The 144,179-nt window shown below is 40.0% G+C and overlaps 4 protein-coding genes across 5 annotated transcripts; 1 reads left to right on the plus strand and 3 right to left on the minus strand.

The window, feature by feature from the left end:
- Window positions 1–63,464: 63,464 nt before the first annotated feature.
- On the minus strand, window positions 63,465–66,351 carry cunh3orf38 (chromosome unknown C3orf38 homolog). The gene is made up of 4 exons (XM_069153615.1): window positions 66,156–66,351; window positions 65,731–65,906; window positions 64,876–65,078; window positions 63,465–64,730 (listed from the first exon to the last, which is right to left on the minus strand). The coding sequence occupies exons 1-4, from the start codon at window positions 66,280–66,282 to the stop codon at window positions 64,370–64,372; spliced, it is 867 nt and encodes a 288-aa protein (XP_069009716.1). The 5' UTR covers window positions 66,283–66,351; the 3' UTR covers window positions 63,465–64,369.
- Window positions 66,352–67,302: 951 nt separating this feature from the next.
- Window positions 67,303–77,131, plus strand: LOC138201228 (uncharacterized). Of its 2 annotated transcripts, XM_069154539.1 has the most exons (11): window positions 67,303–67,490; window positions 68,494–68,733; window positions 68,884–69,001; window positions 70,181–70,333; window positions 70,426–70,620; window positions 72,732–72,805; window positions 73,132–73,329; window positions 73,807–73,944; window positions 74,046–74,135; window positions 74,263–74,406; window positions 74,531–77,131. In XM_069154539.1, the coding sequence occupies exons 2-11, from the start codon at window positions 68,494–68,496 to the stop codon at window positions 74,657–74,659; spliced, it is 1,479 nt and encodes a 492-aa protein (XP_069010640.1). In that variant the 5' UTR covers window positions 67,303–67,490; the 3' UTR covers window positions 74,660–77,131. The 2 variants fall into 2 exon arrangements, with proteins under 2 accessions (XP_069010640.1, XP_069010641.1); XM_069154540.1 differs by lacking the exons at window positions 70,181–70,333; window positions 70,426–70,620 and having other exon boundaries at window positions 67,304–67,490.
- A 110-nt stretch (window positions 77,132–77,241) lies between these two features.
- Window positions 77,242–89,080, minus strand: znf654 (zinc finger protein 654). The gene is made up of 12 exons (XM_069154538.1): window positions 88,801–89,080; window positions 87,388–87,533; window positions 86,976–87,057; window positions 86,689–86,824; window positions 86,094–86,296; window positions 85,558–85,694; window positions 83,662–83,803; window positions 83,022–83,306; window positions 81,779–82,921; window positions 80,656–81,461; window positions 79,353–80,383; window positions 77,242–79,270 (listed from the first exon to the last, which is right to left on the minus strand). Exons 1-12 carry the CDS (start codon window positions 88,978–88,980, stop codon window positions 79,263–79,265), a joined length of 4,299 nt encoding a protein of 1,432 aa, XP_069010639.1. The 5' UTR covers window positions 88,981–89,080; the 3' UTR covers window positions 77,242–79,262.
- A 2,847-nt stretch (window positions 89,081–91,927) lies between these two features.
- On the minus strand, window positions 91,928–115,128 carry htr1fa (5-hydroxytryptamine (serotonin) receptor 1Fa). Its single transcript, XM_069154541.1, has 3 exons — window positions 115,010–115,128; window positions 95,830–95,944; window positions 91,928–95,417 (listed from the first exon to the last, which is right to left on the minus strand). Exons 2-3 carry the CDS (start codon window positions 95,877–95,879, stop codon window positions 94,208–94,210), a joined length of 1,260 nt encoding a protein of 419 aa, XP_069010642.1. The 5' UTR covers window positions 95,880–95,944; window positions 115,010–115,128; the 3' UTR covers window positions 91,928–94,207.
- Between the last annotated feature and the right edge of the window lie 29,051 nt (window positions 115,129–144,179).

Below are 144,179 nucleotides of genomic sequence, written 5' to 3' on the forward strand. Positions count from 1 at the left end.
TACTCAGGAAAGTCTGTTTTTTTGAATAACTTCCGAGCAGAGAAGTTTTTTTCTATTGACCTCCCCATAGACCAGAACAACACCATGTAACCATGGAAACTATACACAAACATGGCGAGCGCTGTAAGGTCAAAGCCCTTAGAAGATTTCAAAATCCAAAATGCAAAAATAGACATAAAAATGATAGTGACAAATCTACACTAAGATGTTTTTATATTCCTTTTTGATGATTAAAATTACAATATTTATATTATTAAAACAAATAAAAATCAAAGGAGTAAAGCTGCATGAGGACTTCATATATCTGGGAAGAATTTGTCAGTTGCAATGCGCAGCCTGTCAAGATGCTTTCTGAAAGCTGACAGGGAAAAGATTAACTACGGAGGTCAACCTACTCGCTTATCAAATTGTGTCTGTTCAACCCAAATCTCAAACGTTTTATATTTTTTTATATTATTTTTATATTTTTTCCTTGTATTTCCTCCCTTTCTGTATAATTCTGTAAAACTCTACAATCAGCCTCATTAGAGTAGTGATAGATAGTGATAGATGAGCCATTGGCAATAGAGTTCATGCTTTCGCCAATTTAGTTTTCAATTTATATGCACTGTTGAAATTTGTAACAAATCATTTCAATTAAAATTTTGAGTGTTCACTAAAAAACATTATTAACTTTATTAAACAAGCTACATATAATCATCTAATAATAACATCTAATTAAATTGTTTTTTCCATTTCCATTTGAAGTTGTTAGTCTTTGGAGATAATCGTTTAACAAGCTTTTTTTAAAGACTATATTGTCTCCGCTTTATCAAGGTCTCCAAATCCCTACAATTGTTCTGTCTTAACCACACTGTGTCTGCTTGCTGGTGGCCCAGCTGGTAATGACAGGGTCACTTCAGGGTCTTGTTTCCAGGGATGTGATTGTTCACTGCAGATGAGAATCACTAAGCTTCCCTCTGGAGGCTGAGAATACGGAGAGGAAAGGGCACAGGGAGATTGGAAGGTAATGAGTCTATTAATTAAAAGGTTTTTCAAAACCAGCTGCAGTCTCAGCCACCCATCCACACACACACACACACACACACACACACTCATAAAACATGATGTCCAAGGTCCGCAGAGGCAACACAGGTGACCCGTCTATTTCTGCTCTCTTTTTTCCATTAAGCATTTGATTGGAGACCTCTGATTCTGATGAGGTGCATGCATTAAATTGTCCTCATCTGTGTGCAGATGAATGCAAATGCAGGCACAATAGAGGCAGGTGTTCCAGTCCACGACACCTCGGTGAAAGAGGGAACCGCACAGCAGCAGCCACAAATGTATTATAACGCTGGTCTGCACATGAGCCTGAGACCTTTGATCTCAGTGTGAAAAACGGGGGTGTCCATCCACCCTCACACGACACAGCCCCTAAGCCTTGCAGATTTGACAGAGGTGACCTGTCATCTCCAGTTCGTCTCTCCTTGTTCAGTGTCTTCGATTTATCTGCCACTGATATAAGGAGCATGTTTATGTGTATGTGCGGCTTGTGTCTTGGGGTAATAAAGGGATAGACTGTTAGACTCGATCGTCATTGATTGGGGCCGAGCAGACCTGACCTTCTTATATACCAAAAATCAGCAAGGTGGCTCCACTGATGTCACACACACACACACACACACACACACACACACACACACACACACACACACAGAGAAAAGCACACACTCCATCGATCAGTGTGACATACACTGAAGATGACAGATACACTGACAGTAATCAGCGCTGAATGTGAAGAAAGACTTTCCTGAGAGCACACCAATTTGTGACTGACCATGTCTGAGTGACAGACAGATGGACACACTGATGCATGAAGACAGGTGAAAAGATGAGAGGCTAGTTGGGGGAAGAGGAAAAAGATCAGAGCAGCAAAATGGAGGCATGTATGTTGCACCGGCAAAGCAAGCAGACACAGGAGGAACAAAATGAAGCCTACTGGAGGTCAGACAGGAGCATTTCCCCCTATTGGTGGCCTCTATCAGAGGTGTACAGTTACACACACACACACACACACACACACACACACATGGTGCACACACACAAAAGCACTAATGTGCTCTTCTCCCCACAAGGAGAGTGAGATTGGATTATTGATTGCATTGAGACAGACAGATCTCAAAGGACAGCAGAGGTCTCTTTATAGAGGGACTTGTCTGGTGATAGTCACTGCTAACAGGAAAACAATAGGTGACCTTAATTCAGGAATGATCAAGTCAACACTCACCTCATTGACTGTTATACAAAAAAAAAAGTCCCAAAACTGATGTCATAAACATCTGTACTATTATTGCTACTTGTTTCTCAACAATTGTGGAAATTACATATTCTCTCTATTTGCATTTTGGGAAATATTCAACTTTTTACTCGAGGGTATCTATATATAGCATTATTTGTAGTTTCATTTAAACATTAAACATTTATGTTTATCACGGCAAAATAATTCATTTTTAATCGAACCGAATAGAACACGTCTTTCCACTAGAAAACAAAGTTTCAGTGTCATGTTTTGTCTCGCATGGACGTGGAAAGTTAGATGCCTTCAATTTGGGCATAGCAAAAACCAAGTGGGAAGGTCAAAGAAAAGATCATGGTTTGAGTAAAGATAAATAGTTCTTCTTAATTAACACTACATGCGTTATACCAGTTAGCTGTGTAAACAAGGCACAATAAAATTGTTATGTAATGTCTCGAACTCACTTGCATTTCTTAAAAGAAAATCCACATTGACTTTTGCTTGCTCAATTTGAACACCATCCTGTGTTTGTTCCATCCAACCTCCCGTAACCCGCTTCCTCTTCAAACTTTATCACGCTTCGTACTTTGTCATGTGACATCGTTCTTCTAGCCTGGTCATACACGGTGACCTCTACTGGACTAATGGGTGCAATACATGGTTTGGCATAATATCAGGCCATCTTGATACTGAATCCCTTTTGGACAACACTATTAAAAAAAAAGAGTCATGGGGCATCATTTCATTGTTCGGAAAAAAGACTACAGAAAACCAGAGTGCGATATTTTAGTGGTGATTTCCTTGATTTGCAACTTGAGAAAGATATTAATGCACTTTTCTCTGCCGTCAACAAGCTTATCTGCACAATTTATATGGATTCAATTTCATAGTTGTGAATTTCATTACAATCCACTGAATACCCTTTATAATAACCAGAAAGCCTTTTTATCTAAAAAAAAAAAAAAAAAAGATAATAAAAAAGATAATCAAGTCTGATTTATTAATGTATCATCTGATATAAGAAGTGACACCAAACTATGTAATTAAAATAAATATACAAAATGTAACATGAAACCTTATAGCAACCATGTCCCCTGCATAGTCTGCCCTGAGGCTATCAGGTTATGAGGAGCGCTCACCCATATCATGTGACACACATGTACACAAACACGGAGAGCAGAAGCAGACACATACTCTTCACCGCCGACTAACACTGAGACCTGGAGACTAACCTCTGTGATCCATAACCAATGAGAAAGATTACTGATCTGAGTTCTGAGGATGATAAGATGAAACTTTAATTACGCTTTAAGGAAAAAGTTGGTCTTTGCAGAAGCATAATATGATACAACAACAACAAGAAACAAAGAATACAAACGTGCTGCATTAAACGTGGACAAAATAGTACTCAAAGCTTTCTTCTCAATCCTTTAAGCAGCAGCATTAGCATTCACATTGGAGTACATCTTATTCATAATAAATAGATACATTCCATGAGGAGAGTGTAGAGAGTGGTAAGACGCTGATACCCGGGCAACAGGAGGTCTCTATTTGGACATTTCAAGGTGAGTTAGAGCCCCTGACCTTGGCTACTTTCCCATGAAGGGGCCCAACAGCTCTGGCTGGTCTCAGCTCCCATGACCTTATGTCCTACCCTAAGTAAAAAAAAAAAAAAGATATAAAATATGGAATATATACAAATAAAAAAATAAAAAAATGTTGAACCTCTGTGACTTGGAGAATAAAGTAAACAAGGGTAACCTGCAGTCTGTCTGTGACTGAAATGACAACACCTGGTGGCAAATTGTAGCAGCTTTAGCTTGGTAGCTTATCAAGTAGTTATATAACATACAGGCTGACTTTTTAAGTTTTCCTGCTGACTTTGCAAAAGGGTGCTAACTCTTTATTTTAAGGTGAAATACATGTTTTTATACAATTGTATTTCTTTGGTAAACATCGAGAGGAAGCTCCGTTAGTTATTCCCTGAACTGACTCATCCCCTCTGCCAGCAACACCAAACATATCCAACACAAAGTAACTTTAACGTTGGCTAAGATAAAAGCAAAAAGCAAGCAAAAGTCCAGAGCAAAAAGCCACCATTTACCAAATGGTGATTCATATGAACATGGACATAAGGGAGCAGCATTTGCTTTGTGTGTCAGTGTCCTATGAGAGCACAGTAATGTAGGAAAAATGTGCATGAGTTAAGGGCCAATGTTTCTTTATAAACTAATTTGGAGGTTTACGATAGAAAAACATATGGAAGAGAGAAAACACTAGAAGATGAACTAACTGGCTATTATAACAAACAGATAAAGAACAGGAGCTTCACCCTAAACCCTGCGACAGCATTCGCGTCTGACTGCCGTTGATTTACAGATTAGAGATAGACATTTCTGAATGAGACTAGCTCTAATCTGAAGCCCAATAAATATACTGAAATTAGCTGTCATTAGCACTTGGTCTTTCCAAGTTTGCTTGTTTCAGGCTCAGGATGTCTTCTTAACCCTTTGAGGGAAACTCTTGACCTCGTGTTATAGTTCAGAAACCTCCCACAACTACCAACCAGTGTGCAGATCATCTGATTTTAATAGGGGCATTCATCATCATTTACTGGTTGTGATACACTGTCATTTATCAGTATGCCATAATGGCTTTCTTTTGATCTCCTAACAAACCAGATGTTATCTACAGAATCTCATTCTTGCTTCGGGATCTGTTTCACATCACTGGCTGCTGTAAAGATGCTGAAAAGGATGTGGAGATGCAGGAATCGGACATGCATTCCTGGGTTGAAGCCATGGCAGGTCTGTACAAACACGCTCCATGTGGTAGGAATGATCAGCCTGTGAGAGGTCACTGTTTGCCTCTTATCCCACTGTTTGGACAGGACTCCCAACAATCACACTGATCTCAGCTCACCGAGACATTTAAACAAGTGCCCTGCAAGACAAAACTGCAACCCACATTTGTTAGGTATTAACTCTCCATGCAACAATTCCAAACCCCACACTATCTAAATATTTAGGAGAGCTTTGAGACAATGGTGATCTCAAGAAACATATTAGAGGAGTTTGAGAGTGTGTATTTTGTTTAAAGAGTACTGACCCAAGATTATGAAAAGGCTAACGCTGACGAAATCCTCAGGACTCTTAACAAATAGCCTTCATTACATTCTGATCACTTCATCATTATATGGCCCAAGAAGAAAATTAGAAAGATCCGCCCAGGTTTTTATTTTTGTTTTAGGCTTGTTCAAGCTTAAAACACGATGAAAGCCAAGACCTTAATTGGCCATTCATTTTAAAGAAGTCTGTTAGTTTTCAACCTGACATGAGGTTGTACCACAGTGTGAGATTCTAACTAAATATTTATTGACTTAGAGAGTGTGATGAGTGACAACGAAAACAATGTATCACATATTTACTACATGAAAATCATTCATTTTGGGACGCCCATACTTGATTGACTACGCATTTTGTCTGTATGTGATGAAGCAAATTCAGGGGGGAAAAAAATCATGTTAGTCAAATCTGAGATTTAAAAAAAATTATATTTACATTAATTAACATGAAGCAGGGCTGTCACCATCATTACATTTCCGTTGATGATGAATTGTACAAATATACAAATACAAATAACTGTGATTAACAATCGAATTGTCTTTTCTGTTCATTTTAGGTAACTATTATCAGCCCAATTATAGTTTAATAATACACATACAACTCGTGAAAAAGAGACATTTATCAGCTGTGGTGTTTTGCTTTGCAACTTATTTCATGATAATAATGTCAATAGATGCTCATTGAAATGTAGCCAGCTGAATATTAGCACTTCAGCTTTTCGAGATGAACAGTTGATGGCACTAATTCTGTGCTCATGTCCCATTAAATTATGACAGAAGGAGTGGCACAAGATGACGCCATTAAAACAGCGTTAGTCAAATCTCAAAGGGTGGAAAATCACGAGGAAATGTTGATGGAAATACAACATTTCTGTTAGTTTCATCCATCTTTTTTATACACAGATTATAGAAACGGTTTTAATGATTATGCAAAATGATTGCGGTAAATTAGACGATTATGTAATAATTGTGACAGCATAACCTTTCCGGGGAAAAAATACAGTATATCAGGGGTCATGAACCCACGAGCTAAAGGCCTGGGTTAGTCAGAAAAACTAGCATGCAAACACCGTTCCTAATACCAAATGTATTTCCACTGCAGACCATAACACTTGTCCTCCCTGTTAGTTTGCATTCTCTCACTGCTCATCGGTGTGTCTGTCTGCTCATAGCCAATCGCAGTCCTCGATTGGAACCAGGCATTGGCATAATGTCAGCGAAGCTATTGGAAGGGGAAGCTCATGAATCTATTTCAGTGCTTCCATCCACTGACAAAAAGCTGGGGGTGGGTAGAGGGGATTGGGAACCCTCAGCCATTCATGTGTGCCTAGCAGCACCCACTATCCTCAGCCTGAAAGACCCTGCAGTGCTCACTGACTATCACCAAAGAGAAAAGCCCCACGTAAAGAAACAGATGAAAAAAATGGAATAGCCTCCCTTGCAACAGACACTGTGTCATCAGTGTTTATGTGGTGGGATGGAAAAACAGCCAAACAGACGTGCAGCTCGAGAGTAAACTGAGAATAAGATTGTCAGGAAGTGGAATGCAGTCGTTTTTGGCCAGAGTGGAGAGAGGAATCTTTAATTAGAATGTGTTGAGAGATCATAGTTTCCCTTAGAGCTATCGGGCCTTTTCATGTTTATATAATGCATATGCATGGGCTGGAGCAATCATCTGAAACCAGATACCCAATTCCACATAGTGTAACTGAAAAAGGTCTCACTGAGCAATACATTTTTAGACCTGAGACGATGCACTGAAAGGTAAAGGCTGAAGTTTGAAACAAACATGTGGTCCGCATCTGAGTTTTCAGACATGCAATATCTATAAAATATGAACAATGCGTTTTATAAACCCTTTCCCACAAACAAGGAGCTCTCGATCACAGGAAATAGAGTCATGCCGTGGCAGAATGCATTATGGGATAAGGGTAATTCACACAACTGTGCTTCGTCTTCTCAAAGACGAGTGAATACTCTACCGCTGGTGTGAAAGCATGTCATCTCACGGCCCCAAGCCTAAGAGCTTTGACGTCTGCCAGCATCGTCAGAATCGGAGCAGATCCCCGAAGACGATCCGACAGCAATCACAGTGAATAACTCCCCCACCTTCTTTCCTCATCTGAACCAGCAATAATATGATGCTGGATTAATTTTTGTTCCTCTCAGTAAGCTATGAAGGAGAAGAAAAAAAAAAATGCTTAGTGTCCAAAATAATGAAACATTCCATGACACGTCCTTATCAGCCAAATGAAAAAAAATCACATTATCTTCAAAAGAGGTTTTAAATGCCCGCCCGACCGTTTGCTCGCTACCTCTAGCTGCACAGGGACTATCCACTGAGAGACAGTAATTCGCTCAAGCGCTTAATATTCAGTTCTCAGCTATGTAATATGCAAATTCACGGGGGTCATGCAGAAGTCAAACAGAAAAAAAAAATCCCTTAAACTTAATTTGAGAGGCAGTTGGAGATTTTTCTTAGAAAATCAGTCAGTTATGGATAGGGTTCAGTAGAAGTCAAACTGACAAACTCCTCCAGAGAGCAGAGAGGTCCCTGCAGCCCTGACACAAGTTGATCTCTGCAGATTTACTGTGCCTGCACTCTTTTAAACCCCCACACCTAGCACATTAACACCGAGCATCTCCATCAGTTTCCACATAGGAACCTTATGAAGAGGTGCAGAGTTTATGAGATTGCGGCGCCTGTGAGGCCTGTGGAAAGAAAACACACATGGCCTTTGCACAAGGACAGATTACAGTATTCATACATGTGAAGTCATCTGAATTCTTTATCTCTCCTTTGTACATCCACAAAGACCAACACAGAACTCCACATGCAACCACTGCAATCATCATCAATGCCATACGGATCTATAGAAACATAAATCCTTGTAACTGAATGAAATTTGCGTGCATGCATAAAATCTCATCTTGCTGTCAGCTGAGAGAAATATCATTATTTAGCAGCTTTCCAAGTGAGATCTCTTGGCTGTTAAGAGGGATAGGCCCGTTACGAAGTCTGATACCACTGAGAATGGGATATCGATCTTTCTACAACGGCTCCACGTGTGTCATTTTGTTGGGGCTGCACACTTTGTAAAATCTATTCTGGTCTGATATCGCATGTCCGGTAACAAGCAATGATTGCTGTCCCGATGATGGCCCCGACGATGCTGAAAAGGGACAGAGGAGGCTTCGCCGCAGGCCTCGCTAGTCGCTGCCAGAGAGGAAGAATTAGCCATTTGAAGATGGGCAGGGCTGATAGAGGGATCATGAAGCTATTAACCTCTAAACAAGCTGCTGAGAGCCCAGCAGATGGCAGGGCTGATGGTGAGTGTGCTGCCAGATTGGGCAAAAACCGGAGCCCAGACTTTTCATGCACGCTGATAGAATGGTCCTCCCAGGCAGCACAGCATGTGTTTCCGCAATGTGTGCACGCATGTATGTGTAAAAGGAGTGCAAATATGGTCAGGGTTTGGGATGTGTTTGCCTGCATACATGTGACAGTTCTCAAAGTCATCGCCATGTTTGTCACACTCCCGCTCTTCCAAAGTCTGGGCCAGTGTTCCTGCAAACTTACAGGCATTTCTAATTGAGATATTGAGCATATTGTTTTCCCATAAACTTTGGCAGACTCCTTGAACTGTAGTTCAGTATCGAATCCTAAAAGTTTGCTTTCATCCATCAGGTTCTCACAACTTCCAGGGTCTCACCATCATCTTTGTCAAATGAAACCACAAACCTATGGAATTTGTGCGCACTCATAAATTGACTCATAAAACATCGAGTGTGTATTAATTTTGACAGCCATTTGTATACTCCTCATTAAAAAAAAAAAAAAAAAAAAAAAAAAAAAATCATGCTCTAGCTGAAAGTAAACCAAGCAGGACAACCACAGAGGGCTGAAGCAAGAAAGACATGAAGGCTCAGTGAAGGGCTGTGCAGAAGAGGATTTCTCCCAAATGAAGACATCAGGGTGGAAACCGTGTATTCGTCTCCTGAGTCTGTAATAGCAGAGCAAAGATAAGCAAAGGAGCATCGCTGTGCTAATGAGTGTTTGTCATGTAGGCTCTGTCGTTGTTGAGAGAACTGTAAGGCGAAACTGCTGGGAATTTAATTGCACCACACCGAATATAAGGAGGGAATTGAGTTTGATGTGCGGCAAAGGTTTGAGGCTGGGAAGAAGACAAATTCACACAAACACACAGTCTTCTTGTCACCCACCAAAACTACTGCATGCTTATATTGAGAAGTTTGTTTCAGATTTCATCAGGTCACATTTGAACATTAACTCTAATACTAACAATATTAACCTCAGCTCTAAATACAGCACACTTAATAGTGCTCTGTCGAGTGCATTCATTCCTTTACTCAGTGGTTCTCAGGGTTGGGGTCGAATCCACAGGGGCTGCCAAGGTAAACCTTAAAGTGTGTGTGTGTGTGTGCGTGTGTGTGTGTGCGTGTGTGTGTGTGTGTGTGTGTGTGTGTGTGTGTGTGTGTGTGTGTGTGTGTGTGAAACTGACTGAAATGCTTACATATTGATAGACATAGACACAGACATGCAGTATGCATGCTGTGATGTGGCCTCGCTCCACAGAGTGAGTCAAAACGTACGCTACCCATACTAAAAAAAAACGATGGTCTTCATCTTACACCCAATGTAAAACCATAAAAAGGGCAACACTAGTGTCGTTTTTTAGGTTCAGACTGATGCAATTGCAATTTTTCCATCCAGCATCCACATTGTTGAAATAGCAAATGTACTTGCGATTGTATGAGCGCTTGGCCGTGTTGTTCTTAAAATGAGCTGTGGTCAGGCACATGGTTGATGCGCTGCTATCTTGAAGTGATTGTGGGACTGACCAACAAAACCTGTTTTTTTGTAGGAGGGCGTACGTCAAAGCACGAGCAGATCCTTCTCCTAATTAGAGAAAGCATTCTTTCTAACTGCTTGCAAATTCCAGCGTTATACTAGCAATCAGCTAAGCTTGCATGCCTCGCTCTTAAACAGAACGGGAGATGATACTCTGATTGGGTTATTTCATGTTACGGTCAAAACACACCTATGATTAAGAGACCAAGTAAAACCCCTTTGAACCATGTACCTTGCTTTGTGCTCAGATGATCTGCCATTGAACTAGCAAAAGTGGATTTATAGATGCCTTCGTGCCCCATGCCCTTTACACGGTGTGTTTGGATTATTAAAATTGAGCCCTATGCCTTTTATGTGTTGCAGTTTCATTAACATTCTTTGCCAACCCTAATTTAAATTAATATCCCTCTATCTAACTTCTATTCGTATCTTTCACCCAAACCAAAAACTTGACAACCCTCTGCCTTGGAGAATACTATATAACAATATTCTCATCTTTTACAGTCTTGCGAGGATATGAACACCCACATGGTTCTAAGACAGATTTAACATCTGTGCAATACAATCTTTGCATGACTCTGCAATGACTTCACACATTGATCATCAATCATTTTAAAGTGAGACAGGTGTGGTTATGTATGTATGTGTGTAGCAATAAGATGGTGGCCACTTGGGTGGTCAAACAGTTACCTTAGGATGGCAGGAAACATGGAATTGAAAAAGTGAAGGGCACAATTAAAATGTATCACTCATTAGTGCAGTCAATATGCAGGAGTTTAAATAGTTATACACCCAAACACACACGTACTCACACACATTCACCTAAATGTTATTCAAATTAAAAATCGAGGTGTTTCAAGCCTGAACTTCTAATTACACAGGAGACTGAAAACGTAACAGTCGTCAACATTTATAATTCGTGCAACGGTTCAGACTTCCAGAGTGCACCATGCTCTCCTCGGTACCTGTATAACCCCTGACTCTTCCTGCAACAGGGTAAGAAATCATTTATATCTATGGCTAATGGAATATTTTAGCTGAATACCACATCTATGTACTGGAGGAGATTTTCACACCGTGTTATAATCTTTCTCTTGTCATGTTTTATTCAAATGTGCTTAACGCAGGGCCTGTTCACACTGAAATTGCTTTGACGAAAATTAGCGAAGGTGAGGCCACATTTAAAAATTATAAAATGTAGGTTAAGAATTTAACAAAGCTGCAGTTGTTAGGTGAAAGCAGAAACCAAAGTAAGGTTAGGGGGAAAACAAGTATAGCGGGAGACAGTGGAGGGATCCTCCATGAACTACATGATTTTATTGGTGCTCTTAAGAGACTACTGCCTTAAGCTACGCCTCCAGGTACATAAAGTGATCGTTAGAGAAATGAATAGAGACAAGTACTTTTAAAAATTACTCGCATGCTTTCAGGACCAGCGCCGGTATAGTTGCAGGTCAGCAGGATGTGTAAAAGGTCGTGGAGTGTGTGGATGGGAGAATAGAGTTAATTAACTTCTATACTGGCATGTGGTGCTCTTATCCCTATAGAGCTGTGAGGAGCACATGTAATCCTCACAGCTGAAAAGTGAGTCATCACACATACACGTGAACAAACATATCCATACACTTTCCTTTATAAATCTAGTGAGGACTTCATTTTCATGTACTCAGCCCGACCCGTGCTGTTTGTGTGGGCATGGAGAAAATAATGACAGGACTGCACAGATGGTGGCTCCTTCTAAATACTTAAAACCTTTGTGTTGATTTGTGTTATTCCTCTGGTTAAAAGCATCAAAGTTTGTTTTAACTTTGAGCACGGATCAAATATATCACTGGTAGATTTCATTTAATTAAAAAAAACATTAACAACACTGTCTGTCGCTGGTTTCCTTGAATTCACATAAAGGCCAAGGCTGACATAAAAAAAAGGAAAGACATGTCGTCATGCTGAAAAGCTCCAACATCAGGATGATATTTCATCTTGGGTTAAGAGAGACGTGACATCGGCAGTCAAAATCAAGAGAAGAACTTTTCCTAAATGAATTCGCTTTTTTTTTTCTTACATAGTTTCATGTGTAAATTAACTCTGTCTCCTTGACATTGTGTTTCTATCCAATTCATCTGAAACTGGAAATATGTAGAAATCTTGTTATTTAAGTTGTCAAATATGTTAATACAGTTATATGTTTACTGTATATATTTTTATACCAAAATATCTGATCTTGCACAAAAAAAATCTACTTGAATCGGAAAAAAGACGCTGAGTGAGATAAAATGTGCTTATTTAACAAAAAACACAACCGTAACTAAAGTGATTTGTTGCTTAGACCAAACCACAGACAGGACTCCGTATGAAAACCCCGTCTCTGCTGTAAAAGTCAAGCGCTTTATATCCAACCCAGCCGCCTCCTGTTCACTCCACTGCAGTTTATGCAGTAAAAGTGGCGCTTCATTCATTCAGTCCAAAACATAATTGCGTCTGTTGCACTTAAATTTAATTGAGAAAACAATTAAGTTGTAAAGAAACATAATTTGACAGAGCTGGGCTGAATTCTACTTACTGTGTAGCTATTGTGGCAACTTTTTTAGGGGCAAGAAGTTTAATTTGTATATAAATGCAATGATGTATGTGAAGAATGTGACGTCTGTTAAATAACATATCAAATGACAAAAATGTGAAGGAGTAAAAGGGTCAGTTGTTGTGTAGGACCTACACAATCATCTGAAACTGCAGCTCCCCTCAGTTTACGGAGCTTTATAGTGAATTTCACCACATAGTTTAGCTCTCTGTCATGAAACTCTCCTGTTTTGTTTCACTTTCACCGCTCTCAGCCAAACAGCTTTAAAACCCCACAGTGCACTAATTGTAAAATACCAAACAGCAGACAGATACAGTTAACAACTATCTGGTGAACAAGTTGGACTATTTAGCAGCTAAAGACCCAAATATTTCCCTATAGAGTTGTAATGATTAATTTTCACACTGAAATCTCTTAAATATCTAATCATGTTTAAACTATTCATTCCAACCTTCTTAAAGAATAAGATCTGACACAGGAATATTTTTTTTGTCTTGTTCCCACACATCACCTCCACATCCAGTGAATGAGCAGCACAACTTCCCCCTTGTGTACCTCAGACAGAGGAATCTCTGACAGTAATGTAGCACAACTGGACAAACAGTCGTTGCCGGCCCCAGTTTGGCCACACACATATATGACATGCACATAAATGGGACCTATGGCATAGGAAATTAGAGTGTATTTGGGGTCCCGTATGTTGTTAACAAGGTAAACATGCTGGGGGTCACTGCGGGGTAATAGTGCTGTTTATCGGGTAGAGCAAGCAGGCTGGCCATTGACTTCTGTAATGAGATTAAAACAGACGGGGAGGAGCGGGTGGAGAAGATAAAGCGAGTTGGAGGCAGGGGATGAGTTTGCCTTAACCAGGACGTTGATATTGAAATGCAGAGACAAATACCAAGATTTTAAAAGGTGGGGGAAATGAAAGATGGCTTTTAGATAAACCCTTCATATTGCTCCTCATAGACACTATTCTGTTTCATTTTCTCTCTTCATACTTAAATCATTGCTCTGCTGGCATTTTGGCTTGAGCAGGAAAAGCACAGGTGGAATATTAATGATGACTACATTAACATGTTTCAGGGAGCCAGCTTGCACCAAGACAGATTATTTAGATAATGTTTGAGGGTGAAAAATGTGCAAATTTCTACACTGGAACACAAAATAAGAGAAATTCCAGACATCCTTGGTTGGTTTATTTGACCTAGTGGTGATAATCAAATTACAGCTTCATGGAAACAAAATAAAACCTAAATAATGCATGGGGAATTCAGAAAACTCCATTGCTGTGTTTAACCTTTTCAGGAAATCCAATAAAACAAATGCTGTATCAGAAAATTCATCAGGTGACAGATAGTGGATCAGAAGCAATGCGGCTCAAAGACTGTGTTTGTCTAATTGTCCACGTAGTGTCTGCTGGCCCTTTATTTGGTATTGCGGTTGTGTAACTGAGGCAGACCTTCCATCTCTGTAATATAGTTTATCTTCTGCTGGTGGTAATAAAAAGTTTATAGAGTATTAGATCAAAACATTTACAGTGAAACGTGATCAACACAAACAGTTCTCCCTGTAAAAGTGCAATACAATAATAGCTGCACGGTATGATGCCAAGTTTAAATGAATTATATGTCAAATGAATGTACACCTTGTCAAGCTGAAGGAGGAAAATAATAAAGGACAAAGTGTTTTTGGATTTGTGTGAACTAACTGTGGTTTACGATGGATTTTCATGACTCCTGTTTAAACCGAGATATGTTGCCATGGTGATAGATTCAATCAAGTTTGAAGCAGCAGATGTATTTCACAAAATCCACAAAAAAACACAGACTCTTTACTGTTCACCCATGAGCCATGAAACCCACAAGATGCTATAAAATTACTCTTCACATTTAAGTGACAAGTACCAAAGTGCTCTTTAAAAAAGATCTAACTTTGGCCCACAAAGACCCACTAAACACCTTTTAGCTCTTCTTACTTTCACTTATTTTAAGGAAATCAATATCCTTCTTTTCTGATGGAGAACTGAGAAAAATGAAGCAGAAACGAACTTCGAAACAAGCTGAAGACTCTACAGATCAGTTTTGTATCCCTCTTTGTTTCATTGTCTGTCACTTATTATTCTCTCAGTTTCTCTTCTTCTGTTTCTCTCTTTCTCACGCCGCTTCAGTCTTTTTGTGCACCCTTTCTCTTTCTAACGTCCTCTGTCTCTCTCTGTGCCTGCAGCCTGGCTGTATGTTAATCTGTCGGAGGAGGAATGGAAGGTGTGCTGGGTTTAATCATCCTGAGGGCTGGCTGGGTGGCTGCTGGAAGCTTGTCTGCTGGGACTAATTGGAACAAAATCCTCCCTTGTTCTCAGACAGAGAAAAAAAAAAGAGAGAGAGAGAGACGGAGAGGGATAAAGACAGAATGATGTCTGAAACTGCAGGTAATTAGAGCAGCGCGCAGGGAGGAGACCTAAAAGACCAAATCAGTTCAAGTGTGTATCTCTGTGTCTGTTTACATACATACACGCTTAGCATGTATGGATGTGAACGTCATAAACAAAAAGTTTGAGGCTATCTATATGTACGACTTGTGTGTGTATGAGCTTTGAGTACAGGTGTGTGAGGCAGTGCACGTCCTACGTTGACACATTAACAAGCTCTCGCTGATAGCTGTGATTGAAGGAGGTATACTTCTCTCCTCTCTCTATCTCTAAATCTGCCTGTCCCATTGTAACAAATACAGCCTGGGATGCCACTGCAGTGTCACATTCCCCTTTAAGATGCCTCTAAGTGGATTTTGATGCAGTGACAAAGAACATGGAGGCTAGTTCTGACTTTGCTAATGGAATCTGTGTGTTGTGGAACACAGCAAAGGACAAATGAACCCAATTAAAATATTTCAGTTTCATCCTGACATGAAATGAAATAAAGTGACTGCAGTCACAGAGATTCAAAGAAGTTGCTATGTGATGACTTCTTTTCGTCTTTGAGATCATTTTTCATGGTTCATGGTGAAATAATAATTAAAAAAAAAAAATAGAGATCACAATCAAGGGAACTACTAACCTTTAGCCTTTATGTGATTAAGCTGATATAAGTCAGACGGTAGAATTATGCCATCATGAAAATTTAAAGTATATAATATAGTCTGAAATTCTCTGTCATAAAACAAAAGGTCTCAATCCATGTAACACAAGTGCAAGGACGCAGACATGTGATTTTAAAGAAATAAATATTCAGCTCCTAGTTCTTATAAATAAAATAAAATGTGACTATATGCAAGTGGGTCCAAAAGTCTGAGACAACTAGTGAAGATTTAGTTCTCCTTTCAACTGTTTTATTCATATTTAGTGTACGTTTTACATGTAATGTCCTTCTTTTGCTTTTATGTGATGCACATTTAATTGCCCCTATGTATGAAATGTGATATACAAATAAAACTGCTTGCTTTGCATTTGTTTTAAGTTTAAAACTTATATATATATATATATATATATAAATTATATTAGCAGTGGCCGTAGCACAGTTTGATGTGCCACACAAACAAGGGGGGTAGTTAAGATACAGTGGCTTTGGTTTGCACATTCGGTTAGTGAATATAAAACTTTAGCTTTTCTGGCTTGCATAGGGAATAGTGAATATGTGTAAATTAACTCATTAAACTGTTTTTTTTTTTTTTTTAAGTACAAAACAGTTAATATAAACTAAGGCAAAACAGCTGCAGTTAAAGTGGACATTAAAACAGCTGCTCCATCCTCTCATCCTTCCTCCGCTGCGTCTAACTTCACTGTTTAATTCCTGTTAATCTTTATCCTTCTCCTGCTCTTCCAGACGTGTCCACCTATGCTCAACTGCCCATCCTGTGTCTCCACAGAGTATTCACCTCAGCACATCAGCTGAGCCACTCTCCTGTCTTCACAGCTGCCCCTCTATTCCTAAGAGGTCGCAGTTTAAATACCTCTCTTCCAGGGTTTGCCAACACAAATGAGCAAAAGACAAAAGTATGTGATGGAGCTTCCCCTGTGAGTTAACTGAATTTCCTCACACACCTACTAGATTCAGTGACTGGCATTCCTCATGTGGGCCACAGGAATGGATATGACTGAGTGCCAGTGTCTTTATAACCTATTCACATATCAGATGTTAAAACAATACGAGTAACATCAAGCCCTGAGTTGATGGCAAGATTTTAAATTGATATGCAAATAAAGTTAAATACTGATTTAAAAAAATAAAGCCATATTCGCAATGCATAAAACATTCAAGCAACATCATATCCAAGTCCACCTGCGCGAGAGCACCTTGAAAACTGACACGATGACACGACAGTGAACTGTGTCACATCCTCTCACTGCTCATAATTGCTCTCCACTTGCCTTTAATTAAAAGACATAATCCCATTAACAAGCAGAAATAGGATTAATACTGCCTCAGACTCCAGCTGCTGCTCTGTAATGAGTGTGAACATGTGTGTATGTGTGTGCATGAATGTGTCTGGTCCCCTAACTCGGAGATATCACTAATACCACATGGGTGATGTGGGTGAGAGGAAAAGAGCAAGAAAGGAGATGCTAAAGGATGGTCAGAGGAACAGAAAGGGAGATGGAAGAAGGAAACTGTCATAGAGAACCAAATATGTAAATGAAAAATCAATTCCAGTACTCAGACTTATTTTGATTGTTTTCTATTCTCATTTCTATTCTATTTGGTTGTACAAGTGGTTTGTTGCATCACATCTTAGAGAAAAGATATGTTGCATGCACTTGTTATAAACACTCAATAACACAGTGGTAATTTGATTTTTGAAGAGAGAAAAGGGTTAAAACCGAAAGAAAGAGAGAGAGCGATTCAATGACAAACGAATGTGACGAGAGGTCAGTCTTTTCCACAGAGACATCCTCCCTTGTCGCTGAGCGAAGGTGAGAAACAATGACCGTGAAAGGATGACATGCCAGCACAACGCCACTATTGTAGAAATAACAAAGGCTGCTGCTGAGCCACAAGGATAAGAGGACACGGTAACAGGGGAGCATTCAGTGTTCCTGAGTCGATTATGTTGTTGTTACCTCACAGCAACGCCTCCCTACATCTGTCCTGTCCTCTAATGTACCTCTCAACAAGCCAACACCATCCTTGTTCTCATGCCTGCTATGTCATTATCGCATTTTCTGCATAACCTCTGCAGTGCCGCCACTGCTGTTGTAAGTTGGAAATAATATGTCTCTTGCTCTGTCTTATTCTACATTAGTCATAATAATAACTTCTGCTTCTATTTTTTTTATCCTGGAAATGCAGACAGTAATTATCAAAAATACTTTTTTTTAACTGTAAAACATGTTGAAGGAAATCCCACCAGGATGCATTCAAAGTCCCCTTTCCTTTCAAGCTGGTAGTTCGGTGATGCTTCTTCATTTCACCTGCAGGTGTTTCATTAGTTGAAACTTTGACTGTGAAGTTTGAATGCAGATTTTGCCACAGTAGTTATTCACATTTTCAATCATTTGTTTACAACGGCAAAATGGGTACTTCTCATATCCTCATATAGCCATATGAAGAAAGCAAAACTAAGCAAAATAAATCACAAAGGAAAGATTATGTTGTGATAAGTTTGTTCTTAAATTGAAGAAAATATTTATTTGAATGTTGAGTAAAAAGACTTAAATATATATTTCATATATAACCAAATTATGAGTAATTATGTTCATTTGTTGCTGCTTCAGCTGATAAGGAAAAAAATTAAACATCAATGTGTGCAAAAAAAAAAAAAAATACAGTTGTAGAGTTGTAGCGCTTTTAGTGTCAGTGTGTGCTGAGAATAATACAAAAGTAAGTGACCTTGTGTATCATTGTCCATGGTCATCTACTGGTCAGTATTCTAGCCGCCAACTCTGTCAGTCAAGTGTGTGTGTGTGTGTGTGTGTGTGTGTGTGTGTGTCTGCTTGATGTGTCAGGGTTTGAACCAGTGAGTGGTCGAGTTCAGAGGGCTTGTCTGTGCTCTCTCTGCAGGCTTCTCTCTGACAACTCAGCAGAGTGACAGCATCAAAGCACGGACACATCATTGACATTTAAGGTTAGACCACTAAATGGGGCCAAAAGCAGTTTTTTTACGTTAAAACTGGATTTACCTGAAACTGTCATTCTCCAGCTATGATAATTGTAATGTGGTTTGATTAATTAAATTCTATAATGGACCTTATCGGTACTAGACTAGTTCTTGGGAACCTGTTATCATATGCCATGAGTATAGATGACTATGTTTAGTTAGCATCATATCGCAAGCACCAGATACCTAGAACCATTTTGCCCTAAAAAGTGTTACATTTATATAAATGTATATATATATATATATATATATATATATATATATATATATATATATATATATATATATTTCAAAGTCAGATATTGCCAACTTCTGTCAACAAATCTTGGTGTGAAGCCCCAGGCTTCAGGACATCAGTGAGCAAGCTGAACCCTGTGCATCACAGAGCGATCAAACTTTCTGTGCGTCCATCCTCATAGAGTCTTAAAGAAGACAGATCAGTGGTTGCTGCACGAAGCACATCTAATACCACCAAATACTTGATCTCAAGGCGCCAGTATATCAGAGCCGTTCGTCGGATGGTTCAATGGCTTCCGAAAGTTTTTCACACCTCTCCGATATCAGAATTGGGAGGACTGTGTAACTTTCCATTTCAACTCGATATTGCTATTCACACCTGCTTCACAAGTAAGCATTTTTAAACTTCTCCCTATATCTTTCTATTTTCTCAGCCAGATGCAACACCTTGCATGCCTTCCAGGAGAGACCCACAGTTAACTCAGTGGCTTTTTTTTTTTTACCCCATTTTCAACTGTGGCCATTCGGATCAGTCTTGACTGCAACTTATAGGTAAGCAGTTATTTTTGTATCACAGCCTGACCTACTCTGGACCATCTCAGTTTTGTGTGTCTGCTTGAGTGACACTGGAGTTTCGAAACTTTAATTTAAAGCTACCATCCACTGACAATCCACTGAGTTAAATGACCTGATTACAGACACGCAATTGCAGTTGATATAGTCAGGCTATATGGCAGAAAAGAGCAGAAAGGCTCCAAAGAAATATAGTACAAGCAGACTGACTTATATTCACATGATTCAGCTCCATATAAATCCCTGCAAAAATAATAACTAGTACTGTTGAAACTGTATTTTTTTAAGAGATGTACGTAAATGGGGCCACATTAGCGGATGACTGGGATCACATGCTAACACTGTGATTTTCAAAGACCTTACAACTACACATTCGTTTTCAAAAGGCATTAAATGACATTAATTATTCCTCTGAGAGATCAAGGCTTTAAATAACTTCCACGTTACAGTTGAACACTATGAATGTACCCTGTAGGGATGTATTTAAGCCAGAGAGGCTGGTAAACAATTCTCCAAGTTAAGTGTGTGTCAGCTGAGTTCAGGTTGAATTGCCCTTCCTTCACACCACTTAAGCTTACGTCTCTGCTGTGAGTGACATGATGGAATATATATCAGTTGAATGTCAATGCAAAGCCTGAAATATGAAATGGAAAAAAAAATGCCTATGCTGTCTGAATAGGAATGTAGCCCAAATGTAAGACCCTGACATAGAGATTGCATAACACCTCATGCATAAAACATGAAGCTTTGCATATGCAATGCACACATAGGCAGGCAGGCATATGGTGTAACCTTTCCTTCTTTTGTCCAGCCAAGAAACCACAAGTCCATCATGGAGCTGAGTGTATGTACTGTACATATATTCTTGCCCTTATGTGCACATTTTTGTGTCAGACAATATGCCCCTCTTAGAGAGCTCCTTAATTGGAAGGTTTTCTTTTCCTCACTCTCTTTCTCAATCCTTCTCCCACTCACGTTTGCACTCTCTACCTCATCCTCTCTGCAGACCAGAGATGAAGCCCACAGATTCGGTCCAGCACATGTTCATCAAGCTGAGGTTTGCGGAGGACTCATAGGGGAGGGGATTAGAGTTTAGTAGGCTTTGGTCCGAAGGCGATATTCTTGGGGCGAAGTCACAACCAGGATAATGTTTGCTTTTAGCACGGCACATGCGAGCTGATTAAAAACGTGGAGGGGTGAAAAAAGTGGAACATTAAAGGCAGCCGCAGTTTCCTTCAAGTGTTTCTTTTTGTAAGTCACTTTGGTGTCTTTTTCACAGATAATGATGACCCACAAAAAGGCCACGAGAGGAATTTAAAACTTCAGGCCATTCGAGCTAAAGTTATAGTGGGAGGACATTGAAAAAAAAAAAAGAGCTCTATAATCATTAAAAGTGAGGAAAAAAGTTCAAAGTGAAACTTAAGAAGAAAAAAAAAAGGAAGGTAGTTTTGGGGATAATTATGAAAGAGCTGAAATTTGCCCCATTTTTCCATGCGCTCAAGATCCAGAATCTTAGTCCTCCGCCTCCTTGTCCTCGATTTCACCTCGCTGGCTTGTTTTTCCCAAGTTGTCCTCCTTGTTACCTAGCTAATCCGAGCCACTGTCAAGATTTAAATGCTGCTTTCAGCGTGTGCCATATTTTCAGCATTCAGCATTCAGCATCATTTCCCTGAGCCCAACAGACAAGGAGACGGAGGAGGGAGGGGGACGGGAAAGGAGATAAAGAGACACACTCCACGGATTACACACACACGTACACACATAAATATGCATATACACATGCAGGAACACATTGTATGAGTCTCTGTTTAATTAGCCTGGTGGTTTATCAGGGTGATCAGGAGTTCAACACAGCAAAGTTTCCTGTAGATAAAACAGTGTTTGGGGAAGTCAGCCCTAATGAATGCTGAGCAGCACAAAGGAGGAGGGGGGGAGGAGGAGAAGGAGGAGGAGGAGGAGGAAGAAGAAGTGCAGCAGATGAAAAAGGGATGACAAGAGGGCGCTTCAGTTTAATTGCTTACCTGATCGTTTCACTTCCTCCTTATCATCCTCTTCTCATATATTACAACAGATGAAAAAATTGCCTCGAACAGATGCATCCGACACTTGCTTTTATTTGCCAGGAAAGAGTTGAAGGTTTATGATGACAGTTTAACTGCGATGGTAACTGACGGTGCCGCCTTCCTCTATTTAGACATTTAAGACCTTTGTGTACTGAGGTAGGATCGACCAGTTCGAGTTAATGGAGCCAGCTTGTCTTGCTGAAATTCAATACCTTAAACTTGAGCTTGAAACAACATTTTAAAAACTAAACCTTTTTTTATTTAGCTTTTGAAGCCTGTGTGAGACCAAGCACAGCGTTTTCTCAAAGGTTGACATCCTAAAGACATATTCAATCCTGTCTTGTTACGGGGAATCAGTGCTGTCAGGCTGTTTGTTGTGTTGCTTGTGTGGCAGAATATTTTGCAACTGATAAAGAAATATAGAGCATGCTGAGGAGGATACGCACAGTGAAGAGGAAAGATAACAAACTTCATGTCAGGAGAAGGGGACAATTTGCTCTGATACCGTTTTTCAAGTAATAAACTCAAAGATTTTAATTTAAATAAATGTCTGTTGAGTCACTATCGATAACCTGTGGCTCAATGATTAAAGCTGTTACATTTACAGTGTTATAAACAGAACGAGCTGGATGTCACTGGCAACATCCCTGGGAAAAATGGCAAGCAGCACACAGCTCGTGACACACTTTCCATCAGACCAGTGGTTGTTCTGCCAGAGAGGGTGGATGGAGTCAAGGCAACAGGCTCACGCTTCAACTCGCTTGTGTACAAACTGCCAATTGACGGGTGTCACACTGGTGACACCATTTTAATATCTGGAAATTTAAGGTTACAAACCTGATTATCTAAGTTTTGTTCTCTTTGGCAGCACCTGTGGTGATAAGCAGTCACTGCATCTGTGTTTTTGGACTTCAACTTACTCAGTGATCCAAAGAGTGTCACTCTGTGTGACCTCAGTCATTTAGTGGTTGAGCCAGTTGAAGAGCAAACCTGTTGCATTAGCGCCGCCTTCCCTCTCTGGCAGAACAACCACTCCTGGAGGATGGAAAAAATCCTCACTAAATGTGAGCTGCTTGTGATTGTACTCAGAAATGTGACCACTGTTACCCAGCTTGTTTGGTTTGTAACACTGTAAATGCAAGAGCTTTAATCAACGGGCCGGAGGCTCAATCATCATTGTTACCTCATTCAGTGACAGACATTAATTTAAACAAAAATCTTTGAGATTATTCCTGAAAGCAGAAAATACAGCTGCATGTACACTTATAGGCGCAACTAAAGACAAAGAGATGTTTGAGATTGTAACAACTATTTGTGGAGACAAATTACATCATCACATACTGTCAGATTTTGTCCTCTGGTGTTTTTTTAAGTCTAGCTCCAAGATTTAAAGTTAGCTGTTAATTATAATTTACAACCTTTCACACATAAAAGTAGCAGCTGCAGTCTCAGAATAAGGCAACAATTATTAGAAATAGGGCCAGAAGAGGCATTAAACACAAAGCGAAAGTTGAACTACGACCCAAACTATCAGTTGTAAACCTCCACAACAGCTTACAACTCCATTTCCTCATTCAACTCTTTCTCACCATAGTTGTATGACTCACAGCTTTCCTGTGCAATCAGTCATTACTAACAATGACGTGTGTTGATCTGTATAGTATGTATAAGCCAAAACATATGGAAAAGATTGGGTAGTAAAGTAGTAGGTAGTAGAAAATAAATAAAATCTGCCTCTCTTACAATTGTATGGTCATTTAGTATTTTCACATTTTGAACAGCTGCTATAGTGCCACCATCAAGATATTATACAGCATGTGTTATTCTGGGTCAAACAGGACATTAAAGTTTGCCAATGTAAAGAAACAGCAGTTCTTCAGATAGGCTCAGGTGCCCAGTTCATGAGCAGCTGGGATGTTATTTCTTTTAAGGTCAGCATCGGCTACAGTCTTTGTTGTATTCGTTGTTTGTGACCAGCAAATTATCCCACCCACTGTCACAGTTCTGTCCAAACAATACCATGATGCGATTTGATGATATATGAAGTCGCTGCCAATTTTTTTTCAAAGAAAATTAATTCAATAAGAGGTAATTTGAGGTAGAACAAGCACCCAGATTCACCCCTGCCAGCGAGTGGAATCATTCCCTCCCAGTTATAATGTAATCACATCCAATTAGGGGATGACAAAGCGGTCTTCATCGTTTTAGCGGGAGGAGAAGTGTCGTCTTACCTCCTGTGTGTTTATGGGGATAAGCTAGTTCTATCGTTGTCAATCGTTCTCCCAGTGTTTTCCTTTTTCCCCCCACCAAAAATTGTACTTTCCAATTTTCCACTGGCTGTCTGGCCAAATATTTAGAGATCACAGCAAGGGAGAAAAACTCAACCATATTGACTATTCCCTCTGCTAGAAGGGGAAAACACTGATTGTGATCCAAAGGAGGGTCCAGAAAGGCCTGAGAGCCTTTGGAGTCTCTGCGTATAATGGCAAGGTGTGTTTTTATTATCATTATTAAGATTGGGAACAAACGTCAAGAAAAATATCAAACTGACTCATGTCAAGGAATAATTTGCCCTAAAAGTGTCTGACAAAGTCAAACATTCAAAATACAGAACAGTCAAGGGGTACATCGAATTTGGCAAAAAGAGTTTGTCTTACTTTGTAAACTTTACTGCAGTTAAATGGACTTTATTTGCTTGTTTGACTGTATCATGGTGAAAGATGCAGCAATGTTGCCATTAATTAGGATTTTGTGAGTAAAACTCCAACAGGAATAACAACAACAGTTTATCCTTTCAGGGGCCCCATGAAGATCTCCCCAGGTTTTCCTCAAGGTTTCCATATAACTCAAAGGCAATGCAAGGATCTTAAAAACATAGAAAAAAAGAACCCAAAGTGTGACAATGAAGGCCAGTTATGGAGATCAATTATAACGGTCAATTTAAATCAATATTCTTCAGAGAAACTATGGCCTAATTTACATTGAAGCGTGTCAATATAATTTTATTAAAAATGAGGAAAGAGAGCCACAGAACCCAAATCTCATCCAGGGGAAAAATGGGATATTGACTTCAAACCCAGCAGTAGAGCATTTGCAGAGGCTTTGATGAACAGTTCATAAAAAAGAGCCTTGAAAGCCAGAGATTCATTTCAGAGGGAGAACTGGCGCATAGAGAACGGAGAGAGAGGCAGCCAACATACACCGTCTGGTTCCAGCACCGTAGTCAACGAGCGCACACACACTCAATAACACGCACACACGCAAATGGTCAGGCAAGCAAAACAAAAGAGGAATGTGGATTATTCACGAGTCTACAATATTTCTGAACAGCTGGATTGAAATATAGCGAGCAGAACGAACACACGAACACACACACACACACACACACACACACACGCGCACACACACACACACACACACACACACACACACACACACACACACACACACAGGGTTGGCCAGTTGTATTATTGACGTCATTCATTGTCCTCCTCTCAGCACGATCACTCCTTGGACAACCCCGGCCAATAGGGGTGCTGTTGGTGAGACTTTCCTGACCCCATCTGGCAGAGGATTGGTTAAAACTCTGGGCCAAAGAGAGAGGAGTATGAAAAGTGACAGACCACCCACCACCAACAACAGCTCCGATTGGATAATCCACTACTCGGCCCAATTGTTAGTCATCTTCCTCAGTCAAAGAAGTTGGCCTTTGTTGTTGAAGGCTGTCTTGGTAGTGTGTGGGCTTTAGCATGCGGCAAAGAGGAAATTGAAAATTGCTGATCTCTGCCTGGCAAATGAAGAGCAGCAGTCTACAGCAGGCTGTTTATGCCACCCACTCTGACAGCTCTGCCTCTTCAGTGGAGCGCAGGACTTTCACTGAGACCAAATCTGAGGCCTTCGGCTGGATCTGATGTAAGATTTCTGTCTGATTAAGTGTGTATAAGTGTGTTTGTTTGTGAGCAAGTTTTAAATGTACTGCATATGCCTACTTACAATCATATGCATATGCCAATGTGTGCTTATGTAAATTCATCCCCTTCAGTGCTTCCTTGTTTAGGATGGTGGCTCTATAACTTGTAAAACTAAATTCAAATTTAAGCAACTGTATAATCAACACAAAGTACCTACTATCATGCTGAGAAAGTTGGTACAACTTATTTTGAACATTTAATACATTATGCAGCACATAAAACCCCACCCTGAAACATTTTAGCCCAGAGCCAAAGAGCAATGCTCCCAAACCTCCAAATTAGGATCCATCGAATGGTCACAAGATAAAGTTGGAAATTTAGTCAATTAAAAGTAACAGAAGGAAAAGAAATAAGAAAAACTATAATTCCTATGCCACAATAGTTTTAGGCCTCAAAATAATTAACATAAAACAATTAAAATAGACAGGCAAGTGGCTTCCTTCTAAGGTGGTCTCGTGCCATAATGTTTTCAGATAAATTATAAAGATTTACAGCATCAAAACAGGGTTTTTTTCCTGAATAATGCTAAAGAGCTTTTTACTAATGCTGTACAGAGAACAACTCTTTTGGTTTTGTGTTTTTTTACGTCTATTTTTAGTAGTATATTGCTGGTATACATATATAAGTAAATGCATACTTCTACGTGTCTATGTGTATCTGAGGCTAAGTGGCATCGACCATGCTGTCGGTGCAGTTAGCTGGCACTGTGACTCCGCTGTGGATCAGGAAAGGTTGTCTGAAGGTAGAGGAAGGATTAGAGCACTTCAAAGCAATGCTCACTTCTAAGCTGGCTGATGCAAAATCCGCTTTGTGCAAATGGACAGCCGGCACTCCAAAAAAAAAAAAAAAATCCAAGCCCGGAGCCGAGGACAATTTGACTGTACTCTCAATGCACTGATATTACTTGAAACAGACTCAATTTAAACACTTGTCGAGAGGATGTGAATATATTCAATCCAACTTCAAATAAAAAAAATTCAAATTATATAAATGACCAAACCACCAGTGTCCATTGGATTTCTGCTGATGTGGTTTCTTAATGCCATCAGAGATTTTGTGTAAAAAAAAAAAAAAAGCTCTTATTTCACACTATTTACTCAAACTACATGTCAAATAAATATGTACAGTATGTGGTGCTTGCTTGAGCTTTCTAAATGTGTTTTAGCCTGTCTTTGGCCAGAATTTAGATAGAACAATGCTAACTAGTGATTATGCAATACAGTTGTTATTAAAAGGTGGTCTCCTCCTTTATCACTTTAACAGTATAACGGATAAAACAAGAAACCCATACAGCAAGAGATAGAGAGAAATGAGCTGGGCTGCTGGCTGTCTCTGTAGTGATATTAAGACTAGGAGGTGGGTGGGTGATGGAATGGCCGTGGTCAGACTAGAGTGGCCAGCAGGGCCGCTTCGGTAAATCCTAAATCACTGGAAAACCAGACCGCCGGTGTGATGGATGTGCACGGCACGCCCCGGATCAAGAAATGTCCTATCCGTCTCTGAAAAGAAATGTTTAAATACAGACATGGCGGGCTGGGTCGTACACACAACTCACACAGAGCTGCATTCATGCCAATATACATGAACACAAAACTACACAGAGAAACACGTAGTAAAAATAAAAAAAAACTAAGCTAACAGGCAGAGGCAGAGTGGTCCGGCAGATTTATGTGAGGAGAGGCGTTGTGGTCAGGTGAATAGATTGGTTCGCTGGCAAGGTGGGTGGGTTCTGCAGCCTCAGTGGCCAAGACAAACCATCTAATCATTCCAATACACCTTCTGATTTATGCTGATAAATTATATCTGGATGAAAAATACAGCCACAATAACATTTCTGCCCAACCAGGAGATCTCCACAGCAAGGTTTCAAATCTTCTTACGGTAAAAGGACAAATAAGCACGGCACAAAAAGTCGTTTTTATGTCAAAGAAAAATCAGGAACACTGATCTCATCTCCCCCGAGTAGAGTGTGAAGCAAAGCTGTCTCAGCTGACTCTAAATGTTCATTGATCAATTATTTCCTTTTTAGTACATGCAAACAGAAATATTAATGTTAAGGAAATCATGATTAAAAACTATGAAAACAGTGTAAATTTGATTTGTATATGCTTCATTGAATTTGTGTGGATTGCAGTGCTGACCCTTGTGAGTGGATGCAGGTTGTAATATCAAGTATTAACTGTTCTCCCTATTTTAACTTTTGGATTACACACGACAAATAAGGTTGTTAATTTTTTTAGTTTTTCAGCTTCAGTTTTGTTACCAGTAGGTATCCAGTACTTCCACAAATAGAATATAATTTATTTCTCTTTATATAATATAATTTATTTCTCTTTTTCAATACTCTATTATTCACATAGTCTTCTATTCTTCCACCGTAGCTGCAGTAGCAACCAGTATTACATTAGTATCTAATTCATACAACAAAATGACACTGTAAATCTCGGGCTAATATAAACCATTACCGATAACTGCATTAAACTGAGGAGTACATCATGTTATAGTTTTAAAGTTTCATATGAATTTTCAAAATCAAACAAAATTGAGCTTTGCTGATTTTAAAACTGCTCTGAAAACTAACATTTTTGTTGTACTTATTGTGGAGGGAAACACTTAATTCTTTGCTACTCACTTGACGTGGCAAAAAGAAAATATAACATTAAATGTGCAGTTAGCTGTTACTGAATATTAAAGATGAAGCATTAGTGAGCTGGATGTTGACCAGGCCCATACAAATCTGTGCTATGAAGTCAATATGGAAGCAAATTCGCTGTTGTCTAGACTGGGTGCATGTTGTGTTTTTCCTGCCAGACGTTCCCTGCCAGCTCCTCTTCTCTGATTCTGTACTTTGTTTTTTCAGCCAGAATAACTGAGAAGTTCTTTGTGCAGTAAACTATCCCCTCCTGGCTCAGGAAAGCTCCCATAATCAGTGTAGAGCCAACACAAAAAAGCTCCTCTACTGGACCAGAAAATTGTTCTTTAGGCCTGTAACAAAAGTGAATCATCATAATAAACCCTTAAATGTATGAAATTAAACATTCTAAACCAAAGTTAATTACAGCGAATTTGGATATTTATTTTTGAACACCACAAAATCATTGACGAACTCTTTTACATATTGTTGTTCTGGTTTAATATGGAACCACAATGACTCAGCAACCCTCTCATTAAGTATAAGAAGTGGAATTTTTATGAAACAAATTTTTTTTAAATGATTTTGCGGAAACAAATTAGCAACTGTACCGCACTGCTGATTTAGCTCAAAAATCAGCACTGATATCATAAAGGTCGATGGTGAGCACATCTTTCAAATACTAGACATCATTCAGTCAATCCGCAAAATCACAATCTTGTGATTGCAATAATTGATGCGGATTCAACCAATCTGCTATATTTGCAGGGCCTTGCAATTTGCAAATTGCCATCATTTCTCGGTAATAAAGTTACCCAAGAGAAGCTCCGCTGAAGGCACAATATAAGCCTTTCCAAATAAATCAACAAAAAATACCTCCTCATTTACAGTCAGCAAGCCTCTTCAATCACTCAGGATCAAAACAACTGGTTGATTAGGAAAAAAATGACTATTAATGGCAAATGTGATTTTATCGTGACAGAGCTGTAGTTTCATACAAGAGTTTTATACATCTTTACGGCTGTAAGAGATTGCATTTAATTTTTGTGCATACAGTATATGTTGAATTAGTGTTATTTAAACCATCTACTAACAGAAGATGCAGAATCTGTATTCACAGTAGTCACAGATTGTTTTGTAAAGCTATGTAGTTTTTGTGACTCAGGAATTCTTATGTGAATTTGAGCTCACGGTTCTTCTTCGGAAGATGAAAAGAAAAATCATCTTGTTGAGTATGATTATCATCAAGTGATTCTAGGATTCTTTATTTCTTTAGATAGTAGATAAAAAAATGTTAAATGTTTTACCCTGACTTTGCAATTTAAAAAAAAATAATTTACCACAATTTTACCTCAAAAAAGTCACATAAATCTTCCCAAACTGCATCAAAATATTTTAAAGGAAAAGCCACTGCAAGACATTTTTGATTGCAACAATCACCAAAACATTCCCCAAAATATGACATTATATTGCCTTAATGTGGGTAGAGCTATAATGAAATATTCAATAACAAAAAGATTGAAAATTACACGTTTTGGTAAAAAAAAAAATAGAAAAAAGAATGTCGCTAATGAAAGCTTTTTCAGTTTTTTTTCCCCTGAATATTCCCCACAAGCTTTAAGAAAAAAATGTCCATAAAAAAGATGTAACAGCAGAGGGTAAACCATTTAATCATATTAACTCCATTTTAATGGCAGGAATTATTTTTGATTGAAATATCATAGATACTATTGATACTAGCTGCTACTGGTGTTTTGCCTGGGATGATCGCAAAAAAGAAGTCAGTCCATCTTAAGTCCTGTCCATACTCCTGTGCGTAGGTGTAGGTTTGTTTCTCTGCTGTTTGTCTGGTTGCGAAGGCTGGCTTGTGTCTCCCACCAGAAGTGTCTGAGACAGCTGGTCACTCTAAAGCAATCTGAGAGATCACTGGGCGTGTCGTCATATTTCTCCTTAAGTCAGGCCACAGAATGAAGAAATCCATAGGATTAGTGCATGGTGTGTATGTGTTGACAGACTGGTGACAGGCCAGATCGAGAGGCAAGGTTTCATATTCAGTGTACCACACCCAAACTTGCACGATTTGGTGCTTTAAGGCGTGAGCAAATGCATATTCAAGGCATATACTTTAAAACCTACTGGTTCCTCTTACTCAAAATGATTGAAAGCCCCATAATTCTTAGTTACTACGGGGTTATTCATAATCAGACCAGGCAGAGAGTATTATATTTGTGGGTAGGCTAAATGCAGTTATGAGTTGTCAATCCATCAAAGACCAAAACAAAAACATTTTAACAATAAAAGCTTCTGTCCACAGTTTTTGCCTTTTTGCCCACAGACTTTTTAAAGTGTATTTTTGTTTGTACATTGACCTTTACTAGGCTGTTTGATGGGGATCTTTTTAGGTTTTGTTGTTGTTGTTGTTGTTGTGGTTGTTTTTCAGTAACGGAGAGAGACAGAGTGGTATGACGTGCAACAAAAAATCTCACCAGTTATGCAGTTATGAATTTTGACCATTAGGGATGCACTCGGGAATAAATATAGGAAAAGGCTCTTACTTTTTTTTTTTTTTTTCATTAGAATTGTATTAGCTTGTTATTTTGACACACAAAAAAAATTTACTTTTCAAATTTAAGTGACATTTAGATACATTTAAAAGTATTCATTCACAAGAAGTACAACTGTAAATAGTTGCACATACAGTACACCATGTACTGGAATGTATGCAATGACCACTTATAAAACATTTCCCTTTGATTTATTTTGCCAGATTAAAAATTCTTAACCAAGTAGGGAACCACTTAAAATTTTTGAAATGCCGCATGTCATGTTCATGACAACATATCAAAGAGTGATTACACTAAATGTGAATTTAAATGGTTGCAGATGTCACTTTGTATGATACTGATCCATGGTGCCGCTCTGTGCTCTGCGTCTATACCAGCAGGTAGGCAACACCAACCTTTCCCTGAGTCAGCGTGTGCATGGCTGCATTGATTAGGTGTGACTACTCAGGTCAGGGGCCAATTTGGGGTCGCAAGAGGGTCAAGCGTGTTGTCCAATATAACAGCGGGACCTCCAGACTGGATCCGGCCAGTATCCTGGCAACTGGCACCTCCCCCCCACCACGAACCATGAGAGCACCCGTCTCGTGGTGATTGGGACTGCAGGGCTCCATTCTCTTTTCATCAGCTTCAGTTCATCTGTTCATATAACTTGGCCCAGATGAATTAACCTGAACAATAGAAACAGAGGGTCAGTAAAGCGTTCGCCATTGTCACAGAGAGCAATTAAAGTGAGTGTTCAGTTTGTACTGTTTTTGGGTAAAAACAGTTTTAATGCCGACTCTTTTGCAGCTGTACTGTGCCGATGAAGAAAACAAAATCTGTAAATGTATCCTATATGCACATGTATTGTATGTTCATACAACACATACAAATGTACAGAGCATATTCTCCTGTTTTTACAAAAAGTATAAACCTCACATAGAATAAGCAGTTCCACCTTTGATTTATGCGTTTGTGTGTCAGTCTGCTTAGTAATTCATGACTCAAATGTCAATGAACTTAATGCAACCTCATTGCATCATGGGCCAGTACATTCACAGACTGGATCACGCAGAAGAATTCAATGCAGTGCCATCAAAATGTCGCACTGATGTGTTTTCAAGCTACTCAAATAAGTCATTATATTAGAATAACATATGTCTTTGTATCTAATAATGTCAAGTGAATTACAAAGTGATTTGAAATGAAGAGGAGTCAGCAATTCCAGGATTACATGCACAGTTGAATTCAATAAGCTGGTATATACTGTAATAGGAAACCACAGAAAAATCCATACTTACCACATCATCTGATAAAAATGTCAGCTTGCTGCTCTGCAGGAGTCTGTTAAATCTATCAAATACCTTGGTTTCCTGCTAATTCCCAAATAATATGCTGATTACAAAAGAGCAGACAGACAACAGTAGTAAATCATGTTGCACTAATCAAATAGTTATTAAAAACGCCATTAACTACACATCATTAGCAATGTCTGTCGGTTAGGAAAGAAATATGAGAAACAGACTAAGGAGCAAATGCTTTTGTTTTGATGATCTTTCCACACAAGAGGTTATAAAAGTCAGAAGGAGACAAATGCAAAAGCAAAAATTATTTTCTGCCTTTTCTGGCTCAAAGGGGAGCTGTGGAAACCCAGAGTAAATAAGTGTGAACTATTTATGACCAATTTATCTTATGTTTAAACATATGGTAATAAAGTAGGCACAAAACAATCGTCACGTCACGCTTATCGTTCAATGAGGCTTTAAAATAAAATATTGGAATCGGGCCAAAAGGAACATTTATGTTGACAGGCCGATAAAAGTCCGCTTTATTTATACCTAAATGCTCAATGCTTAACTAAATATTTGACGCCATGTCCTTAGTGAGAGGGAGCATGAGCAATGTGATAACATCACGTCTTGAGTGTGAAAGTGGGTGCAACAATGACTGGTGTGAAGGTTTTAAAAGTGTCTGGAGCTGTTAATAACGTTTCTATTTACAATGGTTGTCTCAGGGACACCCTCATCAAAGCCTGTTTAGGTGGGATGAATCACAGTGTTGTTTGAAAGAAAATGATGAATACAAATAAAATAAATTGCATGTTTTACATAACTGAAGCTGCAGTGGTTTTATTCATTTGCTCAGTGAATGTGTGCAACTTAAAAGCATTGTATTTTACGTGATTCATCATAACAGCAGGCATAATAATATGTAAGGGCAGACTTATATGAGGAAACAATATGTCCATATATTGCCATCATCAATGAGCAAAAAGAGTTGGACTATATCAGCATGCCGGACATCTGCAAAATGACCCATTTATGCCACTTTTAGCTGGATAGCAAGTTCATGTAAACATGTGGCTCAATAAGAGCATTATGTGCTTAAATCCTCTGAAGGAGGGACTTATTTTTGAAAAGAACAACAACTAAAAATGTTGTTTGTATGGATGAACTTTTTTTTTTTAACATGAAGTCAACATGTCTTAAGACACCAGAGAGGCCCATAGGTAAAACAAAAAAACAAAAAAACAAACAAACAAACAAAACAAAAATATATGCATTTCTCTAATCTTTTACTATTTTTATGAATTATTTGGTGATTTTATCTCATCAGGCCAAAATAAATATTCAGATAAAATATGGGGGGGAGGGGGAAGCTCGTAAACTGAACGGATTATGACTCACATGGAGATTATAAAAGTTGCTGAGGGGGTTTAAAAAGGTTGAAAGGTAAATAGGGTGGGGACACCATGTCTATGATGGTTGTGGCAAAAATGTCACTGTTTACAGTAAGTCAGAACAATTGTAATGATTTAATACATGCACTTTGCTAACATGTATATTTTGAAAAGAATTGTTATAATAAGACTAAGGATGCTATTTTACACTTTTATACTATTTTTGCATCACTTTATTCAAGTTAGGAAACAGCACCATTATTAAATGCTCTAGTTTATAGATTAATATAGCTTGATTTGAAAACTAATCAAAAAGCTATCCAGTTAGCTACCTTGATGCACAAAGCCTGCAATAAAATGTATTGGCATTATTTCATTTTTTTGGAAAATGCTAACATCATTACAGCTTTGATCAATCAAAATTTCAGGAGTGAAATTTCAGTGAACTAAGCAGCAGCTTCTAGCCAGGCAATGAGGGCTACATGAAGTTAAGTATACAGATTTGTATAATTAACATTATTTGATACAAGATATAAACATAGGATGTTATGGTAGGTGTTAATGGTCTCCACGGCAACAAATATCAATGGGCCCACACAGCAAAGGTAACTGTAAACTTGGCAGTGAGGTGTATTACCCCCCCCCCCCCATTTTATAGATGTGTATATATATGTGTATACAGTGGTGTGAAAAACTGTTTGCCCCCTTCCTGATTTCTTATTTTTTTGCATGTCTGTCACACTTAAATGTTTCAGATCATCAAACAAATTTAAATATTAGTCAAAGATAACACAAGTAAACACAAAATGCAGTTTTTAAATGAAGGTTTTTATTATTAAGGGAGAAAAAAAAAATCCAAACCCACATGGCCCTGTATGAAAAAGTGTTTGCACCCTAAACCTAATAACTGGTTGGGCCACCCTTAGCAGCAACAACTGCAATCAAGCGTTTGCGATAACTTGCAATGAGTCTTTTACAGCGCTGTGGAGGAATTTTGGCCCACTCATCTTTGTAGAGTTGTTGTAATTCAGCCACATTGGAGGGTTTTCCAGCACGAACCGCCTTTTTAAGGCCGTGCCACAGCATCTCAATAGGATTCAGGTCAGGACTTTGACTAGGCCACTCCAAAGTCTTCATTTTGTTTTTCTTCAGCCATTCAGATATATATATATATATATCCACTGAGAGCACATCCAGAACACCTCTGGTGGTCCCCCAGGGAGGGGCCCAACTGAGTGCCAGCCCCGGCCGCTGGGGGACTCGTGACCGGGAGTATCTATTCCCTGGATCATGATGCTAATGACTGTAATGTGTGTCAAGTGCTTTACACAGCGGTAACTGCAACTTATCCAGGCAGTCTCCTCTTCACAAACACCTCCACAGCTGTGTGGCCTGGTATCCCCTTGAAGTCTCTCTCTGTGTGTGTGTGTGTGTGTGTGTGTGTGTGTGTGTGTGTGTGTGTGTGTGTGTGTGTGTGTGTGTGTGTGTGTGTGTGTGTGTGTGTGTGCGTGCGTGCGCATGCGGGAGGAGTTGCTACATCTGCATAAAGCCTGTGATTTGCACTTTCTTATTCCAAATATTTGCTCTCCCTGTATCTGATAATAATGATTATGCTCTCCCAGTTTTCCCAGATTGAGAATAGGTGTGCGTGACTGAGTGTGTAACATGCGTACGTGTGAGTGTGTGTCCGTGTAAGCCTCAGTAATTGGGCCAGCTCTGCTATCCCTTGGAGCCCCCGGAGGTAGAAAAACTCAACGTGCCATTACATCCTCCTCCTCGCTCCCTTCATTCAATTCGTCACACACCTCCTCTTCCCCCTGCAAGTGTCTGCACCTGTGTGTATGTAGTGTTTGTGTGCGTGCATGATTGTTTGAGTGTGTGTACAGTTTTAGTTTGTTGAGACGGGTATGCCCTCATGCGTGGTGTGTGTGTGTGTGTGTGTGTGTGTGTGTGTGTGTGTGTGTGTGTGTGTGTGTGGGGGGGGGGTGGTTTGTGTTTGTGTGTGTTGCTCATAATGAAGCCATATGGCCTGTCTGTTAGTATGCGAGCTGCCAGCACTGGGAGCTGTGACGGTGGCAAAAAGCACTGAGATGAGACGTGAGTGGCATACTCCTGTCTCCTTCTCCTTTCTCATCCCTCCCCTCCCTTCTTCTTCTCCTCTCTCCTGTTTTCTTTTCATCTCTGCTCCTCCTCCTTCCTTCCGTTGTCTTCTGCCCGTCCCTCTGTCCTCATCTTGGCTTGGGTCTCCTCCCTCTTCTCATCTTCTAATACTTTCTGTCCTCCTTTGCTCGAATCCACCCTCCCTCCCCTCCCTCTCTCTCTCTCTCTCTCTTATGTACTCCTCTTCTTCTTCCATTTACTTCCATCTAATGCTAGTCCCTTGTCTTTCTTTGTCCTTACACCCTCTCCTCCGTCCTTTTCCTCGCCTCCTCTTCCTTGCCCCCCACATTAGACCCCGTTGTTTTGGCCTCTCCCTCCCTCTCTCCCAACAAGATTAACTGGTGTGAAACGATCCATTTCCACATTTTCCTGTGAAGCTCAGAGAGGAGACTGTGGCCTGACCTAAATTTACATGTTAGGGAGGGAATCTAGATGACAGCACATGGAGGAAGGATAGAGAGACCAAAACATGGGCAGTAAAATAGACAGTAAAATAGTTTAATCAAATGTTTTTCTTCAGATGAATAACTTCAAAAGTGAAAATAGTGAATCCTATAATTTAGTTCATTTTCTTTTGAGATCATAAACTGAACGACTGCACGTATTACATCTAAGTGTAACCATTTAGATGGGGACACAACATGACTGAAAAGTATTTAAATCAAGGAAAAGAATTAAGATTAGTACTCATTCAGCGTGATTTTAATCTAAATAATTTAATAAAATTAATTTGTAATATTATATTGTAACATTATTAATATAAATATTTTCCTTCTAATATAACTATATACATAGTGTACATTAATTGGCACAGAGGAACAGAAAATGAAAATAACTTTTAAAAGTTTGAGAAAGGCAAACACCACAATTACTTAATGTAAATAATTTAACATTTGTATTGTCCAACAGCTATATTCTCTTGCACACAGTCTGTAGCATTTTATTGTATATTTGTTTGTTTTTTCCCCCTTTTTTAATTTTTTTTTTTTTTGTAACTGAATAGTGCACTTTGAAAAAGTAGACACAAAATTTTAAAATATTCCACATCGTAATGATGAGGACACTTTGGAAAGACAGTTTTGCTGGAGGAGAACTTCATGCAACTACAAAGAAAACCTCAGTGTAAACACTGTTAGAACTGATGTTGAAGTATGTTGATTTAGGTGTATGCACTTCCTAAATTTATTAACAATTTAAGTACCCAGTCTTTTACAGACTTTCGCTTGAATGTAAATGGAAACATGTTTTATTATTACTATCATTATTACTGCAAGAATTTAATGTAATTTAGTCGTGCTTTAGCACTGTTGACAGTGGGCCAATATAGAAAATCAAGGCCCAGACAGTTGTTTCTCATTATAGCTCAACTAGTTTAATTTATAAACGGAATGTTTTATAACAGGAGCACTTTAAAAACTATTATAAACTCATTATAACTGCTAGGCACCAAACACTGAAATTTATTGTTCCTATAATGATATAATATTGCAATGTAAAATTTTATTTTAGGATTACACTGATGAAACACTGAATTTCTCATTCAAAATGCCAGAATAGCCACTGGATGGTTATAAATTGGGAAATTTCGTATCTCGATAAAATGAAGGCCGTCCAGCAATTTTAGCATTTTGTATTGTTTTTATTGTGTGCTGAACCTGTTGCAGTTGGACACTGTTAGCTGCTTACAATCAGGTAAATCCCATCAATAGTAAGATTAATATCAGTCAGTTTGAGCCAGACGACCATCTGTGAATTAGCATAAATTTGAGAAATTATCCAAACTCTGCTAAAGTCTAAAAGTAAACGAAAATATATATTCACAAAATTGCAATATATAAGGTTAATCAATTTTGTTCTAATTGACAGACTAATTGATATATTTAACTTTAACTCATCAGTACTTTGTCAATATTCCTCATTAAATTTACCTCATAAAATCCCCGATAGAAAAATGTATGCGGGGCACGGTGTACTTTTTTGCTGTGAGGAGCTGTGTGTGAGATACTGTTTTGCAAAGGGAACAAGAATAATTCAAATGTAGAACTTTATCTAGGAACTATCTTTGCTTAATCTGTTCATCTCGGGCTCTCCCTCGTTCTCTATTTTCGTCTGCCATGTGTTCTCCGCAGGGAGCAGGGGAGGTAGACTGCTTCCGCATGCATGGGTGTGAGAGAAAGATTCAACACCCCTTCACTTGCTGCGACACACATGGATGGCTCAGTTCGGTGCGTGTTTGTGTTAAAAACACTCACGCAATGGCACAAGATAGTTTGTCCCAAAGTCTTCGCAGAAGGGCCTTCCTCTCTCTCTGTTGACTTGACATACATCCTGTATGTATGTGCACGTATGTTTCTGTTTCAGCTTGGTGGGCACGAGTTAGGCCTCTGTGTTTGCCAAATGTTCCCGAATGTGGGATGGCAGCAGCTTGCGTGATCAGAACAAAGCAAGAGAGCATGACAGAAAATCCCTCAATACCCGGCCTTTAAAAAATGCAGGAGGCCAACGCACGCAGAAGCAAGTAAGGTAAATGTATAAATTATGGACCAAAAAAAGTCTGCTTCAAAAAGAGGGAGAGATCCCCCACATGAGGCAACAAACTTTATTGCACATGAAGACAGAGCAGCGACAGCTGCGGAGAGCTCGCTGGAGTTTCTTCACTCTGTCTTGCAACATAATGAGCCTGCACCTTTCTAATAAATGGACCGTGTAGAGCTGCGCATGGAAATGTTTGGCATGAAGCCAATGTAGTTCGAGTACACTTTGGCCTGCAAAAACAGTTGAAATAATAAAAGCTATTTTCACCTAATGTTTATTCATTTTGACACTTTATATTCAGAGATTTTTATGAATAATCTTTCACGCATAGCTTTATGTTGGGAACAGAGTTAGACGACATGGATGTTTTAAAATATAATAATCAAATAAATTGCAATAATAACTATGATTTCACACAGGGAAAAATTACAGGGAAATAATACATTAAATACATTTTTAAATCATTAGAGGAAAATAAAATCCTATTGAAAACAACATATAAACATATCACAAACAAAGTCAAAGTAAATAGGAAAAAGACATGGAAGGGGTTTAAGTGGAATGGAAATGTGTTTAAGCAAAAAGAAATATTTTTTACAAAAAGTAGTAGAAGGTTTTCTCATAATACTCGCGAGAAACTGACACTATGTTTAATGTTTTAATCACTGTTCTTAATTGTTTTTAGATGTCCTTTTCTTTTGCCTTATATTTTGATGCTTTTAATGGTTTTATGTGAAGCACTTTGAATTGCCTTGTTTTTGAAATGTGATATACAAATAAACTTGCCTTGCCTATATTTAAATGACCTGTACAAGTGCTGGTAATTTACTGTCCTATTCATTTTTAGATTATGCTTTTAACTCTTTTCTCTTACTAACAAATATCCACATCACTAAACAATGTTATATTTGAAAAAAGGGTTCAGAATGTGGCCATAGAAATTATTTTAGGATTAGTGTACCATAATTATATAATTTAGATAAAAAACATCTATTCAAATATTTTTCACTTTTTTTAAATTTAATTTACATGTTTGTTGTCTATTTGATTATGTAACGGTATTAATAGAAATCAAAGTCATTATATTCTGGTTTTAATATTACAAGAAGTCATGACAAGTGATGAGGCACAGCTTTTCCAAATTTTTGCATATTTTCACCAAAACAACATTATGTATTAAAATAGATCTACAACAAAAATATGTTTCTCCCTGTAAAAGGTTCAATATTGAAATCATCACTGATGACTTTTACTGGCCTAACTCAATGACTTTAACGACCAGTTTACCAGAAGCAGTAGTTTTATAAATCTTTTTGTATTGCATGCAATAAAAAGTTTTATGTGTTTTAAAAAGGTTTTAAACTTGTGTATAACTCCATCAAGCACCAACACAGAGAACACGTTCAGACTTCACTGAAGTCCTGAAGGGACTAAAGGCCTCATTTTTAAACATAACATTAAATGAGTGAGTCTTTATAAATTGATATAAAATTTAAACAGGTCCCAACGTAAATTATGAGGATTTCCATCAACCTTTTAATGCTAAAACAGTAACTGTGTCAACCACCGTGTTTTAGCTTACAACGCGACACACATTTTAAAAGCCATCTCATAAATAAAACAGTGGGCTATAGTATGATTAAATATAAGACATGCTATTTAACTTTAATTTAGAGCCTGTCATTTTTCCTTATTTTCACTGATACCTTCAGTCTGAGGGGCTATTTTTCTTTAATGTCGTTTATGACCGAGTTTATGAATTCTTTAGCAGCAGAAGGAAACTGGTCTGAAGTCATAAAAACACAACCAATGTTTCATGTCAGACTACCAAATGATGCAGCCGCTTTCGTTTTCTGCACTCAGGGACACTGTGTGTTCGTTTGTGCAAAAAGTGTGTTTCCTATTTGTGTGCGAGTGTGGCATGCGCATGCGCGCTGTACAGGCTTCCTGGAGTTCTCTTTAAACTGTGCATCAAAGCATGACTAACAAGTCAGCGCACGAGTCAGTCCTTGCCCGCCATGACATTGTGGCGTCATCGCTGGGATTTAGATGTCACCCATCATCGCTCAGGGAGCGTCTGAATATCTTTACCACACAGAGTTTGCATGGTAACACGGTGTAGCAATTGACTTTGTCACCTTTACAAGTGGTGATGGGATTATTCATCACAACAGCTGCTAAACCTGAGTCAAACTCTATTTGTCTCATGTGGAAAAAATTAACAATCTTTACCAAATTATTTATGACACAAAGAACACAAAAAAGTAGTGCAAACCTCCAACGAGAACAACAAAAATGTCCTTATGCTGCGTAACCATACACAGCATGCACTGATAATACACTTGTGTTACAGTTTATGTTAAGGAGAGAATGTTCTCTATCAGGGCATGACTAATACAATTCAGCAGCAAAGACCAGCTCACTTACAGTGAAGTTCGCAGTGTTGCCCGGAGCTGGATATAGTATTCATATTACAAACAAACATAAAGAGCTGATAACAATTTCCATTACCTTAAGACTTAATATTGTTCAGTAGTTCTCCCCTCACCTATTTGTAGGTGCAAGTTGCAAAAGTATTTGTTTGATACAAAAGGCAGTGAATTATTCAGGGTTTATTTAATAATGCAGGGAAGCGAGGGGGAGACTCAAAACCATGGCATGGAAAACTGCTCAGCCTGGCTGCCTGCAAGCTCTTGCCACAGATACAGAACACGCCATATGTATTGCCCCGTTTCTTTCTAATTGGCAGCCTTTTCAGACAAACAACCTTCATCCATATAGCACATACAGTATATAGTCTCTTACATGCAGAATGTCCCATTCATAGAGAAAAGCAAGTTTGCTCATTTGCTTTTTCCATAAACTGCATCATGCAGATGCACCCTGAAATTACATACATCTCAGTAACAGAGTGCACAGATTGTATTTACATGTGTGTGTATGTGCATATGGATATCCCAGATATCGGTTTGACAAGTGCTATCGCTGGAAAACAGCTGTTCGTGTCACCAAAGAGAAAAGGCCCTAGAAAAATAGAACTAAAGCTGAGATGATATAACATTTCCACATACAGAGAGAGAGAACGAGAGAGAGAGCGAGAGAGAGTCTACCGGGCTGATCGGTTTAGGTGAGTCACCACTTCTTAAAGCAGCAGTGGGTGGTTATGGCAGCAGCTTTAAATAGACAGCATACAGCACAGAGTCAATCAGTAGAGTAACAGAGACTGAAAGAGAGAGAGAAAGACGGAGAATAAGACAGGGAACACAGGAAAAAAGAGAGATTGGAGAGTGTATTTGAGTTGTGCTGAGTGTGTCGTGCTGAGCTGGAGGGCTAGGAATCATCTCACATCCGTCATGGAGGCTGGTTGCAGGGTCAAACTCAGTACTGTGGCGAATGGCCCTGTTATCACACAGCTTTACATTCGCTGCGCTGCCTTTTCTCAAAGGCAGCAAAACAGGGCTGGAAGACAACCAAAAATAGAGATGCCCAATTAGAACTGTTCCCAAAGCTTTGATGGAATTAGCAGTGAAAGGGGGCTTGCATAACCCACCCTCCCAGAAAACGACAAAATGTGCAGACAGCATATGCAACGCTTGTCCTGTTTACTGAAAACGAGTCCTGGGTCAATTTTCTGGTGCTGTGAAAAAAATTACATAAACAAACTGTGCAGAAGGCAGCGTCCACTTTCGTGTTGTTTATTTCTGTTACACATATTGTCCCTTTTGTTTCATCAACTTTGGCCTGACAAGAAAATGTCCAGGATTTGGTGTGCAGCCCACAGATAAGGAGATGTGGATCCTGGTGTATATCCCTCACATCAGCAGCAGCCTGCTGGTTGCCTCAGGCAATACAGCCTCACACTGCAGAGGGAAGAAGCTTCCAGATATTTCATCAGGTTACTTTACGTATAGCTCTTTTTAAACACTGACAGACTACCTCCAGATCCCACCAACATTTTAATTGAGTAACACTTCACAGAAATCAGATTTACAAATATTAGAAATAAATACTGAACGAGCATATTTGAAATCTGAGATAAAAGCCTTAAAAGTTTCAGGTTAGAGCACAAAAAAGATGATTTTTAAATCAAAACCAACAAAAACTATGAACTGAGTGAAAAACTGTGTGTAAAAAAATGCCATTTGATGTATTTTCTAATCCGACACCACTTGATAAACATTCAAAATGTGTGCTTTTTAAGAATTTTTTTTTTATATAATGAAATGAAAACTGATGGTATTGTCAGTATGTAATTAACTAGTCTTGTACGTGTTTACAGGTTACAAGGCTGTACTTGCATTTTTGAAAAGGTTTTTCTTCTATTGTCACATCATAATAATACATCTTTTACTTCATAGAAGGATTAAGATATTCATTCATGAGGTGACTCACTGTGAATATAGCATTCTTCTAGTTTAGTACACAAACACAAACACAGACGCACACAGACACTCAAACTGGCATGGAGACCTCAGAGATTTGATCATAACCCAGAGGCCAACAGCTCAGCTGCTGACTGGACTGAGTGTTAGCAGTAGAAACACATCAGCAATCCATCTCTACAGGAAAAAGAAAAAGGGGAAAAAAAATGAAAAAAAAAAAATCAACCAATACACTTATCATCGCTTTATATATTCCAGGACTTCATCACACACAGAATGAGGAATGTGAAACAATCGTAGAATCAATATTTTACATTATCTCTTACTCTCTTAATGCATACCAGCAGGAGCTTTGAAAAGCTGCAGCAGTGTTTTTGGCTTCATGACAAAATATTATGTAGTTCAATTTGGGTTGAAAATTAAAAGATTTATGAAATATATAGAAAAAAAACATGGCTGGTAATATGATCAAATTCAATAGAAGATTAAAAAAAAAAATCAGAGTTGAAGGGTTTTTACATTAGAAGAGAATAAAACAAATCTCATTTTTAGTTGTTGATTTGTCTGTTTTATTAAGATGTATATAAATGTGCATCATTGCTAAGAGTTTTTGAAGTTGTCTGCGACTGTTATTTGATATATTGGGGATTTTTTAATGCTAAGGCCCAACTATCAGCTCCAGTGTTTCTGGTCTCGGCAACTGCATTGCAACCTTTGCATAGCATCTGACAGATAAACACAACCAATCACATGGCTGGCTGACAGAGACCAAAATTGACCTCGGCTAATACAAACTTTTCATTTTTGTCTCAAAAGTTCTCGTTACTGTTATTTTGTTCCAGTATGTTTTTGTCTTTAATAGGGACCATTCAGCATTTTTATTATCATGAAAAACTCTCATAACTGGTTGGACAAAAGCTAATATTAGTGAGCCCTATATCGGCCTTTCTAATAACTTACAGGAAAAACACTGAATAGGCAGAGGCCAAAGACAGAGGGTGAGAGAGAGTTGATGGCAAATAAGGGGTTAAGTCTAAGGGGCAACTCTCCTTCTGCTCTCTACCCAAGCAGACAGAAACCCAGAGAGAGAGTGGAGATTGTTGGGAGCTTCTTCCTCCTCCTCTCACTAAGTAAGGAGTCGGTGGGGGTGGAGCAAGTCAGGGGGTGGCGGGGAGCGCCATCGAGCATGCCTAATCGGAAAGGACAGTTCCTGCTTATTATAGAACCAACCACAGATAATAAAATCTGAATCAAACTGCCAGCTGAGAGCCGTGAGAGAACCTCCTCCTCTTCAATTTTTAAAGTTATGGCAGCGCTTGACACCGAGTTGGATCAAGCAACACCAGTTTGCGTGCAAATACTTACTTAGCGAGCCAGCACAGCCTAAATCTGCGCAGTCGACACGCAGGTGAGCGGTCCCGCAGCCCCAGCTAATTACACCACGGCCGCCCACAAACCCTCCCCTCCAGAGTCCCGCTGCCACCACTCCCAAGCCTCACCAACTGCCACAAGTCCTCCCTCTGAGTGGGCACACTTTATTTCTATTCATTAGTTGTTACGGGAGCAGTGAGCGTGATGACAAATTAATGTTTTGGCTGCTGGGAACCGGTAGCAATCATGGAAACACCAAAACATCCTACCATACATGAGCAAGAGAGACCGAGGAGAGCTGAGAAAGAACAGCCGAGGAGATGCTTGCAGCTCGGAGGGAGCTGCAGGCCAACCTTCATCTCTTTTAAAGTGCACTCATATGCAGATCATTTGCATTAGCAAAATACATTTTGAGGACAGTATTATGCTGCTTGGATTAAGTTTATTATCTATATATCAGACACTGCCAAATTTGCACTGCCAATGTTTTTGGACCGTCTTTATGCCTCCACGTCAGCAACAACCGTGGCAGGAAGTCTTTCTGTCCGTCCCGTTCTCACGAACGCCTCCAAGCAGTTTCTTTAAATTTGGCATGAATGACCACTTGGACTCAAAGATGAACTGATAAGATTTTGGTGGTCCAAGGATAAAGATCAAGGTTAATGTGACCACACAAACATGATTGGGGCCATTACTCATAAACTCCAAAAGCTCAAAGGTCAATTTCACTGACATCATACGGTTCAGTAAAAGCAGGTTTTTGGGCCGTTATTCAATGTCATAACTCAGGAACAGACGGGGAGCTTGTGATCACATTTCACATTGGTTGGATAGTGAATTGGTTACACTTGGATGTTCAAAGTGAAACTGTGGTGCTTGTATAGATCTTCTGTGCTGTCAGGTTGAAGAGGTGTGTAAATTATTTGCATTGAAGAATCTAAAAATTCTTTACGGCAACATCCACATTTGAAGCATTGTCTACTGTCAAGGCTGAAACTTTGTGTTATATCAGAATCAGCTTTGTGCACATAAGCTTTTGTCTGAGGTGCTAAATATTCCCATTTACCACTGCTTTCCACTACCTCAAGTTAGTAAAACACCATCACTGCGCCTGGCCACAACTCAATTTCAGACCAACGCGACAACTGCATCGGTCTGAAAGTGGCAAAGTCACTTGCACTGTTCTTGGCACTCTCTGTACCAAGACAGAACCCTTTAAGTGTTTTTAATGTCAAATGTTAAGAGGGGCAGACATTTGATATCGCAGTAAATTATAACACTCTATTCCACTGTATGCAAAATAGCTCTTGATACTGTAATACTAAAAATTGTCTTATTTGCAAATTGAACCAAAATGGATGTTGTGAAGGCTCACTTGAGAAACTCTGCCCTAATGGATATGCACGCAATATGATTCATCAGCATTTTACATAATAAGGCTATTGGACTCAACAGGGCTTGAGAAAAAAAGTTCCAACTTCAAACTGCTGACAGGAGACGCCTACATGATACACTACCATTATAATCTAAATCCCCTGCATACCAGCACACATACACATAAGCTCACGCACAAGGACGAGGAACACGGATGCGTATTGTGAATTTATCTGCTCTCAGCAGTAATTTAGCAGTCTGTGATGAGATCTGGCATGGCTACCATGACAGGATAATGACAAGTATGAGCAGTACAACACCCAGAAATGGGTAAAACAACCAAGACTTAGACAAACGAAACAAAGTCCATTTTGGCTCTTTTTAGTGTTTGTTTGTGTGTTGTGCATATTGATTGTGTGTGTGTGTGTGTGTGTGTGTGTGTGTGTGTGTGTGTGTGTGTGTGTGTGTGTGTGTGTGTGTGTAGGCCATGAATTACTGTGATAGAGAGAGAAGGCTTCTACCATTCGCACCAAGATGGCATTGACAACAGAAAGTGATTTACTAAAAGGATATGATGGCAGAATATGATTGCTCATTAGGTGATTATGCATTGAAAAGTGTGCATGCATGTGTGTGTGTGTGTGTGTGTGTGTGTGTGTGTGTGTGTCCTCTTTACGAGATGTGATGTTAACCTGTCTTTGTAATGGTGTCACAGTTTCCACAAACATACCGTTACAAATAACATAGACTTACACTAGTTGCATTTTCATTTCAAATCTTATCAAGCAAAACTATAAATAAAAGTAAAATATACAGAAGGAGCCTTTTCAATCTCTAAAACATTTTAATGAGATTCACATTTCAAACTAAACATGCATTTCAGTTTTAGAAGAATAAATATAACAAAAAAAAAAAATTGGTAAAAAGAGATAACGTGGAATAAATAATCGGTTTGGAAGAAAACACCTAAATCAGTTTCTGCTGAGCTTTGAGTTTCTCTCAACAAACTGAACAGGATTTATTAACTGCAAAGTTACTTAGATGGAAGAAGACGTAGCAGAAAAGAAGAAAAACTAGAAGAAAGTGGACATGCGGAGCAGTTGAGATGAGATGAGATGAGATGAGATGAGATGAGATGAGATGAGATGAGATGAGATGAGATGAGATGAGGCTGCGATAAGTATTTGATGCTCATGCTGACACAGATGCAAATGCAGATGCGATGCAATGGCATAAGACCATGAAAAATGAAATGGGATTGGACATCTATTTGGCTTGTTTGTGTAAAAAAAAAAAAAAAAAAAACTTAATTTGTATCATAAATTTGTTGCATGACATTCTCTCTCTCTTTGTTATGGGAGTACAAAGAAGGGACACAGAGCTCAGTTACATGATGGAACAACAACCACCTTATCAACAAAACCAATGAACTTGTGGTGGACTCCCAGAGAAACAGGAGGCCTCTGTCCTCGCCGTCATTCAGGGAGAGCAAGTGAAGAGGGTGCACCACTACAAATCAAATGACCAAATTCTAACTCAAAATAACTCGAAATTCCCTCAAGACATTCCTGAGATATCATGTTCATAAGCATGACAGACAGGCGGATGGATGGACAGATGGACAAGCCAGACACCTGACACCTTCGGTCATGGCTGTGATCAAAATATGAGAGGCGACGACTTAGAAAAAGTCGGAATGAGATGAAATGAGTATATACAGTATCCTGAAAGCTCAATGACCCCTTAATAGGCGAGATAACATAAGAGTGAAACAAGATTAACACCAGGTGTAATAAAAAAGACAGAGGCAGCAAAAAGAGGACACTATGTTGAGGCAGAGTCTTTTCAGTTCCTTAATAACAGAACAGAGTCCCCAAGAAGCCGGCAGATCCTTATCGACAGACTGCGTCCTGTCCTCCTAATCACTGCAGATGTGATAACTGAATTATCCGTCTCCTCTGATCTTTCCATCTGATAGAAAAACTACACTTCCTTCTCTCCGGGGCACAATTCAACTCCAGTGAACTGCCACCATTTCCCAGGCTCACATCTGCACCGCAGCTCTGATCCTATCTTCACAGTACAGCAGGAGGAACAGGAGAGATCACATCGAGTCAATTGCCTGTCATGATACATTGGTTAAGAGCCAGCCGTGAAGACCACTGCTTGTAATGTATGTCATGGCTCATAAGCAGCACACATTTGAATCTGAGCTCCACAGTGGTAAACGGTCAGAGGAGATCAAAGTAGTGAGCAAGAAAGCCATAAACACGCTTTCAAGTCTTTAACGTCATCATTTAAAAATCAAATAAAAACAGCTTTTACATGGTAAATGAGTAGATGAGTAGATTTCACCAATAACCACCTTATTAGCAACGATTTTTAGGATATCCGATGAATAAAATGAAAGCAGTTAGGTGATGTATGGTTCAATAACGGGCAATTTTTCTGAAGACGCGGTTGCAGCGTGGGACCTGTTTTCCTACAACTGAGTCAAAGAACGCAGTCATGGCATCTGAAAGTGATTAAAACTAAGCAAGTTAAAATAATATGAGAGTATCTATGTATACTCTTGCTGTGTAGTACTCCACTTTGCTGGTGCACACTGTTCAGAGAGACACAACTGTCTGTGGATGAGACAAAGTTTACAGAGCTGCTGTGTTCTGCTCTTTATCAGAGGTGCATAAGTTCATAAGACATACATTTGCCAAAACAAGTACTAAGTCCTCATCCTTTAAGCCTCTTCTCTTGTAAGACCAACACAAGCAGTTTGAAAACGATCTAATGAGGCATGAATCGGACATTTGTGTGGCTTATTATCGACATAAATGTTAACGTCCCCACTTCTGCTAAAGTGCGGCACACGGCACCTTCGCTACACTTTTAAATGGAACACATCCTGGAAAGTGGGAGACAGTCCCAGAAAAAAATACAAAGTGCAGGGAGTGTTAGACATCTGTAGAAAAGCCAAGCTAAGGAGGCCACACAGGCAACCGACAGCGGACACCACAATCCACAATGAAAATATGAACTGAAGGTCACTGTATGGACTGTCAAAGACATACATAATATCATCTTTTTTTATTCACAAAATTATTTTTTCCAACAAAGTTGGACTCTTAAGTCTTGAAATCTTGGCATTTGGCCTGAATAGTATGTTGTATCTTTGTCCAAAGCAACTTACAATTTATTCACTGCACATACACACACCTCAGCACTTCCACAGTTCACCGTCTTACTCAACAACACTTTCAGATGCGGAAAGGAGGTGATGTGGATTGAACTACGAGTCCTGTGATTAGAGGCATACCTGCTTTACAAACCGTGTTACATCGAGTGTTTGGCTGCTTTTGATGTTTAGATCTAAAATAGGGGTGTAACAGTAGCTGTGTTCAGTTCGGTGTGAGACTTCTGTTTAATACGGACAGAGATACAAATGGACCAGTGTCAGAAGTCAATTTAGTTCTGTTAACTGCTGTCTCTGCCATATGCACGGCAGTAACCTACAACCTCTCAGCTCACTGTGTGGGTTCGTCAACAGGCTGCCGTGTGGAGCTGATTTTGTGTGGAAATTACTCCGCTATGATAAACTCTTTTGAAATCGTTGCACAGCACACGTGAGATCATACAGTTCAGTATTGCAATGAATCCGTACTGACGTTTCTATTACCTTTTTTTTTTTTTTCCGTTATTGATTATATGCCAGCATCTAATTGCCTGAATGTTTTTCCAAAAAATGAATGACAAATTATAATTATGTTATGGATTTTTTCCAATTTTCTCTCTTTTACCAAAAACATACAGAAACACGACTCCAAAACCAAACAACATGTGACGTGACTTTTGTCAACCATCACACCTGCCCTCAATTTATTAAGTGATTCTTTCATTCAGAGAAAAAACTTTTTTTTTTTTCTTTTGTAAATTCATTGCAGGGTATAAAAGCATTTTGTGAAGATCCGTCAATATGAGGAACTACAGGAAACCTATAAAAGAGTTCTATAAAACACCAGAAGGACTTGTGAACCATTTTCTGTCAGTGTTGTTCTCATGGTAGGTCAGTTTGTGCCACTACCTTGAGATCCAGACTTTTACTTTATTGAATCTTATTCTGCTCAGCCTGATAAAAATGCCACTGTTGTGTAACAGGAAAATTGATTATTGCCACGTAGCCCTCCACCTCTTTCCTCCCCTTCAAAAGAGAGATGCAAAATGATAACAGATAGCCAGTTAATGAAGCATGAATGATTAAAGAGCCCCACAGCGAGAGGTTGTCAAACACTGCAGACAGCAAAGCGGTTTTTTTTTTTATTTTATTTTTTTTATCTAAGTCGTTCTCTGTTCACTTTCACTTTCAGCTGGGGGGGACAGAGAGAGAAACAGACAGGGAGGGAGATGTTGTGCCACGGGGTGAACTTGAAGGAGACCAGACTAATTTGCATAACTAAGATAAACAAAAACAATACGGGGCAGCAATAAAAAAAAAAAAAAGGTTTATCTCACCATGAACTCTCAAGTAGGAGGGTTAGAGCACAAATAAGAGCTTGTTAATTGTACTGGCATATTTAAAAAGGCCTTGGCAGTGACCTGCTCTAATATGAACTCACAATAGCCTCTTTTCAGTCTAATGCCAGCTCATTAGACCCAACATTAAACTCCCCCACAATGCTCACCTCAAACACACCTACAGTGACTCAGCTTTGCAACTCGGCAACTTCCCCTTTTATTTCATGTCTCTCCATGCAATCCTCCAGCTCTCCCTCCTCCCTTTGATCAGGAAACCTCAGTAAACAGGGGCAGGATTTACATCAGTGGCAGCAAGCTGCTCTCATCACTTTGCTGTGCCAAAGCTTTTTCTATCAGCGAAGCATTTGAGGCACCCAACATGGAGGACAATTCCATCAGCTCTTATGGTGCAGCTTTTCTGTCAGCCAGACTATGACTGCATCTCAGAGCTAGTAAATAATCCCTAAGTGCTCCTTATTTGACCCTAGATTGATTCAGGGGAAATAAATCATACTGCTGTGCGCACGGAAAGTGAAACGCTATAACGACAGTGTGAAAACTGTCTGTTGTAGCTTAGTGAGTTAGTTTATGCCAACAAATCAAAAGTGATAAACAATAAAACATAAATCAAACGTTAAAACTATAAATTACAAGATCCTGCTTTGTACACTTTTTATGGAAATATTTGTATCCCCCTTTGATGTATGAAGCTTTTCAAATAACAGTTCCTCTCATGCGCTACATCAAACTGTCGTTCTGTTTATACAGTATGTAATGTGGGTGTAATTTAAAGCCTCTTTAATTTCCTCTACATTAAGGATCTTATTCACTTTGAAAACTAATCAAATATACAGTTTTTCAGATATTCTTCACAAGCCAAACTCCTAATTTGTCTCTGTAAACAAGTCAGTCGCTCTGCTTTTGGAAAAAAAAAAAATTCCCTTTTTGCTTTAAGTGGTTTTTTTGTGGTTTTTTTATGTTTCAGTACCAAATTATGTATCTAATCATTCTATTTACAACTGATTTAGAGTCAGGTGAACGCACAAAGAAATATGGACATTAATATGTACACCACATATTTGTTGTAGTATCGAGTCATTTTCTTCCTTCTATGTGTTCACAATTCCTAAGTGGTAAACACTTAAAAGTGATACAACACGTACGCTGTGTCACCTGAGCAACATTATCCATACAAGATACCATCCAAGACTTCTGAGACTACTCGTGCTGCGGGCAAACGCAGGGCAGCACTGTGACATGCACGAAGCACAGTGACGATATAAACTTCATGAGTAAGCATTTCAAGTTCCATCACTTGATCAACATCAGCACCAGAGTTACACATGTTTTTGTGACCTCTGGTCCAGGCAGGTTATAGCTTCCCTTCTGCTTTGATACAAGATACAATGCTGCGCTGCGTTCGAGCGCAACAGGAGCAGTCGGGAACATTTTGATTGCCACTCATATGTCAGTCATATTGAAAGAATCTCGAAAAGAAGATTTTGGTCATTTCAACATATCGGTCTTCTCATATAAACACTGTACGTGCACGGCTACTGTTCGATAAAGAATGTTCAGAATGTGTTCTTAGCGGAGCAGATGGTTGCAATTGTGCCAGCGCTAACTAGCACCGAGCGATTATGTGAGATGATAAGTTGCTTCTCAGTTGAAAGCCTATCATTAGGGCTTTAATTAAAGCAGTAGCCGGGGCGGGTGACGTGTCTGCCGCAGATTCCTGGTACCCATGGGGAGAGAGGGGCGTCTCGCACTCACTCTCTTTCTGTCAGAGCCACGTGGTGCACATGTGTGCCACATGAATCTCTTTTTCCTTTTGTGCGAGGAGCCTGGTATACACAGACTCGGCAGCTCACGCACACACAGATGGCAGCGTCTAAGACTGGGGGCAACCAGTGTCGCCTTGTGTGGTCCAATGTCTAGACTAAGTGCGTGCCCTGTGGCGTTTATAAAGGGGATGGCTGGGAAGAGGGCAACGAAGAGTCCTTTGAATTAAAGCAGCTTTTCACTGTTGTTTGGACACAAGAGCCTCTCGAACTCATTTCAAACGTGTCTGTGCAATACTGTGTCCAAAACTGCAACTTCATAGTGACAGAATGTGTTTTCATGGAGCAGAGACGTTCAGTGACAATGATCTTCCATTGATTGTCCATCTGCAGTTCTGCCATTGCTGCTTGTCACCCAAAAAGACAATTTTCAGAACAAAAATGAAGTAAGTGCTCCGCTGTGCATCTTACCCACGTATAAACACAGGAAACAAAAGAAATACCATGTGTACAAAGGACAAGTGGATAGTCTGGGCTCTGTGTGATTGGCCTAGTTTGGGGGAATGCAGATGGGTTAATAAAACATGGCAGGGAGTAGATGTTATACCCTAGACCTGTTTGAAGAGAAAGACAAAGCCGCCTTTTGACATGTTGAATGTTTTGCCTTAAATGTACTATAGACCACCACACAATCCTGCATAAACAAAATCAAACCACTAAGTTATTGCTTCAAATATTTCCTTGTCTTAGATGTACCTTTGCTGATTGTACACTTCAGCTAGGACTCTATTCATAGCGAAAGATGTAAGTTTTTTCTTATGTTAATTTCATGAAATGTGGATTTAACACCTTCAAATTAAACTTGGCAGAAAAAATGTAACATTAATCTCCAAAGTCAAATGATAAAAAAAAGTGTCACTGTAAAAACTGTGTTTGAAAAGAAAAGAAAAAAAAAAAAAAGCCATGTATCTTAAACTGTTTCAGAGATGACTTAATTCTGACCTTCACTGTCTTCTTTTCTTTCTCTGTGTCTTACTGTTTAATAGCGGCACTTTGAAAGCACCAGACATTTGCCAGCATCCTTATTAAAGGAATATACAGCTAAATTGAATGCCACCAACACCATTAAACTGCAGGCATTGTATGAAATATCAGTCATCATCATTGAGAACAAGTTGATTTGAATGCTCCTGAGTGTTTGTTATTCAAAGCTGTCCTTGCTACTGCAGATTTTAAAGTTTGATAATTTTTTTAATTTTTTCCTCGGGAATTTTTAAATTTTTACTTTTCAAGGATGCTTTGCTCTTCTTTACCTACATTAAAAAATAATCTGTTCCTATAATAGATGAGGAAAAAAAGGTAATAAATTATATTAGTGTATTTTTCTGATAATAAAAACATGGTGGACCTGATTTTTTTGGTTTTTTTTGTTTCCGTTAAACCCTGGGATAATTTCTTAATAGCCTGTTTCTGTATTTTATGAACCTGTAGAATGTGATCCCTGAAAACTCCATCACAGTAAGTTCTAACACAAGTGAACCCGATCCCTTAATGCAACAAAGTTTGACTGATGGATGTCATTTCAGACAACTCGGGCGTGTTTGGGTTGAACAGAGCGGGCTATCCAAACACCTCGAGCTGTTTGAATTAATGTTGTACAGCACAATAACCACCAGAAGAAAATGAAGATGGATGAGCCGGCTATGAAAAACATTCCTCAGTCAAAGGTCACACATCATCCCACAAGCAGCCTCCAACTCTGTCAACCCGCAATCCAGCACGCTAGACTCAATACGAATATTATCCTGTCTATGTCAATGCTGTCGAGATTCAACCGGTACGGCCAGACTGTACAGGAAAAGTCCGTGTCAGACAAAATATCTAGGATGTAAATCCAGTTGTATGTAATTACAGTCGAGATCAGCATCTGTGCCGTTCACCCTGCTGCTCCTGGACTGAAACCTCAGAATCATCTTGTCCCTTATTAGCTTTGCATTACATTACATTCAAGGGAAGGTCAAGCCAACGTGTGTAGACTTGTTCTGCTCTCTTCCTCGACACGTGGAATTAATTCTTCACAAGAGCAGCAAAGTCGCAATTTCCTTTTTCTCCTCCTGCTGCTCCTCTTTTTTCTATCTGCCTCCTCCCCCTCAGTATCTTTCTCTATGACCCTCGCTAATGCAGTATAGAAAATTCATGCCAGAAGCCTGATGATATGAAGCCCAGAAATGTCCCTCTGCGTATGATTGTTTTCCAAATGGACATGATATTACTGTGATTTCCGAGCTTTTAGCAAAGCGTTTCATATTTACGAAGCACTTTCAGGTCTAAATGAATAAATATTGTTCAATTCTGCATGAAAGTTGCTGCTGCGGACTATTACTGCAAATCACAGTAGCTCGGACGGCATCATTCAAAAGAATGGTTATTGTACAGTGAGCACAGACTCAACATAGTTGAAAGGCGGTTTCTCCTTTGAAGCGTATGGGCTGTGTGCTTCTGTACCTGTTTTTCTATACTGATTTCCCTTAAAGGATTTTATGAAAACCATATTTTCTGTAGCAAAGATGGGACCATTAAAGTATTTCTTGATAGTCAAAGCCTCACATATTTTCCCTTGGAGCTCCACAAACAAAGATAAAACTAAATTATTCATATGCTACATCTGTATTGAAGGTGTATAATCCTATAAAACGCTCGGTTTGCTCTCTAAACCGGCTAAAATTGTTTTGTCAGCGCAGCCAGGTTTGGACAAGAAGTGCCTACGTCTGCTTATACAGCTCCACCCGGCGAAGAGTTCCCCTCTTAAACAAAACAAACACTCCCCCATGTGTCTGTTCATCATCACAGAATGCCTCTCCATCACAAGAATGGGAAGCACATCATGGGCTGCTTGAGTTATGACCTACAGTGTGAATACAGAAAAAGACGGCATTCTGCAATGGATATTCAATGGAAAGAACTAATAATCAGATGGAGACTGTTTTGCTGACACATCTGCAGCGGGTTACGACGCTGCCAACTGGCAGCCATGACGATGATGACATATTGACAGAGGCTCCACAGGGATGCTCCCGGCTCCATCACTTTGCCGAGCTCAGGGCAAGAGAGTTCTGCTTTGGGGTTTCATCGGGGGAAATTCAGACGGGGTTGATGACGCCTGCGGGTCTGCTGGATGAGGATGGATGAGGACATTTGGCTGTCAGTAGTGAGGAGGCCTATCTGGCTCCATCAGAAGTCCACGTGGAATTGAGAAAACGCAAGGGGCCCGGTCTCAGTAGGCAAATGCAGCCTTCCTCCTATGCATTTCTCATCATCCTCATCTTTCACAGGATGGAATCTGGGGTATTTTCACATATCCGGGAATTACTCTATAATGCCAGAATGCTTATATTTGTGACAGAAATTAATCTTACTTAAACCGTCGATTGCTACTTTAGCGCAGAAGGTGCTCGCTAACCCGAACTGAACCTAAAGTGTCTTCAACGAATCATACCTCGTTTTTGTTTTTTTCAGCGCAGGTAGGTGCAAATGGAAGTGCCGAGGGAGCCACTTCAGATGATTGGGGAGAACTTATAAGAGCCCTTTGTGAGACAGTCATTGATTTCGCTGTCTTTCTCTGCCCGTCTGTGTTGCTCAGGGCCTTCAGGCGGCTGTCGGTATCCCACAACAAACACACGATGGGGGGCGAGCAAGCCACAACCCAAATCCACAGGGTGCTTTATCAATCAATATGACCTTCTACAGTACTGATCCTTCTCTTCACTTTTCACCCTCCAGCGTCTTGAGCTGCACAGCCTGCACTGCCCACTGGGTAATGCAGACTCTTAGCACCCACAGAGCTGATGCAATCTGCGCTCATTATCTGTGTGTCCTTTAGAAAGATAGCAGCGGGTTAACATAATGATATAAAGTACTCTGGCTTGTCTGCAGGATTCAGCACAGCCAGGAGTACAGTATATTTGCAACCCACTGGCATGACACTGAGTTGTTAAGTCACTCCTTCGTGAACCATTAAAATCTGTCCTAGAAAATCTTAGGAAGAGGGCGAAAGAAGAAATGGATTTAATAAACGAATACGGCCGTCTGGGGAATTCAAGCCCGGAATGTTTTCATTTTCTCCGACTGAGGACCGGTCTGCTAATTGGGTTAAGTGGGCTCAGCGAGGAAGTTGTCAAGCTTCAGGGGTTTTTATTTGGGCCTAGCCGTCAAATCACAGCCCAGGGCAGTGACCCTCACGGTGATGCCCCCGCGAGGCCCTTTAAGGTACAGCTGTCTGATGAGTCAGTCCAGAAGCCAGATTTTTCCCAGAAAAGCCCCGGTTCTGAGGTGATAGGGTGACACGAGGCAAGAGGCCACACAGCTTGGCATGATGGGAGTTTTACTGCTCCGTGCTGATCGGCTTAGTGGTTGCCAAGGAGGAGCAGCAGCCACATTTGGTCCGTCACTCTCCTTTCACAGGACAAAAAAAACAAAAACAAGCTGATGATAGGACCGTGGACTAAATACACTCTGGACATCCATGTACAAGGATAAACACACCTGTATGCAGCCACACATTTAGACACTCTGTGAGACTAATGTGTTCTCCTGGAAGTCGTCATTTTCGGGTTTTGAATATTGAAACTGTCTGATATTCGTGTATTTGATCTATATTCATAGACTTTATTCAAAACATGCTTTTAAAAAAAGCTGCGGCTGATTATATTACATTCAATTGCTGGAAAGTGTTTGTGTACGAGTTTGGAAAATTCAATGAGTCAAAGGTAATTTTATCCTCGCAAATCTTTGGCACTTCCGAGGCCACCCTACCAGCCCAGATGTTCAGATTTTACCAGATGCTGTCCACCTGCTGGGGTGAGGACACTGACTTATGACCAGCTGGTCAGAGTGACTCTTTCTGTCCCCGGCTGCCTCACAGGGAGAGAGAGCAGCTGAGGTAGAAAACAGACACAGCTGCTAATGACATACAAATGAACAGCAACTGATGACAAGGCGATACAGTGGGTGTGTTTGCAGCAGTGCATGTGATCACTGTAATACACAAGACTAAAGGTAGTCAGCATATCTGACTCTTCGCTGACTCAAACATCGATGTGAAGTTAGTCCTGTGTTTTACTGTAAATTGATTCACTTTCTCTCATAACTGAAAAATACTAATTACATTTTTAAAATGGATGATGGACGTGGCAGGTGCACAACAACTTAATTCACCTGTGTCTCAACAGGATTTACAGCACAGGAACTTTTAAAGCCAAGAGCACAATAACTACTGATATATTCACCCGTAGCTCAACAACGCAGGATCAGGTACACTCATGTAAAGTCAATACGTCAACAAAACACACCACAAATAAGAGATTTAAATTTAAGACACCACTGATAACACAACAAAGCCCGAAAATAAGTTCACAGCAAACACAAGCAGACATAGTAAGCCAAAAATAAATATTAAATAGTCTTACCTTGTGTCTTATTTTTTTGTTCCTGGCTCTGCCTCTTCCGAAATCCATAAAGTAAAATGGATTCATCACTTCGCTCTCACTTTCTGAGACAAAGTGCCTTCCTGCGTCAGCCGAGTCCTCAGTTCATGTTTAATCCTGGACAGGAAGGTAATTGAGCTCGTCCTCGTAATTACCGGCGAGCAGAGTCCCAACCAGCCGCAGCTCCGCGTCAACATTTGGAAGATCGCATTGCAGGCTGTAATCTGGATTTATTCGAAGCAGTCCTTTTGGGTTTGTGTCATCTTCAGCCTTAATTAATGATATGAGGTCAAATAAATTCATCCCTCAGCTGTCATTTAGGTCAGATGCAGATGTCAGGACTTGGGCCTGCTCTGTTACTGACGCAGGGGACTCAGGTTTTACACAGAAAAACACGATAAACAAACTGCACAAGTGGCTGCAGACCTCCAGTAAGATCAGTAACCTGCACTCCTTCCAAGCAAAGACCTCGCGTCTCTTTCAGCGTTGGCTGGCGTTTGAATTCTTGCACAGACATGCGCAGTTGTGGAGGGCATGCACAGCAACATGTGACCTCACCTGTGACCCATCTCTAGTTTAAAAAAAAACTTAAATGTCCCCCTCTATGAATTCGTCTGTATATTGATCTAATGGGAATGTACATAAGTAGCCGACACATCTTCTTCTTACTTGAGAAAGGCTTAGCATTATAATGTCTACAAGAGGAGAGCCTATAAACTATTCAAAATAGATTTTATGTTCATGTAAGGAACCTTAGGCCTGTTTAACTTTCCTACAAATAACTAGTTACTAACATTCAAAAACATTTAAAGGATCATACAGTCGTGATACACCTGCCACAACAAAATGCAGCTTATCCGGCATGCATTATTTCAAAAAGGTTCCCCTCAATAGGCAGAACTTTGAGCATTTCACATATCCCATCCTGCCGTGCAAAGCTGGATGGCCATATATGCTGTTGTTTGGCTTTTCGGCCCATGATTCAGGGGCCTCATTCAGACAGATCAGGGGTGGATAACAACATAATGGGGTCTTCATGAATGGATAAACACTTATGATAGCTTCTCTCTTGTGACATCTTCAACGTGAATATTTTTTTCAGTATGCTTTTTGGGACTCCTTGACAATGTGACAAGCATTGCTAAGTTAATAGCAGTGACTACACTCAGTGGCTCTGGGGTCATCCTGAGCCCCTGGGACCCTGAGCCCCTGGGACCTGTAGGCCCCTTCAGTGGTCCGCTTTTACAAAATGCAAGCTCGTGTCCATTCAAATATGCATGTATACCTGTCCATACATGGAAAATATCAAGGACTGTTGACAGGCTTGGACGACAGTTTCCAGGTGAAGATAAACACTATGTTTGTGCAGTTAGACACAGAGAGCACAGGAGAGAATACATCTCACAGGCATTTTTATTGCAGGGTGGAACACTGAGGATGACAATGACTGGTAGTTAACATGTTTGATATCTAAACAAAGGGAGCAACACATAAATTATAATAATTGACTAAATACTGAAAATGTATCAACTAAGTATGCAGGATGGGTTTAACTTAAAATACAACAGGAATGAAGAACTATACTTAACGGCTGTATTTTAGCAGTCAAGCAATTGTCAACAATGAAGCTCGGCATCACTGCTGTAGGTCAGAGAAAATAGGGTCATATCTGAATTTCATCCCTTTTTATAAGCTACTAATCAACCTGCCTACTCCAGGTTTCTCCTCACGTCTCCACTTGCAGGTCAAAGTTAACCCTCTCCATGCCACACATGTATGTGGGAATGAGAGCGTGTCTGCGTGTGCTGTGTGTGTGTATGCCCATCTAAACGCAGCCACGGCGGCGGTGGTGGTGGCTTCCAGGGGAATTGAAATTAATGAGTGTAATCAGAAGCAAACAGCGAGCCAGGCAAGGGCAATTAATACAAGCAAAGCGAGCAGTGCTGCTGGTTTGCTCGGCCAGGCATGGCTGGAGCTGAAGAGATGGAGGATTAAGATGCAACCACAGACAAACTCCACAGCTTTTCCACACGCAGCAGATGTCCACGGAGGGAAGGCGCTGGGAGCCTGGCATCGGCACACATCCGCCAACCGGCCACTTGGTCAGCCCGGCCCAATACAAGCTGACAACCTCCTGGCAGCGTTCAGATAACACCATCTTCTCTGTTTAGTTTGAGAGCCAAGGGAAGGAACTCATGGGGGCTCCTGCGCTGCATACGAAAGGGACTCATTGCAAAGCTGCACAGTGGAGCCACTATGTGTGAAAGGGAGAGATAGAGGAATATAAAGAGATAAAGAGAGAGAAGGGGGGAGGGCATTGTGTGCAAGCTCAACTCAAGTACATCTCAATGTGAGGGACATTTTTGTTACCCTGACATTGCCTCCATGTTTTTCTGATTGAAACATCCTTGACTGCATGCATTCCTTCAAGCATACATACTTGCTTAAGTATAAATAAACACATCAGATCCAGCTGCCTTCAGCTAGACCTCTGCTTGTTGTTTTCTTTAATTGACACTAAGCGAGAGTGTCACCGCCCAGGATCTTTTCACTCAGCCCTCGCTTTGTTGCCTTGAATGGCGTTTGTTCCCCCGACGGTCTCGTATTTCCACTGTTTACGTGAGATAATGATGCATGTGTAAGGATACACCGCCAGGCCAAAGAGAGAGGGGCTGATATGAACTGTGACGACTGCCTCGTCAGTCCAAAACAATTTGCGTTAAACTGTAGCAATGATGTCAGCTCAGACATTGGGGAGTGTAATAAAGACAGATGCAACGGGGGGGAAATGTGTGATGCACACAGAAAATAAAAGCTCATGCACAATTCGCAACAAGGGCGTAAAGGTCATGTAAGGTCAAAACAAACATCATTGTACAGATACCACAACGTTGATGCACTCTGTGTTATATTATTTGCTTGTAAATGTTATTACTTTGCATACATCTTGGATCTAAGTGAAGATTTTCAGGATATTAAAACTCAAGTGTGGCAAGAAGTGACTGGATGAGATGAGATATAATGTTTTTCTCTTTAAGAATTAAAAGATTTTCATTAAAGTGTACTTAAAATGCAAGAGTGCAGTGGAACAAGTCAAATAAAAACTTGGCAATAGCCTACAGTCAGCTCCATAAACCAAACAACAAATAAAAACTGAACCCCTCTTCAGGAAAAGAGAAAGTATTAGGTTGAAGAACTGTGGATTGCAGCTTTAACACCAAACACTGTTGACCTCATTTCCTTCTCCGCCAGTTATGTTGTTGTTTCAGTGCACTTTTAGTATGTACAGGGTTATGAAACACTGCTGGATTGGAGGGCAAGTCCAAAAAAATGACAGAACAACTTTGTCAAGCTTTGATTAAATTCTCCTTTCATGTTTTGTCAAAACGAGAAATATAGTTGCGTATTGAATGATTCACTTCCCATTCATAAATCCTGTTGTGTGTTGCTCAGAGAATGCAGACTGCAGACAGTATTGCTTTAAAGCCGTCTCTGACACCTTCACCGGAGCAGATGAATTACTGGCACTTCAATAACTTGTGAAATACGTGGTGGTGTGCCTATGAAAGCCAACAGTTTAACGTGTCTCTCTTTTAGAACCCCATTACTTTAATGGAGGACAATTCAAGCTTGAAAAATTTACAGTTTTCCTCATGGATGTGGCCAGATAGAAATTGCCCGGTAACATCAGCTTGCTCAGATTGCTCTTATGAATTGATGATTTTCCTCAAGAGTGTTAAAAGGTTTTTTTTTTTTTTTTTTTTTTTATGAGCAACGCTCAAAGTCTTTCTTCTTTCTGGTGTAGCTTGTCTGCCCTCTTCTGGCCTCACGTTGTCATGAGGTCAAGTCACTTTAAGTGATCATGGCGCAAATTTGTAAAAATATAAAATGTATATTAAAATGGTATATTCAGTATCAACATTTTTTTTTTATTGCAAATCAGATTGTAAAATAATAAATAAGACTATTAGTCACCTCAAACAAACCTATATATCTTGTAATATAATTGAAGAAATGTCTCGGGGTTGGTGCAAGTAAATAGTAAAGCCAATTGTGATCTTTTCTAATGAAAACTATCAATATGAGAGTTTTTCCTCATTTTGAATAAAATGCCTGAAACCACTTCAAAGATTTGTTGAATTGCTGGAGAACACCCTCAGTAACCTTTTAAGAATTACTGCTGTAGCCATTTAAAAAAAGGCACTTTGGCATCAATAGATCTGTAAAACCATCAGACTGTCAACATGACGCATAAAGTGTTTCATAAAGTCATAACTGATAACTAATGAGCCTGTTTCTAGGGAGCACAACTAACAACTAATCAGTCACAACCAAAGTGGAAAAAATGGATTTACAATTAAAGCAGCCGTTTACGTGGTTCACCACCCATAAGCTATTTCAAAGGGCCACGGATCTAAGTTTTAGCATGTTTCTTTATGAGAAACACACTTCCCTGTTAGAGGAGGGGAAAGAAAAAAAGAAAAGTTCTGTGGAGCCGAAACCATCACCAGACGCCACTGCAGCGGTATTTTTGAACGTGTGCGTCAGAGCTGCGCCCGTGGCCAAACCGCCTATTAAAATGCAGAGAAGCCAAGTGCCATAAAGACAGAAGGCGAGCAGCTTGTTATTATTCTTTCTGAGAGGTGAACAGGCTGAGATCAATGGCTGTAGTGGTTTCGCCTCACCACAACTATGGCCCTGTAAAGCACAAAGGGCCGTGTGGCTCCGACCCATACAGTCACAGATATTAACTCTTCCAGGGGCCTTTGAAAAAGGCTGCCAAGAATAATTTCCCACATGCAACATTTCAGTCATACTGGCCCATTCGGTGCCCCACCAGACCCTGAGTGCCCTCACTAGGATGACAGAGCAGAAGCAGCGAAAAAACAGACCCTCTCCATTAATAAGGAGTCATCTTGGGGCGTGTGAAATGTAAATGAATTATTTAGTTTTGCCACATTAATGAGCCATATACTGTACAGCATATCAATGCAAATGGTGTATTGTGCGTCTGAAATCTCATTAAACACACCGGTGAGATAAAAGCAGAGCTGCTATGGGGATAAAGCCTTTAGTTCCAAAACAAATGCAGTCTGTTGTGTTCTCTCATCAGTTGTTGCTCAGCTGTTTTACTGAACACTGAGATTCAGTGTTAATGAAGAAGACGCCGGTCCCCTGCCTCCCCTGCCTCCCCTTGTGTCCCATTTACATCAGCTATTAACACGTGATCTGCATCACACCGTGTCTGTTGATTTTTTTTTTTTTTTTTTTTTTTTTTAAATTAAAAAAAAAAAAAAAAAAAAAAAAATACCACATATTAATGGGATATTATCACCCTGGTTTTCCTGATATTTGTTCGGGACAGCAGATGAGTCTGAAAGCCTCATCTAGCTCTCAGGCATGTCTTCAGGAGGATTGACCTGCTGTCTTCTTTCCTAACAGCAAAATTATGCACCTTGGAGTTTGGTTGGACTCATACATGTGCATGTCATGTCATATGCTCTTTTGGCCAATAAAAAAAAAAATTAAAAAAAGTAAGACCTATATAATGGGGCTTTCCTTCCTGACCACAGCTCGTGATGAATGTGTATTTTTATATCAGGCGTCTGACCCAGCAGTGAAATCCTTCCAGCGTTTTGTGGCAGGCTGTCAGCCTGTAACGACACCTGCAATCAAACCTACCTAAAGGGCATGAAAATGGTCACATATATAGACATTTAAAGCTGCCACAAAATACCAGATATCGACTCTGTCAATCTAAAAATATCCATTTTGGCCTTAGAAGCTGGGAGAATGTCAGAGATGGCAGGCAGCAATATAGTCACCGTACCCAGAGCTGTTTCTGGCTAGCAGGCTGACCAACATTTTGTCTTTCGGTGCATACATGTTTGCCCTCTGCTGGCATAAGAGGAGTGGAAATTACAGAACACAGCAACAGCAACGATTAGCTATAAGAGCCGTGGGACAGCACAGCATCTGGACTCTGTTTTAAGAAGTAATTCAAAGGAACCCTTGCTGTGTTGTTGTTTAGTTTTACGTACATCATGCACATTTTGCGCCAAATAACAACACAATCCAGAATAAAGAGAACACGGAAAACATACTTACATACTGCACTTAAAAAACAACAGGAGTCTGCCTTTTCTCCCACAGCTACACTTTTCTATCAGAATCAAAATTTTATCAAATGTTTACTATATAGTACGGCTGCTATGCTAGACAACCGCTGGGACAAAAAGATTTGTGTCACAATATTTTGCATACAAAACTTTATCCAAATGGTAGTAATGGAAGATATAACTAAAATGACAAATTGAGAAGGTACAAATTAATCACGAAAAGCTGTCAATTTTCCACCAGACCGCTCAGGATTGAGCTTCTTTATCAAAAGTACATGGAAAAAGAATATAAATGTAGAACAACAATTAACTGTCTTAAAGCGGCGATGCCAGAAAAATATATTTTTGATATACAAATATGTCTAAATATTAGACGTACCCACCACAGAGCTTTGCATAAGTGTACTAATCAGATATATCTGTAAACATAATGGACTAACTTTTACTCATCCAGAAGGAAAGCACACGGGTCTTAGATTATATTTAAAATCAATTTTACTTATCTTTGTATTGTCATTGTCATATCATTTTTTCTGTTTGCAAGTAGTTACATACTTGCTATTATAGCACAAGCGTACACAAGTATAACTCAAATCTTTGCATATAATTTGTTACATATTTACAAAAGCAGATTCACGACTGTGCCAGGAGCAGATTTAAAATAAGGCACAAGCTGCCACAGCACAACATGCTTTGCAGGAAGTTACAGTGTATTTAAGCTTGAACTAAAATGTTTCCAGAAACAAGAAACAGTACAGGCGTTATTTTCTAGAGAGCTGAGAATTCTAAAGAAACCTTTTTGGAATTTTCGCCACGCATTGACGAAGTAAAAACTAGATTTGTATGTAACGTGTTCACCTACCTGCACTTTCTGCTTAACAAATTAAAATAGGGCAGTATGTGACCTCAACTGCCAGTGAGATGTATTTAGACAGCAGATGAGTAAAAGATGCTCAGTCAAACCTCCTGTGGGTAAATAGTTACATAAAGGAAAAAAGTCTTTGTTTCGATCCTCATCAGCTACATAGAAGCTGCAGTTCGCTGGAGTTGTTGCTCAAATCAGGTGCTGCCACCTCTATCCCACCCAGAGTATCCTGTCCTCTGATCTTCAGCTTGATGAACTTTATCTTCCAGCTGTTGTACTCCGGGGAGCGGATGAGGCCAAATATTTGCTCAAAGATACCCAGACAGGCCGCATCTCTGTGGATGGTCCCGGCCACGGCCACCGGCACCAGGCCGTGGGGCGAGGTAAGGGCCTTGAGGCCATCAGAATCCAGGTTGGGACTGAAGAGCAGGTGCTCCTCTTTGGTCAGGGCTAAGAGACGAAGGCTGACCAGCTCAGCGCCCAGAAACTCCTCCATATGCTCGCTGCTCACTCTGAGGAAGACAGAAAGACAAACCTCGCAGTTTGTTTTTGGGTTGTTTTCCTTCTTTATGACACTTCATAAGAAAGAAAAACAGAACTCCTGAACTGAAAAGCAAACTAACTACACTGTCACACTAATGGTAATGGTGCTCTTACCTGGAGAAGAGGTGTAGCTTCACATTTGGCCAGAAGTGTTGCGGTCCCCAGTCTTGAGGCTGTTGACCCAGCGAGGGGTTCTGACTGTTCCAGATCTGGAAGAACCACTGGCAGAACTGCTGGCCGAGGACCAGTGGGTCAAAGCCCACCTTCATATCTGTGGTCTTAACCATATCTCCTCGAGGGCTTTCATCCACCCCACACTTAAAGAAATGAGAGATTCGTTGCCACAAATGATCATATAGTGCTTTAAGTATTCTTTAGGAGTCATATTCAAGGAATACATACGTCCAACAGATACAACTTGACATCTTTCTTTCTTGTAGTTCAACTTCCGTCACACTGAAAACTTCTGAAACACGACTGAAACCTTTTCTTTTAAAATGAAAAGCTGCACTCCTCCTGCACACGTGTAAAAGTCTTCAAAGACTCACTATGTCACAACAACCCTTTCAGTGAAGACGAAAAGCTCAGGACAGTGTCTAAAGCTTATAATTACAGAAGTTCAAAAACAGCAACAGCTTGTGTATCAAAAATATAAGAAGTATATAAACTAAATTTTAACTATGCTGTTAATGACACTAGCAAGCACACACCACTATCTCAAGGGATCTTTAAGCCTGGTCCTGGGCCACCGGTAACTTATTTTTAAAAGCAACGACATGTAACATTTGCAGAGGAGAGGAAACAACAGCCTCTTCAAATGGTAATTATAGAATTCATTATCTAGTTTTATTAATGATTTCGACAACTACCTGTTTCCATCCATCAAGTTGTTGTTTACTATTCTCTGTGTTGCTTTCATACTTGATTTGAACAGGTGTCGGCAGAGTGATCGGACGTCCTGTCCCTTACCTTTACTGACGACCAGAGCTCCAGCGTCCTCTTCACCAGCTGGTGTTTCTCGCTGCTCGGGGACATCCGCACACCTTCTCCGGCCAGGTATTTGAATATGATGTCACGTTGGACCTTCTTCCTCCTCAGGAGCTCCTCGGCATTTTTGGTAAAGGAGAGAATTGTTTTCCTGGCCTCTAAATGTACAAATGAATATAAAGTGCAACACAATTACACGATTCAATCATCGGAAGGTGACACGCTAAAGCTAGGTTGACGTGGACTTCAAATTACACCAGAAATTCCAGGTTTGGTGTCCCAGGTTTTCTCTTTTTTTGTTTGTTGGTAAAAGTATGCTACGAATATGCTGGCTGAAGCCCGAGGACGGTCTGGATCCTGGGTTCACCGACTTACTCTGAGCTATCCGATACAAATTCAGAGCTTACCAGTGACGTTTTCCACTGCTATCATCTTGTTTGTGACCGTGTCACTAAGTGACAGAAGGTCGCCTTTTGTCATTAACTCCAGTATCTTCGTAAACCCAACACGCTCTGTTTCTGATAGTCCTGACATCCTCGCAAGCGAAACATTTACGCGTCTTCTTCGTCCATTTGTGTCCCACCAGAAAGTCGTCCGTAAAGGAACAAATATCAGGAAGAACATTGGTCCGCGCAAAACTATGGTTGCTATAGTGCTGCTGCTGCTGCGTTCGAGGCAGCTCGGAGTTGGTGATATTCGCTATTTATCATATCCAAACATGCTCTGTTGATGTTGCAAATATTTATATGCTGCCTGCAATGAGAAGGTGAGTTTCTCGCACATTGCACATAACTATGTTGATTGTTTATGAAAAGTTTATTAGTCTTGAAACGCTGAGAGCTCAGAGTTCAACTCGAAAATTCTTGACCTCCATGGAAGGCTTTTGCTGCCTTCCAGATTGTATAAATTCTGTTTATTAGGTTAGGTTAGGTTAGGTTAGGTTAGGTTAGGTTAGGTTAGGTAGTTACTTTATTAATCCCCAAGGGGAACTTTTTTTCGCTACAGCAGCATACAGGAAGCAATAAGATAATAATAGAATAATAAAAAGCAATAAAATAGCAGTACAAAATATTAAATATAAAATGCACAGTATATGCAGTACAGTATATATCTATATGTATTATATACAAACAACCAAGAAACACAGACAACAGTGTTATTTTATTTTATTAAGTTAAAATTCAAACCAGCAACACCTAATACTCATTTATAACTCATTACCTTCGTCTGTCCAATAAAAGAGGTTATTATTGTTTGAAATTATTCTTTTGAAAATAACTAAAAAATTCAGACTATGTTTATCAGTTTATCTTTCAGGATAAACTGGTGCTGTCTACTGATACAATTTAAGGTTAGATAAATAATTACAGTTTTATAAGTTTTATTGCCATTTTAAGGTAGAATTTAGTTTACACAAGCAATAATCTGCTGTCACAACGAAACACATGGGTGTTCGTGATGACGATTGAGATTATGATTTACGGTCAACGGCACGGAAGTGTTCGGTTTACGAGGAACACTTGAAGGCGTTACGAGACGAGCGAGCGAGCTTCCGTCCAGCTGTTAATGTCCTGCAGCCTGCGGAGCGGCGGAGCGCAGTCAGCACCGCGGCTCGATTTACCTGAGAGACTAAGCCTTTCAGCCGGCGTTAACACTCACTCATTATTTCATATGTTTTAGCCAACGGGGCCAAGAGGATCAGTTCTGCGATTTATTCCTGTTCGGGAGCCAAACTCGGCGAGGTAACGTACTGTTGTCATTTGCTAATAATCCTCAGTTTGTTATTCGGTTATTTTTAGCTTAGCTCGATGCTACGTGAAGCTTTGACAGTGAAACACATCCAAGGAAAACAGTCGGATCAGAATTATCACTTATAACTCAATTCGTAAACATTTATAGGAATTTGATAAAGCTCCGCTTGTGTAGAAATAATACTTTTCTCCCAACGCGAACGGTGATTCTCACGCACGCTTTTATCGTCATACAAATTCATAACCAAAGAAATCTCCCCTTTCCGGTTTATCATCAGTCGTTCTCCATCGACAGAGTGTATTACCATACTTATAATATGCTAAAAAACAAAACAAATGAAGGTAAATTGCATGTGGAGAAACCTATTTGTTACACATTTTGCTCGGGAGAAATCGTGCTTTTTTTTTTTTTTTTTAAGTCCATACGCTATTATTACTACGTGATGACACTAACTACTACTACTATCCTCAATAAAAGTTCAAAAACCCTGGACCTTGTCCTTTGTTTACACACCGAAACCAACATGAGGTGCGGTGCTGTCCCAACATCTGATAAGACTGCGCTCATATCTGGCAGCTGTGTGAATGAGGAACTTGTTTCATCGGGTAACAAGGAAATGTTCAGAAATTAGCTGGCAGGAAACTGCGCCGAGTTCCTGATACACCTCATCATCACTTCATAAAGAATTCAAAGGTCGTTGCGATTCCGAAATCAGATCCTTCAATTGGTCCCCGAGAACCTCACATCGAACTACTATTCAGATAAGTTCATTCACATAAACCTGCACTTACATACTCAATACACGCAGTAAGGATTTACAGCTATATAACATTGTCACACGGAGAGGAACGACCTCTATCAAAGGTCAATTTATGAAACGGGCCGATAACTCAAGAAAAAAAGTGTGTCTGTTTAAACAGGGACGTACAGCCAGTAGCCGAGAGCAGAAACAGTAAGAACAGCCAGGACCTTGTCTTTCAATTGTCGCTGCAGATGATGGAAGAGTCCGAGGGCGTCCGAGGCCGGGTCACGGTGTACTCCATCCAGGGCTGCCCGCACTGCGTGCGGGCCAAGGCCACCATCGGCCAGCTGGGGCTCCCAGTGTGCGACGTGGACATCGGCAAACACTCGGAGCTGAGGGCGACGGTGAAGGAGCTGACGGGACGCAGCACCGTCCCTCAGATCTTCTTCAACAGCATTCACGTCGGGGGGAATGACGACCTGCAGAAATTGGTGAGAAGGCGAGAGAAAAAAAAAACAAGCTCCGGTGAACTTAGCGCGTCGTGTATATTTTTGGTCTTTGTGTGTAGACGAGAAAACAAAACCACAACAAAAAAAACAAAACAAAAAAAAAAGTCTTGTTGATCTGTTTGACTCCGTCAGGCTCCCGAGGAGCTTCAGAGGCTGGTGAGGCTGGTCAAGGAACAACCTCTTCCAGCTGATGCTCCACCACTACCGGAGACGAGTCAGTCAGAGGACGCAGCGGCGGAGACCGACGAAGGTGAGAGGATTCATGATCAGACTTTTATCAGTGATGCAACATTTCTTCTGAAGTGAAACTCCTCCCAAATACCCAGTTCACGATGTGCGGAAATATAATTGTATTTTGCTCTTCGGTATTTCGGAGGATTACTTTGAAAGCAAGCGCTGTGTCTGGTTTCGTCTGCTCTGAGATGAGTTGTGAAACGATGAAATCTCCCACGCTGAGGGTGGTGCGTCCTTAATAGGAGGTTTCTTGACTGATGAAATGCAGCTTGAGCAACGACTGCGGTGGAAAACTGATTTCATCAGCGGCAGCGCTGCTTTTGTCACCTTGGAGTGCGAATGAGCCAAGAACAACAAGTGGTCATGAAATGGTGCTGGCTGATATGGACATGATGGTATGTTTAGGTAATGGCCAGTGTGTGTGTGTGTGTGTGTGTGTGCGTGTGTGTGTTGCCAATGCTGACACAGACAGTTGATAGAAGTTGGTCGTCAGCCCAGCGGCAGCCGGCTGCCTCACACGACCTCATTATTAGTGATGTGACATATCCAGTGCACACGCGTTTGTGTAGAAATATTCAATGTCGGCTTTGATGCGGCTGCAGAAGCTTTGTCACCAGTTAGCAACGAGCTTGCGGCGTGTGTGTCAGCCGAGTTCTGTTTCGCCCTCTCGCCTGTCCTGCTGATATCTTTTATGACACTACGCCGGACGCTGCGAAAGTGACATGCGGGTTCCTTTAGGTTCGGATGGAGGCACGTGGATATTCTTTGGATTCATTTAATTTAACGACATGCTGATTTGTGTTCATGAATTCTTAATTTAAGCGCAAGGAAACATCATTTGAGGACGCCAATAATTTATTCGACAGCGCAAATGATCTTTTTCCCCGATCAGACTCCGTGTAACAAAACCGTGCTCTCGTCCATCAATCAAAACAAACGAGTCACGCGTAGAGAATAAGGCTTTCGTGCGCATCTTCTCGAACGGCACACCATAAAAGCATTTCTTTTCTTGAAATGCTCCCTCCCGCTTCCTCAGCGTGTCTTCTCATTATGTCGGGAGTAAAAGAAGCCACAGTCCGAACCAACCCGGTTAGCACCTTCTCCATCGGCCAGATGTTCTCGCGCACGGTTACCGACATGCTTTCTTCAGTGTGCGTTTGTACATGTTCGATTTGAAATGTTCCTACTCTCGCAGAGTTCAAGTGCGAGAGAGATGAGTTGGCCGGCCTGGTCGAGGACCTGAAACACGGCAGTGTGATTGGCAGTCACAGGAGGGGACTGACTTTATACAAAAAGAGCTTCTCAGGCAGTCAGTTGGTTGACTGGCTGAAGCAAGAGAAGGGAATGGGTAAGTAAGGGCTGCAGGCGCCGCAGATGATTCATACAACACGCAGTCACGAATCCAGCTTTGTCAACGCCTCACCGTGGTGTGTGTGCCAGCCAGGGCCCAGGCCTGTAGTACCGGCCAGGCACTGTTGCAGAAGAAGTACATGGTCGGTGTGCAGGGCAGTGGGCAGCAGGATGGCAGTTTTGGCGAAGGAAAAGACACCATGGAGTCACTGTACAGGCTGCTGGAGGACGACCCCCATTCAGCCCTCAACGTAGGACAGACTGCATCCTGCAGTCCCATACCGGGTAGGTCAGGACCGGACCGGGCTGGGCGTGGAGTACACACACACACACACAGACACACACACACAGACACACACAGACATACACACACACACAGACACACACACACAGACACACACAGACATACACACACACTCACGGCATTCTAGGCTCATGCTGACTACTGTCCTTCAATGCCCTCTGACTCCTGTCCTTTAACGCCCTCTGACTCCTGTCCTTCAAAGCCCTCTGACTCCTGACCTTTAACGCCCTCTGACTCCTGACCTTCAACGCCCTCTGACTCCTGACCTTTAACGCCCTCTGACTCCTGTCCTTCAACGCCCTCTGACTCCTGTCCTTCAACGCCTTCTGACTCCTGTCCTTCAAAGCTTCTGACTCCTGTCCTTCAACGCCCTCTGACTCCTGTCCTTCAAAGCCCTCTGACTACTGTCCTTCAAAGCCCTCTGACTCCTGTCCTTCAACGCCCTCTGACTCCTGACCTTTAACGCCCTCTGACTCCTGACCTTTAACGCCCTCTGACTCCTGTCCTTCAACGCCCTCTGACTCCTGACCTTCAACGCCCTCTGACTCCTGACCTTTAACGCCCTCTGACTCCTGTCCTTTAACGCCCTCTGACTCCTGACCTTCAACGCCCTCTGACTCCTGACCTTTAACGCCCTCTGACTCCTGACCTTTAACACCCTCTGACTCCTGTCCTTTAACGCCCTCTGACTCCTGTCCTTTAACGCCCTCTGACTCCTGACCTTTAACGCCCTCTGACTCCTGTCCTTTAACGCCCTCTGACTCCTGACCTTCAACGCCCTCTGACTCCTGTCCTTTAACGCCCTCTGACTCCTGACCTTTAACACCCTCTGACTCATGCCCTTTCTTGGCTGCTGGCTTGGTGTTATGGTGCTTTTGGGTTCGCTTGGGTCCGTGTATCCTGCCAGTGAGGTTTGCGATGTTAAGAGCTGCAGTAGGTTTTAATAGTATATCTGATAATGGCCTCTCCAAAACACAAATCATTGGCTTCCACCTTCTGTACGATGGCTACGATGCAGCATATCATGCAGTTTATTCTTGATCTTGAAAAAGCTGCTTTATTTTGTAACTCAAGGTCTGCTTACTACCAGCTGATGTGACTGTTATCAGACTATTTCAATTCGGTCACCATCACAGATTTGCCCAAAATGTTTGGGCTAGTTGAAGTTTACCGAACCTACTTAGTTACATTATTTGATACATGAATTTTGAGGCACCAAAGATTCTGTGACAAAACTCGAATTGAATTTCAAATACACATTTTTGCCATTATGGTCATAGTTTGTATCCCGTTGCACATAACATTGACACTAAACATCAGCTTGTATTGGCTACACTTCACAAATATGATTTAATAAAAGGAAAATAAACAGTATGTCATCGAAGCCTTGTTTTAAAAACCTCGTTCTGCTTTGCTGCTCCGGTGTTTCCTTTCGACAGATTAATACTTGGTTGGCTTTAATTTCTTCTCAAATGTTTATTGTTTGGTTTTGTTCTGTGCTGGTGGTGGTGAGACATACTGTCTTTCTCTGTGTTGGTCTGTTTACAACTGAATGTCGCAGAAGTTAACTAACAGCTACTCAACACGGAGGCGAATATAATCCTTGCTTTTATAAATGTTGGTGTTTTTAAGCTTTGCCATTTTCTGCTCCAATTGATCAGCAATGCTCTTTTCTCACACAAGCAATGTATTCTAATAATGATTTCATTTGTCACATTTATCAGCCTGATCCTGATTACAGTTTGTATGTTTTGTTTCCATGACTACTTAAAAGATGAACTTATTATTTATTATGTTTTACTGCGCAGTAAAAACGTCCAAGCTTAGTCCCAGTTCGAGTTGAATATTTGGACATTCAGACGCAGTTTGAACTGTGTTAATGTTTTTTGTTTTTTTTTACAACAAAATACGGGGAATGCTTTTTAAAAAAAGCTTTAATGATAATATCAGGGCTCTGTTATCACAGTTGCTGTTTTTTGTATATCTACGATCCCAGCGCTCAGATATTGGCTTGGTTTGTCTCACCAAACAAAGCTATTGACCCCGTCAGTACATCGACCGAGCCTCTCACTATCTCTGTTTGTCTTTCCAGCTGCTGAGCTCTCTCTGCTTTTACGGGAGATGATTCTGAAATTGTTCTCGGAGCATCTCTCTGCCGACGGCAAGGTAACGTCCTCACTGAAGCGAGGCTTGTTGCTCACAGAGTGTTTTCATCTGTGTGTGTGTGTGTGTGTGTGTGTGTGTGTGTGTGTGTGTGTGTGTGTGTGTGTGTGTGTGTGTGTGTGTGTGTGTGTGGCTGTTTTGTAACTGTAAGGTTGCGTGCAGACGTGTGCTGTTGCACTGAGCAGGCTGTGTGTTCACATGAAGTGTAACTTGTGTAAACAGAGGAAACAGAGATTCTGTGATTCTCCCAGTGTGTGTAGAGAGATCGAGTGTGTGTGTGTGTGTGTGTGTGTGTGTGTGTAATGTGTGTGTTGTCTTTGCTCCTGCAGTCTGTGGACTACAAAGGCATGTCAGTGAACCCTGCTTTCGAGCGTTACTGCGAGCTGGCCATTCAGCTGCAGAGAGTGGAGCTCCTCTCGCTGAGCCGGGAGGAGAAGCTGGCCTTCTTCATCAACATCTACAATGCCTTAGTCATCCACGGCTACCTGCGGCTGGGGCACCCCACCAACATGTGGCAAAGATACAGAGTAGGATTAAACGGCCGCACTAAACCCTCATCTGCCTCATCAATTAACCATTTTACTGATGAAGAATTATTCATTATAATTCTCTTACATGTGCTCATTGGTCACTTAGGACCTTACGGCGTGTTCCGGTATTTTTGCACATACTGTGGCCAATGTGCATTATCAGAAAATGTATGACGCATCATCAGTAAGCCTGTTTGAATGGGGCGCAAAGTAATGATTCAAATCAATAAGGTTTTTGTACTGAAGTTGAGACTTTTTCGTGCTAATTTAAAAAATTTTTTTTTTTAAATTACAGCTTCTTATTGATTTGTATTCACATGGAAATATGAAGTTAGATTATATGCACAGTAAACCTCATTAATGAAGGGTCATTTCATTGTTATTTCTAAGTTGATGCTAATTCTCATGTACCTAAGCATGAACGAATGACATTACATTCATAATATTTGTTTGTGTCCTGTTTTTGTTTTTTAGTTCTTCAATTATGTAAGCTACCTGATTGGAGGAGAAGTCTTCACATTGCAGGACATCGAGAATGGCGTTCTCAGAGGGAACAGAAAAGGTGTCGCACAGCTCCTAAGGCCCTTCTCCAAAACAGACCCACGACTCCAAGTATTCAGACGTTCTGTTAACTCGCAGTGAAACATGTCACTCGCTCTTTGACTGGATTCTTTGGGAAGGAACTAAATTCCACTTCTCTTGTCGTCCACTAGATGGCGCTTCCAGACGCAGAGCCCCTCATTCACTTTGCCTTGAACTGCGGTGCCAAGGGCTGCCCGCCTATTAAAACATACACACCACAAGTAGGTGGAGTTGTCTTTTCTTATTACTGCGTAATTAGTCATTAGTAATGAAAATATACTGAGCAATGATCTACACTAACATTCACTGTATGTGGTAATACAACTCTGATGTGCGGTACCGTGTCAGGACATCGACAGCCAACTCCGCACAGCAGCCGAGGCCTTCCTGGAGAACGATGACGGCTGCGTGGTGGATTCTGGGAAAAGAGAAGTGCGACTCAGTCAGATATTCAAGTGGTACAAGGCAGACTTCGGAGGCACCGATGATAAGGTAGTTTGGAATCTCGCAGCTGTATGCGTGTGTGCGTAGACACGCTGAATCAATATCTTTGCAGTTGTGTTTTTTCTGTATCTGAAAGTCCTTTTCTCCGCGTCTCACCGTGTCTCTATCACAGCTGCTCAAATGGGTGCTGAAACACATGGGGGACTCACCGAAGAAGACCAGCCTGCAGGACGTCCTCTCCACTGGGAAGACCAAAGTCAGCTTCCTCCCTTACGACTGGAGCTCCAACAGCAGCCACTGAGCATATACACACACACACGCACGCACATGCACACGCACGCACGCACACACACACACACACACAGCTGTATGCTTTTGCTCTTTGCATCTATGCCCTCTGTCTACTGAGCTACAGCTACTTAAAAACCAGAGGGTTGGTGATTGAGTGCGTACAAATGAAAAGCATCGGTCCCCAAGCGTGTAAATGTTTTTTATGCAAACACACTAAGTCCCGGTGGTGAGAGGGGCACATTTGCACTGCATCATCGAAACATACTTCTCTCGCAGGCTCGTTCTAGCTTTACTGTAAGGTCCTACTGGACGCTCCTACTCCCCCTCTTTGGATGCCATACATATTAATAATTAGTAATGCATCATAATTTAAAGGTTAAAAGTAATAAAAAAAAACACACAGCGATTTACACACACAAAAGAAAACGTACTCCAGCGGCCTAATAAAAAGCATACAATGCACATTAAGCACATTTTTGCATTATTAGTTATGGCCGCCACGCTCTCCAGTCTGTGTCAGCAACTCAGGAGTCATAGATTACCATGTCCCTCTCTGGGCTCATTCATGTGGAGCATTCAGTCGGAGCAGATGGAGATGATCATTTAGCTGATTCTAACACACTGCCCTGACAAGCTATATCAAACTCCTATGAACTTCCGAGTTAACTCCTGTACACGTAGCGGATGGCAGAGTATCTACAAAGCTGGTCCATAATTTCAACGCTATTTTTGATCTACAGATGTCAATCGGTTCATTTTGTGTTCTCCAAGAGCTGTTGTGGTTTTGACACTTTATGGAAATTGCATTAACCTGCACACAAATCCTGAACTATAAACACAACTCAGCTTGTAGCTGAAGAGCACCAAATGTTATCCCTTTGAAGATTTTGTAAGAAATGATGAACATTTCATTTTCTAAACATCTATGATTCTGGTTGGTGTGCAGTTATCGAGCTCTTTTTCGTTGGACAAACGCCTGCTGTCCCTGAACTTCCCAGCTGATTGGGACCTGCAGGTGATTCAGTCTCTAAATTAAAAAGAGCAGCTACTGCGTGGGCTTGTTTGAAATGCATATGTCTTGATTTAGTTTTGATTCTCATCACCCGGAGGTATTTTTGTTCATAATTTCTTCACGGCTGCTCAACCCTCTGTTTGATTCAGGTCTTCCACTGTAAATTAAAAAAAAAAAAAAAAAAAAGTGCTACTGCTGTGTTTTCAGCAGTTATTTAGTCAAGCATAAAAAGGGAATTTGAAATATTTATTAAAATCACATGTTTGGGATGCACTCTGACACTTTGCATGTTTATCGCCAACTTTAAATGCTACTGAGACATCTTTGTACTTTTTTCACGAAGACAATTGTTTCAGTGTTTGTCTAAATGTGAATAATCTACTGCGTTTATTCAGATATTTATTCCAGCATGTGTGCAGAAACTGTAAAAGATCTCAGCCAAATCCTGTCTAGAACTTCAAAAGACCAAATATCATATATGAATACAGTATAGCAGATTTGATCTATTTTTAGTGTTTGCAGGTTGTCTGCGTGTTTAGTTTCCACCTGAACAAGTTTACAAAACAAAATTGTAACATGAAACATTATTTCTTTTAACCTGGCCTTTAATGTTTTTTTAAGATTCATTTTCCACTACGATGCCCACACGTGACGTTTATACAATGCAATATGTTGTACGTTTTCATAAGTTAGGATTTTTCTTATCTCAGGTCAAAGCAACATTTGAGTGGAAACGGTATCCAGGTTGTTCGGTCATCAAAGCACCGTATGCTGCGTGTATGTTTTCTAGTCTTAGCAGTTTCAGCTCATGTTGCACAGTCTGGATTTTGTTTGCAGAAACATTGTCATGCGATTAGATCCGGCACACGACTACAAGTTTGTATTTTTCTTAAAAGGTACAAGCAGCACCAAAGGAGATGCTTAAATTCGCATGCGTCACAGCTGGAGTGCAATTTGCTGCGTGAGATACTGGAAAACCCTCCGATGTTTGAACGCTGGCTCGCAGCAGGACCGCCTGGGTGTCACTGCTTTGTTTTTTCAACCTGCGAGCTCTGCCATAAGCTTAAGTTGGACCTAAAAGTGTCACTTAGACCTGATATCTGAAAACAATAATACAAAACTACACCTGGCAGAGTCAGTTATAATTAAACTGGAGACTAAACGGCGTATAGATTTGAAGAAGCCTTTTTTTTTTTTTTCTTTTCTTAAACTCGAGCCAAGTAACTCTATAATGGAGTGACGGAGTAAGATGGGAAGACACTGTTGTTGACTGAAGTGAGGAGTTTGTTTGTGTATATTTATGGTCCCTGTACTTTTTGAAGAAATTACCTCATGTATCAGGAAAATGTGATGCAAAAAATTTTTTTAAACAAGCAATTCTATCATGAAAATCATTCTACTCTCCTCTTTCCTGGGGTTAACAATGAAGCAATATGTTGATGACGAGTAAATATGCAATGCTGAACTAAATGTGGTGTATTTTGTTCCGATACAATCACACTGCACGTCATGACACAAAACGGCAGGCTTGTCTGTGGTCGTTCATGCAAAAACAAATGTCACAAAAGCAGCCAATACAACTATCATCTGTGACAACAGACGTTTAGTTGAATCATTTGTTTATTCAAACAAATCACCTTTTCTATAAGAAAAATAGATGGGGAATCATCATTACCTTTACAAATGCAATCTATTGACATTTGTACATATAAATAAAGTTTGAGTGCACAGTCCCATAAAAACATTACATTAAAAAGTTATTAAACACATCGACCATCTGAGAGGTTTATACATAACGGCCAATGTGAAATATTCTACATGGTGAAATACACAATCATTGAGTTAAAGATGCAAATTCAAAGCAAACCGATGCCGTGTTACTGATGGTAATGTTTTATCGTTCTACAGTCTGAACACTGGGATCCAGTCTTGGCACTACCAAAATGTGAATGATTCATATGCTGTACAGAGAAATAGTTCGACAGTATGAAGGCAGATTTACAAGGTTAAAAAAAGTTTTTGGTCACGGCCGTTATGAGTACGTGATTGTTGTCATATCGTTTCCAGAAGACTAGTTAACGAAGGCAAACCCGATCCTGACGGACCGGCCGAACTACTGAACGATCAGCCCACGAACGTTACGCTGAAAACACCTCCTCGCAGCTTTACATTTTCCTTTATGAATTACAGATCTGGAGGATTTACTCAGTTCAACTACACTTTAACAGTAAAGAAATGGAGGAGGAGGACACAACCTCCTGATATCCACTATTACCGTCTAATAGACCGTTTGCATGTATATATCCTCTCTACAATGCCAATACTGAGTGACGCATCATTCATTTGGAAGACTTCATGTGCTAAGCAGACAGAGCACCATTTACACACCGCAATACACATTTTCAAAGTATGTAAATCCTTCTCTGGGGACTGCCAAGTCGTTTCTGGCATCATTTTGAGCTCTACAGATGTGGCCTGATGTGGGAGTACGTGGAGGACGGGAACGAGAGCAGGGCAGGAGAAAAACACATTCAGTGCTCGATGCTTAAGGCCAACCCCCCTTTTCTTTTTTTTTTTTTAAGATAGATTGTAAAAATGATGGTTTTCCATGAAAGGAATCAGGTTGTGAAATAATTAAGATCCAATCAAAACCAAAACATTTACCGACGTTGGGCAAAAAGAAAGCCTGATTGAGCTCAAAATGGCAGGTCAAACCTGTTTAACGGACACACCGGATGGTTTGTTACAGATCTCACGAATCCATCTGCCACTAAGGCAAAGTCAAACTGAAAGACAACAAAAATGTAAAAAAAAAAAAATTAAAAAAAAGATCTATTTCTGAAGGTGCATCAAGTTCTGAAAGGATTCAGTTTCCCGACGGGGATCTTTTCACTGCTTTATTGCATAACTTGTGCGAGTCTGGGACCCTAACTTACGCAAGTTTTACCCAATAAAGCATTTCGCAGCTGATTTTCAGAGAAAGCACGAGACTACAAGAGTTTTTAAGCGACCGAGAAGTAGCTTACAATTTATCATAAAAGACAAAATACTGACAAAGATTTTTACTTCATTGTGAGTTGGGGCAGATGGATTAGTGACCTCTAAAATAGGAATACTGTGTCTACAAGTTTTGTTTCTGGTTGCATGTTCGCTCCTTGCAGTTGTACACTGAACACACAACTGCTGTGTGCGTGCTGTTTCTGTTCAAGGGAAGTTATGTTATATTTATAATTATTATATTTCTTCTGGTTTCTGGGTTCCCAAACATTGTTCAGAGTTGCTTTTATATTTGCTGGGAAAACAAAATTAGTTTTTGTTACCAATGTTGTTTTGACGCTGTATAAATATGGAATTAGAGAATGTACAGAATGTATTTTTTGATGATGTTTTGAGGAAAAATAAGTCATAGGTCTGAAAATTATTGCTTCAACAGTTCTATTCATTAATATCCAATTTTATTTTATTTTGGCACACATCCCTCCCCTTTGTATGAAACAAGTTGTGTATCTGAGGGTTAAGAGAGGGTTTCCAGTGTTCATGTGCCAGGGGGCAGAAAAAAAAGTAGTCCTTCAAGGTGCAGCTCCTCTTCACACGCTCCCACCTAAAAACCTAAAAAAATAAAAGATGACCAGTGGTTAAAATATTGATGCAGTAATGGCTTGACAGATTTCAGTAAATCAAGCATACTCGCCTTCATCGTCCGAATCGAAGCCAAAGAGCGCAGAGCAGGTGTTGAGAGCTCGGTGTTTCTGTAATTCCTCTAAGCTGCCGAAGGAGGACAGACATTTGTCACAGCGATGTCGGACCTTCTGCTTGAGGACTACTTCCTCCACTGGCTGCTCCTCTTCTGGGACCGGCTCTTTCTTCTTCTTATGACTCCAAGTGACATATTTCTTGGGAGCGGGCTCGTCGACGGACCTCCTCTTTGGCATCGAGAGCAGCGATTCGTCCAGGTAGGTGGAGGGCGGCGGCCGGATGAATGGGGCTTTGACAAAAGTGGCGTAGACGGGATCCTCGGGCTTGAAGGTTTTGTGCTCGGTGATGTGTGGCTCTCCTAGTTTCTGCTGGACTCCCTCGGATATGGTCGACATATCCTCGACATCTCGGACGTTTAAGGGGTCCAACTCCATGGCCGGTCGTTTCCGACACCTCTTTGTGGGATTGGTTGAATTTCTTGGGACATTCTCACATCCATTGACGGTAGTTTTGCTGTTATTGGTCTGCTGATGATCGCCAGTTCTCTCCGAACAATTATCAGATTTAGACGGAGCGTCTGGGACGTTTACTTCACAAGCCCGCTCCTCAGTTCCGCTCCTTTCCCTGAGATCCTCAAGATGAGAGGCCTCACCATCTGGAGTGGGACTCTCCCTCTGGCCCTTTTTATTCTGCAGCCACATCTCCTCGACCTTCACTCTCTGCTTCCACGGCGCCTCGGCACTTTCCGTGATCTGTCTGTTGGCTCCCAACTCGAGCTCGTCTTTCTGCGGCGCCGGGATGTAGTGTCTCCATTCGTGGTCATAGAGACCAATGAGACTCGAGAAAAGCTTCTCACAGTTTGCAAAGGAACACTGAGGTCTGAACGGCTGGTGGGTGCTGACGTGGTCCTTCGCTTCCTGCTGCGTCAGGAAGCGCTGGTTGCACTCCAGATGGTAGCAGAAGTTGGGCAGAGGAGTGTCGTGGAGCTTCATGTGGTCTTTGTACTGTTGAAGGAACTGGATCTGCCTGTTGCAGAAGACACACTTCTTTAGAGCAAAGTTTAAAGAACCTTTAACAAACTCTAATAATACAAATACTGACTTCTTTTAAATGTTTGAAGTATAATCGTGAAAGAAAGAAAGAAAAAAAAAAAAGAAAAAAAGAAATTACATTTATGTCCAACAATATTATTGTAACTATTGTCTATAGTTTGCAGGTTACGGCAAAAACATTTCCACACGTATTATGGGCTGACACTAATTTACAAGCAAGTCTGCGGTACTTTAAGTGCTTCTTACCTGAGGCAGAGGGTGCACTTGCGCTTGGCCCAAACAAAAATCTTCTCCAGCACATGCTCATCATTAATATGGCATTTGATAGAGTGCTTTATCAGTGTGGTGCTGAGCCTCAAGAATACTCTGTCACAGGACACCGATGGGCACAGGTGATACGTGATGTCCACACCGTAGCCATTTTCTCCTGCGGGTGTCTCCAGCGCTTCTCCTTCCACGTCTCTTTCTCCCTCCTTCTCCGTCGCAGATGGGTTTCTTACAATCACCAGTCCATCTTGAATGACGACCTGCTCGTCCTTGAAGTCTGCCTGCTTGAACACATTTGCGTCGGGGTTTTTGCATTTTTTGTGAAGCACAGCTGTCTTTTTGAGGAGGGTGCGGAGGTTCCTGATGATCCGTTCTTCCCTCTTGAGGCTTGACACTTTACTTTTGCTTCTGGGTTTGTGTTCACGTGGTTCATGGTCATCACAAATGGAAGTCCGATTTTCATCCTGAGGCTTGCACTGATTTTCTGTATTTTCTATTGTTCCATTAGCAGCGGGAGAGTCCTCGGTGTGTGGCTCATTGTCAGAGGGTTTCTGCTTGGACATTGTGTCGATGTGATCCAGAACATGTTTTTTGGCAAAAGGGAGCTGTTTAAAGCGTTTTCCACAGAGTATGCATCTTAGTTTTCTATTCTTCAGGTGTGAGAGCGCATGCCTCATCACGTTCAAGCCCTTGTAGTCTTTGCGGCATAAGCTGCAGTGGTGCGTCAAATGGGCGTATTGTTGAGTGCGGAGAAGTCTGTCCCTCCACGTTCTCTCGATTTTCACCTGGAAAAAAGACAACAAGCAGGTGCAATCAGCGCCAGAAGTTCAAAATCAGCAGAATATCAAGTACATTTCTAGAAAAAAAAATAAAAAAATAGTCGTAGTTAAACCCCCTGCGGATCTTCCTTCTGTGCTTACAATTGTGTATCTGCAGACACACTGATCCCTCTGCAGTAGTTTATTCAAAGCAAAACGCTACTAATACAATGTTACATAAACAAGTAGAAAAAGTACAGAAGACTTTTTTTTTTTTTTTTTTTATACTTGTGCCTAGTAGATTGTAAAATTCCTCTTAAGGTAATTAAAGAACAATCACTGACCTTAGTGTTGGGGGGTTCTGTTTCCACCGCTGCTTCGAGCTCCTGCTCTGCGTTGCCATTGAGCTCATCAGATGCTGTGGATTCTGCAGGTTGCGATTTCTCACTGTCAAGCATTTTGGATTTGAGGGAGTAACTGTGCAACAGTTCTATTGGACAATCCAGTAACTCTAAGAGTGGACCATCAAGCTCAGGATTAGCTTCAACAGCGGGAATAACAGCTTCAAGATCCATCGGAGGACCTTCACAAAGCCTGGACCCTGACTGTGTCTGAGACTCCTCAGTAGCTTCTTCATTTTCCCTCTCAAGGTCATTCATCTGCTCAGGTTGACCGTCCCTCCGTTCATTATTCTTCTCAAATTCATTCTCCAGGTGAGGCATTTCCTGCTCTATGTCTTCTGGGTCACTTTTCTCCTCAGAACCGGACTCCTCCCCGGGGAGGATTATTACATTATCAGGGTAAGACAGTTCCAATTTTAGTAAAGACTTGGGCTTTCGTCCCCGTTTTTTCCCTTTAACTTTGACCTTATTCTCTTTAACAATCTGTACCTGGTCCAGCCTCGGAAGACCCTGCAACCACCTTTTCTTCCGACCTTTCCTTTTCAAAATTTGGCTCTTAACACACCTAGACAAGTATTCTCTTTTGCGGTTTAGAGGGAGCTTTACGGAGGCCGAATTTTCCAAGTTGGTGTGATTGCGTCTGAGCGAGTACACAGGCTTGTTACCCAAAGCGGTGGATTTAAGATTGTATTTGATTTCTGGATCATCACCATGGTCAACTTCATCATCAGACATGGATTTTCTCCTTCGCAGCCGCCTCCTCCATTTCTTCATCTTCAGAGGAGAATTATCCGGTGATGGTGCAACACACTTTCTGTCCTCTTCTTCCTTAGTTTGCTGCTCTGGAAGGTCTTGGTTCAGTGCAGCTTCAGTGCAGTGGCATGGATTGAAACCTTGAGTGCATGAGTCATCCACACAGTTATTTGTTAATGGCTCTTCACTAGAGTCCTTCTCCTCCTCCTCCTCCTTCATGTCAATGAGAACAGCAGCCTTCATGACCTTATCACTCATCAACTCCAAGCAATGAGTCCTGAGTGTCAGGAGGTTCCAAAATTCAGGATCAAAACACAGGCGCTCCTTGAGCATCTGGAAAACAGGTATAAAAAAAAAACATAGTCGTAACCAATGGTAATCCAAAATGACATCATATCAAGTTGAACATGTACATCTTTTCACTGTCTCCAACCTGCAGAATATGGAAGCGAACGCTGGTCCGGACAAGGTCGCTGTGGGGATGCTGCTCCTGGTCAGGATGCATGTAAAGCAGGCAGACGGTTCGGTACGCCTCCAGGCTTCGTTCCTGGCAGAAGACGAGCAGGGCGCACGCTCGGCAGATCTCCAGGTCATGAGGCAGCAGGAAGGCGATGGTCTTGCAGACCAGTGACCGGGTTACAGTGTCGGCCTGCATGTCACACAGCTGCAAGGCCCTCGCACAAAGCTCCACGCAGACCTGGACTCCTTCACCACCCAGCTATTCAAAAGGAAATAAACATCAGGGCATAACACTGGGTAGAATAGTAAATAGGAGAACTAAATGACTAGAGCCAAGATTAAAAAAAAAAAACTTACATTTTAATTGCACAAGTCTGCACCGCTTACATACATTATTTTATTTTTATTTTTTTTAATAGAAAGACTAGAATATTTATTAGAATATTAAGCAAACACCAAGTTCTCGTTTCAAGTTTGTCTTCTAAATAAAATTAGTGGACTCATCACAACAGATTAAAGCTTTGTTTTCTGGAGAGAGTTTATGATGGCAAAGCGGTGTGCTTCAAACAGTGTTGTACAGTGTACAAAAAATGATGCCGTGACGACAGTCTCACCTCTGCAGTGACCAGTTTGATGAAGGGGAAGATGGCTCTGACATTGGTAGCAGAGGAAGCCAGCTGTAAGCACTCTGCCAGGAAGCCTTGTCTGGACGGATGGGCCCGAAGGTGCAACCGGCTCCAGATGAACACCAGGTCCCTGCAAGAAGAAACAGAATGACAAGTTAAATGCTCAGCTATATATTGATTGAGCAACAACTATAATCATCGTAAGTCAATAAGGAAAGGGGCACTGAACCAAATTTATAAAATAATATAACGTAACGCGTGTACGTTCATGTCAACAATTGCCCTAATTGATATATTCATGGTTATGCACTCAATATATAGGGCCTGCATGAAGCTGAAGAGACATTTCAATGTCACGTTAATGTCATGCTCAGCGGATTAAGAAAGTATTCAGACCCCTTCACTTTTGGCACTCTTTACTGTTTTGTAGATTTTATTTTTAAAAGGACAAAATATTTGTTAAAATATATTTATGCGATTGAAAATCTAAAGTATAATCTCTCATTTACAAAAGTATTCTATACCCTTTGCAGTGGCACACCAAACTGTGATCAGGTACATTCTGTTTCATTTCATTTTCCTTGAGTTGTGTCTAGAACTTGACTGGAGTCCACAAGTGGCAAATTGAATGGGCTGGACATACTTTTAAAAAGGGACATAACTTTGCATACAAGGTCCCACAATTCACACAGTATTTCAGTCATGTCAGGACAAAAACCAAGTCATGAACTCCAAGGAACTCTCTGTAGACCTAAAACGCAGATCAGGGTTATGGTATAAAACCATTTCTAAAGATTTGTGTGCTCCCAGGAGCACAATAGTTTCACTAGTTGTGAAATGCAAGATATCTGGAACTAGACGGACTCTCCTCTTTCTTTTCAGATTTCTAGAGTTGACTGTAGAGTCACAGTGGGTGCCTGAGCAAGAGAGGCCATGGTCCGAGAGGTAAACAGGAACCTGACTGTCTGTCTAAGAGAGTTTCAGAAGATGGTAGAACCTGCCACAAGGACGACTACTTCAGCAGCCCTCCATCAACGATGGCAGAGTAGCTGGCCAGAAGCTACTGTTCTGTAATAAAAGGCATGTGGCAGCCTGTTTGCCAAATGGCATTTAACTGACACTGAGAGAATGAGGTAAAAGATTCTCTGATCTAATGAGACAGGACTTGTCTGGCGGACACCAAGCTCTGGTCATAACCTGTGTAATACCATCACCATGGTGGAGCATGGTGTCGGCAGCATCGGTTCTCTGGGAGAGTTTTTCAGTAGCTGGGACAGAGAAAATGTTCAGGTTTGAGGGAAGGATGAATGCAGCAAAATACAGAGAGGTCCTTTAAGAAAACCAGCTCCGGGGTGCAGCACCAGAGACCGGTTCACCTCGTTCACCTCGCAGAACGTCAATGACAAGACGCACACAACCAAGATGACGCTGGAGTGGTTTCGGTACATGTATGACTGTGCTTGAGTGTCACAGTCAAAGCACAGACCCAATAAAACATCTGTGAAGAGACAGTTCAAAATCACTTTCCATCCAATGTGACCGAGGTCAAGAGGATCTGACATGAAGAACAGGGTCAACTGCCCAAATCCAGATGTGCAAAGCCTGTAGAGACCTACCCAGGAAGACTGGAAGCTCGAATTGCTGCCAAAGGAGCTTCTATAAAGTGTTGAATTAAGGGTTTAGATATTTCCGTTTTTGTTGAAAATTTGCAAATAAAAAAAATGTAAGAGTATGTTTTGTATTTTCTCATTATGGATTATTGAGTTTGGAGTGATGCTTGAAATTTTTTTTGTTTTGTTTTGTTTTTTTTGTATCCTCTTCAAATTCAATCGGCAACATGAAGTGTGCAATGGAGTGAAAGAGTCTGAATGCTGGCGTACTTACCAGATGTAGTACATGTCTCCGTTGTGGAGCTGCTGGGTGAGGAAAGCTTTGCAAAGCGACAACAACAGCTCATCTTTTTCAACACTCTCTGTGTTGCAGATTATCTCCACTGCGTTACGGCCATCAATCTCTGCCATCTGAGGAAGAAGATATATACATTATAACATTATTTTCAAAAATACAGCAGTTTACTGACATGTATTACAATCAATGTATGGCACACACTGTTCAATTGGCTGATATTACAGGCTTGATTCACCCAAATAAAAGTTTTATTGAATTCTGTTTATATTTTGGAATCCATTTTTTAAAATGCCCTTTTTTATAATAATGCTTGGAGTTTTAATAACTTGCATGATTATACATTTTTGGGGTTGATTTATGCATGTTGTAGTCCAACAAATAACACAGGATTTTACTGTTTTTTTCATCCATCTCCACTATTTAAACAGGCAAATACGTTCAAGAAGAAAGCCCAACAGTGTCTAATGTCACAAATGCTTTACGCTTTGCTCGTGCTGCTCTTCATCTCTTACCTCCTTGTGAAGGTTTTCATGCAGCGAGGCCTTGTAGAGGCAAGTCAGGTAGGCCTGGTGGAAGTACAGATGCTTTCCAGCCTCACGGTTTTCCAGGCAGTTTTTAGACAGGGCCATGGCCTCCCGCATTCGTTCACAGGCCTGCAGATATCGAACCCGCAGCTCCAAGAATATCGGCAATTCTGAGCTCAAGTAGTCCTCAACTGTACAGAGTAAACCAGCAGCCAACATAACCTTGTAGTTAATCATAGGTCAACAAAGCCAGAATCACATTTGTCCACTCTAGTGGCCTTTTTTCAGAATAACTCGATATAAATCAGGGGATGCTTGACTTTCTCCAGCTAGCAGTTTGGAATGACAGTGTGATTGATGGTGCTTAATGATTGATAGGTGAGAACACCTGTCACACCTCCCATCAATGGCAACTGCTGTCCCACAGAGCTGCGTGCCCTCACCTCTCCTCTTCTGTCTGTACCTGTCCCCTGAGTGTCCTATCATCTGTGAGTCTGGTTATAGGACTGGAGTGCCCTACTTGACAGTGTAGTGTTCTCTGTGTGGATGCCGTATTTTCTAATGAATACGATTATGAACCTACCATCATTTGTTGCCAAATCTGCCTCTTTTAGGATTCCTTGCAGCACTGGATTTTCCCATGGGCCTCCTGCTTTGATAATCTGCTTCACATGCTGAAGGTAGATGTTCCTGTGCCTCAGGAGTCGAGAGTGGCATGCCTGCAAAGGAGACGTTCATTTCAAAGTTTTAAGATGCACTGGACCATAATTGCCCACAAACAGCGATCAAATGTATAACTGCTAGAGTAGTACTGCAGCTGGGTCTTCTGAAAGTGTGTTGTGTGAAGATAAGTGGGTCAGTTTTTGTCACCTGAAAAGAGTCAAGGATGTTTTTTAAAGGCTCTTCCACGAATTCTTCCTTGCTGAAAAAGAGCATCAGTTCGAAGAAGCTCCTGCAAGACAATGAGAGGGACATTAGTTTGACAAAAAACATCAGTGAGTGAAACAACAGCTTACTAAAAAGGTTCCACACATGAAGCCCCGTGGATTGTAATTTCCATACCAGTGCTACTGTCAAATCAAACAGCTTATTAAGAGGATCGAAAAGGTCTTGGACATATCATGCTTTCTGGGAACAATTCCTAAAATAAAAGTGCACAATACAATATGCTTGTTTATCAATTCAAAAAAATGTATAGGTAACATAGATATATATATATATATATATATATATATATATATATATATATATATAAAACGCTTCAAAGTATCAAACTACGTACAAGGCCAGACTGCTGAGAACATAGTAAATGTGCTGACAGTCATCAGGGAAGGCAGTTGTGGCTTTGGTAAAATGGCAGAGCGCAGTCCGCAGCAACTTCAGCTGAGGGAGAGGAACCTGCCATTGTCCCGTGTACTCCTCAACCAACTGTAAAACACCACAAAAACATCAACATATTTGGTGATTTAGATACATGGTGACAGTCAATCTTATGTTGTCTTATGACCAAACACACCAACACCAGGACGACATGTCCCTTAATGTGGGATCAATAAAGTCCATCCATCTCTCTAGCTCTCTAACTATGAGAAAATGCATTACCATAGATAGATAGATGTATATATAGATAGATGTATATATAGATAGATGTATAGATAGATAGATGTATAGATAGATAGATGTATATATATATAGAAAGATAGATAGATAGATAGATAGATAGATAGATAGATAGATAGATGTATATATAGGTATATAGATAGATAGATAGATAGATAGATAGATAGATAGATAGATAGATAGATAGATAGCTAAATAGATGTATAGATAGATAGATAGATAGATAGATAGATGTATAGATAGATAGATCGATGTATATATAGCTAAATAGATGCATAGATAGATAGATATATGTATATATAGATAGATGTATAGACAGATAGATGTATAGATATAGATATATGTATATATAGATAGATGTATAGATGTATAGATAGATAGATAGATACATAAATGTATAGACAGATAGATAGATAGATATATGTATATATAGATAGATAGATGTATGTATAGATAGATAGATAGATAGATAGATGTATAGATAGATAGATAGATAGATAGATAGATAGATAGATGTACAGATAGATAGATAGATGTATAGATGTATAGATGTATAGATAGATAGATAGATAGATAGATAGATAGATGTATGTATAGATAGATAGATAGATAGATAGATAGATGTATAGATAGATAGATAGATAGATAGATGTATAGATAGATAGATAGATAGACAGACAGATAGATGTATCCTAATCTGGCAGTTCATTTCATGTATTAATATGTGAGATGAGAACATGCTGTATGTCTCTTCCCCAAAACCTTGGTTCACCTCATACAGTTAATTAGCTTAGCCTAACTGACTCGCTATAAAGCTTAAGTATTGTCAAATGACAGGCATAAAACACGGGCACTACGTGCAGTCACTTTGTCCGGAGCCCAGTTTGTGTGCATAAAAAAAAGAAAATGGTAACCCCTTTCTGCTGTGTTACTGATGGGCTCCGCCGCCGTGTTCGCTACATAAGTGCATAAATACAGCCAGTCCGGCGGCTAACGTTAGCTAGCGGAGCTAGCAGCATTAGCAATAAACAAACGCCGACTTGGTATCTCGCCAAAGAAAATGGATCTCGCATACCTCACAAAACTCAGAGCAGTACTCTTTGCTGTTCAGAGACGACTCGTCGCTGCAGTGTCTACGACACAATGTGTCCAGGGCTAATTCAAGCCTGTCTGTTTCCAAATCACTCTCGTTGTCCGCCATACTGTCTGCTGCATCCAGCGCATACTCGCAGCTGCCAGGTTTGGAAGACGGCATCCTCCAAACCCCCTACGGCAGGAAACCACCAACCTGGCAACCGCGCAATCACAAAGGCTTTCGAGGCTTGTTTAAAGACGTATTATCTCTATGGCGACCGTGACTTCTCCCCCCCCCTCCCCTTGTGATTGGGAAATATTGTAAATGACGTCAAAACAAGAGTGATGCGTGACCTCAGCCGGTGGCTTGTGACGTCTTGCAGCGTCCAGTGCGTCTCCTTTACTTTATTCGCGTGTTACTACAAATCTTGTTGCGTTTTCCACAACGCGGTCTTTAAGACGGTTGTCTCTGGAGAGAATTACTTTTCTTGTTTGAGTATTCAAAACTATGGATTTAGGACTGGAGTGTTAAATTAGTCTTTGGTTGGAGGAAAGGAAATCTTAAGAGGAAAAAGTTGTTTTAAAGGTACATTGTATGCAGCTTGTACCCCCATCTCAGAGGCAAATATTTCACACATTGCTCCACTGAATTCTTAGTTAGGGCCCGAGCCCTATTGTTCCTCAAGGAATTATTGTTCCTCAAGGAATTATTGTTCCTCAAGGAATTATTATTCCGCGTTATTATTATACGCCGTAAACGACTGCATTTTTGGAGGCTTTAACATACTCAAAAACTCATGAAACTTGGTACACCTGTCTCTCCCGGCAAAAAAAAAAAAAACGTCGTCTTTTAGTGGAGTCGCGAGTGGGCGTGGCCAAATGGCTATCGCTCCCTAAAGAGATGCCCCGGAGGCTACATTTACCTACATGCACGAAATTCGGCGGACGTGTATCGCACAAGAGATGTACAAAAAAGTTCCAATGCACCATTACGTCAACTCAACAGGAAGTCCGCCATTTGGCGATCCACACATGTTGTACTTCTCTTACAGATTTTGTCGGACCAACTTCAAATTTATTCTGTGCACTCTTAACATGTTTGGAATTAAAAGTTATCAAAAGAATTTGTTTTCATCGATCGTTGTGCCCGTGGCGTGGTGGCCAAAAAGTGACCCGAAAGTCATACTATAGCATGTCGTCCAAAAAGCGACCCAAAAATGACTTTTGGGTCAATTTTTGCTATGGTAGGACTTTTTTTTCATAATTTGGACAACATGCTATAGTATGATTTTTTTTTTTTTTTTTTAAGTCATGACAAAGGGGGGGGAGCTTGAACTCCAAAACTTCATGCTGTGAGGTAACAGTGCTAACCACTGCACCACCAATCTTCCCAGGAGACAGCATGCATTGTGACAAATCTTTAGCTCACTGCAAACTATAACTCCACCGTCCACAAACATTAATTTAAATGCGACCAAAATTGCCGCAGACATTGTTATACATGTTTTCAAGGGGGACTTCATTGCTATTAAATATCTTCTTGTAATGTGTAGTGTACGCAGAACTTTTTCAATTTCTCCAAACGCTTCAACTTCACTAAAAGTTGAATCATCATCAACAGGCCGAGGTGGAATTTGAACCGTTGATAGCAACCTTGGTGAAGTAGAATCTTTTACCTGTTGAGTTAACCAGACTGTCGGTTGAATCACTGGAAAGCTCTGAGTGAACTCCGTGAAATACTTTCTCCGCCGCGATTCCTTCTTCTGCGCTCAAGATAGTCCAGCGATCTATGATGCTGCTTCAGAGCTGGAAATGACCTCATGAGGACGCAGGTTTGATCCCTGCTCAAGGTAATCCACACAGTTCATGGAGGGTGATTCCCCATAAGGGTAAACCACACGGTTTATGGACTGTGAGTCATCCTAAGGGTAAGCCACACATTTTTGGGTTGCAGGTTTGTGTTGTAAATGCACTCATACTAACACCAAACCAAAATTTGACAATGATACAAAACCGAATATAAAAATCAATAAAAAAAAAATTCAAGGTTGAGTGTAAATCTTGGATTTCTGTCCAAACTACCGCAAACTTTATCCCCCGAAATCCCATTAATACATTTGATCATATTTCGGACAACATGCTATAGTATGACACAGTGGTCCTGTGGTTAGAGCAGTTGCCTCAGTGAGAAGTAACTGGATTTGATCCCCACTTGAAGCATGCATGTCATGTCAGAAAAAGGTCATATTCCAAAAAGTGATAAAAAAGTCATACTATAGTATGTCATCCAAAAAGTGACCCAAATGTTATTTTTGTATATAGTATAGCCAGTGCGATGCGGCTAAGTTTGATGTTTCGCCGTGACACAGGAAGTTGATGTTTAAGGTCAAACGATGCTCCAAACCTCACCAAACTTTGCACATGCGTCAGCCACCAACTTTCATGAGTTTTTGAAGGTGCCAAAAAAGGCAATTTCTTTTTAAGAAGAATAAGGAACGAGATCGATAAAAAAAAATTAAACTGCAAGCGGGAATATGCGGACCCTCACGTGCTGCACGTCGGGGAGCCGGCGGCCCCGACCCGCTGGATCCCCGACGTGCAGCGTGCGAGGGCCCGCATATCACTGCTTGCAGTTTTAATTATTCGTTACTTTTCAGATTACAATTTTTCATTCCACTCCTGTCCAGTGAAAACAATCTACTGTACCTTTTGATTTTGAATTAGAATGTTTCTGATAAACTGAGGAATTAAATGTCACCTTATGAGTTGGATCAAATTCTGCTACTTCTTAAATAAGCAATTTTAAAATTGATTTTGGATTAGCTGGAAAACATTGTGGCAAAGCTGAAAACAACAGATTTTTACGCTTGTTGACTTTTTAGAGATACGTAGTTCTCACAGGACAGCGACACTAAAAACATGACATAGATTAAACTAACCAACAAAATGTAACCACACAAAATATAAAGTAGTTAAAGGGAGCATGACATGAATTTCACTGATAATACTTACATAACCTACTTATAAACTGTTCAATCCAGGTGGTATCAATAATTGTACTCAAGCAAAGGACCTGAATACTTCTTGCAATCAGCAATCAGAGATTTATTATTTACAGCTGCGTGTTTTATAATGTGACAGTTTAAAGTTACATGAAAGAGACATCTTGGTTTTAGTTTTCCATTTGAAAACAATCTCCAATTGAGTTGTTTTAACATAAAGGTAAATGTCTCTTAAATTACTAACCAGTACAAGAAGTATGTCAGGTAACATCAACATGGACACACACAGCATGACTGGGCTGTGCACAGTCTCCCTGAACTTTACTGGTGAAGGAGTGGATTCGGGGCAAACAAGCTGTATCAGTGGAAGCACTTTGCCGTGTTCCTCTGCACAACATCAGTGACTTCAACTAGAGCCAGGAATTTCACACTACACTACAGTATTTGAATATGGTCCTCATATGGTCATCACCTCATTAACATTATAGAACAGAGTATAAATATAAAAAATTTAAAAAAAAATGATATGCGAGTTTGAAAACTGTTAAGAGTGAATTTTTGTTTATTGTTTTGTTTTTTTGCAATACCTCCTCTGTGTTTTTCAGAAGCAAATATATATTTTCCGTGAGCATTTCAAGACAGAGAGGACATGCACACTAATATTTGTTTTTTATTACTTTTATTTGTTTAATCGATGAGGCTAAATGGACAATGTCATATTTCCAGATTCAGGAACCTCTGTTGAAGCTGTGAAAGAGTGTGATGCAGTTAATCACAACCCAATGGCAAGTCGGAGGCCTTTCTGGCAGCCACAAAGGGGCAGCATCACACTAGAACATGGAACATATCCTGCCTTATTCACATTAAACAGTGGGACATAGTCTGATACTTAAAGTTTAATTTACGTATGCAGCTTATCAGTGGGTTATCATTTCTGTTACTGCTGTGCATACATACAGGCGAAATGCTGATAATCTCTCTTCTTCTCACTTATTTGCCAAATCTTAAGGTATAGAATAACTCAGAGAAGAACAGGAATATCATTTCTGCTGTGGACCTTTTAATATTGATTATTTAGACAGTGAAAGACAAAGGGAGAAACAATACACTGGACATACTGTCAGAGACGTATGTAAGTATATGACACACCTTATATCATCTCACTGACATACAGTAGAATCTCACGCCTGACTCATCTGCAGTATTTCCATTTACATCATGTGCCCTCTTGAAGGCATGTAAAGAACTAATAGTTAAATTCCCAGTATCTGAGTGGGAGTAATGTAATGAAATGAGGATTTCTCCATCAGTGACTCTCACATTCATTAACCTGATGCTGGCTATAAAGTGGGAGTGAAGCAGGATGGGGTGTTTAATGGCTCCAGGAAAAACAAGAATAAATAAATCAATACCTTAAGAAATTACAGAAATTACCATAAAAGCTTGTGCAAAAATATCAATTAAAGTGTCTGAGTCTTGTATAACTTGTAACCCAAAACCACTGAACCTTCTCCAAAAGCTAACAATTTAAAGTGAAAGTGAAACTACATTTTTATATTGGTCCTGTTTCAGAATGTGTCAGAAACAGTATGACGTGACCCTCCATCATAAAATGATTTCTTAATACTGACTACATTTATATCTGTTAATCCTAAATGTTCTAACCGTGGTAAAGTTGGGCGTTCTGAAGTTCATGTATTTCCACTTTCAGATTGTCAAACAAATTAAGCCAGTACCTTTACCATTACCTAACAAGAAGCCTGAACCTTTTACAAATGTACACTACATTTTACATTTGTTGGAATGTATAGCGGTGCTGACTAGACACCATTTTCAATGACTAGTTCTGATGACAGTCATTGTGACAGTCAGATAAAAGTGACCCATTGTTACATCATGGCCACATAACAAATTGGTATGTTGTTGTATTTTACACATGTTCGGTACTTTTGCCTACAGCGTGAACTCGACAGAAGGGAGGTCATTAGATGGAACAGACATAATGGTCAGCTATTTCAGGACCCTTAAATGGGGCTGATCACTAATGCTCAGAACCCAGACCTCAAAAAGGTCAGCGATGGCCCATTTGCTGAAAACTAACATGTCAGTGTCCCTTCACACACACCAATTAACATCAAGGAGATCTCGGGCTGCTCTATTAATAGCAGGACATGGATTCCAACGTGGAACTTTGCTGCAAAGCTCATTAGCGAGCTGCGGCCATTTAGGCTGTTGAAGTGGCCGATGGAGTGTCTGGAAATGGGTGTCAATCCTTTTCCCTCTGAGATTATTCTTTCTCATGCACGCTGAGTCAGTATTCAGTCAGCATTCTCTGCTTCCAAGTGACGAGCTTTGTTCCCTCTCTGTTCTCCATGGTGCATGGGTTTGATCATGCATGATGAACCATCACAGATAATGGCTGCACCGAACAAGTCTTTGGAAGGCTTTTTTGAAGTCTTCATTAAAGATGGTGTAGATGAGAGGGTTGATCAGAGAGTTAATGTAACCCAACCATGTCAAAAAGTCAGCCATTTCCATTGAGGTACTGCAAGAACCGCAGGTGTTGACGATCACTTCCTTGACAAAAAATGGCAACCAACAGATGACGAAGGCCCCTATTATCAGTCCCAGCGTGGATGCCGCTTTGCGCTCCCGTGAGCCTGAGATCCGGGGTCCTTGGTAGAACTGGTTCCGACGTGACTCACTACGTGACTCTTGTCGGCGTGACTCTAACCGCTGTGACTTGCACCGCATAGCCTTCGCGGAGACGCGCACCCGTTCACGTGGAGGTTCCTCAGTTGAGGGTTCAGAGAAAGACTTCTCTGGTGGGCTAACAGGCTCTGGACTATGAGGCCCACCATCGATATCGGCATCTCCAGCAGGGCAGGACGAAGGGATCATGCTCCCATTGGTCATGCATGAGTGACGGCTAGCCCGGCTGGCTTCCCTGCGCATATAGAGGGTCTGAGCAGCCTTGTAGATTTTATAGTAGAGGATGAGGATGAGCAGCAGGGGAATGTAAAATGCCCCTAGTGTGGAATAAAGGGTGAAGGCCATGTGATGATGCATGATGATGCACTGGTCCTTATGTTCTGCATCCCCGCTGAAGTGCCGCCACACTAGAGGAGGAAGCGAGATGAGGATGGACAAGAGCCACACCACTGCCACCATCGCACCGGCCCGGGCCCCAGTGCGCTTACGAGAGTACTCCACCGCATCAGTAATGGCTCTGTAGCGGTCAATGGCAATGGCGGCGAGGTGCAGGATGGAGCATGTGCAACACGTGATATCCACACTCAACCACATGGTACACACCACCTGACCCATTTCCCAGTGCTCTTTCTGGATGTAAATGATACTGAATGGCATGACCAGCACAGCCACCAGCAGATCGGTCACTGCCAGCGAGCAGATGAGGTAGTTGGCTGGGTGGTGCAACTTGCGAGTGACCGCAATAGCTGTGATCACCAGGCAGTTGAAGAAAGTAGTCAGGATGGCCACCACAGACAGGGTTAGGGAAAGCAGGATTTTACTGGGAGGTTTAGTGGTCTCAAGTGGGTCATAACTGCTGTTGCTTGTGGAAAAACCCCCTTCAGTGTAATTGAGGAAATCCATTCTGCAAGCACAATGGAAAGAGAGATGTGCATTAGACATCAGCGGAAGGTTTATTTAAAAAAAAAAAAAAAAAATTCACAGAAGACACATAATTTAGAGTTCATTTTGTGGCTGTTGTTACTTGATGTTATAGTCCGGTCATATGGAATTTAAAGGTTTGGTTATGAAGTGTTTTGAAATTTGCTTGTTGCAAGAAATGTATTATTTTTCCACCTCTTCTATTTTCTTACAAAATTCACAGCCATTGATTTCTGCACTTCAGAATGTCAAAGTGGATGAAAAGACTCTTTTCATTCAAACATGTGCCTTTCGACTGTTCAAGGTCTTGAAACATTACGTTGTTGACAAAACTTAGAAAATCCTGTCTTGAAGAAAAAAGTTTGCCAAAACCCTTCATAGTAATCCAGTCCTACCTGTCTCGGCTCAGCTGTCTTGCATCCAGTTGGTTCAGTTTGCAGCACATAGTCTGCTCTGATCGGTCCTGTCTGCCTGCTCTGCCATCACATCACCTCTGTCACTCATCAACACCTGGGAAAGGGCGAGAGTGAGAGGGAAAAAGATGGAGAAATTGTGAGAGAGAGAGAAAAAATAGGGAAGAGAAACATGAATACAACTTTGAGTTGAAAAAAAAGAAAGTAAAAGATGGAGCCTAGGACAGCTACACTTACACAACAGGAAAAGCCTTGCAGATGCAGTGAACTGATTTCCAAAGGCTTATATGTGGGTTGGCATTCGATACATTTAATTCATGTGAAATGTTTTCTCAGATTATGGACCCGTGGGAGTATTTATCAATGTCACTACTGTATGTTTAATTATTGTATGAAGTAATTGAGTTCATTACATTATTAATGTGATGAACCAGAGGATTGTCTATATGCTTTCAGAGGCTTCTCACTTTTGATAAGATTAAAATTCTGTGAAAAAATGAAATTACTGGCATGAGCACAGTTTAAATCACAGAACATCAGACAATAACATTCAATATCTGCAGCTTCGATCCCCCCCCAAAAAATAACAATTTGCTGTTGTTTCATGTGATGATAGTGGTCGAACAGTCAAGTCAGCAACAGCCATCATGATTAAATCAAAACGCTCAGATATGACTGTCATTGCAGCTCTCCTTCACTCTCTGCATTGCTCAGTATCCTGAAGACACGAGAGTTGAAACTGTTGCTATAGTAACACAAGAAGTACAGTACTTTCACTTAATGTGGTGATCGAGCAGAGGCAGCCCAACCCTGACTGTCAGGTCTCTGGTGAGATCGTTCGATTCCCAGGCGGTCGGTCCGGGCCTCAGTGGGTGGGTGAGCACGGTGGCGAGGCTACGTGACAACTGAATGAGGACACTTCAGTTCACCTAACTCCAACATGTGGCAAAGTGCCTGCTAATATAATTTACCGTGAATAGAATGTGTTTTTCTTTTTTTTTACTGCTGGACAACAGTTAACCCTGGCTGGTATGATATTGTATCCCATGAAAAAGAGCTCCAAGTAGCAACAGATGTAAAATCTAGGTGTTTATCACCATCACAATTATATAATATGTAGGTGAAATTCACCAAGAAAAGTGCAGAGGCATACGATGAGTATTGTTCCACTACTTCATTCAAGGTGTGGGCACCGGCCATCCCTTAGCCAGACTGAGTCACCCTGCTGATCTCCATTTAGCGGTTTTCTTGTGGAAAAGAAATCAAATGTCCACTGGTTATAAAGCTGACACAAAGAACCCTTTGGATTATTATTTATTAAAAAAAATATTCTATATATTTAAGTATTTTTGCTGTGCACCCAATTTGTAGGCGATACTTTCCCCAACTCAGTGCTGACAATGCCAGAGCTGTTGTTGAAAACAGCAGTTTTGGACTGTTAGGAAAGGTCTTATAATTGATTTCCAGGCTCAGTACAAGAAAATTGCTCCCTAAAATGAAGTTTTACCAAACACTTAGATAAATTTGGCACTTTGCTGAGGAGAGTCATTATGGTGCATTGGCGGAAAAATACATTTAAAACACAAATCTAATCCTGAACAAATTGCTTTGCTACTGTGAAGTGAAGCAATGAACTGTTTTTGTTTCTGCATAGCTATGATTTCAGTCTTTTCAGACAACAGATTGCCTTCCTGTGCGTTATGATGCAGTTCCACATTCCTTCCCATTTACCCTTGGATATGTTTGGGAGAAAACCCTAATAGTACTTAATATGCAGATTACTTTGGTGCAGATAGATGAATTATAATTACCGCTGCACTTCTGTGGCACTCAATGTCAATGCACTGATGCATTGTATTCTCAGTTGGGAATGTGCTGGATGTATATGTATGCCGTGATTGACAGCCTATCATTATGTGCAGCAAATAAATCATCTGCTTTTGTCTCAACATTGTTGAAAACACAGGCTTTCTGTTCAAGGCCATCTGAAGATAAGCTCCAGTTCGCCAGCATGAATCTGGTCTTTTCGGATCTGCTTCACTATGAACACTCAGAGTCTCTGCATGCATTCAGAAAACTGCTTCATCTACTGAACGATAGCCACAGTTTCAAAATTATACAGTAACTTTCCATTTTATTTTATTTGTTTAAATGTTGCTATAGCTTCACTCTTCACTATTTATCTACTCATTATGGTTGTGATAAGATGAATGACCCACCAGCAGTGCTAAGTAACTTTTAATGAGCTCTATATTCTCTGATATTAGCAGATTTACTACACACATTCTCTAAAATGAACAATTTGAGCTGCAAGGTTATTACTGTATATGCAACTGTAATATCAAGTTGCAGCAATATTGTGTGATTATACCTCTGCAGTCCACAAGCAACAGATTCAGGATGTGCTGATTACAGGGAGGCTGACAAAGCAGAAACATGGTAAAATACTCCCTCGACCTTCAGCGATGATGCCACAGATTTTAATTTAATCCATCCTTCACCAGTGTCTGTCACACACATGAAAGCTCAAATGTTAAAGCGCTCACAAACCAGCAAATATATTTTGTGTATACACACATGCAAACATAATTTCTACAAGGAATATAAAAAAACATGTCAATCCTTTGATACTCGATATCCTTTTTTTTCTCTGTTTCTGTTCTTACAAGAGAGAAGCTGCATCTTCCACGTATAGTACAATCCCCACGACACAAGCAGTTTGGCCCAGACAGGATGTCAAGCTGCCAAGAGTTGTTGTGAAGGAGGAGAGTTGTGAACAAGTGGATTGTGTGACTGACAGCTCTGCAAAGATGCTAAATAAATGACCAACTGCGGCACCATACGGGGCCACAGCAAATCTCATACATTTGCCAGCCTGTCTTTCTGTTTATCTGTTATAATCGGCTGTATTTATAGAATTTTAAGGTGGAGGTAAAGTTGGCAAAAAAAAATAACTGTTGAAATACTAGTATTATTGTTGTTGTTTGTTTTTACGTGGACCACATGTCATGACAAAGTGAAAGATTAATTTAAGCTTTCTGGGACAGAAAAACATCATAATGGCAAAGTAACACTGTAAATTGTATTTTCATTGAATAATAATGACGTAAAGGGCGGGTTGTCTGCTTGGACTAAACATTCTTCTTAATATTCCAGTGTTTGTAATTTAGCAGTTTATTATATATGATCACAGATTGACATATGATAGTATTTTATGTAGATTAAAAACTGATAGCATGAGAACAGAGCTCCATATCAAGGGTTAATCAAAAAGTATTTTGGATAATGACAAGGGACTGTGCTGACTACCAAGATGTGTCAAATTTATTGACTCATACTTAATGACCTGCATTTCACAAATGGGTCATTATCATTATTCTGAGAGGGCTAAATTACTGTGATATCCATAGTCTCTGTTCTCCCTCACCGAGCTGTGTCCTCGTTTCCAGCATGATTGTATCACTTCACGAGTGTCACAGCTGGGGTTTCTCTGTACAAGCGGAAGCAAACCATGTCACCGCCGGCTCCCTCTACCTGCTTCATGCAGATAGAAGTATTAGCTGGCAGGATCACCCCCCACAACTCCACCAACCCCACCCCTCCACCTCCCGAGGACTGGATTTGATGGAACTGGTTCAAGCGTTCACTAGTCGCAAACAGAGCAGCTGCAATAGAGTTGTTCTGGTTGTTTTCATTCTATTCTGCAGGTATAGTACGGTATTATTATTAGTCACTGGGTGTTCAGTGATGAAGATCACCTCCAAACTTGGTTTATGATACTTATAAAAATATACTACAGGGTATGATAATCTATGTAATACATTAACTCTGTCTCCCTGATCGAACAATCCAGAACATATAACTATGCAACCCAGTATCACGGCAAAGCGTGAAATTGACACACGTGGCCACGACAGCAAAATGTGAGCCATGCGTTGGGCTGTCTAGGCGTGAGTTACACATTTTCCAGGAGTGGACGAAAAATGAAACCTGCTGCATGCTTTGAACCATCTGATTTACAGCAATACAAAGCTACGAAGTCACATGGTTGGGGTTGATAAATAAACCCGTGGTTGGGGTTGATAAATAAACCCATGGTTAGACTTAGGGAAAAGTAACAGGGTTGAGCACGGGGGGGGGGGGGGGGGGGGGGGGGGGGGGGGGGGGAAATGTGGTTGGGGTTAGTAAATAAACCCATGGTTGGGGTTGGTAAATAAACCCATGCTTGGGGTTAGTAACTAAATCCATGCTTAGGGTTCAGGAAATAATGCTACTCAGTAACAATGTAGTCACCTCCTGGATTTGAACCTCATCGTCCCGCATGGCAGTCTGACTAATGGGTTGAACTATAAAAACATTTTTCACTTCAAAAACCTAACCGCTCTGAACTCTCAGTGTACAGTATGTGCAGTGGTTGAGCAAAGTCTGTTTGTCCTTCTTGTCAGAATCTGAACATCTATCTTTTGTAGTCATTGTGCAGGTTAGTCAGAAGCAGCCGGGAATTTAATATTTAGAAACAAGCTTCACTGTTGAGCACTTTTAGACCAGGGCTGATATCTATACGTTCTTGGACCTTAGTTTGAACTGACTGGTTTTAATGAAACCACATACACATACATACAAGTGTCTGAGTGAATAAAACATACAGTACGTACAGAAGGTGCTATCTGGCTTACAGGGCCAGGTTTGCTATGACATCTAAAACAAGAAAACACTGACAACTAAGCCCTAATGTGACTTCTATAAAGCAATTCTAAGCAGTGGTATTGATTTCCTTTCCTTTCATTGAGTAATGAGCCCACTAATCTCATTACAACTTTTACAACAAGTTATTGACAGAAATACCTTAACCAAACAACTTTCGTGCCACTGCTCATTCTCTGACAATTTTACGAGCGAGCACAAAAACTGTATGACGAGTTACAGCAATTACATGGTGTGAAACATCCCTCTGATTACACATTCAATATAATTAGGAAAGAGCATAAGTCTACTGAGAAGTGAATTACAGAGACTCTCCAACCACAACACTCATTTGGAGCCACATCAACGAGACAGGATTAATGTGTCTCGACTGTAGCAATAAATGCCAAACAGTCAGAGTTTAAAATTTACAGGAGATTATTATCTGCATCTGTCAGCAACAGTTTCTTTTCGACTGCATGCCTGACTGTTAGCATGGCTGAACTTCAGTCTGTAGTGCGAAAGTGCTGAATCAAAGCACATTGTCTATGGACACGCTAATCCACTTTTCGCCTTGGTCTAACTCCACACAGGATTTTAACATTTTTGACTTTGTGGCACAGCCATACATTTACACGGTACTGCCAAACATCCACACAAACCTTGTGTGCATCTGGGAGATGGTCACATTGTGAGGAGGCACTGGGCACACATGAAAATGTATTTTTTCTCAGCATCACTGAACATCCTGACAACACAAGTACCCAGTCCAAACAATCCTCTCTGTGTGTTCTCATCTACACCACCAGGCTACTGAGGGAAATGGCTAAGTGTGTCCTATTATACAGTAAACTAATGAAGCCCTTCTATAATTCCTACTTTCGCAAAGGTCATAATGTTCAGTTTTTTTTTTAACTGTCTTAGAGAAGTGGTGATTAAACTGTGCGGTCATTTTGGGCTGCAGTTTGTGGTGCTGCTGAACTGTGCCACTGCCAGGTGTTTCTATTATTTTGTCCATCCTATTTATCAGTAAATGTCTTGTTAATAACAGAAACACCTCTGTGTTCTGTATTAGTGCAGCATATTCTTGCAGCATGTAGTCAGACAGATATAAAGGCAGCTAGTAGAGGTCGGTTTAATCCAAAACTGAATTTGTCTGCTCAATGTTATGTGTATTTTCAATAAGAAAAGTCAATTTAAGTGTATCCTTCACACGATATTCACACATGTAAACCCCTAAAATCTCCCTAAAATCTTCTTCTTTTTTTTTTTTTCAATATGTGCATTATAAAAACAAACGGTATGTGAGTTGCCTTTTCAGTCATTGTATTAATTTATCATTTATATGAATGCACAATATCAGGCATTGATCATTTGAAGTGATTTCACCTTCAGTGACGTCACACCACCTGAGACTTTTATGCAGTGCTACTGTGTACTTGGAAAAATCCTCGTTGTCCTTGTGCACGACTCAGCTCTTTTTAGTAATTTCCATGATTTTGCTCCTGAAAAGATTTGTCACTGGGAAAACCTTGATAAGATCTCGATGAGATTAAAAAAAAAAAATCTAAAAACGTTTAAATACAAGTTTCAATTATGAACCAAAATAAATCTCAATTAAACTTCAATATACATTTTTTTTTTAAATAGTTTAGCACTTAAAAGCTACAGTTCAAATAACTTATTGAATTATTTTACAAACTGTGTTTGATAGGTATTTTTTTATTTCATTTAGCTTTACAAAAACAAAAGTGATTTCTACTGAGCCACACATCCCACAATTCCTTAGTATAAGACGTGTCTTTCCACAAACACAGCCTTGTCACAAGAGTAGTAGTCAAGCGGCCATGATGACACATTCTGATGGGAATCGTGTTATAAATTGTTAGATTATTACTAACAGCGGCCAAGATAGTTTTGAGATCAAATTGTGGGTGGTGAAATGGTGACAGCTGAGCTTGTCACAAATTGGACTTTGACATGTGAGCTGTGCTATTTATTTTAAAGAAATCTGTTTAATTCCCGCAAATGCCAGGAAAAAAATCAGAAGTTGTTATTTCTCACCAAATTAGGGTTAGAGCCACAAGATGTTCTGAGTTAATGAGAGTATCTATTTTTCAATATTTAACTTAATTTGTGTGTAGTTTTATATAATTAATGGTCTGATACCAAAATGTTACAGTTTTTATGGCCACTAATTCTGTTGCGAGAGAAGAAGAGTTAAGGTCTTAATGAATTACAATTTTCATTCCTTTGGAAAAAAGCAAGATTAAAAAACACTGGTAAATGTTAAATATCTTTTTCTTTTTTTCTCATGGCCTTTTAACTGATCGAGATACATCACCACAAGCTGCCAGATACACACACCTATCATCAGTTAATAAAGGTGGAATGTGTTGTGTTGCTTTGCCACCTTATGACTAAAATGTGATATAAAATGTTCTTATAGTTCTTTTTTGGTCCCACAAGCTCTAAGTTTTTATAGCTAGATGCTGATTGTATTACCAGCTGCAATAGCAGTATATTTACGGGAATAGCACCACCTGTCATCTATTGGCAACATTGTTGAAGCTATTTCATTTGTTTTAATGCAAAATCCATATCCATGATGTTTAAAGCATGGTTAGCAATTTTAGTATTTAATTACTCAAAGTTCTTCTGGTCTTCATTAAATATTAAAAAGTCATTGTTTACAACAAGCACCAGAACTGACAAACTGATACTGTCAATATCTATGCAAAACCATGATCTTACCATATCCTTAACTTGGTGTTTTATATTTGAAACTTAACAATAACTGAAACATTTGGCTCTAATGTGAAATTTCTGTGCTTTACTATTCAGCCACCCCAATTTAGTTTTCTCCCTATGAATGTTACATTTACTGTTTCCTTAAGAAAAGCAAAAATGTATATGTGAAGCTCACTTTCAAGGTAAAAAGTCGTAACTGTTCTAATTGTTAATGGTCTGAGCGGAAATGAATATCGAAAATAAAATAGATGGTCAGCAGAAGAATACTGACATACTGACAATAAACACTGACATTATCAGCCAAATAAATGTATCTAAGTGCCATAATGCATAGATCCTCACACCAGCAGGAACTAATATCCTCTGCAAGCGTTTACATGTTCCCGCAAGAGCTGCCTGTAACGAGAGCACCTTAGTGGAAATGGATTTGGTGAAAGCAATGGAGCAAACGGCTAAATTGATGGGAGATCCATGCGAAAAAATATTGTTTACGTGGCAATTTTTTAAAGTTATTTATGTCCCCCAATATCCCACTACTGCAATTTTCCTTATATTTCATACCAACGTCAAGTAACAACAGATGCACTAAAAGGGATAATAATTTTTAGTTTTTATTCAAAAGGTTGTTGTTAAGCAGCCTAACTCTGATATTTCAAATGTCTTTCAATGGAAAGAATTCAAAGAAAAAAAAACCCGACCCATGTCACAGCTGCACCGTCACATGACAACTTTATCATAAAAATACAGCTCATACTTTGTTCACTGCAGTTTCTTTGAAAATCTTTCAGTAAATTGCAGGATTTGGTGCATATCAGAATTATACTGGTATAAATGACACCCATATTCTACTGCAATATGTTTTAATTTAACTTAATTTAATTAGAATTGCACTAATGCAGGACAGGAAATGGGCGTAAAAAAAACAACCAATTTCTTGGCATCCTTTGTAAATGATGATTCCTTACAGGGATTGGAGCACTGCAGCAGGGTTCACTAACATGTTGATGGAAAAGAAAAAGCTTCTAAAAAGTAAAGTTACTGATTTTCTTTTGCGTGTGTGTGTGTGTGTGTGTGTGTGTGCGTGTGTGTGTGTGCGTGTGCGTGTGTGTGTGCGTGTGCATGTGTGTGGATATCCTGCTGACTCAGCAGCTACGTGCTCTCCACGGTTGGAAACAGATGAATGATTAGGACCTCCAAGATGAGAGAAATGGCTTTAAGTGCAGGAACATGCAGCTTTAGAAATGAAATATACTCAGCATGACGGCTGCAGGGGTTGAATAAATTACAAATCATCAAGTTAATTACTTCACAAAGGTGTTTAGATTTCTGGCATTCAAAACTATTTTTCCGGAAGACATTAAGCGCATGAGTTAAATGTCCCCTCTTATCTGTTTTATTTTTCTTTGATTTGGGAATTTGTGGATTACTATATTGTAAGATGTTGAAGTCACACGACTACTGAACCTCCAAGCTTGGGCTACAATTTTTTTCAACAAAATCCCTGAAAAATATTTTGCAGACACAGACTGTGCTTTTTGCACAACCTTTTATGTATTTTGCACTTTTTACAATTTTTTTTTTTAATGTATATTTTAGTGTTTCTGCTACTGGGCCAAGAACTGCCAAAAATGTTTTGTTGCATCACATACAATCATATTGTAGACATTGCAGACAATCTTATCTTATCTTATCTTATCTTATCTTATCTTATCTTATCTTATCTTATCTTATCTTATCTTATCTTAACTTATCTTATCTTATCTTATCTTATATCTTAGGTACAGGTGGACACAGTTCTTCAAGGTATTTGGCAGGTACGTTGCATTTTGGAGAACTTGCCAGTTTCTCTGGATTTAGGCTGTCTCACTTGCTTCTTTTTTTCATGCATTGCCATACTGACTTTGTAACTTTGGGATCAGGGCTCTGTGGGACCCATACCATCTGTTGCAGGATGCTAGGTTCTTCTAAACTCTGGCTGTATGTTTTGGGTCATTGCGATGCTGCAGAATAAATTCAGGACTAATCAGATGCCTCCCTGATGGTTGCATGATGGATAAATATCTAAAAATCCACAGATTTTGTTGTTGTTTATGATAATCTCAAAATCTTATTATTGAATAATCAGTGTGACAATAGCTCTCAACTACTTCAGTGGGCAAAGGGGTTTCTGCAGACTGAAACCGCCTCCAAATGGACAGGCGAGTTCCAAATGTGGGAGGGATGCTCTCCAGTCCTAATGGAGAAATAAGGACATGGAGCATTAAGAATGGACTGCGGTTTTCACAGCAACAACAGTAAGTAACAATATGTGTAAGAATGCAAATACAACTTGCAGTTTTTCTTACTAAATGCCAAAATATAGTATTTAAAGTAAGTATTTAGCATATAAAGTAAGAAATTAAATGTACTTCTTTTTTTAACTGAACAAAAGAAACATGCAGCATTTCCTGCTGTATTTTATCAATCCAGGTTGTGTGGTCAAAAATTAAGGATACAGGGGGATAAAGCTTGTTATGTTATGTTTTGGATCAATTTATATAAAATTTACTTTACTGTCTTAAAGTGTGATTTGGACTCATCACAGACCATGTTAGACATTATTGCTTCTGGGCTTCCACACTTAAAGCCATGCTGAGCTAAGAGCATTTGACATTTGCAGCAAGAAGATATCACCATGCTACACTACACTCAGAACTATCGTAAGCCAATAATGGACTCCTCTGAAGTGATTGTGGCAAAAGGATTCGATTAGTTTTGTTATAAATAAGACAAAGAGGAAATCTCTTAATGGGTGCTTCTTGTAGTATTAACCAACCTAAGCCTTTCTGATCAGAAGTTAAAATTCCTAATTGATGATGTCGGGCAGCAAACACATGAAACACGTGTAAATGCTCATTATGCTTGCCACCCCTTGCCTTGCCTTGAATTTCCTGTTGATGTTGGAGTAGTTTTATATGTTCATCAGCTGATGTTGTCATCATATGGCAATAGGGAGTTGCAATAACAAACAATGCTGTGTCTAGCGGGAAACCCTCCCAGAACAACATTCAAATGATTGCTATGAAGCCGATCGATTTCCAAGCCACTTCTCTGTCACCAGCTGATATTGACATCAGAATTGTCACGATTAAACTGTAACAGCATGACTTCTTTCTGGTATAGACCAATAAAATTGGACCCAAAAACCCAGGGAACAGCATCACAAAGATGGTACCATCTACTCCATATTTATTGTGAGCACAGACACGTATGTCCTTCAAAACACCTACAAACTCATTGTGCTTTTTGACAATACTTGTGATGTCTACGAATCAGAGGTAGAAAGATACAGTATAGCAGTGTGTTGTACATCGCAAGAAGCTCTGAATACTCACAGTTAACTCACAGACACACACAAATACTAATGCAACATTATCCTTCCTGCATCTACAACCCTCCCACACATAGAAAGTTAACAGCTTTGAAAGTAGCTGAAATGAGTCGTTGCGGTCACAGCAAATTCTCATGAGATGAGTAACGGACAAGAGCTGCACAATCAAATATATATTTTTTCAAACGATCGCACTCATGTGAATCAGTCGAAACACTAAAATTGAGCGCATCCCTTTTGCATGGCAGATCAAGTATTCATGTGTTTTGTCCTCAATAGTCTATGAAGAACTACATGAAGACAAACCTTGTGTGTTGAAAATAATGTGATATGGAACGCAGGGCGGAGGGAATTAGTTTCCGACACAAACTGGAGAGCCATTGGAAAAGTCATTTGAAAATGTGTATTCCAACTTGTTGATCTAACAGAAAAGCACTGAAAATCTTTTCATTGTGCATTTCATACAGTACATACACCTCAAGGCTGGACAACAATGTGCCCTTGACTCATATCTGAGTCCCAAATTCACCAAGCCCACTTTCATATTTGACTTTTTCCACACATTCAGAAAAAAAAAATTAATGTTTTGCATCTGTAGAAAGGAGTGCTGCTTGCTGTAAAATCTACACAATAGTAATCGATGTCACACAAAGAAGCCAAAAATCCTCTTTTTAATCTTTCTTTGAAACACAAGGTTAATATTTGAATGGGGGAAATGAGTACAGAGAGCTTCGTGTTTACTCTTCACAGGTAAGAGCTGTGATTTCAACGCTCTGCTTTCATAGATGTCGAGTTTGCGATAACGACAGGAGTTGTGAGAGGAGTTCTTTTGCGCAGGATCTATTTTAATGGCTATTTTACATGAAGGCATATGCTGTATGTAGGCAGAGTGAATGATGTACTCTTCCCTGCAGCTAACTCCGTCTGACAAATTGATTTTTTTTTTGCCATCCCAGCAACTCAGCCTTGGACATGGTGATGCTGGTTGGTCAGTCTGTCTTGCCTTCAAAAGCTGTAGAGAAATGCAACATTTCTAAAGCAACATTTGGAAGAGGCTTATCTTCTGCAGCTTTTGATATCAACGAACCACTTTGTGCTTGTTGTTTGGTTCTGCTGGTGCTCTATTTTTAATCAGCATTAGAGCTTGACAGATGGAAAAGGAATGGCAGTATGCAAATATGGAATCCATAAACATAAACCCTAATGTTACCCTAGTGTAAATCAAATGGTATTTCAGAAAGACAGCTTTCCAGTACCTATTTTCAAACAACAATCAACATAGTTTTTTCAGTATGTATTCAGTATTCAGTATTACGTATGACCACCTATCATAAATCCATCACTACCATTGCTCTATAACATTAAACACCCCCACCCACCACCACCAAAATTTTTTTGCTGAAACCTGACTGTACTACAGCCCTGTCAGTCCAACCTACTGTTTTTTGAGGACTAATTAACGCTGGAATTATTTTCAGAAAGACCGCCAAAAAATTAAAAGGAAGTGACTTTAGCAAATCACACAATTAGTGAAACATTTTTTTTACTTAGTGGCTGAATGGGAGTCTATGGAGCCAGAACCTTTTTGGAACCAACTCCTAGTGGGCCTCCCTCACTGGTATTGGACATTATATGTATATTATCCGCATTGGCCTAACATGTCAGACTTGGAAGCTGTGTTCATACAGTCGATGCATTGAGAACTTGTATATATTTTTGGGGTTTTAATGTGCCACTTCGCACATTGGGCCATAACATGATAGTCTCATTTGGGACACGGAGAGTTAATGCTTCCTACTGCAAATACAGTACAACATTACACAATTAAGTGACACAAAAACTGCAAGTCATATTCTAAATATTGCACAAGCAATGACACAGCTAAAGAAACTAAATTATTTGCAATGATTTTGAAAAGCACAGACGACCTATGTCATCTTGCTGTTTGGCGCATCAGATAAAAAAAAAAAAAACTTATGTCACTCGAGACAGCATGAAAAAATAACAAATTTGTCTTCTAATTTAGGGACTTAATGAGTGGATGAGGAGCGACTAGTCCACCTTTCAGGCTATTATGGAGCCATTATACAAGAAGCACGAACAACAAGGGGGAAAATACAGAGCAGAAGAAATTAAATGGATCTGATTCTCTATGGTACTGAAAACAAACAAGTTTGCTCTGATGCTGGTGAGGCTATCAATATTAAGCAGCACATTTCACAAAACAAAAAAAAACCTTACAAGCAGATTCCTAATAGTGTATGTCGCAACCACAGCTAAATGTTTAGCTCAACCTTGTGATGGTGATTTATATAAAGAGAAAACAAGGAAAGGAAGAGGGGAGACAAGGCCAGAGGACCCAGAAAATCTTCCCTGAACTAGCCAACTAACTGAAAATCAAAAATTGGACTTCCAGGCCTCCATCCTCAAAAGAAAGTAATACACAAATCAAAGCAAATAGTCACAGGGCTGCTTCATCTAGGAGAGAGAGAGAGAGAGAACTCATCTCCACAAACCTCCCTTCAATAAGCTGAAGTAGGCGGGACCATCAGAAACACCTGAGAGAGAGAAAGAGAGAGAGAGAGAGAAGGATGAGCCCATTCTTATTTCTGCCATTTTGTCATAGCTATTGGCATCAGAGAGATACACCCGAGGTACCTTATGTGATATTTACCACAAGGCGGGTTGAAGAAGGTGATGTGACAAAGCACAAAAGGGGTTAAGTCTGTGGAGGGAGGTCAAGGTGGTTAGATCAAACAAACCCAGGGCTTTCACCTGGAAGCGTAGTGTTTGAGTCGGATTTCTTTTAGGTAACCCAAACCATTATCTTTTCCTAATCATAATCAAGTCGTTTTTGGTGCCTAAATGTAAAGCCTGACTGCACCTTGGAAATCTCATATAGACGCCATGGGGCACGCACTAAAAGTTTTTCGCTCTGAAATTGCAAATTTCTTTGCGAACAGTTAGGACTGTGGCATGCTCACGTATGGTCCACATGTGCAGATGTTTTCAATTGAAACTGTGTCAAAATTAACAAAATAGAAAATGATGGCAGAATGCTGCCAACAACAGACTGCATGTTGCAAATTTGGTGAAACAGGCCCCAATTTAGCAAGATCTTTAATGCAAAAAGACATCGAATTCATCAAAGCTTCTTGTGTCTGTTTGAGTAAAGTTTAACTTGCAAACATGACTAAATAACTCAGCACCAGTTGATTGTATGATCGTACATAGTTAAGGCGGAGGGGCTTTAGGTTTCCAAATGTTAGAATTGGTAACTGGGCGAGACCATTTCCTTAGAAAAACTGCAAAAGTTCTGCATGACTATCAGGCCTCCGAAGGACTTGAATTTGTGAGCTACAGTATGTCTTTGGTGTAGTCTCTACAGGGTAAGCAGGCATAGAATAGATGGACAGATGACATACGTGATCCCATTCTACCTCCGCCATTGCTCTATTAAAACAAACCTTTAGTCCTAGTGGAAGATAAGACTGTAAAACAAGCAGACAAGTAAGTAGCGTATGTGCTATTTCTTCCAACACTCAGCATAATGGACATTGCAGCCTCTCGGCGTTGCAAAAGGGGCCTTAGGGTTTTTCACTTGTTCCATTAGGAGTCAATTTCACATAAGATGCCATGGGGAGGGACAATCTCTCAGGTTCCTTGACAGAGTCTACTCTAATAGATATGGCCAGATAATGGATGGTGTCTTTGGATCTACTGTTTTAGCCCCTAAAGGTTATTCAAAGGTAGTGAACACCTTAAAGAAGACAGTTGCTGTATAATACCTTGAATTAATTTCAGCTACTCTGACAAGCAAATGGGTGCTCCTTCCATCTGTCTCTTCTTCTACTGCTGTGTATTTATCTCACACACACACACACACACACACACACACACACACACACACACACACACACACACACACACACACACACACACACACACACACACACACAAACAAGAATCCTGTGTTAGTGTTGCTATGTTTGCTCTCTGCTGTCTTGGTTTTGAAGAGCCTTCAAATGTCTTCAAAGATCCACGGAAAAACAATGAGAGCTGTCTGGCATTTGGTTCCCTTTGGCTGCAAATGTTGGTATAAGAGCCTGTAATTTGAATTCTCATCTGCCGTGGATTGGTGACAATTAATTAAACATTGATTCCCGAAGGCTTTGGACTTTTTAAGGTAGCTGTAAAGCAAATGCAATTCTCTTCACAATAGGCAGCACTTAAAGATGAGGAGTTGAAAAAGACCTATTTTCATGGTCTGACATAAGTTAGATGTATCCAGACATATTCTGATTGAGGCTCTTGCATCCGTGGCATGTCAGTGAAAAGCTGTACATCCAACATGTGTCTGGCCTTTGTTAGAAGCCAGGGGAAAAAGGAAGACACAAAGAGTACACTCAGTTAAAAAGTTTTTTCTGTGAAAAATGTGCCTGTCTGAATCTAATTGACTGGCAAGGACCATAACAGAAGCCTCATAAACTGCATTTGTTTGGATGGAGTTATGTTCGGATGTAAAGACAGCTGTTAGGAAAAGACTAAATTAATTTTGGGGATAGAATCCAGCACTCCTGTCCAGTCCATGAACATACGGCTTTCTACTTTGAATGTGGTAGGATTATTCGATATTACCAGCAGTATCACAGAAGTATAAAATGGTAAAAATTAAAATAGAAAGAGCAGGCCAGATATTGAGCTGTGTATTTTGTCTGTGTACCAACCACATAAACTAGATATCATAAACCTCATACAAAGGATCTTTTTCATTTGAGTAAACTCTCAGTGCACCACTGAAATCCATGAGGCCACAAAATAATGTATTTGAGTACACTCTTGCACAATATAAACAACGGGGAGACACCTGTTGAATATTATTGAAAAAACAGGCAAACATAAGATATGTTCACCTTCAGCTTGGCTCATCCACTGTATTTTGTTTGCCAGTTTCCTGTCAGAGGTTGTAATTCAGCAGTCAAAGTGTGTAAAATATTCATAGTACAATGTCCCAACACTCAGTAGTGGCTTACGACCCTTTGCTCTCTCAGTCATTCTTTTGGAATAATAATTATAATAATATAAAGCATGCAGCCTAAAGTTTACTGAAATCCCCTCTCAGAACTTCTCAAATTCACGTATTGAGCTTCCTCTCACTGTTGGGTCAGTGATGTGCAAATATTAACTATGTAAGCATACTTTTATCTTTTCCAATAGTGCACTCCGAGTGAATTAGTGGAATGGAGAGCTTTTGTGAATGCTTGACATGACCCTTTATGTTTTCCATTTTCTGTTAATACATGGTTTTATTATCATCGTGTATTGTGTTTTGTTTGATTTAATGCTTCTCTTTGCTTGAGCGTATTATTTTTTATAGATTTTTCTGTCATTTTCCTTCCAAAGGACTCTCTAACTTGGGTAAGGAGTGTAAAGGACAAGTTAAGAATAATTGCAACTGTAAAGCTGTGAAGACAGAGCAGTTCCACAATGGAAACACTCCACATTTTGTAGCAGAGACAAGTTTGATTACAAGCAAGGAACTAATAAAAGCAGGTGTGGATACAGAATGAGGCCTGATGGATGCATTTACCAATATACAACCCTCACAGCTAGTGCTATACTGTGAAGACAACGTGGTAGGTCTTCGTGCAAGCGGCTATTTATGGCACACACATTGAATGTATATAAAGGTGGATGTAGCTTCTGGGTCTGACAAATGAGGCCAATATGGAAGTGCATTGAACTGCCATACCACTGAGGGCCGCTAGGGGGGAGGGGGGGCTCCAAAAAGCCTCAGACTCCCATTCAACTTCTCATCAAATACAAAGTCAATATTTTTTTTCCACAAGTTCCACAAATAGTGTCATTTACTAAAGCCCCTCTTTCTTAGTTTTCTGGCAGTCCATTAATCCTGTCATGAATTAGAAAATAACCCTCAAAAAGCTGTGTTTTGGGAGGTGTGTCTGTTTGATTGACAGGCCTGTAATGCAGTCAGGTTTCTGCTATTGATTGGCGGGACATAGTGTTGTCGGGTTTCCAATCAGATCAAGTCAGATCCCTGTTGGTTCTTCCCCTGATCGTCCAAATATCGTCCAAACTCCAGCTCCAAACTCGTCCAAAAGCACGAGCAAGATGGTGAAAGCCAAAATCCAAACTCGAGGTTTAGTTTACAAACCAATGAGTGACCTCACTGTTGGTTGCCGCTTGGGCCCACAGTTATGTTTTAAAGTAAAGCGACCTCCAGCAGTTATAGAAATAATGACAACCTCGTGTCCCGGAGATTCTCCTTGTTAGGAGGAGGCAGGCTGGGTGGCTGGTTCGATACAAAAGTGGACAGAAGTGGAAGAACAAACAACCTACATGATCATATGGGTTGGAGGACTTGTTGACATTACCCTAGAAGCATGGGCTGTGCTGCCACTAACGTCTGAGCTCATCATCTTTAAATGGCGTGTAGCTACACTCTCATGTTAAAAATAAATAAATGATGCAAGACAGTTTCATCCACAATGTAATTCTGTATGTAAATATTAAATGGAAAAGGAAAAACAACCACTATCAGATTGGTAGTCTACCTGATATCAGTCGATAGCCTGAGTATGAGAATTAAAACAGAGAAAAAGCGTCACTGTTGCTTCCCCAGCATTTGGCAGAGGGCAGCGCGATAAACCACACTGAATGCTGGCTGCCCCACGGGCTCAAACCATCAACAGCCTTTACGTGTCCTTGGTTTGACTGCGCTACTCTTTATTGGTGTCCATTATTTTTCTTTCCAAGATAACCCTCCTGCTGAAATTAAGTGCTGTGAGTAAACGTGCCCAGTTATTAAACGAGAGGTTCCTCAGTACTGCTCCTGAAGGGGGAATGGCACTTTCCTGTGTGTTCGTTGGCCAACCTAATATTCTGTGAATTACATCCATACTTACAGCCAATGTTAATTGCAGTGTGGGAAGATGGAGGTCTCTTATGTGGTGAGGTGGGGAGTAGGATTATGACTGTGTATTTAACATGTCCAATTGACATGTAGGATGAGACCAACTTTGCAGTTATAACATTCCCATTGCTATTGAATGTAACCAGTCTTGGGTCCACCATTAATCAGATGTTTTTTCACTGCCTCAAGTTAAAGCTGCTTTATTTTATCCCTGATTATTACCATAACATAGCTGCCAAGTGCACAAAAGGAAGATTTTTTTGTGGCCAAAGGATGTTGAAAAAACATTGCTTGAATCTTGATTTTTGCTGAATGGCCTCTTATAGACATTCTTGTCTGGTGACAAGGTTGCATGAACATGCAAACAGTCAGATGTGCATGCATGCTTGGTCCTCAGAATGACATGAAAGAGCCTAGAAGTCTCTCAACCCTGTGATTCCCTCACTGTCTCTTTATCGTACCAACCCATTACGGCAGCAAATGAATCCCGCATGTATGCTGCAACACACACACACGCACACGCACGCACACACACAACACTCACTACACATGCAAATCTCTCCCTGTCTCTACCACACATATCCTCCTTCTTTATCACGCTTGATGTAATGTTGTGGGTTTGATCCTGCATGGGTTCGTCAAGGAAAGCAAGTGGACCTGCTGCTGTTCAAAGAATCATTTTTCAGTGCATCAAAGCTCTCCCAGATGATTTTCAGCAGGTATTTGGAAAGCCCTTTTACTAATTTTACAAAATCTACCTAAGACGTGAAGCTCATTGTGAGCAGATACAGTCTGTGGACATAGTGTATATTCACAAACACACATGCAGCCACCAGAGAGCCTTTGCTTTAAGATGAATCCTTCAGAAGAACAAGAATCTCCTCATCATGATGAGCCATTTCTATTCAAGACGTGGGCATCAGTCAGTCAATTCAGAACACTCTACCAGCAGCAAGTATATTAATGACTTACAGCACATTTAAAACCACTCTTTGATTATCACAGTCACTGTCTAATGAATGAGACAAAAAAACTGACTAAGAGATACAACTCCTCAGACACATAAGCAAAAGAATTAGAAAGGTACAGATGTCAACATTAATGATGCTAAAGTCTTTGTGATCATTCACTTTATCGAATTATATGTATGAAAATAGTTCTGCTTATAGCTCCAAGGTGGGGGCAAAGCGGGAGCTCTGCTTGGATTTATAGTTGTTCAGAGACTACGTTCAATAGTTGCATACAATTTGAAAAGCCAATTAAGATGACACAGCATATTTATGTCATATCAGTAGAGCCAAATGGGCACCCACAACATAGAAATCCTTGAAAAGAACTTCTCAATTTCGGACCATGAATTCAAAAGCTGTGCACCAGCCTGTCTGTCAGTAAATGCAGGTACAACCGGCAGAAAATAAACTTACCAGGCTTCCGCTGCAGTGATTAATAAACAGGAGAAACCAGGCAGTGAGAGAAGAATATTACAGTCCCCATTAATGTCCATTAACAGCTCACCGGCGTTCACGCCGAGACTCGTTCAGTGTGCCGACCGGGGGAGGGGGCAGGGGGGGCGCGCAGACGGGAGCGCGCCTCTTGGCCATAGACAGGGCTCAGAGAGGTGCGTCAGTAAGGAGGAGGTGTGAAGCCAAGATAATAACGAAGGCGTATAAGGACACAAGCGGTGTCTCAAGCGTGTCATTTTGATATTTTCTATTAAAACCTAAAGGTCACATGTCTGTGGTTCACGGTGGCTTTACTCTCACTAAAATATTCATATTGCCAAATTGGGAAGTCTTATGGTGGAAACGGGCTAAAAGGTGCAAAAAGGGGTTATTTATTTCAGTTTATTGAGCATGTGGTCACACATGAATAGATTTAAAAAACTTCGAAAAAAAATTAGGCATCCCAAATTCTTCCTTTTTCAGATATACTCATGTTTACATGAGTCTAATACTAAATCTAATAAGTTATTGAATGTGAAAATGATCAGTGAGTGTTGTTATAATATTTAAGTATTTAAGAAATATAATCTCATTCATGAGGGTTATGACCAGTTGATCTTTCAGGGTTGTCCTCAAACATTTCTAAGGATGCATTAAGCCACACTTGTTTCAGTCAATAGGGAAATTAAATACTTTCAACCTCAACGTGTTCCTTCCAATCCACAGGATCTATCGACAAGACCCTGTTAACATTAACAGGTTATTTCACAATATCACAGTACCGCATCCATATATTTTCCAGAGAAAGTGGGAAATCTGTGCAGGTTTCATGCAGTGAAAATAAAAAAGGTGCATTAGCTCAAACAAGCTGAAGCCACCAGAAAGTTCTGTGATGGAAAAAGAGCCAGTGGATGTAATTTTGGTGACATTAGTGGTTTGGATGATGGTCATAATTAGGGAGCTGGGAAACACTGCTTACAAAATGAGCTGGCTTGTGATCTGCAGTTGGAGGTGTTGTTACATTTCCTTTTTTTTTTTCATCAATCTCTCAACTCACCTCCCTCTGAGCGCTGCAGTCCTCTGCTGTTTATTTAGCTGGGTGTTATGTAAATGTGTAGTCATTGTGTTTCCTGTAAGAAATCACGGAATAATGTTCAAACTCTCCGGATTGACTGTTGGATGTAGATTGGTTTACGAGCATGCTGTGCAGATAAAACGTGGACAGCTAGATGTGATGTGTGGGCTGATGTGCACTGAGGACTGAGATTTAGCTTTGTTTGATTTAATAATAAATAACATAATGCTGAAAAAGAAAAGAAATTGGTTAATAATCTGAACATTTTCTGCAGTGCAGTCCCTTGTCTTGGCCACAGTCATGGCTGCTGCCTGCAACAACACTTCAGAGAAGCTGAAGCTCATATTAGTCACTGGGGACAAAATGTAATTTCATTTAATCAAGTATTGACTTGAGTAAAAGATGATATTACTATATGGCTGGACTCTTAGACAGATGTTCAATTTCCTTCGAGATAAGTCTTGATATGTGTGAATGTCTCTGTATGGACTGTGGCTGTACAACATTCAAAATGAAGCTACTGGCAACAAAAGTCTTAAAGCTGACATTGTGACAGGGAATGTGTCTCACAACAAATGCTGGCAGCAACACTTTGGAATGACAGGAGCATACCAGCTTCTAACAAACAAAAAGAAGTTCTCCCTCCTGAAATTCATCTGCTGCAGTCGTTCTCAGGCTCCTCAAGTAGCTTTTTACAGTGGGCGTATAAAAGCCCTTGTTCCCGGGGAGAATTGGGCTGGAGTAACTCCTTTTTTTTTATGCTGAGAGGCCACCCTGACAGTGAATGTAAGCAATATTTTTATACAATCACAGATAAATGAAACCTAAATGATCTTATGGGAAAAGCATTTGTGTTTTTATACTATACCACTGAAAAAATACAATGTTTTTTTTTTATATAATGCATAATTATATTGTTTTTACATTAACAAATAGAATAGATTTAAAATATTACACCTTCAACTATAAATTAGAAAACTTCATGATGCTATTCATGCCTGCGTGTCTGAGGTGCATTTTAAGGCTTCTGGATTTATGGTCTGTGCCAGGAAATAATCCCCCAAAAATGTGTTGCCCTTCCAACTTTCTTTCAACATCTGTGTCTGCAGATTAATGCAGCATTTCAAATAAAGATAAAGAGCATGGAAATGCTAAAGAACATCTTTGTATGACACACATTTATATAGTACGTACATGTACAGAATAGAACAGTAGTTAATTTAGTTATAATGACTACTTATCTTGAATGTTGCATTTTGTGTTATTAGAAATGTTATAAATTACACATGATACATATCGTCTGTAAGTATCAACATGTATTTTCAGATCAGTCTTCTCATATCCAACTGTAGGCTTCTGTATTTACATTTGGGCAGATGGCTCTTAAATGTAAACAGTAATAACATGCTTTATGGTTTCATGAATTGAAAAGAAAGGCTTTGAATGGGGGGCGGTGGGAGGGTGGAGGAGTCCAGTTTCAGGAACCTGCTCATGGGGGCTTCACTCATGAGGAATCATGGTACATCACTTTGCCTTATTGGCAGTCTGTTGAACAATTTTAGTTCCATCTTTTGCTGCTCTCAGTCCTCTATCATCACCTAATATCCGCATCTTCCCATTTTTATTTTCTAACTGTTTGAAATGCTGAAGCTTTATTCTCACGCCAATGTTTTTCCCATTCTGTTTGATACAAAGTGACTTTATTAGAAGCCCTTAATAGAGAAATTACAGTCAAGGTTGTTGCTGATAATTAGAAACAACTGTTTTTTTTTCTTATCTTGTTACTTTTGAAATTAAACGGCACAATTTAGTCATGCGTGTCTGCTCGTCACTGTTATGAACGCCGCAAAATCTGTCGTGCTTATTAACAATTATACACTGCATGTTAAACAGAGGATGATTTCTGAATCATTAAAGTTAAGTGGTAGATCTGACAATCATTTGATTCACCAATCCGCATTGAATTCAATTCATTATCCAATGTGTTTGTAATTTGTCACTATCCATGTCTTACTTTGGTACAAAGAGACAGATTTTTTTTTAAAGACAAGGCCTCCAATTATTCTAAGCTTGCAACAGTAAAATAAAAAATACTGTACAGTATTTTCTAGTCTACTCCTACTAGGGTACATCTTTTTTTTCTCACTCTTTTATGTCGTCATGCCAGTTACGTAAAAAAGGTCAGCAGACTTGCCACAAAAACTCTGCAGGTATTCTGAAAGACTATAGAACTGGCATGTTGTCTGCTATTTATTTGGAGAAGATGGAATTTCTAAATAGCTCAGTTACATCAGAATGACCTTCTCACCAAGAACCTTATGTTTTATTCAGTGTTGTGTTTGTATTGTTGTGAAGATCTGAAACAATGAGTGACAGTGAGAGTTAGTACAATAAAGATTTTTGAGGAACATTTTTTACGGTAATTCAAATCACAAAATACTTCATTTTATAAGGAATGGAAGAAAAAAATCGGTCAACGGCCACACTTCTTTTATGCAAGTAAAACACATTCTTATCCACTCATCATTCCTTTGTGTGACTAGAATCCAGATAAAAGACTTTTTTCATTACAATGCAGAGGTTGTAAACCCACTAAATATACAGCATAAGCATACTGTATAATCAGTACATTCAGGCTGTATGCCTGAGATGCAAATTAGTCCTTAAACACAAAACTAACCTACGCTCACATTTAACAACTGCGACTTTTTATGATTCTGCTCCGTGCATCAGACTTCCATGTCTTTCGATACAAGACTTGTAATAAGCACTCAAAGTGCACACAGAGAGGACCGGGGTGAAAGTTTGAAGCCAGAACTTGTGGCTGTCTACACTTGTAACCACTTAAGTCACAATGTCATGTCAAAGCTGAGAGAACTGAGTAAGGATGCTCTGTGGCTGTTTGCCATCACTTTCACTGCAGTGTTAACATAACTTTCATTCCTCTGATTTTATAGGTATTTGATGCAAAGTTGGAGTCGGGCAGATGGATGGTATCTGGTCAGCAAAAGATGCTTACGTTGTGATGACACCCCTGCAGAGATGCCAGCCACTCGTGTCACAACATAGCTGTGGTGGTGATGAGGGCTCATTTGAATCATGAGAGTGCATCTGCATGTGTGTACCTCGTGTCATATTCGACCTATCTGTTGATTAAAAAGAGCCTGATGAACATCCATTCTCGGAACTTAACATTGTCTCTTTTTTCTTTCTTTTGTATACACGTTTCAACTCCTACTGCATGCTTTTGATAATTTGCACTGCAATTCTTTGACTAGAGCAATAAATTAGAGGTTCGAGAACGAAGGAACACTTGGGAAAAGAGCATTTCAATGAATGTTTTTTTTTCTATTTTGTTGAACTGCGGCCCATTATTTCCAAAATAAATTAGCTATTTCAACACCTACACGATTGCATTACAAAAGAAACACAAATAATTTGAACCAAATGTTCTGACCAGTGGGAACTGCAGTAAAGGTAGAGTGCACGATACAACCACGGGTCACACTTGTACAACATGGGAGTACTGTATTCACCACCACTAGCTTGATCGTTTAAAAGAGACAGATGGATGGCACTGCTTCTTTAATGTCATCACGACACAATCATTACCTAACGATTTCCAACCCTTTCATTTGCAGTAAACAAGCAGTGTTACAGCTGGTCAGGGCAAAAATTACACGGGACGCATCTTGAAGGCTGAGCAAGCAAACAACCTTTCATTTGTTGAAGTCTACAAAGCAGAACAAAATGTACCACTGGTATGTTGTTGTTTCCTGACAATGTTAACTGGCATGATATTAGATAGCTGTCTTTCGAGAGTCCTAAACAATAACAAGAGTCTTAAAAGACTTATAGGATAAGGATGGTATTTTTCTTCTTGTCAAGAAAGCCTTATCTTTCAATATTTCCCATCCTTCCTACCACCAAGGTTTATTGTGTGTGTTGTGCCTGAACGAGGCCTAATGCTCCCAGAGTGGGGGAAAGCAATAACTTTCATAAATATGTTTTTCATGTTGCATTGCTTGATCAATATCTACACCTGTGTTCGAGGCATTTTTGTGACCACTGGTTGAATGAATTTCCCCACTGTGGGATTAATAAAGTCCAAGTCTTACTGCGTTTCTGTTATTTGACCATGGACTTGAGCAGGGAGTGCAAATCTAATTTTGTGTCAGAAAGTCTACAGCACTGAAGCAAAGAGCCTGGAGAGGTGTTTTGAGTGGTATTCACATTTCAGAGGAGCAGAACGTCACTTTCCAAGACGGGAGAAGGTGCGTCAGGTCAGAGGTGCAATCAGATGGGTTTTCTTTGACATGCACCTTGCACTTGACTGGGGTCTGTAGGTTGGTCTGGATAGTTGGACAGGAGGACCGAGGCCACAGGCACCTTCAGGGCTTCATCATCCTCAATATTATCACCAGGAACAAGGCAGCATCTGTTACATCTTTAAGCTTTCTGAAGCATTTTAATGTCATTGCTTCTTAAATCATGTTAACACAAAACACGCTGCCAACTCTAATGCTGTTGAAATATTTCCATCTCAACTTCCATCTTGACTGCGTCAATGTTCATCCCTATCCTGAAAAGCTATTTTTCTTATATGCGAGACTGGGCTCCAAACTTCACATAAATATAAAAGTGAAACAGTTAAAAATCCATTACAGTGTGACCAAACACCTTGTGTGGCCATAAATAATGGAAATTCTCCAGGCTAAGGCATAATCTCACCGACAGTTGTAGATATGAAAGGCTGTTCTGGGCATTTTATCCTTTGACAATGCCAAGACTCATTCTGCATTTATCACACCGTCTGTGCAGTCTTTGTCTGCAACATGCAGTTCCTCAAGTGTAGATTAAACTACTACAAAAATGTATCTTTTGAATAACAGTTGGCATTTTGTGCTAACTTCTAACTGTGTAGGAGGCTTTAACCAAACCTGTGTCACTCAGCCTTATGGAGCTGCAAAACCCATGTAAGCATCTGCCCTCATTAGTCTGGCTTTCACTTACATTTTTAAGTGTCCTTTGACGGTCCAAAAAAACTGTTTCAGCGCTTACCCATGCATCCTAGCATTTCAAGATCTTTTGAAATACAAAAAGCAAAAACCAAATTTATTGTGTGAGCAAAAACATCTTGGCAGTGGCAGTTTAAAAACCGATATGGGTATCAGGCATATAAAAGCACGTACAGAATGACTCCGACTCTATTGTGTCCGCGCCAGTTGACACATTATTGCAGATAGCCGTGGGTTTGGCCTCTGCTCGGGCTTTCCTTGACTCAGCGGAACAACGCAAAGGCGGCGATGCAAAGTGCCATCTGAAGGTGGGTTCACAAACCAGATCATAGAGGTTGCTGGCAAACACTGAAAAGACCAAAACACAAGCAAACACATGCTCACGAGCCCACTTGTACAGAACCACAAATACAAGTTGAGTTCAGTTAAGAGGAGATGAATCACTCTTTGAATAGCAGTCACTCTCACCTCTTAGCAACGACAGGCAGTGCTAAAAAAGAAAGGCAGATACAGAAAATACCATTCTGATGAACAGCAATGACAATGCATACTGTCATTAAACACACATCAGCCAAGTCACTGAATGGGGAAATGAGGGCATCATGATATCCTCTAATGGGCAGAGGAACACACAGCACTGATCTGAGACAATACTCCCTGATAGAGGAAGGTGTGGGTTGTTTTTTTTTCTCCTTTGAAAAACAATGATTGTTTAAACCTGATTTAAAAGCAACTGGAGCACCACCTCATACTTTGTTTCTAAATATGGTCATTGGCTCAAGAGTTTCCCCCCCCACAGCTCCATGTCCTTGAGATCTAAGCCAAACTTCAATTGGCACACACTCCCTCAGTAGCAAATAGATCAAATTGTTCATTGAAGCTTGTCATTGAATTAGGAAAAGTGAATCTTCGTATTCAAACCAAATGCAGAGTGCCAACACAATTCAGAGCCAATGTCTGATTGCCTTTTGCTCACTGTGTGTTTTATATTTCTCTCACCTCAAATCCCTTTTTTATTCTTCTCATATTTTCAGTGAAATGTTGACTCAAATTTGTACTGACACTGTTAAACAGGAGGGTAACAATATCATGACATGATATCTTACAAATAAAAAACATGACAATTTTGATCCTGAAGCTGAAAAATGCATTCCAGTATAAGCTGTGTATGTTTTGAAGAGTCGGAACACAGCACTACATTTATTGGCGAGTGTGCTCTCCCACTCCAGAATGAATTTATCATTTATGCAAGCTGCATTCAGATAAAAAGGTGAGGTGAACTTTCCATTTCAGAAGAGTTTTTTCAGTCTTTCGGTTTGGACCAAAACCAGTCAGTCAGTTCTCTAATTGGAGGTTCACTGTGCCAACAAATAGCTGCACTCTGTGTGGCAGCTCAAACAGACTACTTTCCGAACTTGCCAGCAACTCCGAGCTCTCAGAAATTCATCATTCTACCTTCATATCTGTCCTTTTATAGGGTCATAAAACAACAAAACTACACTCAAGTTGAAATAGTTTTAAAACTTCACTTCAGCCTACTAATGTTTTAATCTTTTAGCTTTTTCATCTCATTGTTTTGATTTTGTGACCCACAATTTTCTTTTTGCTCTCGTAGGCTTGTTTTCAACAACAGCTGGCAGTTGTTATCAATTAAAATGCTATAAAAACTCTCTGCTACCAGTCCAGCACAAAAATGGCAGACAAACTTAGTAACCTCGCAGGTGAACGCTGTCAGTACAGTATAACGCCAGAGCATGGTCATACACCTGTGTCCATGAGAGAATATCTTGACAGTGTCATGTTTTGGCTTTCCTAACCATGAAAAGTACGCACATTTATGACCAGAGTTGAAGAAGGAGGTCATGTGACAAAGTATAAAGAGTGATAAGATTAGTGTAGGGAGGAGATCGAGGATGGTTGAAGGGAAGCGATTAGATCCGTGAGAAAGCCAAATTTCATGTGGATTTCTTTTAAGTAACGAAAGTAAGTTACCTGCATAACTATATATTTGACAGTGTGTCAGGTGACTTGAGTGACGTACATAACGTTCCTTGCGTTAAGTTGCTTATTGTAACCCAAACCATAATATTTCATCAACCATGAACAAGTAGTTTTGGTGCCTCATCCTTAACAAACTGTGGCCCTGTCACATTTCACCCAAGCCATGATGTTTTCTTAAACCTAACCACATGGGGTCTTGGGGCCAAAGCCAAGGCACCTTAGTTTTCATGCATCGGTGCAGTAAAACGTGAATTTGACATGATATCGGGTTTACATAGAAGAGCATTTACCTAAAGAGCCAGATATTTCCCGCAGGGGCTGGTGGAGACCAAATCAGAGCTGGATGGAGAAAAAACATCGGCTTTAAACTCTCCAGGTCAAGAGACTTCAAATCAAAAGAACGTGTAAAATGCTGTTATGAAAATCAAAGTGTAATATGACCTGCGGTAGTTTTACATGAAAGTTTACTATTTCATGCCAAGATACAATTGTTGACATGGGATGGTTGCCAGGTTACCCCATCAAGCTAGCATTATTTACACAATTTCAAATTATTTCTTTGTACGAGCTACGATTAAATGAGTAAATAAAAGAAGGTCTGAATTATATTTGTTTTTCATACATTTGACAGCGGATGGCACTGCTCTCTTTACCGATGGTATTGCTTTGTCCCAAAATGGTTTTATTTTCTAAGGAGGCCTCTGCTTATCTTGTGCCTTTGTCTACCCTCTGTCTTCATGGATCTGTAACAGTGGCAGGGCCATGGAAGAATTACACCAAAAATCATTTTCTCTGTCCACTTTCATTTTGATCATATGCTATCAAATAATAGAGGCACAGATAATGCCTGGTGATGAGCCGACCGGGGTTCAGGCAGGTAATTTGTTTCCTTTGTTCATTTGAAGCTTCCGACCATTCGGCTTATGCAGAATAAATAATTCTCTTCAATTGTATCAGAAAGCTGTAGGACACTGAAAAGCATACAAAGTAATGCACATTTTCATGTCACTGACCCAATAAAGAATTTTGGTGATGCCTAAAAACCTAGAGGAAGTTTTTTCCGCCCATTTGGCTGCTGTCTGGTGGTTTCTACCAAGTAGACATTCAGCAACATTGCTGTAATTCCCCTGATCAGGCCAAATCAGGAGTAGCAGCTGCACTGGGCTTTTATCATATGCATAATTATTGAAGAATAGCTGCTAGGTTTGTGAAATAATTAGCTTTTGAAGAACACAAGTAGACCCCAAGGCCAAGGGAGAGAATTACTCATGGTCTAAGTGCAGAACTGTGAAAACCTTGTTGAAACCAGCTGGTAAGAAACCAACAGGAGTAAATTGATTACCCGTTGCTTTCTGTTGGGATACTGCAGTCTTCTCCTTGACAGGAAGTAAAGGTTAATCATGAATTAACAATACCTGTTAATCAATAAGCAATGTCAATACATTAACTGTAATTAGACAGACAAATGACAAAGTCTGCATTCAACTAAAATGTATAAATGTTATTCTAAATGATAATAGCACAGAGATTGGAGACATTTTGACACCTGAGTTTCCAGATTTTTGTTTCACTCAACTTTATATGTTTATGAAAAACCAGGAATTTTGTTATTATCTTATTCAAATAAATGTATTGTTCTGTGTCTAATGAGTCTTACAGTCTCTGATAACAGACATCAAACTAAGTTTTTGCATGAGAAATTTACAAAGAAAGAAGTTCTTTGTTAATGTTTTTTTTTATAATATATAAATTCAATGCAAATAGACAAATGTGTTTATATGTATATTTCTTACTGAATTTATTTAACCATTGAAGCTATTCTCGTGCGTCTAATTTGTAGCTTTTTAGGTGTTTGGGCAAAAAATATGTCCATGCTTATTACTTAAATGTGAGTAATGGTGAGTATATCCATATCAGGCAAACAAGATAAGACAGAATGATTGTAGATCGTTTTTTAAATGTTTTACATCCATCACTTCAACCATCTTATAGAGTGCGGAGAGATACTGGATGAAACTTCAGAGCTCGCTGTAACATTGAATTTCTGAACGATTCAGTTCCAAGGCTGTGCATTGTGAAGCTGCTGAGTGGGTGGTCAATACTTCTCTTATTGTTCAGTAACTGCAGATCAGAAAATAGCAGTAATTTTGCTACTCACGTCTCTTCCGGATTGAGGGTACTGGATACATGTAGGTGGGGCTGTTTGTCGGGTAGTGTGACAGTGAACCTCAGTTAAACTTCATCTTCTGATAATCTTTCAACTCCATTTAGCCCTATTAAAAATCTGTTGGTTTTTTTGGGCTTTTCTTCCTGTGGCTTCTCTGCATTTTGTTCTATTTAGTTATTTAGCTCATTTACAATTCCTGTCCCAATTTTCAAGTCATCATTTTGGCAAAAAATATTTCTAAGGAACAGTTAAATGAAGATAATGTAGTCTTGTAATATGTGTAAAAGTAGATTAAGAGAGTTACATCTTTGCAAGAGCTATAACAGATATCAAGTCATACATTATGATAATTACTTTTGAGGGTGAAAACAAATCTTGTGATTTCCAAAAACAGGCACATACATGTCTCCTCTCTTCTGACTTTAAGTCATGGGAGATTTGAAATATGTGTGATATGCTTGAATTGGAATTGAGGCAAAAAAAGCAAAACTTCCAAACAACATATTTACAAAGTCTTTTCAGCTGTTAGAACACAATAATAATGTGTCTATATGTTCAGGCATGACATAAACCTCCTATTTGTGATGTGTTTGTCCTCAATTAACTAATGACAGTTTGCATAATATAGACAACAATGACATAGAGCTACATTACAGCTACTGTACATTTTACTGCCATATAATAATAACAACAGGTTGGGCTGACTTTCAATTTAATTAATTTGTTTCTAAAGGTTTCATTTTATATTTAACTGAAATTATTTGAGATCTTTAGCTCCTAAAAAATGTTGAGATGACAACACTTCAAAAGACTGAAAGTTTCTTGCCCACATCAGCTTGCTAACATTCAAAGATCATGTTAATGGTAAAGCTTTAGTGGGATAATATTTGTTATAGCACTAAACAGTCTTACAGCTATTTGGTCCTAAATAAAGATTTGAATATAAATATAATTTGGACCTACAGGGAAGGTGTTATAAAATATCACCAATATCTGTACCAAATTATAAAGAAGTCCCCTCAATAGATAAAGACAGTTCAACAAAGTACAAAAGTGTTGGTGGTAGTGGTAGTAGTCTGTGTGTATTGATGTACCGCAATCTCAGCGCAGTCCATCAAGTAAAGTATTTCAGTTTAAACCAGAAATGTCAGCCTCGTAGCATTAGAGGAAAAGTCCGGAGATCACCACAGACACTAGAGAACTAGTGTATGGGCATTCTAAGAGTTTAAGAGAAGGTATCCATTAGAGTTTGGAGAGACCAGCAGCACACAAAGGAGGTGTTTTGCCAGGAAAATGACTCAGTAGATTCTATTAAGACAGTGAAAGGGACTGAAAGAATAACTGATGTTTGCAAAATGTTCCATTCTCCCACTGCAAATGACACCATGACACTGCATGAACAAGTGATATAATTCCATTGTGGATTAATTAGTCATTAAGATCATAATGATGGTGTTAGGAAGATAAAACACATATTGTTCCAGATGAAGGTTAAACTGTTTGCTGAAGCCGCTGTATGCCATTGTGTTTTTTTCATTATAATCTCCAGGAGTTTCTGTTATTCTATTAATTTAAGGTTGTGTAGGATTTAAGGGGATTTATTGGCAGAAATATAATATTCAGACAATCACCTGAAACTAGAAATGTTAATTTGTTATTTTAGAGTAATCTCTGAAGAGGGAGTGGGTCCCCTCCCACAGAGAGTGTCCTGTTGCACCACCATAATTAATAATAAAGTAACCCACCGTGGGCAAATATAAAATTGGTTGAAAAGAGTCGTTTGTGTTTTCACAGGTTGGACAGCCTCAGTAGATTATTTTCCAACAATCTGCAACTTCTCCGCTAGATATCACTAAATCCCCAACACTGCCCTTTTAACTAGTTTATTTATATTTCACACATCAAAGCATGTACACCCGCCAGTCCCCTAGTGGATACAGTGTTAGTGTCACATTTTGCCTTGCCCGGTTGTGCAAAGTATGTATTCCATTTCCATGTATGGCCAAGGTCCAAGAAGGAGGTCATGTTTCAGAAGTGACAAAGTACAAAGATGATAAAGTCAGAGCAGGGAGGAAGTCGAGGGCTGTTGGACAGAACAAACAGCTGAACGACTGGTGTCCGAGTCTGTGAAAAAGCAGCAGGTAATGTGGATTTCTTTCAGGGAAGTCATGTATACAGGAAAGTGCATACAATATTTGACTCGGCCCTGCGCTTGTCGTCTCCACCAACAGTTCTTCTCTTCTATCTCTATACTGTCCTTTTCTCTCTCTGCTCTCCTCTCACCCCAACCGGTCGAGGCAGATGTCCGCCCACCCCTGAGCCTGGTTCTGTCGGAGGTTTCTTCCTGTTAAGAGAGAATTTTTCCCTCCCTCTGTTGGAGGTTTTTCTCCCTTAAAGAGGAGGTTTTTTTTCCCTCCTAGCTTATGTGGGAATTGTTGAATTGTTGGGTTTCTCTGTATAATATTGTAAAGTCTTGCTTTAAGGACTTTAATGTGTTAAGTGATATGAAATAACCTCTGTTGTGATTTGGCGCTGTATAAATACAGTTGAATTGAATTGAATTGAATTGAATTGAATTAAGTACGTTGATTGACTTACTCAACGTTAATTGCGTGACGTACGTAATGTTACTTACGTAAAATTACTGTTTGACCCAAACCTTGATCTTTTCCGAAACCTAAACGTGGGATTGTTGGTGCCTAAACCGTAGACACATTACTTTTCACACCTAAGCGAGACACTTACAAGGCATCCTCTAGTGAACTGACGGGTGTATACACGCTTTAGCGGGATATCAGGTTGAAATGTTGCCAAGGACACATTGGTTGGAGTGTTTCTACACTTACTTGAGAACTCTGAGTCATGCTTTTATGTGACTGACTCCATCTCAGTCTACTCACTATGATTACAACTCTTAGATTGTGGCATACGCAGGGATGCTTATATCTGTCAGTATTTATGGCCATGTTGGACACTGTCCTTCCTTCCTCTGTGGACTTTGACTATGAGCCAAAATCCCATTACCAGATTAACCTCTTAAAAAGAAACAGAAAAGACAAAATCTTCACAGAGACGCAAACAAACGCTTGTGAAAGCGCAATGTAAAAAGCAGCAGAACACAAAAGTGAAAATAATTTAATGAAAGACAACTTGTTCAGAATCAGAATCAGATTCAGATCAGAATTGCTTTATTGGCCATGTACTGTATGTTAACACATACAAGGAATTTGAATCTGGTTTTAGGTTTGCTCTCAGCGTCCCAAAAAAACAAAACAGACAGACATAAATAGACATATAAAACATAAATAGACATATTTACAGGTTAGAAATGACTGAATATATACATATATATACACCTAAAACAATGGTGCAATTGCACCTAGTGCAAATTGTGCTGATGCGGTTGGGTGTAGTGCAAAAAGGTCCAGTGATGTAAAACATTTGAACTGTTTAGCAGAGTGACGGCCTGCAGATGTTGCCATGAAACTGCTATTGTTGTAGGGTTAAGAACCCAGAAGGGACAGGTGATGAAAACGATGGTCATACTTCTGCTGTAAAATGTCTGGGGATACACTGAGCCCTGATAATCTGAATGAGCCCGCTCTGACAGTGTGTGCTTCTTCATTCACAACGGTAGAGGATTAGCTCTGCCTGAGTGACTTCTTGCTCCAGTCTCAGGCCAAAAAGACCTGTATTAATTTCCACAGCGGCTATTACCCTCAGAAAGGGAACAACAGAACCTACCAATTACACAAAAAAAAAGCTTCAAAGCCCAGAGGAGTAACGTTTTGTAAGAAAGAAGAAGAACCTTTCTTTTAATTTTAATTCATCCAGGGAAAATCAACCCTGCATCTTTCGTTTTTTCATCAAAAATGGTTACAGTGTGTCCCTGTGCATTAATAGTGTCTGTTGAGCAGCTCACTCCCCAAACTGTTGCCCAGTTGCAACAGCCCTTCTAGTTGCTGTATTAGTGGTTGTTAAGACATTGACAAAAAATTTTGCAAAAAGTTGGCAGTTTCCAGTGTTCCAAGGACTGAGACAAGGTGTGTGTTTCTTTCTTTCTGACTGGGTGTGTGTGTTTGTGTGCAATGGAGCGTTATTAGAGTCGAGCTCCTTCTTCATTATCAGATCTTATCAGTCCTCCAATAACAAAAGCAGATTCCCGTATATACTTTCCTGCCTTCACTTGGTCTAAATGTCAAATAAGAAGCTCAGATGCAGGATGGTATTTCGTGATGTCAGAAAGATGTTGAGAGGAAATAAGGTGCACATACAAATTTCCAATGCTGGAATAGTCTAGCAATTTGCTTGCATGGCAAGTACAGACTAACACTCTTGCACACAGAGAAACACCACACAGTTTATGGCATTATGACTTTTAAAAAATGTGCATACATATTTAAGTCTGATGGAGCATTACATAAGCGTGTGCATGCCTTTTGTGTGCATGCTCATCTATTTGTATATTCCTTTCAGAGAGGCTGTCGTTGAAAAAATAAACGGAATGGATTTTGTTTTCTTCCACAAAAAAACACTCTAATTGGCAAAACACACTGTGCATTGTGGCACCAAACATGAGCTATAGGCGTTGTGACTCGTTGTTAGCTGCAACACTCTGCTGCGCTCATTACAAAGCCACAGTGCATAATATTCCAGGCAAACTAAACCATATACCCACTGTGCCCTCACAACTGAGCATTTCAAAGTATCAGCCTCAAACAGTCAAAACTTCATTCTTTTTTCTTTTCTTTTACGTAATGAAGGCTGTATCGTGGATGTATTTTAAAGTTTTTTTAATCACTGCACTGTTAATTAAAGAAGCTATAATCTATTCTTTTCCAATAACAATGGATCAAAAAACTAAATAGCTGCAGTAGGTGGCTGTTTAAAGCTAAAAGCACTGCCTGCTTAGCAACAAACAGCAGGCAGACACTTCGTGACTAACTTGTGAACAGAAGAGCATTTAACAGCTAGACAGCCACAACTGGTAGGGACCATATCTCGAGCAAAAAGAGAGTCAATATTTGACTTTGATTCATTAGGAGAATGACAATGTTATTCTATAAATGATGTGTGTAGTTTTTAATATTAGCTATAAAAGATGGTATGTCAATATTGTGTTCAGAGCTTGTTACCTGTCCCCAAGAGGCTAAAAAGTCATAACTCGGTGTTGCATTTCACTTCATTAAACTTGTCTACATGGCTATAGCTTGCTACAGCAACCGTAAAAACATTTTCTTAAGCATTGTAGATCAAATTCAACCATGTTAAATAAAACAATTAATGTAATATTCTATTCTCTGAGACATTTGCTTTTGGTCTTTCAAAGTTGTAGAAAACTATAAAGCTTTAAATGGCTGCAGTGTATTCTTGAGAAGCTGCAGTCAAAAACGGAAAATGGAAAGTGTAAGATTTGAAAACTTTTCTGCTTACAAAGCTCTTTAAGAACTAGTTTCACCTGTGTCTTTAAGCTCCATAGGACATAGTATTAAAGGACAACTGTTGACTTGTGGGCTTGTGTTGCTCAATGTGAACTGTAGGAATAAAGTTATGTTACCATCACTTATCTGTGACCTGCCTAAATGGAGTGTAGCATCTAAGACAGCAGTTTTAACACAATTACGACCTGCAGGATGTAGCCCATGCTGTGGTGGTGGTCTTAGTGTTGTACTGGCCATGGTTGCATGACTGAGCTAATAACTGATACACTGTGTCAGCACCACGGTCCCATGTGAAAACTCGTTATGATATTTCTCACATTGGAGGAGCTGGTAAATCAGGGACTCTAAAAATTGAACTGGGCACAGAACATAGTGGAGTTTTTAGCAGAGGACGTCACCACAGCTCTGACCTGATGTGGTGCTTTGATCCAATGCTCAATGGGCTGACAGCTATTTCTGACTAACTGCAACATTGGAAGATGCAGCAGATGACATATAGCCAGATGAAGCCCTGAAAGAGCAGTTGGGTCTGTGCTGCTTGTGTAAGCCCCCTGAAAGCTTGTTGCCATGGATTTGTAGCCTCATGCACCACCAGTTAACTCAGGGGGTTTGGGGATACATGGTCAGGATTACAACTTCTGGAGCAGCGAATGAAAGCTGTCGGTTAGCTTTAAAGAAAGAACATGCAGGGTCCAAAACGTGCAAATACTGCTCATGTAAAACAACTGAAGTCATCCATGATAAAACAGAAGGGGATGAAACACAGCCCACACTATATTCTTTGTCTACACACTGGTTACTGTGTAGACAACTGTGCTTTTTGTGATGTCATTTCCCACCCGCAGGCTGTTGCAGACTAAGTGTTACATTAACAGAATCTCCCAGTAGATGCTATGCTTTCAAGACTCCATATTAACACTTGGGTAGATTCCCAACCTTCTCTGGCTCATGACCTATTTTTGTTGTCCCCAAATTCTCTTTGCCCCTGAAATGAGGGCGTTTTCAAACTATCATGTCAAGTATGACCAAAGTAGACCTAGAGCAGATCGTACAGATACATTTCAAAACTGGTTTATTCATTTTGTATTAATGATCCTAATATCTTTCATAGAAACGTTTTGGAGCTAAGAGTGTTTATAAATATACACAGTGTGGGGTCCTGAGGTTGACAAACATATTAATATGTGTTGCAAATGAGAGCGACAAATAGCCTGTAGACCATATGTTACAAAACCAGGGGTTACAGATATACCAGATGCCATTTATTAAATTATATCCTGAACTAATACTTGAGTCAAGGTTGGTTGGTTGTTTCAAAATTACATTACAACACTATAGGATTAAAATATCAAACATCACATCAGGTATTCCTCTTCTGATCAATATTTTTCACTTCACTGTTCTTCCACAACCTCAGTACACATTAGCAACAATAGTGATATAACAATTTGCAAAAAAATTGCAATAATAATAAAAAAGACTAAATTATTTCTCAATTTCTACTTTATGTTGCAAGCAGGTGCAAAGGGTTTCATTTTGTAGTTTAGGAAGGCACCCTCCTGATACAGTCATAACCAAACAGATGGTAATACATGATTTAATTAACTTCCCATTCAAATCACACTAGTGAAAATCCCCAAGTTTCCAAATATGTTAAATAATTCTATTGAGTGAGTGAAAAGATAGCTCTGATTCCCGAGGATGTCTTCCTAATTACAATGTGTCTTTTTTTAAAAGAATCATACAGCTTAAAACAAGTGGATGAGGTTGTCATAAAGTGTGGGAATTTTTCTAAACTTAAAGAAACTGAAGGGTTTAGTTGTATCTCTGTGGAATAATCAGGCCTGCATATGGATGGCACCCCCTAATGTGATTGAGATATGATGGCACTCTTACAGATTGACTGCAGCAGATGGTGGAAGCTTTAGATCATGTGATAATACGAGAAAACGATGCGTGGAGAGATCTCAGCAGGAGACACATGCATTTTTAAATGCGTTTGTCATGATGGAGGAGACTATCGCCTTACTGGAGTGGTTCTCTTCATCATTCACACCTCTTATTCTTGTTGAAGCAACAAACACCACAGTAAGTGTGTGTGCATCATCCAGCTGGGCCGGGAATAGAGACGAGTTCCTGTGTGCTCTATCTGCGCTGTTGGAGCTCAACACCAACTGATGCTCTTTCTAACACCAACTGAGATCATTTTCCGTTAGGTGACACTGGAACGAGGTCAAGCAATGAGGCAAAGAGGTTTTATTTTTCCTGATTTTCATTTCCCTTACCTGTGAATTTGTGAGTAAAGGTACCTGAGGAGGTTTTGACCACTAGTAGCACTACGGAGCAAAGTGGATTTTACAATTGGACACACATGCAGATTCCTGATGCCAATTTACACTGTTGTGATGAATGACAGTTGGTGGTCGAAGCCAGAAGAGCACTAAAAATGAAGACTGCAAGTGAGGAAAGATGGATGTAAAAAGCACGTTTAAAATGTGTTATTCAAAAATTCAACTCGACAGGTGTTTTATTAGGAATAAAATGCATTTGATCTTTTTGTCAGGCCTCAAGAAAACACAATTGGCTTTGTAAAGACAACTGTGTTGATCATATAGTAAGTTAAGATGAAACATTATTGACTGAAAAATATTAGAGGATGAAGTAATTGAAGTAATTATCTTTCCATAGTGGGTGGACTAAGGTGATAGCGGGGAAAGGTTGAGGAAAGGAGTTGGAGGACTCAAGAAGCGAGACAACACATGTGGACCAAGGCCCTAAAAAGAAGAAAATACAAACTTGTGTTTTGTGTCACTACATTTGTTTTGTGTGTGTGTGCTTGTGTGGTGATTTTAGGTAATAGGAAAAGTGATGTGGTTTTCAGGGTGGAATAATGTTGTGAGTGTTCAAGGTGAAAAAATGATTCAAGTGTGAGAGAGTGATCCAGGTGGTGACAGGTTCAGTTCCTCTGTCATGAGGGTTTGTGTGGTTGGGTATCTCCGTCCAGGTGCAGAATGGATGACAGAGGGGTGTTTGCTGTTGATTTTCTGGAGGGCAGGGTTGTTTGTTGCTGTTTTCAGGTGTTTTAGCACTATTGCTTCGGGTCTTTGTCTCAGTGTTTCGATGCCAGTTGTGATGTGTATGGAGTGATTGCTGGCGTTTGTGTGCCACTATGAGTGCTTTGTTTTGGCTGTCAATATACCTGGACGACTCACCAGAGTAAGTCTATGTATGGGAATCAATGCATATTGTTTGACTTTTCAGCGAGCTACTTAGAAATGGGTAATGACCTAATGGAAGCTCAGGAGCAACGGGTTGGAGACCTCTGCTGTAGATGGTGATGCACCGTGCTTTCCGCAGAGGGCTTTGAGATGGTTGAGTCTATTGTTTGCTTTCTGTTTCAGGTTATTTGATGTGTTTTGTCCAGGTCATGTTGATTTAGAATGTTATGCCAAATAATGCTGCTTCTTTGCTTCGGTTGTATATTGTGACGTTGACAGTGTTGAGTTGGGTCGGGTGAGTTTTTTGGGAAGAGGACACTGTGTCTTGGCAGGGTTGAGTTGGACTCTTCACATATTTTACCAGTTTTCTATTTCAGTTATGCATGTGGTGAGTTTTTTGGCCTCTAGTATTGGGGATTTGGAGCTAGCCCAGTAGCAGAGGTCCTCTATGAACTGTGAGACTTTAGCTATGGCGGCTGGTGGGTAGAAAATGTTGGAAATGTACAGAAGAAAGAGAAAGGGACTCAGAACCGAGCCCTGGGGTACTCCTGTTTGGGGGGTGAAAGGTGTGCAGATGGCTGAAGCATCTTTGATTTTAATTTGGTGGTTGTCAAGAAAGCTGGAGATGATGGATTGGGTGGGCTTTGGGAGTTTGAGGTTTGTGTCCATTACTCTGTATTTGAGTGTGTTGTGCTATACTTTACTAAAAACTTTTTCAATGTCAAAGAGTATTCCCTTTTTTTGTTGAAGTTTCTATGGATGTCTTCTGATAAGTGGAGGATGTTGTCTTTAGTGGCTCTTCCTTTCCTGAAACTGGCTCGGTGGATTCCTATGAGACCATTGTTTCTATGTGGTTGGTGAGGCATGCTGTGAATAATCTTTCAACTAATTTTCCAATGTGGCTGAGGAGGCTTATGATGCTGTAGATTGTGGCATTGTGTGGGTCTTTTCCTGGCTTTTTGACCATGGTATGAGAGGAAATGGCCAATTGTGAGGCAGTTGAAGAATAGTTGTCTAAGGCGCTGAAGGTAGGTGACTGGTTTTATGAGTATGGTGTCTACATTTTCTTCCCTGGTGCTTTGTCCATTGTTATAGATCCTTAGAGGTACCTTATTCACCTTCCTGCCTTGTACGCTTATGGTTTTGAGTCAAAGCCTATTTCATGTATGTATCTGAAATTTTCTTTATCAAAATGTTCCAAAACTGCATGTTTTTAAAAACAATAAATGTAATTTATTACAATCAGTAACATCTATTTATCTTGGTTGTTTTGTTCGTAAAGGTTACAATAGAGGAGGGCATGCTGGGAAAAGGGACAGGGGAGCCCAAGAAAAATATGCAATGGGGTCAATAACATTTATGTTACACTGCAACAGATACATCTACTGGAGATTGATTCATGTTCTTTTGCATCATAATGTTGGTAAATAGATGTAGCCAAAAAATAAGACAGGAACTGATTTTGTCACAATTTGATTTTTAAGAATGAATATATATATATTAAAAAAAAAATCATAAAGAATAAAAAAAAATCTACTCAGTGCATACAGGATTACAGCTGCTGGTCTCCTCTGCCTTCTTCACCTCATCTCCATGATTTCCATTACATCTGGAAAGAGGTCATACAAGGCCAAAAAGATTACAATTTCTGCTTTCCTTTTAGGTCCCTTAAATCCACAAAGGGTTCAGCAGATTCCAGCAGGAGAGCACTGCAGGAAATACACTGTCTGCCTGACTGAATCTGTTCAAAACTCCCGTGTGCAAACTCAAGCCCCAGAATGGAATGTTGTTATTTCCCCAGCTTAAGACGAGAACATCAGTTTAGTGTATTTTTGTTTTTAACTCAAGGCCTTTCACTGCAGCAGGAGATAAAGAAAAGTGTTGATTCATCTTGATTCCTGTCAGTCCACCCCCGTGCATCCTTTTTCCTTCAATATCACTATTGTTCCGGCAGCACCCCAGGAAATAAAATACTCGTCATCCACATTACTGTAGTGGCTGAGCGAGACTCCTAGTAGGTTACTCAAGTACTTGGCAATTCTGAGACTTGTCTTTACTTAAATATTAACATAATTTTTAAGACAATTGTAGCTAGTTATACCAACTACTTTGCAATATTCCTTTAAAAGCTGCCTGAAGCACATAGGTTGTTGCCATATATTGTTACAGTTGGGACTTCATAATTCCCAATAATACATAAAATAGTTCTGATTACCTCAGCTTCAAGCAGCCTAACATTCAGGCAGCCTAACAGGCACCTAACATGTGGACGGCCAAACTATAGCCAAGTCAAGCTGGAGAAGCAAGACAGTAAACAGTTTACCAACAGGAGTCCAAAGAAGGAGGCAACAGACAATGAAAAAAAAAACTACAGCAAGCCCATTCAACGTAAAATGTAGAAATAAAATATGATCTGGACTGTTAGCAGGTATATTGAGTGAGCAGATTGGGGAACTGGGAGCAGGTGAGGTGGGCGTGGCAGACAGGAGACTGGGCACAAAAAACAGACAGACTGGGGACCTCTGGTGGGTGGAAAGAGTGATACAGGGAAGAAGCTGAATGACTCAAGGGCAAAAGCACAATACGTCAACATAAACACACCAGTTGCCTTCAAATATTCAGTAAAACAAAACATATTGCCGTGGTCTGTTGCACATCTGATCTCTTGTAACAGAACCACTTCCTCACGACTCAAATCGCTTCCCTTCTGGGAACTAATTCCTTCACTACGGAGCCACTTTCACTTTATTGTTGCGGTGCTTAAGTTAAGCACACAATGTTTTTTCGTACCACGACGTTGCATAGGACTATGATGCCATTACGTCAACAAATGGCAATATAGCTATAATCACAATATTATGTTTTTTCTTTATCATGTTAAAAATTATACTGATATTATCATGAACGATACGATATGTCACATTCCTAGTTGGTGGAGACCAAACACAGAGCTCCTAGTTGGTGGAGACCAAACACAGAGCTCCTAGTTGGTGGAAACCAAACACAGAGCTCCAAGGAAAGTGAAAATAACAGTTACATTCACACAGGAGCCAGAAACTAAATTCCAAAACAAGGGGAAGGTGATAATTCTTTATGTCAGTGTTACTTTCCAGTAAGTTCTGCTTTCTGCTCTTAGACATTTAAGTAAAAGGAAATATATACATATGGTCCTATAGGCAATCAGTTCCTGCCTCAGATTTCAGTCTGGTTAATCTTGAATTGTAATAGGGAGACTCATTAGGTCTCAGTCGGTTAGTGAGAGAGATAAAGAGGGTGGAATTGTTAAGGAAATATTGATTACTGCCTCATGGTTTATCCATCTTATAATTGCATAGTGAAGGATAAAAGAAGCCGAATGAAAGGGAGGCTTTGTGGCTGGCACAATAAGATCATAATGTGATGTGAGGTTGTTGGTAAAAGGAGCAGCATAACCCCCAACAGCTTATTGGGCTTGCAACCGTGCCCATGCTTTTGTTCCACTAGTTTGTTTTTGTAGTATGCAGTAGTAAGGCCAGAAACCCACATAGACTTGAGGTAGGAACAGCTAAAAGTTTACTAAATGCTTAGTCCCAAATATAATATCCAACTGTACCTGACTTTAGAATTTGCCATTAAACAGAAAAGAAAAGTCAGATACTGAACAGAAGAGAAAAGGTGTCGTCTTATCATCAATTTTCAAAAATGTTGTTTGGTTTTAGATTATTATGTGACTTGTATTGGATGATTACAAGTTAGACTGTTACATGTATTTGTTATCCTGGGTTGCAGTGGATAGTTCTGGGAGATATAAAGTTTTGTTCTTTTCTTTCATCCAAAAATATCAGCATAAGTTAGAGTCTTCTTGTGACATTCCTTCTTCCACTTTCATCAGTTCATTCTTGTCATTATCTGCTCCTAGATTCGTTTGTCGGCTCTCTTCCTCTCAGCATTACATCAGCATCAACTCACCTCATTGCGTTTCAATTTTGTCAGACTTCAGATTATCTCTCCACTTCTTCTCCCACTCCTCATTTGCGCTTCAAAGTCTCCTGCACTCTTAGCCATGAGCTTATTCTCATTTTGTAAATCAAGTGCTCTCAAGCTTTTCGGCCTCCTTTCAGAGCCACAGATGTTAGAAACAAAGATTCCTGGACCAAAAACCTATGAGTTCACATGAACAGATAGGCTCGTTAAATAGACCTGTGGGGATACAGACATTATGTATGGCTTAAAATTTTTAATAATTTTAAGGCAATTAGCAGCATGATCATTGCTAAAGTATACACCATTGAAAGGCCTGTGATCTTAATTTACAATAACAATATACAAAAACACAGAATTGCAACCACGCTTGAAATGTTTTATCAAAAGCATGTAGGTGCTATGGTTTTATAAATATCTTAATCCACTGTACAATAAAATGATTTTAATGAGAAGAGAACTAAAGTTTCTCTCTGTGTGTGCTGTTTGAGTCAGATACACTGTTCATTTAAACTTCTTGCCGTTTTGCATGGATTTGTTGTTCTCGCCCTTTTTTGTTGTCATTAAGATTTCTTTACTAGTGATTCAAGTTCCTTCCACACCTAAATAATCTTTTATAATATAACTGTCTTTGCACCTGCTCTTCAGAAGCAAATAATTTTCCACACAAAACTGACCCTTAAAAATCAGAAGAACCTTAGTAAATCGTGTGAAATGCTTAAACAACCAACATTACCATCTCATGATTTCCACAATGCAAAACAGGCAGTCTAGCTCAAAAGGCAAACTGTGCTTCGCTGGTTTAATAAACAATGACTCCTGGCATTGTGATGTGACAGAAAGAAGAGGCAAAGGAAACAAAAAGCAAATGAGGACATTGGACTTAAATTAAACTGTTGATTAATACCAGTTCATGCATTCTTTAAGTGCTCTTTATACTATCAGATGGTTCTGAAACAGACTTAGCCAGCTGTAAAGTGGGTTCAAAGGGTAGGGGTAGACTAGGACGGTAGCATATCCCAGCTGGTACACTCTGGACAGGTCGCCAATCAATCACAGGGCAGAGAGAAAGACAATCAATGAGTCAGACCTGTGGTCACCAATTATCACCACCAATCAATCTAACATGCACGACTGTGGACTGTGGAGGAAATCTGGAGTGCCTGGAGAAAAACCCATGCAGGCGCAGGCAGAAAAACACCACACAGAAAGACCCCAGAAGACCAGTTGGGCTGGACACAGAACTTTCTACCTGGTGCCAGTGCTAACCACTGCACCAACACCTATTGCAGTATAGTTTACATCAATCTTAATAGTAAGCATGGTATGCATGAGGTAAAGGAACAGTAATATAGCCTGAATCCAGACCTGTGACTTGCTGCTCACAACTGATTTTTCAGCCATTCCAATAGATCTGGCGCTGTGCTCGTATTGTTGCCAGTCAGAGCTTTGTGGGCAGTACAGGGACTGTGAAAGCCACGTTCCTGTGCCACAGCCAGGCAAATACTGATGAAAAAATTGCCACAAAGATGGCATCCAGTGTGGAGGAGACTAAATCCACTCTACAGGATGTTGTAAGGCAACTTACAGAAACAACAACCCTACAGCGTGCAGCGTTTAAATACAGCCAGTAGTGTAGCCAACTGAAAATTCAAAGAAAGTAAAAGCAGTTGTTTGGGGATTAAGTCACAGAAATGCCTAACATGAACTTGGCATCAGGTAGTGAAAGTGAAATAGTAATAATAGTAATAGTAAGCAAGCTAAAGGTATCGAATAAGAATACTTCCAATTTTCCATTTGGTCTGGAAAAGTGGGGCCTTGAGGTCAAAGTCAGGGAGGAAATCTTGGAGCATGAGGCTTCCTACGCACAATTACAGCAGAATTGTTTTGCATAGCCTTTTGCCACTTAGATCCTATTGCATTCCATCTAATTATGGAAAATTTGAATTGTTCCCACCCAGTTTTCCAGTGATAGCTCTGGGAAGTGATAGTTTAATTGCCAATATGGAGAAGAAAAATAATTACGGGCACCGGTAGCTAAATAATGTAATATATTGACAAAAATTTAAACCCATCATTTAAACAGGAAGAGGGTATCTCTAGTGAAAATGTTTCGGTAATTTTAAAACAAACATTTAACTTTTCTTTAGTATTAAATCAAAAATGATTGTTTCTAAATTAAAAAAAATTCAATGATGACCTAAGCTCATGGTATGCTTCTTAGGCCCTTTCCTTCAACAAACAACTGGTCTTGATGCCACGATGTAGAGTAATTTAAAACACTGTATGCTGAGTAAAATTAGTAAAGTGTATTAATTTCTTCCCATGTTTTCCATCCATGTGTGCCTTTGTTACAGCAGAGGAGTGCTATGTTTTTATCGGTGTGATCAATCGCTCCATTTATTCATGCTTTATTTGCATAAACGCTCCTGCAGCTTTCCCTTAGATCCACAAGCCCTTCCCTCCATGAGATGGAATGATTGACAAGTAATCCGCAGCTGTACTATCTATTGTTGCCATGGCAGTTTAGTAACTTGAGGCATTGTATATAAAATCTGTGTTTTTGTTTGTATCCTTTTTTTCTTGAGGCAAACATGTCTTGTTTCACCCTGGTGAAGCATTTTATTAGTAAATGTGGCTTAATGCAATGAGGCATCAGGGAAGCACAGAGGTGTGAGAGCACCATAAGAGCTGCAATTCAAAGCCAACCAGCCAAACGCACATGCTATTCTGTATACATGCTGTAGCTCCAAACACCACAAGTGACTGCCACTCATAAACAACGCTAGAGAAGTTCACCGTCTCTGCCAGAAAATCTACAACACTGCACTTTGTTGAAAGGTCAAAAATAATGCATGTTTCCTTGACAAGGGACCTTTTACTGCAAAATCTTATAAGAGGGGGGTCAAGATGATTAGGTGTCGAGTGTGACCATGACATGTGATTTGCCTCCCTCCTACACACATTATATCATTGGTTTCTTTAAAACATCATCACAACCTATCACTGATCTTACTCAAGGGGTTTTAGATGCCTGAAACCTACATTTTATATCTTTTGGTGCCAGGAGGGCAGAATAAAAAGGTTTAAACACAACAGTAGCATATATACAAACAGGTACACATTTTGTTTGTCAGTAAATATGCAAACTCTTACATTGTTTCTTTTGTGTCTGCCAAAAAAACACAGGCTTTGCCTGGATAATTGTGTATTTACTGGCATGCAGTGCACCAATGTGCGTAGGAGGGTTTGTGTTGGCTGTTAGCTGTGACAAAAAAGTTACCAGAGCCTTAATAAAGTTGATAATTTACATTACTTATCCACATACTGTCTGAGAAAAAAATATCAAATAAATAAATAAAACACAACAGCAGATGGGGACAGTCTGTATGACATTAATTCTCTGAATCCATATCGATGCAGAGTCCGAAATGTACCTTAATATGTTCTTTCCCACACAAGACGTTACCAGAGAAGCAAATACCAGATGCTGGAAATATCTTAACTCCAGATAGAGCATGCCTGCACAAATCTATAACTGCCACAGCAGTAACATTGCTGTCATCCTCTGAAGTTACACAATTGAAGAGATGTGCTATTATTAGGGTTTAACAGTTGTCACATATACAACAACTTTCAGCTTGTTAACGTGTGCAGATATTCTGTAAAACCTGTTCCCATCCACTTGAATATTTTAGGAAGGCTAGAATGAAGGTTATAAGAAAGGTTGTAGTTGAGTTATGTGGATGAAAAGTTGGGATGTGTTTATAAAAATAAATTAATTGTGAGGTTAATCATTCAGCCCAGTGGGTGAATAATAGCCATAGTGGGTGAATAATAATAATAAATCTCAGCTGTTTGCTGTCAACAGCTTGAGTACACAGGATTCATTCAGTAACTTAAAATACAGCTTTGCAGAGGCCGTTTTCAAGGTGACAACATCAATAAAGGGTAAGTGAATTTGAGTATCTGTGACTAATACAGATCTTCAAAGGAGGCTGATTAGAAATAAGATGTGTTTTACTGTACAGGCCCTTTTGTGGTGCTTTTGGATGAAGTGTACAATCACACAATCTGACCAATGATCTTAAGTTCATGCTGCCACTCTTTGAAGCTTTTTAGTTACAGTCTGGATCATCGGGACAAATTAGGCTTCATTTGTTCCTCTTCTCTGATCTCTGTGCCTCGTCCCTTCCTCTCTCTATCAGCCCTCGGAGACCTGCTCTTTTCATCACCACAACCGTTTGATCTGAGCCTCTGAGCTCTGGTTCTCTACACAGAGAGAGGCCGAAAAAGAGAGGGAGAGAGAACTCATTGTTTTAAAATTTCACCGTGCTGCCCATTTTTCCACTGATATTTGTGTTATCATCAGTGTAATTATCACTCCTTTTCATTTATTTTGGCTATGTTGCTTTTGTCATCCTCAGCTCTTTGAATTCAGGCGAGAGGAGCCACAGGCACACTGAAATGTAATGCAAGCTCATTCTTCCTGTCTTCCTGTCACTACAGACAAGACCTGGCCTGCATGTTAAACCCAGAGCTGTCCTACTATATTGCCTTGTCTGGTGCTTATCAATGTACCAGTGACAGACACTGTGCCTGTCAATGTCATCCTTTCATATTTAATCTGCCCCCATGGCACCATCAAAGACGGTCAGGGGCATGAATGCCCTAAAGGCCGACTGGCTCAATTAATGTTGGTTTCCTCTAAATCCTTAGTTGGTTCTTTTATTGATCCTGTCAGTTAAAAACTTGAAACTTAGAAAGGTCAACTTTTTAGGTACCAAGAAATTGTCTTGGGTTATTGCGGAGGGTGAGGATTAACTTTTGAATAGGAGCGTCTGTCAGGATTTCAAAAGATTTTAAAGGGTTGTGAAGGGCTGAAGGGCCAAAAATAGCTTTCATGACTGTAAATGTGTATTAAACACTTTAAAACCTATAATATAAAAGAAGTGATGAACCTGAAGAAAATTATCACCTGCAGCACCACCTGACTTTACTAAGTCTGAGCTGACTTTTCAGCTGCCCGGTCCCCAAATCTACTGTTGTTCACTCTCCCCACTTTCATAGTGTTTTATAGTGACAGGCAGCTGTTTTCATTGTAAAAGTTAGAAACCCCGACGGCACGCAACCGGCTCAGCTGTAAACAGCCTAAAGAGAAATCCAGAAACTAGTTGCACATCTTGGAACAGAAACTGAGGAGCCAGATATTTCCCCCATGAGTAGGTAGACATTTAAAAAAAAACAGTGCTAAAAATAGTGGGTGAATAATAATAATAAATATAAATAAAATATGAATGCAGTATTAAAATATTAATTAAAATGAATGCATTAGACACAATCTTGGAGACAATGAGACAACATTCAAAAAGCAAAAGTGTTCAAAGCAGTCTAGACAAATTTACCTCTTACATTTTTAAAAAGTTGAGAATTCTCCACACTTGGAACTGATGCATTGTTTTTTTCTCTCATTTCTATGTAGTTCAACAGAATGGTAACAGGTAAAACTAGAAATGCGTTTTTACAGCTGCATCAGACATAAGATAAGTGGATAAGGGCACCCGGGAGATTGTTTGCTATATTCTACACTTTAATGCTCGTACCTGTACACATCACAATATATTTTATTGCATGTGAACAGCTGCCAGTAAGTTACAAGCCGGAGTGGCTCCAGATAAATAAATAAACCAATATGACATTAACCAGCTTATCTGTCAGACCGTCGGGAGCCAGTCATCATCTGAAACACATTCTGCTTGAGCCTCCCAACAAATTCCCTGATCGCATGTAATGACTTTTCCAGCTAACACCAACACAGCTTTTTTTTCAGTGTAGTAAACTGCACGCAGCCGACACCTGTGGCTGTGAAGATGGACGTAAGCAGAGGTAAACAGACTAAGGTGTTGGATCTGGGTTTGGGTCAGGGTCAGAGCATATCTTTCCATCTCCCTCTTGCTTTATTGCTCTTTTTCCTCCCATTTTGTGATTCTCCCCATGCTTATTGCAGCCTCCTGGTGGTCAGGTGAAGAAAAATATTGAGAAAGTAGACAGTGAAATGCAATTTTAAAGCTGAATGCACAGGTTTCATGTCAGTTGTCATGAAATCTACCATATCTCCGCCGAGTGGAACAACAGATTTAATCTTGCAGTCTGAAGCATTATAATTTTATGCCATAAAATAATGTGCTGTAAAAGCTACGTCATACAAAATTTCCAAACAAAACAGATAGTTCAGTAATCCACAGTACTGGGTAGAGCCAAGTAGAGTAATG

The sequence above is a fragment of the Embiotoca jacksoni genome, unplaced genomic scaffold, assembly GCF_022577435.1.
Source record: "Embiotoca jacksoni isolate LCO1_2020_lvr unplaced genomic scaffold, fEmbJac1.0.p SCAF_2, whole genome shotgun sequence".
In the NCBI taxonomy this organism is placed as follows: Eukaryota; Metazoa; Chordata; class Actinopteri; family Embiotocidae; genus Embiotoca; species Embiotoca jacksoni.

Excerpts from the sequence above, each read along its gene's own strand:
- cunh3orf38 (XM_069153615.1), bottom strand. The coding sequence starts at position 66,282 with ATGTCAGGACTATCAGAAACAGAGCGTGTTGGGTTTACGAAGATACTG. Across the intron at positions 65,079-65,730 it reads AGCTCTGGTCGTCAGTAAAG|TGTGGGGTGGATGAAAGCCC; the intron begins GTAAGGGACAGG and ends CATTTCTTTAAG. Across the intron at positions 64,731-64,875 it reads AAGCTACACCTCTTCTCCAG|AGTGAGCAGCGAGCATATGG; the intron begins GTAAGAGCACCA and ends TGTCTTCCTCAG.
- LOC138201228 (XM_069154539.1), top strand. The coding sequence starts at position 68,494 with ATGATGGAAGAGTCCGAGGGCGTCCGAGGCCGGGTCACGGTGTACTCC. Across the intron at positions 70,334-70,425 it reads GAAGCAAGAGAAGGGAATGG|CCAGGGCCCAGGCCTGTAGT; the intron begins GTAAGTAAGGGC and ends TGTGTGTGCCAG. Across the intron at positions 72,806-73,131 it reads ATCTCTCTGCCGACGGCAAG|TCTGTGGACTACAAAGGCAT; the intron begins GTAACGTCCTCA and ends TTGCTCCTGCAG.
- znf654 (XM_069154538.1), bottom strand. The coding sequence starts at position 88,980 with ATGCCGTCTTCCAAACCTGGCAGCTGCGAGTATGCGCTGGATGCAGCA. Across the intron at positions 82,922-83,021 it reads TTCGCTTCCATATTCTGCAG|ATGCTCAAGGAGCGCCTGTG; the intron begins GTTGGAGACAGT and ends CCTGTTTTCCAG. Across the intron at positions 81,462-81,778 it reads CAGAACCCCCCAACACTAAG|GTGAAAATCGAGAGAACGTG; the intron begins GTCAGTGATTGT and ends TCTTTTTTCCAG.
- htr1fa (XM_069154541.1), bottom strand. The coding sequence starts at position 95,879 with ATGTGCTGCAAACTGAACCAACTGGATGCAAGACAGCTGAGCCGAGAC. Across the intron at positions 95,418-95,829 it reads AGACAGCTGAGCCGAGACAG|AATGGATTTCCTCAATTACA; the intron begins GTAGGACTGGAT and ends TTGTGCTTGCAG.